The sequence below is a fragment of the Odocoileus virginianus genome, chromosome 1 (genome assembly GCF_023699985.2).
Source record: "Odocoileus virginianus isolate 20LAN1187 ecotype Illinois chromosome 1, Ovbor_1.2, whole genome shotgun sequence".
NCBI classification, from domain to species: Eukaryota; Metazoa; Chordata; class Mammalia; order Artiodactyla; family Cervidae; genus Odocoileus; species Odocoileus virginianus.
In genome coordinates this window covers 23807201-23938814 of record NC_069674.1, presented here as the reverse complement: position 1 = coordinate 23938814, position 131614 = coordinate 23807201, and the positions used below count along the sequence as shown (strand labels likewise).

The window sequence follows — 131614 nt, the reverse complement described above, 5'->3', positions numbered from 1 at the left end:
TTGTATACATTTCCAAAAACATTTAATGTATTTTAGTTAGAGACTGTTTAGATATCACTTTCCTTTTTTCTCTAAATCAGTGCTATTCAATAGAAATTTAATGCAAGCCACCTATGTCATTTTAAATTATCTAGTAACTACATTTTTAATGTAGTTTTTTTAAACTTTTTTTGTAAAAGGGAACATGTGATTAATTTTAATAATATAATTTATTAATCCAATATATGTAAAATACTATCATTTTGACATGTAATGAATATAAAAATTATTAACAACATATTTTACATTCTAATTTTCATACTAAATCTTTGAAATCTGATGTGTACTTCAGACTTGCAGCAGATCTTAACTTGGATGCTAAATTTTCAACAGTTAAAATATCCTACCAAAACATTACATTTTTTTTAAAGGAAGAATATTTTACACTGCTTCAGTCTTTAAACTTGAGTTAAAATTAATTAAAAATAAAAAATTCAGTTCCCTAGTCATACTAGTCATATTTCAAGTGGTCAATAGCTACATGTGGCTGGTGGCAACATACTTGAAACAGTGCAAATATAGAACATTTCCACTACTGCAGAAAGTTCTGCTGGACAGTGCTAGTCTAGACACTGAGCTCTTGACTGATAAAATCAGCTCATCTTTGGAGTCCTACAACATAACTGTGCCTGTCACATAGTAGGTATTTCATAAATGAGGGATCCATTCATAAACCTGAGTTGGGGTGACCATAAACGGGAACCTGGTGTAGACAGAGAAGGATAAGAAGACCTTCACAGTATGGAGTTGGGTGGTTATCTTCCAGCTGAGGAAAGACAAATAGTTACTACATTAGAGGATTTTTGAGCCTGGTGTTTGCAAAGAGCAAATGATCTACGAATTTCTATTTGTTTTTCCTGACTTAATATAAACAAGAATTTGTGGAATGGACTTTTAGACCTAAGCAAGTGCAGAGGTTGTGTTTGGAAGGCCAGGGCTCAGTGTAAACTGTGTCCTACTGAGTTGATGCAATGGTGGTCTGTTGGTGGCAAGTGAGGGTAGCATAGAGCTGCCAGGGTGGTGAGCTCTGAGGAGTTCCAAAGTGTGGGTAGATGGGAAATTGGGGGGGCAGTATTAAGGTGAACCCAAATCAAGAACTTGCAGGCCAAAAGGAAAGCCAAGTCTATAAAGCACAGCATCAGGAAGGATGGCAAACTCAGTTGGGACCAAGGTATAAGGAAAGATGCTAAGATCTGTTTCTTCCCATCCCAACTTAGAGGGAGGTTTAGTCTTTCTTTCTTTCTTTTTTTTTAAATGTAAATTATAAGCAAATTGAGAATTAAAGTTACTGTTAACCTCATAGAAGTGTATAAACAAATCACTGGTTTAAATTTTGAGTGTATTTCCTTTCTATATAATCATTATTTTGAATGCATGTTTTATTTTATAAATGGATTTTAAAAAACACCTTAATATTCTGTAAACATCTTTCCCTGTCTTTACATATTCTTAGTATTCTTTTTTTTTTAATCATTTATTTTATTTTTTGGCTGTGCTGGGTCTTCATTGCTGCCTGTGGGCTTTCTCTAGTTGTAGCGAGCAGGGAAGGGGGCTACTCTCTAGTTGCCGTGAGGGCTTTTCTTTGCAGTCACCTCTCCTATGGTGCACAGTCTTTAGGCAGTGGGCTCTAGAATGTGGGCTTCAGTAGTTGTGGCTTATGGGCTTAGTTGTTCCGTGGCATGTGGAATCTTCCTGGACCAGCATTCGAACCCATGTCCCCTGTGTTGGCAGGCAGATTTTTGATCACTGGACCACCAGAAAAGTCCTATTCTTAGTAGTCTTATACACTATTTTTAATGGGCCCCTAATTTTTCATTGGTGTGGATTTGTTCCATTTGATTTAACCAACTGTCAATTAGAGGACATTAAGATTTTTCACCATTTGAAACAATATAAATACTAGGTAAATCTTTGTGAATATTTATGGTGATCTCTTTAGAATAAATTCCTATAAGTAGAATGGTTAGGTGAGACATTAATATCTATAAGTTTTTGGATTTGAATTGCTAAATCCCTCTCTTGAAGGCTGTAACAATGTACACTCTTCCACTAGTGCCTATTTCCCCAAACCCTCATCAATTCTGGGTAACATTAAAAACAAACAAGCAGCATCCACTATAGCCCAAAACCCAACTTTGCTAACTTGACTGGTGGAAAAAAAATGGCACCTCAGTTTTTAAAATAGCATTTCTTTGGTTACTACAGATGTTGGACTTAAAAAAAAAAAAAAACCTGGCCATATATTTGTATGTGTGTGAGACTGACCTGCCTCTTTTTGTGACTGTCCATTTTCTACAAGATACTTACTTGGAGAGTTTTGTAAGTGCTGTCTACATAGTAAGGATATTAAACCTTAAAATATATGCTACAAATACTTCCCACTTGTACAGTGTTTGCCATTTCATTGTTTTTATATGTGGCTTCACAGTTTTATTTTTAAAATAAACTTTTAGTTTTTGAATAATTTTTAGAATAATTTAACTTTATAGAAAAGTTGCCAAGATAGCGCAGAGAGCTCCTGCATACCTCTCACCCCACTTGCCCTAATGTTAACAGCTTACAGTGGGCCCCCCCTTACTAGGGGACAGATGGCTAAAACCATGAATAGTACCAACCCCTTTATATAGTATGTGTTTTCTTACACATACATAACCTATGATAAAGTTTAATTTACAAATTAGGCACAGTAAGAGGTTAACAACAATAATCAATGAAATGGAGCAATTATAACAACATACCGTAATGAAAGTTATGTGAATGTAGTCTTTCTCAAAATATCGTGTATAAATTAGTGCCTTTTCCATTTCAACTAAGCACTTGTGTGCTGTGGCCTAACTTTTGCAGTGTGAAGTGTGGCAGCAAAATTTGCATGCATTTCTTTTTCCTTCTTCACAATTTTATGAGTAGAGGATTTGTTCTTACTGTAGACCTCAGCATATCTTTTTTTTCCTTTCCTTATTAGGTCAAGAACTTTCACTTTTTCACCCAAAGGAAGATTCTGTGGCTTACCCTTGGCATATTCAAATTGCCAGCATCACTACTCTTGTGCTTTGGGACCATTATTAGTGATATGAGGTTTCCTTGAGCACAAGCACTGTGATACTTCGACAGTGAATCTGATAGCTGACGTAGCTATTAGGTGAGTAGTGGTCCTGACACGCTGGACAGAGGAATGATTCATGGCTTGGGTAGGATGGAGCAAAATGGCAAGAGGTTTCATCTGACTGATTAGAACAGCACACAATTTAAAATTATGAATTGTTTATTTCCATAAATTTCCACTTAATATTTTTGGGCCTCAGTTGACCTTGGGTAACTGAAACCTTGGAAAGCAATACTGCAGATAAGGGGGGGAGGGCTACTGTATATAAGCATAGAATATTTGTCAAAACAAAGTTTAAAGTTTGGTTGATTAAAAATTGGAGCACACTCTTTTTCAGACATTTGTGCATTTTCCATGCAAGTCTATGTAATCTATAATGTACTGAAATATATCATTGATAGTTTACTAATAGAACTGTAGAACTTTTTTTTTTTTTTACTATGAATCATAATCTTTCTATGTGCAAAGGCTCTCAGAGTTCTGATTTTGAAGTGCTTTGGAGTCTGGTAACTCTATTGAAGGATTTAATTTGCAGTCCTGTCTCCTATGGTTTCATTTAGTGTCTTACTCTCCCTACTATCAGGCCACTTACTTTCTAGGGTTAAAGGGCAAAAGTGAAAAGTGTGCCTAACATCATTCTTAATAAGAAGTAACATGCCATGAGGGCACTTTTCTAAAGACAGCTATCATCTTACTCTTTCTCAATTACAGCTTCCCCAGGGATAGGTTGATAAAGAGGTGTTTGGTCTAAAGTGGTGTTTTCCTAGAACTGAGTGGAAATACCTTGGATGACTGGACAGCGCAGAGTGTTGGAGCAATGACTCAGGGTAGAAGGATGCCTGCTCCACCTGGTCACTCCTGGGTCTTTGTGTAAGTCATTTCCCCACTTGGGGCCTAATTTCCTCATCTGCAAAGCAATGGGACTTCAGTGATCTTTTTCCATCTGGAGATTTTCTCAGTGATTCTCGAAAACAGATTTATTGCAACTGATGGATAGGTTCATGATGTGGATTGTGGTGAAGGTTTCATATGTCAAAGCTTTTCAAATGGCATATTTTTAAATACATGCAGTTTAATGTATATCACATATATGTCAATACAGCTATCTAAAAAAATTTTATCCAACTTTTAGAATGATGAGGCAATAGAAAAGATAAAACTCTATTCTGATAAACTTCTGTTTATGATGTTAGTGAGAGAGAGAAAAACAGCAGTGATTTCTGGAGTTTTCCCTACAGCTTTCTACTATGGCTTGTGATTTCTCCTCCCCCAGCTTCTATTTTTTTTAAATTACTATTTTCATCTATTCCAGGAAATGTTCATTTTCTTCATCTCAGGCATCATCCTTGAGTCCTTGCTCTTTTTTTGGAATGCCTGAGGTTTAGGAGCGAGGGGGTCCAAGCTTCAGTTGGACTTTACTGTGTCTCTAGGTTCATCCCCACCATCTTTTTCAGGAAAAGAAGAGAGCTATCATGTCCCTAACTCTTATAGTGAACTCAATTCATTGGGTAGTACTTCTCAGCAAAAATTCTTCTTTGAAAGTACACTTTAAGGGAGACAAAATATATTCTTACAGTGGAACTTCATACTGTGACAGCTGGGTGAGGAAATACTCAGAGGCTGTTGTGGAGGTGGGCTCTGCCCCTCCTTTCCCACTCACTGCTAAGTATTCTTTTCTTGACTTCTTCTATGCTCAGTCAGGCACAAGTCACTCACCAGGACTCACGATCCTTCCACCGAAATACCTCTTCGAGCCCATCATCTGCATTCCCTCTGGCACCATCCAGTCCATATGCATCATTTAAAAATCTAGGTTTCTCCAGGAAGCTCCTTGCTTGACTCCCTGCTTAAAACTTCTCTGCCCTGCAACCATGCTGCAGGATTCATCATTCTCAAGACTGCAGTCTGCTCAAAAACCTTCCAAGGCTCTCCATCTGCCCCTTTCATCAAGTATAAACTCTTCTGCTTGCACTGTGAGACCCTCTACCACCTAGCCCTTGTCTTCTCATATTCTACCTTCACCACCATGCCCAGGGTCAAATCTGCCTGAGTGGGTCAAATTCCTCTCAATTCTGTTGTATACCATTTTCTCCCAGTTCTCTACCTTTTACCTGTTTCCCAACCACCAGAAATCTGCCTTCCCTAAGATTCAGCTAAGGCCCCATCTTTTCCAAGAAGCTTTTACTGATTCTGCAAGTACATTAATTTCAATTCATATGATTACTGTTTACTTGATAGGTTCTGCGGACGTGAGGATGAATTATGGCTTCTACCTCTTGGTTTCTTTCTTCTCCCCAATACCCAAAAGAATGAAAAAACAGAAACACTGTATATATACCTGTTGGTCTTCTTTACAGACCGGGACCTGGTGGACCGGAGTTGATGAAAAGAAAGAGAAAAAGAGAGAGAGAGCAGTATCTCTTGGATTATGTGGAAAACCAATAAAGCCCATACACAGGACTTGTACCGCTCACGAAGGCACAGAGCGTCCTCTCAAGGAGGTCTTGAGCCCAGGCGAGAAAGTGAGCTCAGTAGGTTTCCATGTTCCGACGAAAATGAAGACAGAAAGAAGGACGCGGGGGACCCATGTCTCTAGTGGAGCAAGGGTATTTTATTAGCAGAAATGCAGGTTTATATATCTTTAGTAAAATGATTACTCAGCTATTACAAAGAAAGAAATTCCATCAGTTGCAACAAAATGGATAGTCTAATACATACAAGGTTGTTGATGCTGAAAAGAGTCACTGAAGGGAGTTACTGAAAGGAATCCAAGCAGGCACCCTTTCCCATGATCTCAGTCCTGAGAACTGTGTGCGGCTCTACTCATTCCCAGAATAGGAACTGATAAGGAACAGAGAATCCTTGAGAAATGGCACACACAGGAAGAAAAGTGCAACGTATTGGATTCCTTAAAGTTGAACGTCCCCTGACAATTCCCCCCTTTTTATTTTTTCATAATTGGGGGTGATTGTAGATACTTTAGTGGAAAAGGTCCTGACCAAATGAGTTTGTTTAGTTTGAACAATTTTAGTTGAAAGGCATCGGTATAATATGCATATAACCATTAGGACAATTATTAGCATTACAATTTTAGATCCAATACTATGTATAATGTTTTGCAACCATCTTCGAAGGTCTAGCCCAGATAATTGATCAGCTAGCTGTTCAGCTAAGGTTTCCAGACTGTTGGAAGGGGGTAGACTCTTAGAGAAGGCTTCAAAGATTTCTTTTTGTAATAATTGTACATTTAAGGAAGCATTATCATGTAAATCTTGTAAATGAAATTTGATTTGTTTCCAATTATAGGCACTATAGTTGAACCGAACAGGGGTAATATAAAATTGAGTAGAATTTCAATCACGTTTTAGTATAGCTTGTTTTTGTAAATCTATTAATTGATCTCCAAACCGTTGGAGGGCTATTTTTATTTTCTGTATTTCATCTTGAACTTCTTCATTTATCTGAGCCTGAGTGGTCCACATAGTATGAGCATATTTAGTCCAATTTTGGATAAAATTGTGTATTTGAATTGAGGTTTGTAAAGTGATGCTGGCAACAGCAGCAGTAGTGCAAATGGCTGTTAATCCCAAAATGTCAAGAATTAGCTATCCAGTGAATTGTTTAGATCATTGGAATAATTTAGTAAGTAACCGGGAAGCAAGTCCAGTCATGGGACCTTCCTCCCAGTGCCATTGGAGATCTATTGGCAACCATAGGTTGTGTCGAGATCAAAGAATCAGAAGGGATTCATTTTTTATAGACATGGAAGAGTTAAGACAAGTATATAGTTTGCAATTTGTATAAGTTACAGAACGTAAAGTCTTATTAAATTGCAAGTTTCCTATAGCTACAACAAAAGGAAGGGGAACACAAGCTTGTATGAAATATGAATGATTATAATGAAAGGAATAATGACTAGAACCATGACTAGTCCCTGTGAAATATCCAGTCCAAGTTACAAGTTCTTCGGTGTTCGTGGCAAATTTCCAAATGTCCCATTGTTCAGGTCCAATCCATTTATTGAGGACGATTCGAGGGTGAGAAGGTGCTATCCCATCGCTGCCACTAAGAAGTCCTTTGTCATGGTAATGTTTCATTGTAGTACTGGTAGTCTTTCATGTTACTTGAGTAGTATAATCACATACAGTATGGTTAATATCATCTGAACAGTCAGATAACCATATACCATGAGGCTCGCAATCGACAATGGTGTAATTGGCCAGAAACATTAATTTTCCTGATTTGGTTTGACATCTGTCTTAATGAACAGGAGTATATTTAAAGTTTTTATAAGTAAACCCTTTACATAATGTTTTTTGTCCTTTTCCTAGAGTTTCAGTAGTGTTGACATGGTTTTCATAAGAAGAAAGGGCAGTAAATAATCCAAACAATGTCTGATAGTCCTTTTTTGGAGGCAGGACGAAAGTCCAAGTTTGTCAGATAATGTTTATGCATAATTCTGTTGGGCCCATGCATAAAGGAAGGATTTCATAACCTAGAGAAATATTAATTAGTCTCCCTTCTTCCCTCTCTCCTTCTACAGGGTATGTGGGCCCCTCCAGGCTCTAAGGAGGAGGCATATGTACTGAGTCATTAGTGGATATGATTGGTCTTATGTCTGTCCATATTATAACCTGCAATGAAAGGGGGGTTAGGTGTATAAGCCTGAAAAGTGTAATTAATCAAGTCAGCCTGAGCAGGGGGGAAGCAAAAGCAAGCAAAGAAAGCATAGTGACAAAAATGTTTTCTGGATTCCGAGGCATTCCCTGTTGAGAAACCAGATTTTCAGCTTGATTAGTAAGGGTTTTTATGTGTCCCCAAGTAGGGAGATCATGAGGTAGATGACACAGAGTGCAGCATTTTGGGGAAATCTCTAAAGCCGCCGTTGCTTGTACTGGAACCTCCTCTTCCCAGGGATTTCGCCATTTCCTCTCTATCTTGAATGTCAGTGGTTCCCTGGCGGTGGATCGTCCGAAGAAGGCGCCAACTGACTTCGTTGGATCCATCTGGAGAAATATAAGCATACCTCTTTCTCTGTAATATTAATTTTCCAGATTTTCATTGTTTAGTTAACCCGTCTTGATACCAAATGGGCAGAGGAAGGGAGGTATCCTTCAATGCCTCAAAATGTTTTTCTGCTTTTGTGAAAATATCTCCTTGAGGTAAGTTAAAAAAATTTAAAACAAATAAAGCTGTATTAACAATAGTTACAGGTTAAGAGAATAGCTTATGTTGGAATCTAGTAAAGTCTGTTTTAGATAAGGAAGATAGTAGTGTTCCTGTGTATTTTCCCTTTTCTAATTTTTTTATTTGTAGTTTCAGTGTGTGATGTGTTCATTTGATTATATCTAGTGTTTGTGGATTATAAGGAATACCTGAAAAAAAAATAAGGAATACCTGTAACATGTTTAATAGAAAATGATTGTAAAAATTGTTTGAAGTGTTTAGAAATATAGGCAGGGCCATTGTCTGTTTTTATAGAACTAGGAGTTTTCATTATAGCAAAACAAGTTAATAGATGAGTTATAATGTATTGTGTAGCTTCACCTTGAAGAGGTATGGCCCAGATAAAAGAATTTGTGTTGATACAGACATGTAAGAAAGAAGAAGGAGAGAGTTCAGGGCAAAGAGTCACATCCATTTGTCATAATTTATTGGGTTGTAATCTTCGAAGACTGATATCTTGTGTAATGGGTTGAAGATGTAAGGGTTTACAAATAGAGCAATTATTAATGAATTTTTTAGTTTGGTGGTATGGAATTTTTTATATTTTGTGTAAGGAGCCAGCAATATTGTGTAGTAAAGCATGTTGTTTTTGGGGAGTAGCAAAAGAAACAAATTTATTAGCTGTTCATTACCATGAGTCATAGGGCCGGGAAGGCAGGAATGTGTTTGAATACAAGTAATATAAATGGGAGAAGTGTGTTTTTTAATAATAGATTGTAGTTAGAAAAAAAATTGTTGAATAACAGGTTGATTGGAGTTTATAGCAGAGGTTTTTATATTTTTTAATATAAAAACTGAATATAAGAAATCAGACTTTATTAATGTGGTAAGGAAGTAAGTAAATAACTTGAATGAGAGCATATAATTTGTTTTGTTGAGTAGAATTAAATTTAGTATAAAAAATTTTGTTTTTTAAAAGACCAGAATGAGGCTTTGGCATTTTTGGTCCCATCTATGTAGAAAACATCAACTTGAGGCATAGGTTGTGAGATGACAATGTGGGAGATAATAAATTTAGTATTTTTGAAGAAGTTTTAGAGCTTGTTAGAAGGATAATGAAATGAAAATTTTCCAAAATATTTTAGAAAGGCTATTTGGAAATCAGTAGATGTTTGTAATGTGTTTTTGAATTGAGATTTATTAATAGGTATAACAATTTTATGAGGATTGGAGCCAATTAATGTCTTAGTTTTATTTTTTTCATTGATAACAATTAAAGCAATTAAATCAAGATAGAGTGTAAGTGATTTTGTCCTTCTAAAATGGGTATAGATCCATTTTATTGGGTGTTTTAGTTGGGCAAGAAGTCCTGTGGGGGAATGAAGAGAGGGGAGTATAAATGATTGTAAAGGTAAATCAAGTCTAATACGTGTAAGAAATTGTTTTTGCAATTTATTTTGTATTAAATAGAGTTTTTCTTGTGTCTCTCGTGAAAGTGAATGAGGGTTATTTCAATTGGGATTTCTTTTTAAAGTATTAAATAAATTAGTTGATAATTAGCAATATCTAAAGAAGATCTAATCTAATTTATATTATCTAAAAGTTTTTGAAAATTATTTCAGGTTGATAATTTATCAGTATGAATCTGTGTTAGTTGAGGAGTAATGTGTTGTCTATTAATAACAAATCTTAAGTAATGGTAAGGTATAGAGGTTTAGATTTCTTTAGGGGCAATAATTAATCCAGAGTTTTTCAAGCATTGTTGAGTTATATTAAACATGTGTTGAGTTTCTAAAACAGATGGAGCTGAAAATAATATATTATCTATATAATGAATAACAAGAAAGTTAAGAAATTGTTTTTTTATAGGTTTCAGGGCTTTGGTTACATGATATTGACATATGGTAGGATAATTCATCATTTTATGAGGTAATATAGTCCATTGGTATCATTTATGGAGCCTGGTGTAATTAGGATAAGGAAGAGAGAAAGCAAATTTCTCTCGGTCTAGAGGGTGTAAAGGTATAGTAAAAAAGCAGTCCTGTAAATCTATAATAATAATATGTCAGTTTTGAGGAATAGTAGTAGGTGATGGGATTTCTGGTTGTAATGCATCCATAGGTTTTATAGATGCATTAATTTCTTTAAGGTCTGTTAAGAGACGTCAATTGTCAGATTTTTTTATAACAAAAATGGGAGAGTTTTAAGGGGAATAAGATTTTTTAGTATGTTTTAATTTTAATTGTGTATCTATAAGTTTTTTAGTAGCCTGTAATATTTCTTTTGTAAGGGGCCATTGTTCTGTCCAAATAGGTTCATCATAATTTTAAGTTATTTTAATAATTGTTTTGTTTGTTAAATGAGCAGTGGCCCCTAGGAAAAATGTGGAATGTATATTTGAGTTTGTCATAGTATAAGTAAATATCTTTTTATTAGATTAAGGGGTGTATCTATCATATAAGGTTGTAATGTTGTAGGCAGTCCTTCTGGTCTTTCACAATGATAAATTTGAATACTTTCTGTATTTTGGTTTGAGAAACTCCTGTAATTTGGCAGGAAATTTTTTGTATAGGCCAAGATTTGGGCCATAAGTTTTTGGAAATAATAGTGATGTCAGATCCAGTATCAAGGAGACCAGAAAATTATTTACCATTAATTTTGATATTTATATTTGGTCAGGCATATATAGATACCAATGATGTCCACAAGGACTATTTTTGATCTGTATTTTTTTATCCATCTGTCTGTATATCATGAGAGGAGTTAATAGAAATATAAGGTAAAAGAAGTAATTGGGCAATTTTGTCTCTTTTCTTGAATTGTCATAGTATCTGAGATGACATGATAATTTGAATTTATCCCTTACAATCTGAATCAATTATTTCAGGATGAACAGTAATTTTCTTAGAAGTCAAGCTAGATTGGCCAAGTAAAAGGCCGAAGGTTTGTGGAGGTAGGGGTCCAAAAAGTCTAGTAGGTATTCTAGAAGGGATTGTTTGAGGGAAAAGATGGAGTTTGCCCCTGATTTTTGTTGAAGGGGACCTGGGGAGTCCCCTGTTTGAAGTTTTTCAGAATAAGTTTTCCCTTAATATCATATTTAGATTTACAATCTTTGGCCCAATGTATCTCCTTATGGCAGCAAGGCTAGATTTTTGGAAAATTTTTTATTAGTTTTAATTTTTATTAATTTTAATTTTTTGGCATGTTTTTTAGGGCAAATCTTTTTTTAAATGGGTCTTATTCCCATATGTAAAATATCCTTCATTTTCCTTTTCTAAACGTAGCAGCCATTGCTTTAGCTAACATTTGTATTTTTTGTGTCTTAGACCCTAGATTTTCAGATAATCAATAACAGTCTTGGTCTCACATATTGGAGTAATAGCCCTTTGACATTTTTGATTTGCATTCTCATATGCAAGCAGTTTTCCTAATTGTATTCTGGTTTCTTCTCCAAATACACTATGGGAAATAGCAGTTTCTAGTCTAGCTAGAAAATCAGCATAGGCTTTATTAGGCCCTTGTAATATCTTAGTGTAGCTATCTTTAGGTTCTCCTTGAGGAGTAATTCGATCCCAAGCCTCAAGGGCAACTTCTTTTAATTGTTTGATGAGCTCCCAAGATGATAGCTTATGGTGAATGATTTTGTCAGATTAGTGGTCTCTGAAGGAGAGTTAATTTTGGGACCAAAGATAGGTTTCAGTCATTGAGAGCTTTGTGTAAAGTGACAGATCAGAGAAAGCTTCCGATATAGATATCAGAAGGGGGTAGAAAGAGTATTTGTCTCAGTAGTTTAAGTGGGACCTTATATATTTCTCAACTAGTTGTTGAGAATAGGTAAAAGGAATACCTCAATGTTGTAAGAGTTCTATTAGAACTCTTATTAGAGTTCTTGCCCTTTCCCAAGACATATATCCGGAGATAACTTTGGCACAAGATTAGCCAGGGAGAACAGGTTCCAGATAACATCTCTGGGCAAGATTTGTTACAATTATAATCATTAACATAGAGCCTAAGAAAAGCATTTTCATGAGTAAGACATTGTGCTGTGTAATCATTAGTTTTGGATCTAAAGAAAGGTCAGTTTTCTGGCCAGATATATTGTTGCACAAGTCTTAAGGAAAACGTGAGTGAGAATGTTTGCTTCCTCTTTATAGGGCCTTGGACTGTCTGTTTAAGCTTTAACTCTTTCATTTCCTCCTGCTTTTAGGAGAAAATGGTTGTCAGGGAAAGGGCTGGAGAAATCATTCCGTAACTTTTTCCTGTTGGAAAGGGGTGTAGACCCTAAATTGTTGAGGCAATATATTTTCTTTATCCTCATATTGAGGATCTTTGATCCAGGGGCCCCAAGTAATAGTTGGAAGAGCCTGGGGCAATCATAGGAGCTTGAATAATCATTTGTAACTTAAATGCTTCAAACCTTTTAGATATAAAATCCATTATATAGTTACAGATATAAAAAGCAAACAGCAAGAATAAGATGACTGTAATTATTACAATCAAAATAGTTTTTCACCATTTGGAGATAGGCCTCTATTGCTGACATGAAACCAAAAGTCTTTGAACTTTAAATAAATGATGAAGTAAAGTAGAAAAATGGTGGGGCTTTCCAGCCGTTTGTCCCATAACCCCACACTTTTCTGACCTCAGTAGGTCCCAGTCACTCCATCCTGAATACCGTGAATTCCAAGTCCCTGTTCGGGCGCCACGTGTTGGTCTTTACAGACCAGGACCTGGTGGACCAGAGTCAACGAAAAGAAAGAGAGAAAAAGAGAGAGAGAGAGCAGTATATCTCGGGTTACATGGAAAACCAATAAAGCCCATACACAGGACTTGTACCGCTCATGAAGGCACAGAGCATCCTTTCAAGGAGGTCTTGAAAGCCCAGGCAAGAAAGTGAGCTCAGTAGGTTTCCACGCTCTGCTGAGAATGAAGACAGAAAGAAGGCCACAGGGGACCCAGGTCTTGAGAGGAGCAAGGGTATTTTATTAGCAGAAATACAGGCTTATATATCTTTAGTAAAATGATCACTCAGCTATTATAAAGAAAGAAATTCCATCAGTTGCAACAAAATGGATAGTCTAATATATACAAGGTTGTTGACGCTGAAAAAAGTCACTGAAGGGAGTTACTGAAAGGAATCCAAGCAGGCACCCTTTCCCATGATCTCAGTCCTGAGAACTGCGTGCAACTCTACTCGTTCCCAGAATAGGAACTGATAAGGAACAGAGAATCCTTGAGAAATGGCACACACAGGAAGAAAAGTGCAACGTATTGGATTCCTTAAAGTTGAACGTCCTCTGACATATACTTTTCCCCTTAAAGCTGGTACTTGAGAATTCAAGTTCAGTTCAGTTCAGTCACTCAGTCGTGTCCAACTCTTTGCGACTCCATGAATCACAGCACGCCAGGCCTCCCTGTCCATCACCAACTCCCGGAGTCCACCCAAATCCATGTCCATCTAGTCGATGATGCCATCCAACCATCTCATCCTCTGTGGTCCCCTTCTCCTCCTGCCCTCAGTCTTTCCCAGCATCAGGGTCCTTTCCAATGAGTCAGCTCTTCACATCAGGTGGCCAAAGTATTGGAGTTTCAGCTTCAACATCAGTCCTTCCAAGGAACACCCAGGACTGATCTCCTTTAGGATAGACTGGTTGGATCTCCTTGCAGTCCAAGGGACTCTCAAGAGTCTTCTCCAACACCACAGTTCGAAAGCATCAATTTTTCTGCACTCAGCTTTCTTTATAGTCCAACTCTCACATCCATACATGACCACTGGAAAAACCATAGCCTTGACAAACCCAGGGATTTAGAATGCATGCAGATAAAGAATTCATCACATGGAGGACAGATGAAAATTTCCTTGTGTCTGTTGGTTGACACTTGCTAGGCTAATATAATGTATATGAATGACTAAAACATAATAAAATATGATTCCTAAAAATAGAAAGGTGTATTTTCTCTGTTTGCAATGAAGAGCAAAGTCAAATTAATGTAGATGTATGTTTATAGACAAGGAAAGATAACCTTTGTTTTAAAAAGCCTTTGTTTCAAAATCAGAATATATGGGACTTCCTGGTGGTCCAGTGATTAAGAATCTGCCTTGCAATGCAGGGGACATGGGTTCAATCCCTTGTTGGGGAACTAAGATCTTACATGCCCTGAAACAACTAAGTAGACCCCCACCACAACTAGCAAGTCCTTGCCCTGCAAAGAAGATATTGCATGACACAATGCAGCTAAGACTCAACACAGTCAAAAAGAAAAAAAAATCAGAATACATGTGATGGTATAATTTGTTAGAAAAAGCTCTAAAACATGGAAAGAAGAGATACACACCAAATGGTTTTCTTTGGGTGGAGGAATTTTTGTTGTTGTTCAGTCACTGCATCTGTGACCCCTAAGTCTTTGTGACCCCAGGAACTGCAGCACACCAGGCTCCCCTGTCCTTAACCATCTCCTTGAGTTTGCTCAAACTCATGTCCATTGAGTCAGTGATGCCATCCAACCATCTTATACTCTGTCGTTCCCTTCTTCTCTTGCCCTCAATCTTTCCCAGCATCAGGGTCTTTTCCAACGAGTTGGCTGAGTCAGGTGGCCAAAGTATTGGAGCTTCAGCTCCAGCAAAGTAGGAAGTCAAGGGTGGAGGAATTACTGGTGACTAAGTAAAACACTTTCTTTTAATCCAAACTTTCTGTAACAAGCAATTTCACTGTCATAATTAGAAAGACATTTTCATTTTAGGTAAAAGCACAGAAACACGGACATCAATTTGGTACAAATGCAGATGGATCACTTTAGAAACAGTTCAGAATTGAATATTAAATGGCCTTCTGTTTTGTTTTAATATAGAGTAAGGACTGGAGTGGGCCATATCTACAGGGAGATTCAGCAGATGTGGACTAAGTGATTGCAGTGTTTTAGGGTAAACATTATAAAAATAAACAAATGAGCCAATTAATGGAATGTGATAGAAGGGATGCCTGAATAATTACTATAAATGCTGTGCCCTTTTTTTGTCAGAGACCCAGAAAGGACTTTATCCTCTAGATCTATTAATCTGGCTTCTATTACTGGTCATAGTTAGTGGCACTTTATGTTCTAAATCATGAATGTGTGATTTGTCCTTGATATGCTCTAGCAATTTTGTTTTCCCTCAAAGTTTGTTATCTCATTGTAGGAATGTAAAATGTATGGATTGGTGATATCACACAGGTGGGTGACTGCAACCTTTAGAATCTGACCTGCAGATAGGAATTTTGCCATTTGGGAACTTCACTTGAGTTCTTAGACTGCCAACAGATCAGCCTTAGCTGTGGTCTCTATAAATAAAGTTCAGGAGTGACACTTAATTCTGGACTCTTGGAAGATCTTTGACTATGAGATCGATCCTGTTTTCTGGTGCCGTTTTAGGGCATATCTACTGTCGAGAAACATCTGTAGGGTAAGTCATGCTTTCTGGCGCCTATTTGAATTTTATTTACCTGATTCACAGAGTATCACATTAAACTGTTGTAGAATAATGAATGTTAAGTCTTTGGCATTTTTAGAGTTCTTTTAGATTTGGAGAGGGAGTAATGGAGATAATGAGTGATTAAAAAGAAAGAGATAAATGAAATTAAGGAAAAAAAAGTGAAAACAGAACACAGGTACCCTATTTCTCTTTGTTCTTAATAATTTTCCCCTCTGATGAATGTAAAGTAGTGATGACAGACATCAGTGAAAATAAAGCTGTTTGGTCATTTACCTCAGTGTCATCTCAGTAAGTGATGAGTTACTCTTGTCCTCCTTTCTACCTCTCTGAATTTTATCTTTCAAGTCAGCTCAAGTCCTCCTCATCTTCAGATTTAGTTTCTAGGCAGTGGGAGCTCATGAAGTGGGAAGACCAGGGCTTCAGACTTCAGTCCAAATCCAACTCTCATGGCTTGGTATACATTTTTGCTCCAAAGTACGTCACTTTCAAGATTCTATGAAGAGCTTTAGGCAGTATTTCTTGAAGAGTGTTTCAGAGAATTAACGAAATAGCCAAATAAATTTGACCCCAAAACACAGGTGGTCAAGTAAATCTGGGAATCAGAGGCTTAAACAAATTATAGAATTTCTAGGAACTTTAATTAAATTAGTGCACATTGTAAATCTATAAGAGGGGAGTCTAGGTTGCTGCAGCTATCCATTTCTCTTTGATCATCAAACTCTTCCGCACCTTTATTGTTATTTTTTTATGTTGAACAACTCAAAGGGCTATTATTTCTTAGGACATGCATCAGGAAATACTGGCCCAGCATATTATTTTCCCAGTGCCTTTTCATTTTAAAGGACACCCAGCAGTCTACAGATTAGCTAGAAGGAATGAGACTCAAATGGAAGAATTTTCAGACCATCTGTAGCCAGGAGGCAGGAGAGCTTTGAAGAGCTCACATTCTATCACTTAAGTATTCCCCTGGAGTTAATTGGAAATTGGGTTGTATTTGGTTTTAGAGAGTCTAGGTTCTGGTGCCTTATCATGGCTCTTTGTACCTATCCCTTCCCCTCTGCACAAATGGGCAGGGCAGTAACTACAGAAAGAGTAGGGAAGTCAGCCTACTCAGAGAAAGGGAAAAAGGAAACACCTCTGTCACCAAGGAAGGGCTATAAGAATCTAGCTCTACTACTGAACTTTTTTTTAGAGGGTATATATTTGCTTGTTTTGCAACTTCTCTTTCCTGCCAGGATGTCCTTGATATCCTTGATTCCTCATTGTATGTGTGTGTAGAGAGAGAGAGAAAGAGACACACATACCATGTTTTATCCAGGTCTCAACTGTCCCTAGCAATACCCCAAGTTTGGGCTGCATGAATGGGGTTTGGAGATGGAATTCTGATACATTTCAGTTAACAACAAAAACACTTTAGGTCTACTCAAACGTAAATTTGATTCCTTTTTTGAGCACTTATAAGCACCAAATTAATCATTCTATCCTTTTGAAGCTAATTTCTGAAAAAACAGGAACAGACAAGATGTACAAACCAATGCTTTATGAGCAGCAGATGTTATTTGGTAAATAATCATTAGCTAAAGACAGGATAATTTTATTGGCAAACTTCCTGCTAGGTGTGGGTATAGCTCTTAATTATCATTTAAATACTGTTTCCTTAGGGGAAGTAAAAGCCACTCTATCAACTCTTCATTCTGAGGTTGTGGGTCAGTATACTATTTATTAGTTTCTTGATTGTCAAAGAGATTATTGACTACTGCATTAACCTCTTATATGTAGAGACTTATAGGAGCAGAAAGCAACAGGAAACAGTGTCCAGGTTTTGTTTTTAATGTCATGTCTGTGGTTAATATTTTTTGGAGACCAAGTTCTTGAGATCATAAATAGAATGAGGAAAAAATAAAAAATCTGGTGGAACTGGAGAATGAAGAACATTTTCAGGTCTCTGTCCTGAGGGGACTTCTGCTTCCCAGAGTGAATAGTTCACAATTAGACATGATGATAGAGATCTCTTATTTTGGATTTGTATCTTGTTTTCTCTGATGAGAATTGTGAAGTGCTAACCCATGGAGCTGGGACCCAGAACAGCTGGGCTCTTGTCCCAACTATATGACATTGAATCATCTACCTTCTCTGCATTTTCCCATTCAGTATGTAGTGGTGGTTTAGTTGCCAAGTCGTGTCTAACTCTTGTGACCCCATGGACTGTAGCCCACCAGGCTTCTCTGTCCCTAGGATTTTCCAGGCAAGAATACTGGACTGGGTTGTCATTTCCTTCTTTCAGGGATCTTCCTGACCTTGGGATTGAACCTGGGTCTCCTGCACTGCAGGCAGATTCTTTACCAACTGAGCTACAGACCCTGTGTTACAGATCTTGTTTGATATAATGAGGATAAATACACCATTCTTGTGTCTCACAGGTGTTTTATAAGAATAAAAAGAGAAATCAAATGTGAAAGTTATTTTGAAAAATTATTGCCACCTTCAAAGCATTATTTCTTCCCTAAATAATTTATAGTGTTAATATTCTGTTATGAAATTAATTGGATCACTTGAATGTCAACTGTGAAAAAAAACTGCCATAGTTTAAAATAATCTCTACCTTCTGCCAATTTTAATATCTAACCATATGGGGGGAATATAATACATATGCTGATGCTTGGATATTTAAAAACCCTTCTTGCAACCTCACAGTGATTTCACCATGATTCTGGTCTTGAAGGCTTGAGTTAAGATAGATATGAATTAATTTCCTGAAATCTATCCATGCCGAACTGTCCCTTTCCCTGGAATGACCCAGTCTTTGCCTGGACCTTTTAGCCATTTCAGCTTGTTTTCTGGAAATCACCCACCATCTTAGGAAAGACAACTTATGTCCAAAGTCCCTTTGTCAGCATCCAGGCAGTCAGTTATTTTAGAGTCCCAGGGAACTGCTTATTCCATCACGACTGAAGATGTTCAAGTAATTATCCCACAGCCCACTCTTCCAGAGGCTTGCTGATCCATATGAACTGAAGGTCCATCCTTTTTAATCTCTGGGTATCCTTTTGGAAGGGATGTGTGGGTGCCACTGGGGCCTTCTGAGCTCTCAGCCACCCCTGAAAAGTGGTAGGAAGTTTCTGTCCCTCTCTTTTTCACATTTGATACAAGTGGTGACAAATCGACCTGCAGTGCCAGAGATCTACGTTCAATCCCTGGGTTGGGAAGAGATCTGGTTCCTGGAGGGGAACATGGCAACCCACTCCAGTATTCCTGTCTGGAGACTCCTCATGGACAGGGGAGCCTGGTGGGCTACAGTCCACGTGGTCGCAGAGTCAGACACGACTGAGCAACTAGGCACACAGTGCAAGTGGGATATGGTAATAAAAAGTGTAATGAAAAGAGCGAAAAAGAGCCTCTGACATGGAAAACGGAGTGCAATTGGAAGAGTGTGACTCAAAGTAGGTAAAAGTAAGATGTTATTCATTTAGTCTTATTTATTTGTGGCTGTGCTGGGTCTTTCTTGCTGCACATGGGATTTCTCTAGTTGCAGCAAGTGGGGTGCAGCAATTCTAGTTGCGATGTGCGGGCTTCTCATTGCAGTGGCTTCTCTAGTTGCAGAGGATTAGCTCTATGGCGAGTGGGTTTCAGTAATTGTGGCACACAGGGATCAAACCAGTGTCCCCTGCACTGGCAAGCAGATTCTTAGCCAGTGGACCATCAGGGAGGTCCTCATTTAGTTTTTGTTTTTTTTTTTTTAAATAATTTAATTAATTTATTTTTGGCTGTGCTGGGTCTTCGTTGGTACACACAGGCTTTCTCTAGCTGTGGTGAGTGGGGGAGGGGGGTTATTTTCTAGTTGTAGTACTCGGGCTTCTCATTGCTGTGGCTTCTCTCGTAGAGCAGGAGCTCTAGGGCATTCGGGCTTCAGTAGCTGTGGCAGGTGGGCTCAGCAATTGTGTCTCCTGGGCTCTAGAGCACAGGCTCAACAGTTGTGTCACACTGGGCTTAGCTGCTCCACAGGATATGAAATCTTCCCAGCTCAGGGATGGAACCTGTGTCTCTTGCGTTGGCAGGTGGATTCTTTACGAGCCACCAAGGAAGCCCCCTCATTTAGTTTTTAATTTGAGATTGTCTTAGACTCTGGGTTCCCGGAAAGGGAGAATAAGCCATAAGACAATCACAGGACTGACTGTCATCCTATATTCACAGCATCTGTCTGGCCACAAGACCCATTAATGTCCCATCCCATTTTAGGGTGCTGCCAGAATATGGGAAAGACGTGACCCCAATGCCTAGAGGACAGAAATAATGCTTTGGACTGGGTGTCACCATTTCCTTCACAATTGTAGATTCAAATGCATTGCTATAAACCACTCATACGTGTGACTGTGATCTTATCTTAGGTTCTATTTGACAAGCAAAATGAAGAAATGTTACTTAGAGAAAAGAATGGAATGGTAACTTCAACTTTGAAACATCATACATTGGAAAAGGTAGGTGCATGAACACCAGAGAAATGGGCCATGCTCTCCTCTGATAACAAGGCCTGTACTTCCACTTCGTGATTTACTGGAAATTACACTCATATTATTTTCTGACTTCTCCAAGCTTCCCTAAGATTTGACAGCCAGTATCAGTGTCAGTGACTTAATCAGGCCCTGAAGCCCACCTGCCCATCCCAGCAGCCACTGCCTTATTTAGAAGCATCCAGGAGCAGCTTAAGTTAGCACAAAACAGCCTCTCATGCTTATCCTCTCCCCTCAAGGCTCCATTGCTGAACTCTGACCTTGCTACCCACAACCCATTGGAGAGCTGTGCTTCATGGCTGCCACTGATGATAAAACCCAGGGACACCTTGATACTCTTACAGCCACCGTGGAGTCTCCCAACCTGCCAAATGCTCCTAGACCTGATAGCAGCCAAGTCTTGTGCCATCTCTCCTGTTTTGTTGGTATGAAGAAAGCCCCCCATTCATCTGGATCACCTGGACAGTGCTGCACTTGCCTCTGTGACACGGAACTTTTCTTGGGGGGTGGGGGTGGCAGGGGATCTGCACTGATTTTCGATGTAGGTTGGGGGAGGGGATGAAGAGATGGGGGGTTGGGGCGTTAAGGGGAGTGTTGGGGGAGCAGGAAAGAGCCAGGGAGGAGATATGTGGTAAGAAATGATTCCCCAAATCTGCAATTCTAAAATACAAAGAATTCTGAAAACATCCCCCCCCCCCCCCCCAAATTTATTTGGTGCAAACCCTGACCTGACCTAAACTCATTTAGGGGCAAAAACCTGACCTGAACTGACTTGCCACTCATTTGTCTCACTGCCAGAGATATTAACGTGTTTGAGTATGAAGCACTGCACATGTGTAAAATACACCTTCCTACTTTTCTAAAATTGCACCCCCGCCCCCAAATTCTTAATTTGAAACCTAAGGGTTTTCAGAGTAGGAACTGTGGACCAGTACAGAGAGTGAAGGAGAAAAAGAACGGAGTGATGGAAACACGATGTGCTCTCTTCTCGGCCCGGCCTCACAAACTGGTGTCTGTGTCCTGCGGAGAGCAAATGTTGGCAACAGCTGCAGTGGCCGCTTCATGCTGATCCCTATTCAGACAGGCCCAGACATGTCTCAGTCCCTGCAATGGACACAGCTTGGGTGCCCCAGCTGCACAGACTTGCAATCAGCCCTGCAAACAGGAGCTGAAGTAGCTGGTGGCAGACGTGCCTCTGAGGCAGGCCCCCCGCCGCCCTGGCTTGACCCAGCCTTGCTGCATTTTGTAGCGGTGGTTTGGTTTAGTCGCTAAATCGTGTGGGACTCTTGAGACCCCATGGACTGTAGCCTGCCAGGCTCCTCTGTCCATGGAATTCTCCAGGCAAGAATACATACCTCTAAATTTTTTTTTTTTTTTTTTTTTTTGGTGGTGGTGGTGGTGTGTGTGGAGAGCGCGGGGTTGGGGGGCGGAATGTGTATGTGCCATTCCCATTATGTGCTCTTCTGCTAGTGAGGGCAAAAGGCTTTCTGGCTGGGAGCTGGGCTGAGGCAAACCATAGGCCGAGCAGTACCATCTTGCTTGAAACAAGAAACTGGAAATAGCCGGCTCTGCTGCGGCAAAATGGCTTCCCCTTTCCCACCCCCTGCGGATGCCCGGTGACTCATCCTCGCTCGGCTAAGATTCCAGCGCCCCCAGCCCCACAGCATCTTCCGTGCTGCCCTCTCCATCCCCGCAGGAAGGGACTGGAAACGGAGGAGAGAGAAAAGCCACTTAATAATTATTCATTCGCAAATATCTATTTCTGTATCTTAAAACATTTCAGATTTCCCAAGAAGTGGATAACCTCGGTTGCTAAGCACCCTAGTCTAGGGAGCAAACTGAACACTGGCTATTCTTTTAAAAAGCCGGCCCATGAACATGCTTCAAGGTACACAGGTGCAGCGCTGATTTTTTTTTCCCTCCCGATGCTTCTAGAATCCTGCTCCTTCCAGGCGAGCTGTCAGTCCAGCCTCGCCCGCAGAGCTGTTCTTCCCCCCGCCTCCCCCCACCCCCCCAACCGGTCTTTGCTGGTTTTGAGTATTCACCTCCTTACTACCCCCGCCCCCATCGCTTTTCTTTTCTCTGAACTGCGCAAGCTGACGCAGGTCTGCAGGAGTGAATTAATGCTCTCCTCTTGATAGATTTGCTCTCAGGGAAACAGGGGCGTATGCACCAATAGGAACAGAGGAAGGGGGAGGTGGCGTGGGCCCCAGGGTGAGGAGGGCTGGGAAGGTGGTGTGGGCCCCCGTGTGAGCGGGGGATGCACGAGGTAGTGCGGAGCCCCAGGGTTAGGGAGGATGGGGGGAGGAATTCTGTAATTAATCAAGGTAGCAGTTCTGTACCTTGGGGTGTTTTGTGTTTTTTTTTTTTTTGGTTCCTTTTTTTCCCTTTCAACCAGGAGTTTAAGAAGAAAGAAAAGCTCCAAGTACTTGCCCGAGCCGCATTTAAAACCAAAAGAGTTCTTCCCGTAAAAAAAAAAAAAAAAAAAAGTTCTTCCCGTGATGCGGGATGACGGGCAACTAAACGCAAAGGCAACTGCCCAAAAACCGAGGCATTTTTAAGGTGCGAGCCGGAAAAGGTTATGGTTTTACTCCAACCTGTAAGCGCTGGCAAGTCTCAGTGCTGATAATTTCAAGCTTTTTCACCTTGCCTTTAAAAAGAGTGAAAATTATTTCCTAGAAAGTTCGTTAAGAAAAAAAAAAAAAGAATGTCACAACTCCCTGCTAAATTTGGAAACGTTATGGCTGAGAACCAAAGGACTCACTGGGACAGATGGATATCTCCAGAGCGGTTCTCACAAAGCAGGCCTCGGAGGAGTGCTTTGCCTACTCTGACACCGTGACACATTTGCTCATACTTACTACCTTCTTTTCTTTCTGTTTCCTTTTCTCGGTTTCTCCTACAACAGGATCAGGAAACCCCAGATTCTCTTCCTCGCTTGAACTTTCCTGGCCTTTCCTTCTCCCTGATGGTTCCTTGGTTCATGTTTGAAAATATTGTTTCCCGAAGTTTCCCGTTGTTTTTTGTTTGTTTGTTTTTGTTTTTTTACATTTGAGCCCTTTAGAGGAAAAAGCGCAAAACATTTTAAACTAAAACTCCCAAAGCACGTGAAAAGTTTTTTTTTTAGCAAGGATTTGCATTTCTCATTTACCTTATCTGTGATGTTTAGAAGGCTGCACGAAGACAGAAGTTGCTGGTGCAAAAATAATCTTTTCCTCCCCATTTACTGATCGAATTGGCGAAGCCACTGTTCCAAATAAAACTGAGCCACTTAAATCATAAAATTTATACTCTGGAAAGTACCTCCGGAGCTTACCATCCTGATTTTATGAAGGACTTGAAAGCATTTTTATTACAAAAATAATACAATCATTGCAAAAAATGTAGAATAGAGAAAAAATGAAAAACATCCCTATTTTACTAATTCTACAATTATGGGATTGTTAACCATTAACATTTTGTTGTATATCTATTTCTTCGTCTCTTCTCCAGACCCCCTTTTTCTCCTGTATTTGTATGTTGTAGGTATATATATGAGCTAGCCTTTTTAAAATGGCACTTACTGTTTGATAATTATTTTTAAAAATTTAAAACATATGATGAACATATTTTCATGTCATCACGTTTCCCACAATGATTTTTTACAAACATCAAAGGATGCTCCTCTTGTTAGCCAGAATTTAAGTTTACATTAAAGGAAGGGGACCAAAAAAAGAAAAAAAAAACTCACGTTAAATGAAAAGTTAATCGACAGCACCACCATCTACACCTCCTCCTCCTCAACCACATCAACGACAGGAAGAGGAACAGACAAGGGTTCTGCAGCAGTGAAGCCATATTCCATTTCCATGCTTCTTCTGCAGTTCAGCACGGGAGGGAGGACATACGCCGGGATCCGAGTCTGGATCCAAGCCCGCCAGTGAGCTACACAAGCTACTGTGCTGTGGACTGCAAATAAGGTAATTTGCCCCCAATCCCCTGATTATTATGTCTTTCTGGGGTCAGGCCCCGTCTAACCTCAAAGCAATATCTGTGGTCCTAACAGCTAACACTGTCATCCCAACCTTTTCTCTTGTCACAAGGCAGGAAATCGACCTATTCAAACCTAATTTGGTCTTGCCTCACCCAGCACCCTAGCATGCACCGAGTCTTCCTCTGGCCTGCTGGCCACCGTGTGCTCTGTTAAAAGATCAAGCTAGAAGAGGTTGAGAGGGTGGCAAGTAAGGACCCCAGGAGTCAGATTTCAGCCTAAGAACAGACTAGAGAAAATTGCTTTGCTGCCTGGAGTTCGGAGGGCTATGGCACAATGTACTAGAAATGTATATGATCACAAAAGGAGCTCAGATAGAAAATGTAAATAGGAGCTAGAAGAGTTTACTTTGACCTGCAGATCCAAAGGGGAACTTGTTAAGGGTTTTTGAGTTCTGAAAATTTTCCAAATCTGATTTAAAGCTAGGGTGTAGTGATCCCTCTCTTCCACATGTTCATTGACATTGGAGTCAGGACACCGTGCTGGGTGTGACCTACTCTGGTATTTCTTAAGTAATTCAAAAATGACATGCTATAAATCAGAATGTTAATTCATGAGCAAAAGAAATCAATCCACATCAGATCATTCAAGCATGTGCAACCACGTGCACACTGGCTGATACATTTTCCCCTTCAATTAAAATTCAGTTACCTTTAGGGTATTATGAAATGGATATTTAACAGTTGAATAATAATGCCTTAGGATGGCTGAGCACAGGAAATGAATAAATTTTAATCCAGGAGAAACTTCAACTCTACTGCAATTGATCACAAGTAGAAATGTAATTCCCCAAATGGAATTTAACCGGTTCTCTGGATCTTTAGAAAAGTCTGCATATTTTAGTAATCTGATGTTGGTTGTGAGTACTCTGGGAAAGCTATAGCCTGTGTGGTGATTAAGGAAACTAGGAAACTGAAAAAATTTCTTTGGTTCACAGATCCCTATAAGCTGCATACACCATTCCCCAGCATTGCAAAATGCCTCACCAAAATTAATTGGAAGAATTCTGCTTTTAAGAGAGAACGGATAAGTGATATCTGATTTTTATTTAATATAAGTAAATTATTCTGACTGGAAGTAGAAGTATTGACTTTGGCACATTAAATATGTTAACTGGAGATTGGGCTGTAGTCCTGGAAGACTCTCATTGACCTTTAGTGATAGTTCATGTTTGGAAAAAACACATTGCTTTAATAGTCTCTTTTCTGTTCCTTGGTGAAAGGGGAGTATGAGACTGACATATATGTTGTTGTCTCTGCTCAGACTGCCTCTGATTAGGGAAATGATCCATTCATCACTTTGATTGGATATGATGGATATCTTCCTGTTTCGGGTCACCAACCCCAATGGCTATCTGTTCTCTCAGAGTAAGCTTGACTTTTTCTCTTCAACAAGAATCTAAGGAGGTGTGTAGGAACTTCAAAACAAAATAAAAGTGATCTTTCTGTTTCTAATTTACCCTAAACAGAATGCCTAATCTTTTAGTTGTGGCCCAGAATTGAGGCATATAGTGATATTTGTAATCATTTCTTTTCCCAGCACATGATTTCTTTCCGTATTGCCTGAATCAGAGCCCATTTCAGCTGTTAGGCTGGGCTATTAGAGTTCAGTGTTCACCGTGAGTCACCTAGGAGATTTGTTCCAATTGTCTCTGCTTTTTTGTGGTAGGATTGATAGAAAAGAGGAGGTGGATGTTACCTGCTGACTATTAGATTGCTGTAAGGATTTACGTAGGCAGTACAATGCATCTGGCATTTTACTTAAAATCTGTAGAAATCCTCTGTAATATCACAAAAAGGAGTTTTGTAGTTTTTCTTTTAAAATCTCATTACAGAACACCATTATGGCAACTGTGACCCACGTATATTAAAAGTGAATCAGAGCTTCAGGTTTATTTTTGGAGAGAGTCAACTACCATAGTGTTTTTCAATGCGTGTTCAAAAGGAACTTGTACAAATACTAGTACTCATCTCATGAGAATAAAGGGTTCCACAGTCAAGTTTGAGAAATACAGTCCACGGTATCCCTCTTTTGGCACTTCATTAAAAACTTTAAAGCATTAAAAAAAAAAAAAAACCTTTAGGAATTCTGAAGTAAATTGGTGAATTTAACCCTATATTTTCCCAAAATGTTCTATCACAAAACCCTTTTTCTCTCCCCCCGCCTTTTTATTTTTTATTTATTGTTTCTTTTTCTCTTTTTAAAATTTTTGTTTTCTGTTGCTCTTGTCTTTTGTTACTGTATTGTTAACATTTGGCTGGACTGTAGTTCTACGGAACATGGTTAGAGGCAGGTATTCATTTGAGGAGATGGAGAGATTATTTACTTCTTGCATCGATGAGACAGCCACGACTGAGAAGCTCCAAGCAGAACCCTGTGTGAGGACTGCTGGTCACTCTGTGGGCAAAGGAGGACATGAGTGCAGTTCCAAAGGGGCCTTCCAGGGAGGAAATGAGAGCAATGGACAGAATTCTAAAGGAACCTTCTCGTCAGACTGAACAGCCATCTTTTTTTTTTTTCTGTATTCTTTTTCCATTGGATTTTAAAGAATTGTATGTGGGGAAAGACCCGGTTAAAGGTATCTGGAAACCTCAGTGTTGCTGCTGATTCAAACCAGGACTGAGACTCGGGTTTGGAGGTTGAGTACAGGGGCTTGCCCCCAGGGATGGTTAGATGTTGTCTGGCCAGCTAGCCATCTGCATGGCTCTGCATTGCTGTCAGCCTGCTTAGCCCATTCAGGATTGAAGCTATTTAAAAATCTATCTGGAAAAAAAAAAAAAAACCCACTTCACTAAGTTCTGTTCACAGGCTCACAGTGCTGTCACTGAGTTTGAGGAGCATTTAATACAGCTTTGTCTCACATCTTGGCTTTCACATAAGCTGTACCCCAGCTCCGCTTCTGAGCTTCCAGAGCAAAGACTTTGCTGGCAGGACGGCTCCGGCAGCCCCGAACCAACCACTAGAGGGGGTTGGGATCTAAAAGAGGAGAAGCACTACATCATCTATGGATGCTTCCAGAAGGAAAACTAAAATGAAGTACAAATCAAAATAGATTCAAAGAGAAAATACTTCCTGCTCTGCCTTTGTTGACTTGTAGCTCTGATTTTTGAGGGTCTAATGCCGAAAGGCTGGTTGAAGGGGGGCTTCTTTTTGCTTTCAGGCACCAGTTAAAACCCCTTATGTTTCTCTAATCACAGTTAAGCTGAGTTTGATTTTTCCTCATTAGATGTAATAGTGCAGTTAGAAATAGTGTTCCTAACACCTGACACAGTGTCTAGCACATAGAAAGCAATCAATAAATACTTGTAAGACACATGAATTAATGAAAATCATTGGACCAAGGAAGGATACCCTAAGGAGCTGTGACAGGATTCAGACGAGTGGCAACTTCATTCATTACTTTTACCAATTTTTTATTTGTATTTTTATTTTTTAGTGTAGGGAAAGAAAAATATCAAAGCATCAGATCCAAAATGTTGAACAGTGTCTAGCAATTCAAAGTCAGACTTTTTCCTGGGATGTTTTTCTTATTAAATATTCTCAAAATGAGATGATACATTGAATATATACTTTGTCCATATTGTTTAGAGATCCTGGGGAGTCCCAACCTCTACCTGTCCCCTCAGAATTTCTCTAGCCCTGGCCAGGCCACAGTGGGCCCACTTCAGTGGTCATAAGTAACTCCTGTGGCTGAGAAAATGAGGCCAAAGGTAGCCTTGTCGATGGTGGCTGTGATTTCCCTACCACAGAAAGGGTTTCAGAGATTCTTTGCATTTGTGGGTTTATGACTTAGAAGTACAGATGCATAGAATCTTCTACTCTTGGGCTCTAAGAGTTGGAAGAAATCCCAGAAAATGAGCTTGCTCAACCCCCACCCGATGCAGGAATTCCATCTATAATGTTAAATCTAGCTTTTCTTCCAACAACTCCCACAGAGGGGAGATGATTTAACTTGCTCTTTCTGCCATATAGAGGAGCCATGTTTTTAAAGAAGAGAGATGTGTCATTAAGTTAGGTTTTCTGACTGTGTCTTTACGTAGTATCTCAGTTTAATACAATGACAATCTTGCTCTGATTTCCAGAGGAGGAACTGAGTGATGCATGGTGTCTGCCTCCATACACTGTCCTCTTAAAGCTCACTGTTCTCACTTGGTTTCTTCCACATCCTATCAGAACCTGGAATCAGCAACAACTCTTGGCTCTGACTTATACCATGGACCCAGTGCCAACTCTGAAGTTGAAGTGAAATCCACAGTGGACTTCATCAAGAGTCATGGAAAAGTCAAGGGCTTCATTACCTTCCACAGCTATTTGCAGCTGCTGATGTTCCCCTTTGAGTATACATGTGCCAAGTCACATAACTTTGATGAGCTGTTAAGTTTCTGAAACTTCATTTCAGCTTGGAAACAAACATCCATGGTGTGGACAGGTTAAGTTTCAGTCATAAAGATAGGTATTGGGATCTGGGTGGACTAGTGACAGGTTACAAAGATGAATGAGACATAGTATGTCCAACCTCTGAGAAGACTGTGACTCAGGCAAAGATTTAAAACACTGGTTATGGACTTCCTGAGTTAAGTTTCCTTGGGAAATAGGATTCATGAAATTATTATTGCCTTAATGTAGATGAGCAGGAGCCTGATTTGACTATAAATTCCCAGGATGCATTTTCTATTGCTTAGGAAATAACCACTTGGATTTGGACCTGAGAGTCTTGGATCTATAGTCAGTTTCCCTATGCTAAGCAGTGCTGCTCCCAACTTTGCTTCATACCTTGCTGGTGTCTTAGGTTCTGTCACCCATCATCATGCTGCACTGGTGTATGTTGGGCATAAAACACTTCTCTAAGGTATCACTTGATACCCTCCAACATTTTTCCTGTTTTAGAAATGAGCAAACTGGTGGCAGCCTTAAGTCAGTTGGTGATGTCTCAGGGGGCTGTTTATAATTGAGAAAGTGCTATCCCTAGCAGAAGAGACTGTGCAGATATTTCCTATTTGGCTTTTAAGCTTGGTTTTTGAAGCCCATGTGTTAGAGAGAAGCCCGGAGATGGGACCTTTTGGTCCATTTCAAGTAGATTGTTGTCAGCAACTAGCAGAAATGGAATAGATTATTCCAATTCAGGTGTATCGTTTATCTCATAGTTGTATTTCAGTTCTGTTATGCAATTTTCAGGGTTTGATGGTGAATGTTACCACTCAACATTAAATCAGGGAAAAAAGAATGTCAGGGTTGAAAGTCAAAGGTACTTTTAGTAGCTCTGTGCATGTGCTAAGTCGCTTCAGTCATGTCCCTCTCTTTGTGACCCTATGGACTGTAACCAGCCAGGCTCCTCTGTCCATGGGATTCTCCAGGCAAGAATACTGGAGTAGGTTGCCATGCCCTCCTTCAGGGGATCTTCCTGACTCAACTCAGGGATAGAACCTGAGTTTTTACGTCTTCTGCCTTGGCAGGTGGATTCTTTACAACTAGAGTCACGTGGGAAGCCCTCTAGTAACTCTGCTGCTGCTGCTGCTGCTGCTGCTAAGTCGCTCAGTCGTGTCCGACTCTGTTCGACCCCATAGACGGCAGCCCACCAGGTCCCCCATCCCTGGGATTCTCCAGGCAAGAACACTAGAGTGGGTTGCCGTTTCATTCTCCAATGCATGAAAGTGAAAAGTGAAAGTGAAGTCGCTCAGTCATGTCCAACTCTTAGCGACCCCATGGACTGCAGCCCACCAGGCTCCTCTGTCCATGGGATTTTCCAGGCAAGAGTACTGGAGTAGGTTGCCATTGCCTTCTCCAGTTAGTAACTCTAGATAACCTTAAATTATCCAAACCTGGTGTATTCATCTCTACCAAATAGTCCTCCAGCCCATAATTGGATCACTCCTTGTCTCTAAGGCAGCCTATTCCATGTTGGGAAGATTAGATTGTTTGAATTCTTTCTCATAGTGAGCTTAAACTCTCTGCTTATGTTTTTCACATACCAGCCTTGGTTTACCATCTTGCTGCAGAGAGCAAGCTTATTTCCCTCTGAGAGACAAATTCATTAATTACTTAGAGATTAGTAAACTGCTTCTCCTAGGTTTTTCCTTATCCTAACTAAGTACCCTGGTCCCTTCAAGCTCTCAGAATATGGTTCTAACTCCCCTCACCCTTCTGGTTGCTATCTCACGAATGTAGAGATAGCTTTGTCTGTATTCTTCAAGGGCAGCTCCCAGAAGTGAATGTAGAACTTGTGTATGTTAACAAGCACAGAGCAGAGCATGCCCTCATCCAGCTTATGCAATTGAGGGTCATATTCGTTTTTTGGCAGTGGTGTCATGCCATTGACTCATGCTGGGCTCATTGACAGCTGAAACCCCCAGGCTCTCTGCGGATTCCACCCAGCCAGGTTTCCCCCATCTGGTAATTGTACAGTTGTTTTCCTGAATCCAAGTTCAAGACCTTGAATTTATCCCTAGAAAGGACAGTAAAGCCTCCATCAGTCAAAATTGGAACCCTCAAATAATGGAAAATACTTTGTTGAGCTTTACTTCTTGGAAAAAGAGACAATCATAGGGAAATAAGCCAATGTAAGGATCACCAATTTAATGGACATAAACTTGGGCTAACTCTGAGTATGGTGAGGGACAGGGAAGCCTGGCGTGCTGCAGTTCATGGGGTTGCAGAGTCAGACAAGACTTGGCAACTGAACATCAACAACAGGGATTGAGTTAAAAAGAAAAAAAACCCCAACTTCCTGGGTACATCCTTGGGTCAGTACACATTCTCTTTAGCTCCTTACTCCCACTCTGTTTCCTCCCATATTCCTGAATGAGGAAAGCTGGTGGCAAAATAATGACCCTGGTGTATTTATTGCAAACACCTGGATGTTCAAATAAACAATGAGAGTCTATTGCACTTTCAGAGCCAACAGAAATGAACTTGTGCTCACTTCCCAGTGAAAATGACTGAAACAAAAACAATGTTATGCTTAATTAACCAGAGTCCAGTTCATCAGACTGTCCCTTTTACATTTTGCTATTGGGCTTCTGTTTTTCCAAGAGACAAGCCCTATTCATCCACCTTTTCCTTGGTGCCCTCACTCTAGAATGACGTGCCCCAAAGGCAGCGCAATCCCTGGCAAGCCTGCACAGCTCCAAATACAAAGTGGGATCTATGTCCTGAGTCAAATGTAGATATCTAATGTGTCTTTGCCTACTAAGTTAGCAGGCACCATGTAATTTAGGATAAAAGCCATTAAATGCACTGATATGAAATGGATTAGACCTTAAAAATGCACGAAACCCAGCCTTACCCAACATTCTTCAGTGAGGCTAGATCTCTTCCAGAGATAGTTACTCCATATTTAGAGCACAGTTCTGTGTTTCCTGCTAGTTACCCTGTATTGAGAGCAAAGTTCTGTGTTTCCTGCTAGTTACCCTGTATTTAGAGCAAAGTTCTGTGTTTCCTGCTAGTTACCCTGATTGATATAAAGAGATAGAGGAAAACAATAGAATGGGAAAGACTAGAGATCTCTTCAAGCAAATTAGAGCTACCAAGGGAACATTTTATGCAAAGATGGGTTCGATAAAGGACAGAAATGGTATGGACCTAACAGAAGCAGAAGATATTAAGAAGAGGTGGCAAGAATACACAGAAGACCTGTATAAAAAAGATCTTCACAACCCAGATAATCACAATGGTGTGATCACTCACCTAGAGCTAGACATCCTGGAATGTGAAGTCAAGTGGGCCTTAGGAAGCATCACTACAAACAAAGCTAGTGGAGGTGATGGAATTCCAGTTGAGCTATTTCAAATCCTGAAAGATGATGCTGTGAAAGTGCTGCACTCAATATGCCAGCAAATTTGGAAAACTCAGCAGTGGCCACAGGACTGGAAAAGGTCAGTTTTCATTCTAATCCTGAAGAAAGGCAATGCCAAAGAATGCTCAAACTACGGCACAGTTGCGCTCATCTCACACGCTAAAAAAGTAATGCTTAAAATTCTCCAAGCCAGGCTTCAGCAATACGTGAACTGAGAACTTCCAGATGTTCAAGCTGGTTTTAGAAAAGGCAGAGGAACCAGAGATCAAATTGCCAACATCCACTGGATCATAGAAAAAGCAAGAGAGTTCCAGAAAAACATCTATTTCTGCTTTATTGCCTATGCCAAAGCCTTTGACTGTGTGGATCACAATAAACTGTGGAAAATTCTGAAAGAGATGGGAATACTAGACCACCTGATCTGCCTCTTGAGAAATCTGTACACAGGTCAGGAAGCAACAGTTAGAACTGGACATGGAACAACAGACTGTTTCCAAATAGGAAAAGGAGTACGTCAAAGCTGTATATTGTCACCCTGCTTATTTAACTTATATGCAGAGTATATCATGAGAAACTCTGGGCTGGAGGAAGTACAAGCTGGAATCAAGCTGGAATCCAACCAGTCCATCCTAAAGGATATCAATCCTGGGTGTTCTTTGGAAGGACTGATGTTGAAGCTGAAACTCCAATACTTTGGCCACCTGATGCAAAGAGCTGACTCTTTGGAAAAGACCCTGATGCTGGGAAAGATTGAGGGCAGAAGGGGAAGGGATGAGAGGGTGAGATGGCGGGATGGCATCACCAACTCAATGGACATGGGTTTGGGTGGACTCTGGGAGTTGGTGATGGATAGGGAGGCCTGGAGTGCTGTGGTTTATGGGGTCGCAAAGAGTCGGATATGACTGAGGGACTGAACTGAACTGAACTGACCCTGTATTTAGAGCAAAGTTCTGGGTTTCCTGCTAGTTACCCTGTATTTAGAGCAAAGTTCTGGGTTTCCTGCTAGTTACCCTGTATTTAGAGCAAAGTTCTGGGTTTCCTGCCAGTTACCCTGTATTTAGAGCAAAGTTCTGGGTTTCCTGCTCTATTTGTCATGATTCTTATGGCTCGCTCTCATTACGTGGGATCTCATTGCCTGAAAATGGGCATTTATCGAGACTTGGTCTTAATGATCACTTTTTATTAATTACACATGTCTTGGCTAAAAGAGGCTCACATCCTGAATAAACCCATGGACTGTGTAGGGACGGAATGGATGCGACTGTTTAGGAGTTTACACAGGGTTTTCAGTGGAAAGACTGTTGCAGCCATTTGTCCATGAAGAGTTAGGGGAAACAAAGAGGAGGACAAGTCAGGAATAATAGCAGTGGCAGGAATAGAGCTTGGGAGCCTGCTGTTAGACTTTCTGAGGCCAGTGAGGATGGAAGGGAGACATTTAGAGGGTAAAATCAAAAGGCTTTTCTCATTTATTAGAAGTGGAGAGTTTCTAATGATGCCCTTAACTGAGGGAGATACCCAGGAAGACGAAGGAGGGATGAGGTTGGAAAGATAATGAGTTCAGCTTTGGATTATTGAGATTGAGATAATGGTGGTGGTTTTCAGGTGGTGATGTCCTATAAGCGTTGGGCTGTGTGGCTCTGGGATTCTGCAGAGAGACTAAGGGGTAGTTGACATAGATAGGGTAGTTAGAACAGGAAAACAAGGAGGCCATTTGAAGTAAGAAAAACCCTGGGCGGAGGATGGGAGGGAGATGTTAGGCAGTGGAAGGGGTTTGCAATGAGGGAGGGCAACAGGGGGCTTCCCTGATAGCTCGGTAGGTAAAGAATCTGCCTGGGATGCAGAGGACCCGGGTTCAATCCCTGGGTTGGGAAGATTCCCTGGAGAAGGAAATGGCAACCCAGCCCAGTACCGAAAAAGCTGGCTTAAAACTCAGCATTCAAAAAACTAAGATCATGGCATCTGGTCCCATCACTTCATGGCAAATAGATAGGGAAACAATGGAAACAGTGACAGACTTTATTTTATTTGGCTCCAAAATCACTACAGATGGTGAGTGCAGCCATGAAATTAAAAGTTGCTTGCTCCTTAGAAGAAAAGCTATGACCAACCTAGAAAGCATATTAAAAAGCAGAGACACTACTTTGCCAACAAAGGTTCATTTAGTCTAAGCTATGGTTTTTCCTGTAGTCATGTATGGATGTGAGAGTTGGACTAGAAAGAAAGCTAAGCACCGAAGAATTGATGCTTTTGAACTGTGGTGTTGGAGAAGACTCTTGAGAGTCCCTTGGACTGCAAGGAGATCAAACCAGTCAATCCTAAAGGAAATCAATCCTGAATATTCATTGGAAGGACTGATGCTGAAGCTGAAACTCCAAAACTTTGGCCAGCTAATGCCTAGAACTGACTCATTGGAAAAGACCCTGATTCTGGGAAAGGTTGAGGGCAGGAGGAGAAGGGGACGGCAGAGGATGAGATGGTTGGATGGCATCACCAACTTGATGGACATGAGTTTGAGCAAGCTCCAGAAGTTGGTGATGGACAGGGAGGCCTGGTGTGCTACATTCCATGGGGTCGCAAAGAGTCAGACATGACTGAGTGACTGAATTGAAGTGAATTAGCTTCCTGATGGAGCTAATCCAGATACCTCTGATCCGTAATATGGTCCCTTGGTAGAATCTTAGTCATTTGTTGATGATTATAATCACAGCTGACATTTATTGAATGCCTATTCTATGTACATGATCTCTGCTCCTTCCCTTAATCTTTCTGAGATTTCCTCAGAGAGAGGAAATCAGTTTTCCTCATCTGTAAAATGGGGATAATACTAATATCTACTTTGTGACATGGTAAGGATTAAACAAACCAATTTAGCATAATGTTTAACACATTTAATAAGCACTCAACAAGTGATAGACTCATAACCATTATATTATCCTATTTAATTCTCATTGCCCTGTGAAATAAGTTATATTACTATACTTTTTTGACAGAAGAAGCATTTGGAACTCAGATAAGTGATTGCCTTAGATCACTTATAATGACCAGCTGATCACGCAGAATCAGGATTGAATCTGAAGCCAGGATTTGGTGCACTGTGGAGCTCTTAGTGGGATTATCTGTGTCATGTGGCCACACAAAAGGGGTAAGTAAGTAATTTTGGTACTCAGGAAGATAGTTCAAGTAAGCAGCTATTTGGTAGTTATTAATAACCAGGTTTGTGCTTTTGAACTGTGGTATTGGAGAAGATTCTTGAGAGTCCCTTGGACTGCAAGGAGATCTAACCAGTCCATCCTAAAGGAGATCAGTCCTGGGTGTTCCTTGGAAGGACTGATGCTGAAGCTGAAACTCCTGTACTTCGGCCACCTGATGTGAAGAGTTGACTCATTGGAAAAGACCCTGATGCTGGGAGGGATCGGGGGCAGGAGGAGAAGGGGACGACAGAGGATGAGATGGCTGGATGGCATCACCGACTTGATGGACATGAGTTTGAGCAAACTCCAGGAGTTGGTGATGGATAGGGAGGCCTGGCGTGCTGCAATTCATGGGGTCACAAAGAGTCGGACACGACTGAGCGACTGAAGTGAACTGAACTGAACTGAATAACCAGGTGCTACTACACCTTCTGTGGGTGAAGGCAAAGACTCAAGAAACAAGAGTTCGTAGTGTTAATTCCCAGTATTAACCACTAGTCCTACTTTCCCCTGGTATAACCTGCCTGGTCTTCACCTTTGCCCAGCCTTATTCTTAGGGACTAGGTGACTTCCTCCATCTCTTCCCCAGCCATCTCCTGTTTGATCTCTACCAGCCCTCCATGGAAGGGGCCTCAGAGTTGGCCCATTGCTCAGCTCTTCTGAGTCATGGTTGCCAGAAGTCTTTGTAGGCTAATGCTTCCTTCCTTTATCATATGTCACATATCAGTGTCCACATATTACACAGGTGCACATTCTTGATTTTACCCACGCATATAGGTGCTAGGCACATTATTTGATATCAGAACAAAGCCTGTTCAGTCCTTATGCTGAAAGTTCCCTAAGGGTAGGGGCCAAATGTCTTCCTCTATCTTTTTTTAAATGTTTCATTTTATTTTTCGTAATACCATGTAGCTTATGGGATTTTAGTTTCCTGACCAGGGATTGAACCTGCACTCTAGGCAGTGAAAACATAGAGTCCTAACCACTGAACTGCCAGGGAATTCCCTCTCTTCCTTTGTTTGGGATTCCTCCTCTCCCACCGGAGGAAAAAATATTTGTACCTAGCACCCAACTAAAGAAGGAAGTGGTGTAGCCTCCCTAAGATGTAGAAGATGCCAATGAGGAGAGCAGGCAGGATTTCAAATGTGTGGGTGAAGCCAGAGGCTCCTAAGAACACCAGAGGAAGGCTAAGTATAGTCTCTACTTGAATAACACCTTTTTTTCTTTTCAAATTAATCTTGTTTTTTTTTTCATAACCATGGCCCTCTACTAAGTTATCCCTGTTCTCAAGGTTCATGCACATAGGGGCTGGACTTATTTTTGATAGTGAAGGAATTTCATATACAGGTTGCATAGCTGTGAGAGGCCAGTGGGAGTAGTATAACCAGAATTTATTCTCATTTACTCTTCAGACCAAGCCAGTGGAGGAAGTACTGACTGGTCCTATGACTCTGGCATCAAATACTCATTTGCTTTTGAACTGAAAGACAGACAGGTTGATATGGCTTCCTCTTGCCAGCCAATCAGATCTTCAGTTCAGTTAATCAATTCAGTCACTCAGTTGTGTCCAAATCTTTGCAACCCATGGACTGCAGCATGCCAGGCTTCCCTGTCCATCACCAGCTCCTGGAGCTTGCTCAAACTCATGTCCATTGAGTCAGTGATGCCATCCACGCATCTCACCCTCTGTCATCCCCTTCTCCACCTGCCATCAATCTTTCCCAGCATCAGGATCTTTTCCAGTGAGTCAGTTCTTCGCATCAGGTGGTCAAAGTATGGCTCCTCTGTCCATGGGATTCTCTAGGCGAGAATACTGGAGTGGATTGCCATGCTGTTCTCCAGGGGATCTTCCCGACCCAGGGATCAAACCTGCATGTCTTATCTCCTACAATGGCAGGCAGGTTCTTTACCACTAGTTCCAGCCGGGAAGCCCAGTCAGATCTTCAGTTCAGTTCAGTTCATTTCAGTTCAGTTGCTCAGTCGTGTCCGACTCTTTGCAACCCCATGAATCGCAGCACTCCAGGCCTCCCTGTCCATCACCAACTCCCGGAGTCCACCCAAATCCATGTCCATCAATTTGGCGATGCCATCCAACCATCTCATCCTCTGTCGTCCCCTTCTGCTCCTGCCCCCACTCCCTCCCAGCATCAGGGTCTTTTCCAATGAGTCAGCTCTTTGCATGAGGCAGCCAGAGTATTGGAGTTTCAGCTTCAACATCAGTCCTTCCAATGAACACCCAGGACTGATCTCCTTTAGGATGGACTGGTTGGATCTCCTTGCAGTCCAAGGGACTCTCAAGAGTCTTCTCCAACACCAGAGTTCAAAAGCATCAATTTTTCAGCGCTCAGCTTTCTTCACATTCCATACTCTCACATCTATACATGACCACTGGAAAAACCATAGCCTTGACTAGATGGACCTTTGTTGGCAAAGTAATGTCTCTGCTTTTTAATATGCTGTCTAGGTTGGTCATAACTTTCCTTGAAAGGAGTAAGCATCTTTTAATTTCATGGCTGCAATCACCATCTGCAGTGATTTTAGAGTCCCCAAAAATAAAGTCAGCCACTGTTTCCACTGTTTCCTCATCTATTTGCCATGAAGTGGTGGGACCAGATGCCATGATCTTAGTTTTCTGAATGTTGAGCTTTAAGCCAACTTTTTCACTCTCCTCTCTCACTTTCATCTAGCCGTTTTTAGTTCCTCTTCACTTTCTGCCATAAGGGTGGTGTCATCTCTGTATGTGAGGTTATTGATATTTCTCCCAGCAATCTTGATTCCAGCTTGTGCTTCTTCCAGCCCAGCATTTCTCATGATGTACTCTGCATATAAGTTAAATAAGCAGGGTGACAATATACAGCCTTGATGTACTCCTTTTCCTATTTGGAACCAGTGTGTTGTTTCATGTCCAGTTCTAACTGTTGCTTCCTGACCTGCATATAAGTTTCTCAAGAGGCAGGTCAGGAGGTCTGGTATTCCCATCTCTTTCAGAATTTTCCACAGTCAGATCTTAGCCACAAGCAAAAGAGACCTGGCTTGGCTTGTAGACAGTCATGGAGCATGTGTGAGACTGCCCCCATTAGGACTCTGGGGACTAAATACCATTAAAAGCTCTTTGATTGGAAGCAAAGTTAGGTTATGATTATTCCTTTTTCTAATCCTGATATAGGAATATTATATCTTTGATTTATGTTGCCCTGAAACACAGCAAACCGCTATTTTAAAGATCTTTATCTTTTAAAATCCCATTTAAAGCAAATGCTACCAACATCCTTTAAAAATTAAAAGAAATTATGGTGAAATATACATATCGTAAAATGATTTTAACCATTTTGAGTGTGCAGTTCAGTTTCATTCGGTGCCTTCACAGTGTTGTACAATCATCACCATCATCGATCTCCAGAAATTTTCCGTCATCCCAAGCTGAAACTGATCCCATTAAGCGACAACTTCCTGTTTTTTCCTCTCTCCAGCCTGTGGTAATTCTGTTCTATTTCTGTCTCTATTAATTTACCTGTTCTAGGTACCACATATAAATGGAATCATATAGTACTTGTCCTCTCATGACTGGCTTATTTCACTTAGCATAATGTTTTTGAGATTCACCCATGTTGTGGTATATGTCAGCTCCTTCATCTTAATAGAGTAACATTTTAGAGCTAGAAAGGGACTTTTGAGTTTATTAGTTCAATAAATACTGGTTAAGCAACTAGATTGTGCTAAGTATCATGCTAGGTGCTACATACTCTGGATCCATTGTTGACTTTTGCTTTTCTGTTTCTGATACACTGCATGATAAAAGCTAGTGATGGCAAACCAATGACATTCCTCCCTCCAGGCTGCTCCATCAGTCTGAGTCTCAGATTCCATATAATTTCTCTTTAGACATTAACTTCCATTAGAGATTTGGATTTTCTTCATGTTAATGGCTTTCCTTGCGAGATATGGGTGGGAAGTGAATTTCAGCTTGCCTGGAATTCTGAGTGCTTGATTACTTAGTTCAGATTTCTTGCAGATTTAGGTCTCAGCGTCTCAGGCTGAACTCTCTCTTGGTGAAGTAGAGCCCAGCTTTTTTGACAGATCAAGGTGGGCCTAGAAATTCATTTTCAGTGTTGGAAGGACAGAAGAGCCCTGATAGAGGCCCCCCAGCTCCACAACTCCTGACCAGCTCTTCTTGACCAAACCTTAGACAGGCTTCCCTGATCCCTCTTTTCTACTAGCTTTATCCTCGGACCCTAAGTCAGTCTTAGCAAAGAATGCTGACAAGTCATCCCTCAGTCCTTGATATCTGATTAGGTTCCTTATTCTCCACCATTGATGTCTAAATCTGTAGCCTGCCTTTTGCACAAATCCTGTTAGGTCAGTTAAGCAAAAATTCTCCCTATACTTTGTGTCTCCTCTTAGCAATTTTCCATCCACTGACCTCCTTGCTCTGCTATATTTAATAGATTTGAAGTTGAACACAATATCTCCTGTTGCATGACCTCTATTGCAATAACCATTTTTTTTTTCTTTTTGACCACACTGCACAACACATGGGATCTTAGTTCCCAACCGGTTCTAACCTGTTTAAAGGTTAGAGGCTTCCTGTGGGCCTTGCATTGGAAGCATGGAGACTTAACCACTGGACCACCAGGGAAGTCTTGTTGCAATAACCTTGAATAAAGTCTCCTTTATAGTTGTAACAAATATCAGAATAACATTTCTTTAACACTCCCAACCCTTGGTTGAATCCACTCCCCTTGAGAAAGTACAGAAAAAGTGTAGATGGGGGGCCGATAGGGTGGGGGAGGCTTGTGCGATCTGGGGCACCTTGGACTGACTGAAAGGCTCCAGAGTCCTTGAAGTGGTGGAGATCATGAGTGTCTTGCACTTATTCTGCTGTGACTTGGTAGAAAGGACACCAGACTCGGAATCTAGTAAATGTAAGAAAGTTTTATTATTAATAATACCATTAAGCCTTATCTTTTTAGATTCCAAGGAAAACTAATAATTTATAAAGACTAACATATTTCTCCTATACCGTGTACCTCATATATGTTTGCCTTGTTAGTAGAGTCAGAAAAATTAGGTGTCAGATTCAAAACAGAAGCCACAAACTTTCCATCATGATCTACTCTCACCAGAGAAGGACTTGTCAAGTGTGTGAAGTGTGGGTCTTGGAGTTGACTTGGGGTTTCTTTGGTAGTCTTTACTTTTATTCTAGAGCTAACACAATCTCAGGTTTATAATCTGGCCTCTTCTGTCAGTGTAAGTTCTGTCCAGGCCTGTGGAACTTCCCTATTTACTCAAAAAACAATACTTAAAACCAAGTGTTGAGTAATACAAAACCCTTGTTACAGACTTTTCCAACCTGAGGAGCAAATTTCTGACTTTGTAGGTCAAGAGGCTTGGCCTATATCACTCAAAAGGAATGGAACAGGCATCAAAGACCCACCTGATGTACTGTCAGAGTTGCAAGGGTCCTTGGGAATCATATTAGCATTTTTGAGGATATGAGTCTGCCTCAGACTCCTTATAAATACAGCTTGACTCAACCACTGTATGACTGGCATCCTTGGAACATGAAGTGGATACTGTTCTTTGGGGCCCTTATCGGCTCTGGCATCTGTGACCGAGAAACATTTTCTGGGTAAGTTCCTTTTGGACTTATTACTTAGTTCAGAAATACAAGAACCAAATAGATTTCGACATGAATGGCTGATTGTACCTCAGGTGGTATGGTGCTGGGAGGGAAGACCTGGATTCCTGTCCCAGCTCTGCCCCTGTATCATCTTGGACCAATTACTTCTTTCTCAGGCTCCGTTTTGGCTGTTGTGTCAAAACTAGGTGGCCTTCAGTTCCTCCTTAGCCCCGTAATTCCTGCCAGTTCTTTCTTCCTGGTTCTTATTCCTAAGGTCAGTTTCAGGCATCTCCTACTTTCTTACTCCTGTGCTATGAACTACTAAGAATTACTAATTGTTTCTAATTTCTGCTATGTTTTGTTGTTTATTTGCTGAGTTGTGTCTAACTTTTATGACCCTATGGACTGTAGCTCACCAGGCTCCTCTGTCCGTGGGATTCCCCAGGCAAGAACACTGGAGTGGGTTGCTCTTTCCTTCTCCAGGGATCTTTCTGACCTAGGGATTGAACACGTGGCTCCTACATTGGCAGGTGGATTCCTTACCGCTGAACTACCAGAGAAGCCCAGTTTCTGCATGCTTAGGGGAAAACCTGGGCTACATGCTTCTTGGCTTCACCTTCCTGTTAATGGTTAAGGCTTGGCAGACCCTTCTTGGTAGCATCTAGCATATGGAGATTTGATGGGTCTTGCTTAGCCTTAGCTATGAAAAGCAAGAGTGCACCTGTACGTTCTGTGTGAGCTTGCGCTCCACATAGAATGCCTTTTGGTTTACAAGGGAGAGGACACTTGGGAGCTAGGAGAGGTGAAAGGATGCCGTGGTACCCTACTGGAAGATTGAATTCTAATGACTCATTACTGCATAGTGCTTGGCCATTTGCAAAGAGCTGTCACATACATTATCTTTTGGATCACACAATTCTGCCAGGCAGGGGTGTTATTTTCCTCAATTTAAACATGAAAAAAATTCAGCCTTAGAAAGATTAAGAAACCTGCCCAAGGCTACTTAGCTGGTAAGCAGAGGAGCTGGAATCTGAATGCAAAACCCAAGTGCAGTCCATGGGGTCACGAAAAGTCGGACATGACTGAGTGACTGAACAACAATCTCCAGAAAGAATCCTATATCTAGCTGATTTGTCTATATCTGTTATTTTACTCTCCATTATACTATCTGGCTAAAGGGACTTTGAGGTTGTTAGTTGAAGTAATTGCTTATATGTGATTGAGTAATTTTTATGGTGATGACTTCCGTTCACACCTGGTCTCTACTGCCAAATAGCTCAGAGTGCTTAGGCATAACGGGTGGTAAGGGAAGGAGATTTTTCCACAGGCAGCTCAGCAGTAAGTGTGTAATAACTACATTTGCTGCCATGTGGGCTGACGCATAGAGCTCTCAGGCTCCCGCTGCACCTATTCACATGGCTGACAAAAATCTTTATTTCTCAAGATACAGACTTCTCATATAATGCAGTGGACACCTGGGCTGAGACTGCTTGGCTGGGCTCTAGAGTGCTCGCCATAGGAGCTTACACAGAAAGCACTGTGTGCCTGAGCAAACTGCAGACAGTTTTAATCAATAGTGTCATCCTTATCCCCAAATCTTTCTCCCCTTATAGTAGGGAACCCAGCAAAGGTGGAGGAATTCTTCCTGAGGTCCATAGACATAGCCTAGACACCCAACTTGGTGAACATTTAGAGCAAGGGGAAGTTAGTCTCTGAGCATTCAAGTGGTTGGATAGCCAGGAAGCAGGTTGGGTTGTAGGGGCAACAGTGCTAATGGAGATGGAGGTGATGGTTTCATCCCCCCATACCCCCAATCTCTGCTCCTTCCACCTAACTCACCTACCTCCCCAGTCTCTCTCACTCTGCTGATGTCTTCTGTTCTGGGCGCCACTCATCTTAAGGATAGGATGGTGGCCAGGATGCCTCAAGGTGTGCAGCAATCAGAGAACAGGAAATAGTTGCAGAACTTGTAGCATCGGCAGTAACTGGTAGGCATTTAAGAGTTCCATGAAGTCATCTCAGATGTGGTGGCTTCTAAGACTGGCTGGGGATGCAAGTAAGAAAGGCACAAAGAATGTGCTGCTTGGCCACCCATATGGTGAAAGGGAGGAGGGATAGAAGCTCGGAACCAAGGTGACTACTGACTGTCCAGAACATGGGCCGAGTGTGAGAGTGACTGAGAGTGGATCTCTAACCCATTGTGTTGGCAGCAGCTGCCAGACCAGGTATTGGAGAGCACCAGAGTTAAGAAGAGCTGTAGGAAAACCTACCTTTGTGGAGTAGAAAGGGTAAACATGGCAACCTGCAAACCCCAGCATGTCCCCCTTCCCAGGCCAATTTTCCATCTTCAGAAAGAGCTTAAATCCTTGAAAACATTTCCAGATGGTGGAGATAGGTTATGTTCCACCACCCACACTCTCGGGGTGCATTTTCCAAATAGAGACAGAGGTAGTGAGGGCAAGAGAAAGGCTGCCCCTCAACTGGCACCCACTTGTGTTTTTTCTGTTTCTAGGTATGGATAAACTTATGTTCATGAGAATAATGTTAGATCCTCCCTGCCTTCTGCCGGTTTTTAATGCCATCTGAAGATTGTCGCTAACATTGTCTTTTCTGGTTGAGGAAAACCTTATGGGTGATGAAGGTTGGTACTAAAGCCTGGGTGAGAGATTAGCTAGGCAGATAAAGAAAAGCACTGGACATCCAGGCAGAGGAAACAGCATGTGCAAAGGCATAGAAGGGCAAAATGTATGGTGAATTTGGGATTTGAGTGAGGCTGGAGCCAAGAATGTGTAGGAGGGAGAGGCGGAGGAGAGACATGTGGGGAAAGACTCTATTCTGTACCAGCTCTTCCGCCCTGCCTGTCTGCATGTTACAGATGTGTCTTTATCCTTTGGAGCTGGGCTAATTAGGACATAATGAAATGAGCTGTGAGTTTAATCATCATCAGGGCCAATTAGATTCCCTGTACTCCCTTGTGGACTGTGCCCAGGAGTATGAAAGTTCTGCTGTGAAGTTACCACTTTGGGAGAATTAAGGCACATGCTGTGGATGAATGTGTAACATGGTTTTAATATTCTTAAGAGCCCATTATTCTTATGTTCCTCTTTTTTTCTCTTCCTATTCCTTCTTCCTCCTTGTTCTCTTTGTGATACTCTAGTCAATGCTGTATTTTACCGATACCTCATTTTGCTAACAGAGATGCCAGTGCACAGGCACTTTTCAGAACACCCATTTTAAGAAATTTATTTTTGATCAGAGGATAACTACTTTACAGTATTTTATTGGTTTCTGCCATACATCAACATGAATCAGCCATAGGTATAATATGTCCCCTCCCTCTGAACCTCTCTCCCATTCCACCCCCCCTCCTCCCCATCCCACCCCTCTAGGTTATCACACAGTCCCGGTTGAACTTGCTGTGTTAAACAACAAATTTCCACTGCCTATCTGTTTTACATAATGTATATGTTTCCATGCTGCTCTCTCCATTCATCCTACCCTCGCCTTCTCTCATTGTGTCCACAAGTCTGTTCTATGTCTGCATCTCCATTGCTGCCCTGAAAATAGGCAGAGCACCCATTTTTAAGATGCCCCTTTTTCTGGAGTGTTGAGGACAGGTTGTGACAGAGCATGAGTTCTACAGATGGGTCCTGGTACTCAGCTAGGAGGAAGGGTTTCCTTTCTGTTTTAAACCTGTTACTTTTGCAAGGCTGCTTGCCTGTTTCAGGGAAATGGTGGTTTGATTCCCCATCTTTCCAGGGCTGCAGTCCAACATCTAGCAAGTCTATCAGGTTCAGGCTGATACCTGCCAGCCAGTGGCTTCTGCACTGTGGCCTCAGGGACTCCCATGGGATGCACTTGGCTGTCCACCTCCCAGGACCCTGTGGAGACCAGATGAGCAGGGGGAAAGTGAGGCTTCAGCAATGGCGTTCCCTTCAGATCTGCTGCCTGCAACAGAAGCAACTCTGCAGCAGACCTTACCTCCTTAGAGGCTAGACCAGACCCCCTGGAGACCCCCCAGAAGCTCCCAGAACAAAGTTAAGCTCTGAGAGTTCATCCGGATTAGACCGGTTTTCTGATGAGGAGATGCTGATCTGCCACGTGAGGCTGCACGTTTAGCTCCCTGTGACAGAACCGTTTTCTCTGTCAACAGGTCCTTCAGCCCACAGCCGTCTCCAGCAGCTCTTCCCGCATTCATTTGTGTCAAAGGGATGACGCATGTGACAGTGTTGAGTGCCGATTCATTCGGGCCGTCACCTAGCAACGGCCTAATGGCTCCCCTGGCTCTCTGAGCCGGCTGAGAGCACAAAGGCAGCTTTTCAGGCTTGGCCTTCTCCCACCCACACACAGGACTTCGGGGGCCTCTACCCCTGCTGCTGCTGCGGGAGCTAAATGATGTATAGGGAACAAGTGCAGGATGAACAACAAAGGGGGACTTGGGACTGGCCAGCTTCCTTCTGGGCCCTGTCAGAGCCCCATTGGGAGGATGAATCCCAAGTTCAGCCCCAGCACCATGCATTTGTGTAGGATTCCGGAGCTGGAAGGGCCTGGAGAGCACCCAGCCTCTCCCCTCTTTGCTAAGAGGAAAAATAACTAACCCTCCCAGGATGGAAGGTCTGTTTTCTTTTTTGCTCTTTCCAGTGTGGACATTCAGCCAGTTTCAGTCCTAGACCTTGACAGTGAAGAAGTGCCTCTTTATGTCTTGAGTTAGCTTTGCGTGTAGCTCAGGAACATTCCTTTCTGCAAAATATATATGTTTTTCATTATAAAGTAATATGACCACATTACAGAAAACAGATACGAGGGGAAAAAAGTAAGTCATCCATAATCCCATGACCCGAACATAAGCACTGTCAGCATTTGCTATATTTCCGTTGTCTGTTTTTCTTCCAATGCATCTGCTTTTTCCATACTTGCAGTCATGGCATACATACAATTTTGTGTCCCGCTTTTTCACTTAATATTTCCCTTTAAGTTATATACCATAAGCACTTTTTCATATTTGCCACGTAGCCTTATTTTTAGTGGCTATATATTATAACCATAGACTAGACCATTTCCTTTCATTATGTCTGGGATAGTAGGCCTGGGGTTTATTTGCCAGCTGAAAGCTTACCATTATCTTTTTCTTTTTTTCCCTCTGCTTTCTCCAGGCACCAAGTTTTCAGAATTAACGTCAGAAATGGAGATGAGATCAGCAAACTCAATCGGCTAGTGAATTCAGACAACCTTAAGGTACTTAGTTCTCTTTCTCTTGAGTATCAATTAACTGTGGTGAGAGAAGACTCTTGCAGCACTGGCATTGTTATTCTTGAAGAGTTTCTGTGTATAATCCTATATTAATCAACATGTCTTTATACAATGGAGAGAGTTGGTGGGGAAGTGCTCTCCAGGGAGATGGGGTCCTCTGCAGAGGGCTTCATCTTTCTCTCTGCCATTGACTTGTTACTCCTTGAGCTTTGCCATGTGTTGCCTGCTGGGCAGGCCTGACCAGATAAAACTGTGAAATGGCAGAAGTTTGCCCTTGTGCAGAACTCAGCTTCTCAGGGGCCACCCAGGCTTTTGGCAGTTGTTCTAGAAGAATGAGTTCATTGTACCTTTTACCTGAACTATCCTTTAACCTGGTTTTACTTCTTTTCTCCTCAGCTCAACTTGTGGAAATCTCCCCCTGCCCTCGGTCATCCTACAGATGTCCTGGTCCCTTCTGTCAGTCTGCAGGAAGTCAAATCCTTCCTGGAGGACCATGACTTAGAGTACTCAGTGGCTGTTGAAGACCTGCAGGTGGGTAGGCCAAGGTCCCTCCACTGGTCTTGCATAGGACCAAGCAGCCAGAGTGGACTTGGAAAATTTTCAAGTTCTGGCCTCATTCTTATCCATTGAACAGATGAAGACATTGAGGTATATGGAAGTAAAGTGCAGTGATTTGTTAGAGGAACATGTTGTGCTAGAAAGGGCTTACATGGCAAAAGGGCTTGCATGGCAAACCAATCAGATCTGGATTCAAATCCTGATTTTGCTAACTACTAGCTGTGTAATTTTGGACAAACTGTTACCCTCTTGAGACTCTGTTCCTTCATCAGTAAAATGGTAATAGTTATACCTACTTCATATGATTAATTGAGATTAAGTCCTTAAATGTACATAAAATGTCTAACAGTGCCTGGTATGTCATAGCTACCCCAAAAGTATTAAGTCTCTTTTTTCTTATTTGAAGTCAAGAGGGAAGAATAGAGTGTGTGCTGGTGGGGAGGTGCTGAAGGCCAGTCATAAAAAATATCCTTTGAGAATTCTTTGCTGGTCCAGTGGCTTCACACTTTCATTGCAAGGGGGAGAAGTTCAATCCCTGGTCAGGGAACTAAGATCCTGCATGCCACGTGGCATGGGCAAGATAAATAAATAATAAATAAGCACCATTGGCAAAAGGGAGAATGTTACCAGCAGCCCCTAGCAGAGTCAGTGTCACTGCCCAAGTCAGACACCAGCCTCATGAGCTGTATTTGAACAGCAGGATAGTGTCTGACTCACGTTCTCTCCTTCACCGAGGTGGGTTGTGGACTAATTGGTGATTTGGCCTGGGAGTTTCCTGATGGTGTGAGCAGCTGTGAGCTTATTAATCATCCTCACATGTCACAGACATCTGCCAGGAGCCTTCAAAGTAGGAGTGGTTATAAGAATTTCTTTGTTTCTGAATGGTTTCCCAAGCTGGGTATTTCAGAGGCACTGGATACCAGATGCAGGCTGACATCTAGAGAATTCATAGTATAGAATAACCAAATGGCACATATGCTGCTTCCAGGGAGAAAGTGAGTTTTGAATGAGGTGATGTATGTTGGGCTCCAAGAAGTAAGATTTTATAGATATGGGGAAGAAATCTGACCCCCTTTTACACCTTGACATTTGTGCTTCTTGATATGTGTGCTGAGGATGCTGCCATCTTGGCCAGCCAAATATCCCAAGATAGAGTGGAAACAACATGAACCTCTGTCCCCAGAGAATCACTTTGTAATGTTGCCATGTCTGTTTTAGACTATTTTAGATGCTGAAAAGCAAGAAATGCAACACAACGTACATCAAGAACTGAGCAGCAATTGCTTTAACTATGGGGCCTATCACACCCTGGAAGCTGTAAGTATTTCAGAGCAGGCAAAGATCAGATCATTGGCCTTTTGGGTTTTGTAACCCTTCTCCTTACTTTCAGGAGGTTTTAGTCCCTAGTTCAGTATGCCTACAATGAGGGGTTAAAATGTGTACACTTCAGTTTCATTCTAATTCTTGGGTTGTTTATCTCCTAAGAGAAGAGTGAAATGCAAACTGAACATTTACTCCCACATGCATCCTTCTTTTCTTTAGCAACCCCTCAAAGAAAACCATGAAGTAATTGCAACCATTTTCAGTCCTTGTAACTCAACCTTGTTATATTCCACCAGAATCCCTGTACTTTATTCACCCAGATTAAAATGTTACTTATCCCAGGCAAATAGACAAGTGATTATTTCCAAGGTTAACCAAATATTTCCACTCATTTATCATGACTACTTATAATGTATATTTGTTCCATAATACATGTTGGTGCTGTGTTTAGTTAGAAATCACTTATATAAATGACTTTCAAGGTAAGCCAACCCTTCAAATAAGAAATTTGGAGCAGAATAATTTAACGTAATATTGGAATTTGAAGAACCAAGAAAGACTGGAATGGAACTGGATCACGTAGCCTATGGTTTTCTTAGGCCCCTCAATGTTTTTTTCCTTAGTCTGGAAACTCTCTATTAACTCAGGAGCAAACCTCAAATCTAAACTGGTATTCTGTTTCCTATAGCTGAATATATATCCAAAGATAGAGTTCCTGGCATGCTTTTCATGAGGCATATACTTTGAATTATTTTTCTTTCAGATGAGGTTTTTTTTTTCCCAAGCTTTTTTTTTCCCACTTCTTTCCCAGGATTGTCAGTAGCTTTGTTTATTGTGTACACTTGGCCACACTGCCCCTTGATCCCTCTTGTGACCAGTGACATACATCTGCAAAACAGCTGGATAAAGTTAGGAGTTCAGTCCAGGGCCATGGACGAAAATGGAGCTGAGGCCCACACAGGGATCCAACCCCCGATGATAGCCTCATTAACATGGGGCACTCCTGAGTTGAGCTAACAGGTTGCAAATGTCACCCAAGATTCTGGAAACACCATCCCCTCACCTTCCTGCTGCAGGAGCCTCACATTCCTATCCACTCAATTTTGTTCTCTGACTTGAGGTATCATTGTCATCTGGCTTGCAGCAGAAGGCTGCTCGTATTCAGTTCTTTCTAAAAACAGCTTTTAAAAGCACATATCCCACAATCACTTGAGCCTTCTTAGGTCTCTAAAGGGAATTTCATGTTTGTCTCTGCCAGGGTTTCTAATTTCAGACCCTTTGTGCATATTGTTGTGGTGGCAGTTACTTTTGTTATTGTTGTTGGTAAGCTTTCCCCTCGTGTTGGCACTGTGAATTTGCAACCCCTGTCTGGACACAGCTTGTTGTTCTAACTTTTCCTGAGTACTCTCTTTCCTCTCATGACTCTGGGCAGGCATCTGGCTTTTGCTCCACTTTCTAGGGTCCGTGGGTAGAGTTTCCAGGCCCTTTTCATGGCCATAATTACTACTTTCTAGCTCACAAGTTGGAACTTCTCCTTGTTCCAGGCAGCGTCCTTTGCCCTCTACTCCTCTTCCTGTAGGAAGCCTTGCTCCTTCTTGCTGTAAACCCTCAGAACCTAAGATGGACATCTAGCCCTGGGGCTTCATCTTTTGTCTTGTACTCTGTTAGCTTGCTCTCTCTTCATTTCTGGCACAATTTTTCCTTTTTTTTTTTTTGGCTTTTAAATTTGCCTGGGACTCATTTTCATAGTATTTTATCTGACTTGCCTATATATTTGAGGGTGAGTTTCTTGCTCAATCTGCCATAGTGACTGCAAGTCTGATAAACCCTTTAAGCTTGATTTTATTCTCTATTGATGGCACACTTTCTTTCTCTGTAAAGCTCCTTCTTTCAAATTTAAGGTCTAAATATAAATTCCATTTATTTCCTTATTTCAGCCCTCAAAAAGTTTGAACAACTAAGGTGGATGAATTCCATTTTTAAAGCAAACCCCCCCCTTTTTTATTTTACTGAAAGCAAATGGAAGCATTTATAACCTTGCTTTATTATAGCTCTTCAACTGAGATATCAAAGTCTTTAGAAGAATCACTTCCAAAGTGGAGTGCTTGTATAGTGGGGTGTAAGCAAGATAGTCCATTGGGTTGGAGGAATAAACTGTTGCAATTTCTATTTATATTTCTACATATATTTGAATTTTATTAATGTAACAACTTTTGTTTCTATTTTTTATTTTATAATGTACATAATATACTTGTGTGGTATTATATGTATTCATAATACATGCTGAATTTTCTTTCTAACTGATGGGAAGAGTGATAAAAAAGTGATGAAAAAAAGTTCTTTTAAGAACCTTGGCTAAATGGGGCCTTTGCTGATTATCTAGACTCAGTTCAGTTCAGTTGCTAAATCCTGTCTGATTCTTTGCGACCCCATGGACTGTAGCACGCCAGGCTTCCCTGTCCTTCACCAACTTCCGGAGCTTGCTCAAATTCATGTCCATTGAGTCCTTGATGCCATCCAACCATCTTGTCCTCTGTTGTCCTCTTCTCCTCCCACCTTCAGTCTTTCCCAGCATCAGGGTCTTTTCACATGAGTCAGTTCTCATCAGGTGGCCAGAGTATTAGGGTTTCAGCTTTAGCATCAGTCCTTCCAATGAATATTCATGACTGATTTCCTTTAGAATTGACTGGTTTGATCTCCTTACAATCCAAGGGACTCTCAAGAGTCTTCTGCAGTACCATAGTTCAAAAGCATCAATTCTTTGTCACTCAGCTTTCTTTGATGTCCAACTCTCAATCCATACATGGCTACTGGAAAAATCATAGCTTTGACAAGATGGACCTTTGTTAGCTAAGTGATGTCTCTGCTTTTTAATATGCTGTCTAGGTTGGTCATAGCTTTTCTTCCAAGGAGCAAGAGTATTTTAATTTCATGGCTGCAGTCACCATCTGCAGTGATTTTGGAGCCCAAGAAAATAAAGTCTGTCACTGTTTGCATTGTTTCCCTATCTGTTTGCCATCAAGTGTTGGGACCGGATGCCTTAATCTTAGTTTTTTTGAATGTTGAGTTTTAAGCCAGCTTTTTCACTCTCCTTTTTCACTTTCATTAAGAGGCTCTTCAGTTCCTCTTTGCTTTCTGCCATAAGGGTGGTGTCATCTGCATATCTGAGGTTATTGATATTTCTCCCAGCAATCTTGATTCCGGCTTGTGCTTCATCCAGCCCAGCATTTTGCATGATGTACTCTGCATATAACTTAAATAAGCAGGGTGATAATATACGGTATAGACTAGTATAGTGCAAAGGGCCACACTTTTGGAGCAGTATCTGTATAAGTGTTTCTACTCTCATTTAATGGACTATAATTTTGTGGACAAATAAAATGTGTTTTTCTCTAGAAAATAGAGATGGATTCTTAGGCAGTTGCTTAATAATAAGCGTTTCATATTGTCAACCCCAAGGTTAGGGGACTATAAAAAAATTGTTAAGATCAACAAAATAAAGTTCGCAGATACCCATCTCAAGCTTAACAAATTTTTTAAATGTCCCTGTGTTTACTTTTTCACACTTCAGATTCACAAAGAGATGGACAACATTGTCAAATATTATCCTCGCTTGGTGAGCACAGTGACGATTGGGCATTCATTTGAGAACCGATCGATGTATGTACTGAAGGTGAGGTTCCGTGCACGTTGAAGGGCCTGACTGGACTCAGGCTCCTGGTTCCTTGTGTCTAGGACTCAGCCCTCACACTTTTGAAAGAGGCAGCTTGTCAGGACCTCCTTGGCTTCAGGGAGGAGGGTGAGGTGGGGACACCTTTGCTCGGGTTGGGAGTTGTTCTGACACAGGGTCCCCTGCTTCTGCTTATTGTGAATGGAGTTAGAAGGAGCACATCCCTTTGCAAGTTTTGGCCGAAAGGCGGGATCAAGGAGAGGTGAGTGGACTTCCCTGGTGGACCAGTGGTTAGGAATCCACCTGCCAATGCAGGGGACCTAGGTTCAATCCCTGGTCCGAGAAGATTCCACAAGCTGAGGGGTAGCTAAGCCCGTGCCCCACAACTACTGAGCCGACGCGCTAGAGCCTGTGTGCCACAACTACTGAGTCTGCAGCTACTGAAACCTGTGAGCCCTAGAGCCTTGCTCTGCAACAAGAGAAGTCACCACAACTAGAGAAAGTCCATGCACAGCAATGAAGACCCAGAGCAGCCAAGAAAATTAATAAAATTTAAAAAATGAAAGAAGTGGGAGGTGGTTAGTGTTTCAGAAAGCTTTCAGATTGGCCACAGTCTTTTGCCTCCATTCCCATCTTCTGTAAATATGAAGACAAGTTGGGATGGGTCTGAAAATTCCATTCTGCTTTTTAGGGGTACTTATTGGAAAAGCAATCTAGGAGGGTAATTTTGGGGTTGATGTGGTTTTAAGCCCAGTCTATGATCCTTGGCTGCATCAAGACTAATTTCCAGATATTTCTAACAGATTTTAGGTCTATATTGGCAAAAGAGGCAAAGAATTTATGGCAGTGACATAAATTACGTAAATAATCCAGCCAAAGGAATAAAAAGGAATTTGGAGATATAAACCATGGAACAAGTGATGGTGCCTAGAATTTGTCAAACCCTTAGATCCATACAGGTCCTGAGGGATCCAGCCTTACAGCAATGGTGGAATTACCAGTGGGAGAAGACCTGCCTTTGAGCTGGTTGCTGTCAGATAATCTACATAAATTTAGATTATTTGCCAACTAATTACCTTTGCTTCATTAGCACCAACCTCTGACCCAAGGGGGCCCAACACTAAAAGTCAGCAGTCAGAATTCATTTCATGCAGTGAGCAATAGTGAACTCTCCCTTCCTCATTTTAAAACTCATTTCATTTATGGCATCAGCTAGAACAGGCTGGTTCATGCACTTTTGTGTCTCTCTCTGTTGAGATACCGTTTGAGGTCATTCAAGAGACATAAAGTGAAAGTGAAGTCGCTCAGTCATGTCCGACTCTTTGCGACCCCATAGACTATAGCCTACTAGGTTCCTCCATCCATGGGATTTTCCAGGCAAGAATACTGGAGTGGGTTGCCATTTCCTTCTCCAGGAGATCTTTCCAACCCAGGGACTGAACCTGGGTCTCCCGCATTGTAGGCAGATGTTTTACCATCTGAGTCACCAGGGAAGTCCACTTAAGAGACAAAATATTATCTCTAATCACACTGGCATTATAATTCACAATAGCAATTGTTTCCCCTTCCCATTTGCTTCCAACCTTGGAGTGGTTCAAGCTGCCTGGAGCTGTGGTACTGCAATTGGGCCCTGCCAGTCAGCTAATTAAGCTCCCTGACCTGGAGAAACCTGATAAATGGATGGTGCCCTCAGGAACATTTGGTCTCTGAATGGTCTTAAATGGTTTAAATGAATAGGGGTGAGCTGGGAAGAGGAGAGGAGAGGTGAGTAGAGACACGCCAGACAGGAGGGTAATTTTCTGGCCTCTTTTTCCTTCCAGTTCAGCACTGGAGAAGGGAGACAGCGGCCGGCCCTTTGGCTGAATGCAGGCATCCATGCCCGGGAGTGGGTCTCACCGGCCACGGCAATCTGGACCGCGAGAAAGGTCATGTCGCCTAGTATTAGCCCAGAATTCTGCAGGGCCGGGGGTGCCCTGTACTGTACTATGCAGCTGTACCTGGGGTGGGGGGGTAGGTTAGGAGGGCACTCTCACAGGAACAATAGGCTGGGGGTGTCTTTTCAAATTGGAGAAACAAAAGATCAGAGCCCCACAGTCAGCCTCATAGATTAGCTAAATGGCAAAGTCCGCTCAGAGCAGTGAGCATACTAATGAGCTGTAGCGGTGGCCCCGAAACACTGACACATAGTCAGTCCTGCAGGAAGGGAGCAGGGCCTTCTCAGCAGCAAGGCTCAGATAATGTTTACTTTCCGTCCCTTTCAGGCTCCCCTGGCCCTCAGGGACCTCATGCTGTCTCCATGCTCTGTCTGTCTGGAAAGTCTAGTTTAAGCCAGTTCCAGGGGAGGGGGGTGGTGCAAGTGGAGGATCCGTCTTCCCCAACCCTAGCACAGGGGCTCATATTCCTAATAACTGTTATGATGTGTGGTTCTCCCTTCCCCTGCTCCTACCCCCTGGAAGGAAGAATGAACCAGGCAGCCCAGGACTCACTGAAGTTGATGTCATCAGGTAGCCATGTTCCCTCAGATTTTGAAGTGCACTGTGGGCTTTGCAGAGAGCTGCACCTACAAAGGTGGCAGGGAGACTGCCAGAGGGTAGATGCTGTTCTAGGAGCTGGGCATCTGAGGAAGATGCTCTAACTTAGACTTAGCAACCCAGCCTGCAAAGACATAGCTGACAAGCATGTTGTCTCTGCTTAGATTGCATGTGATTATGGGAAAGATGCAATCATCACCTCCACCTTGAAGAAAATGGATATTTTCGTGTTGCCGGTGGCCAATCCTGATGGATATGTATACACTCATACTCACGTGAGTAATACTGACAGATGGGCTGGGCTTGGAGTTAAGAGCTGTTTGTCAATTTCCTTGTTTTGTGACTGCATAGATCTATGACCTTAGATAAAAATTCCCCAAAATGTGCACTCTAGGAGCTTCCTTGGGGGGGTCTCATTTTCCAGTCATTCTGTGGGCTGAGGGTTACCAGGGAATATTTTTTTTCTTATAGAGAATCGTCTAGTGAACTCCCTATTATGGATCTTGAACAATTATCAACACTTTACCAATCTTCTTTTCGTTTCTTTCCCTCCCACACATTTTTTTTTTCTGACATATTTTAAAGCAAATCCAAGACATCAGGTTACTTCATTCAGAACTTCTTTAGTATTCATCTCTAGCTGATGATAATTAAAACACCACTATCAACAGTAAAAAAATTTGATGGAAGTTTTTCAATATCATCTGATATCCCTAATTATCTTTAAAATGTCTTTTGAGTCAATTTGTTGAAATTAGGACCCAAATAAGGTCTGTACCTATATTTGGTTGTTACAACTATGCAGGCTTTTTTATTGCACAACATCTTCCCCACCCCACCCTACCCCCACATGTCTTTTAGAATGTCATTCATTTGTTGGAGAAACCCAAGTAAGTTGTCATGTAGAATGTGTCACATTCTGAATTTGCCTGATGACTTCTTTGTTCTGTACCATTTAATTTATTCCCTCATCCCCCATGTTTCCTATTCACTTGTGGTCAGATCTAGATGCTTGATTGGAGTCAGGTTAATTTTTTAGGCAAGGGTTAAATAGTTCCTGTGCACTTGCTATCACGTCAGTTCTCACTGAGGCCCATAATGTCCATTTGTTCCACTTTGACTGAAGCCCTAAATTATTCAATGGATTCAGGTGGTATCAGGTCATTTTGGGGAAGTCCTTTTCTCCCAATCAGGAGGCGAATTCTCCCTTCTGGGGAAGGAGAGGAGACTCTGCAGTTAGTGAGGGCTGAAAGCCCGATGATCCACCAGATCTCTGAAGTTGCCTCCAGAACTTCAGGCAGCTTGCCCCATCCATGGTACCACCTCCATCATAGGCCCCCAAAGAAAATCTTCACCTCTTCTGTGCCCTGACCCACCTCTGAATGCTGTTTCTTCCTTGGTGAATTTTTCAGAACCGATTATGGAGAAAGACACGGTCTGTAAATCCTGGAAGCACCTGCATTGGTACTGATCCAAATAGAAATTGGAATTCTAGTTTTGGAGGTAGGTGGGGGAGACAGTTATTAAATCCTGATACCTCTGGGTAGCCTGGTCCTCAGGCCTCTGAGCTGGCAGTGAGGGAACTGGCTTGTAGGCTGTCTCTATTGCTGGTTCATTGAGAAACTGGGCAAATTCCTTATCCTCTCTATGTATCACTCTATATTATTGTTCACTGTAATTTTGAAAGGGAATAACTGAGCAGTTTCTGTCCTCCTGAGATAACACTATTATCTTTAAAACCATTCTATCTTATACAAATCCACGGGCTGACTTTCTACCTGGCCATCCCGGTTCCTGGGCAAGTTACTGAATGGTGGAAGGGCTCTTGGTGGTAACACAGAAGAGAGCAATTAGCACTGTTACCCCAACAGGCAAGATGACATTGTGAAGATTAAACTCTAGCAGTTTACCCTTAGATGTATAAATATGAACCTCTGCCCTTTAATGTTATGGAAAGAGAATGAGAATTAGGAGATGTGGGTTCTGAGTTCCAGCTATTTAAAAATCATCCCCACAGTAGTGCCGACTATATGGTACATAACTTCCCATGTATTATTTATTCTTCTGACCTAGAGAGTGAGTTTTCATACTGGAAATGGGACAGTGGAAGCTCAGCGACAGTCTCAAGAGCATATGGTTGATGAGATTTAGGATCTAAACTCACTTTTCAATTCCAAATTCTGGTGGTTCTCTTTCACTGTTCCACAGCTATACTGATGTTTTGCTTTTGATGTGATGTTTTAATGTAACGGTTTTAATTTCTTACTTGCATAGAAATACCACACAAACCATTGGGGGAAAAATAATGTGACTGTGGGAAAGGAGCTGATAAAAATGTGGCAATTGAGGGCATCAAAGCTAAGTCACAATAGGGATGCTTTCACATACGTGTCAGATACCTTAGGGGGCTATATTGTGAAGTAATACAGAAGGCAATAATTTTAAATATCTGTCAAATAATCAAGAGATTTTAGCCACAACAATAGATTATTTTTGGCGGCACTTGGCCATTAAGATCTGAACCAAGAGAATTAGTTGACACTGGAATAAATGGAGTCATTTTCATTATTAATTAGTATTCATATTAATTATCAAGAATACATAGTAATTACTCATTGTAAAATATTACATTAGTTGTTGGTGATACAGTACAAGGTCAACTCTATCCGTTTTAAGGAGTCTTATCAATTTTCCTGCTTAACACTGGCATATTCAGCACCCCACTTCCACACCCTCCCCACAGTATATATACATTGTGAACTAGATTCTCAGGGCAGCCAGCAGTGGCCTGTGCATGCCTTCTGCCTCTCCTCTGGGTGGAGAATCCTGCATTTTTATTTCCATAGCCATTGGGTTAACGTTTCTGCTTGGATCACTCCCCACAGGAGTGGGATCCATTGCCGACCCTTGCTCTGAGGTATATCATGGACCCTATCCCCATTCAGAAGTGGAGGTGAAATCAGTGGCAGATTTCATTAAAAAACATGGGAACTTCAAATGCTTCATTGACCTGCACAGCTTCTCACAGATGGTGTTGTATCCATATGGCTACACAGCTACGAAGGCCCAGGATGCTGATGAACTGGTAAGTGGTATATGTGTTTCCTCTGGGTGCTGCTACAGTGGTGGTTCTCGAGCTTTGTAGAGAAAGTCCAGGAGCTGGGCTTGTTTCCAGAAGGGCCCAGTGTTCTCTCTCTGTTCTCTGCAATGTGCCATCAGGCCTACTGGGAACAGGAAGAAGATGATTCTCCTTACTTCTGTGTTTGCTGTGAGTTCCAAGATCCACATTGGATGCTGTTTTTCCTTCTCACCTGTCTTTCTGACCAAAATGTATTGCAGATCCACTGCTTGTAAGGAACTGTGGGCGGCTTTGTGGTGGGCAAGGGGGAGGTGCTCCTCCCTCGGGATATGGTAGAATTTAAGTAGGGTGTAGGCCACAGCCCGGGGCTGCTCTGTGCCGCATGCAGTGAATCACCCCAGGATGTGAGCAGACACTTAGAGTGGACTGATTGGAGTGGGCCTGACTCCTGCAGAGTGATTGCAGGCCTCTCTCTCTCTGCTCGTTTGCTTGAGTGTGCCCCTCTGCCGGGGGCCACAGCTAAGGGCTTATGACTTGGTGTGGCCTATATTCTGGTCTCCAGCAGGTCCTCTGTGTAGGGCACATCCATATGTGGGGGCCCTGTCTCCACCTCCATTCTGAGAACACCCAAACTCTTAAAAGGTTTTCTCTTGAACATACTTGCCCTTCCCTTGTCTTTGTGAACGTGACATTCCCTTCCCTCAGGTTAGGTGAACATGGTGATGCCTTTACTAGATTTCTAATGGGCTGGTGAGCAGCCCTCCAGATCTGCAAAGAGCTGCAATACAGCACCCCAACTTGAGTTTATAATACACCTGCTTTCAGAGCACTTATCTGGCCGCCTTCCACCTCTCTGCTTACCCTGGTCCCAAACTGGAAGTAAAGAACTGAGGATGTGATAGAAGGAGTTGGAGGAACCATTACATTTCTCTCACTTTATAGTTAGGCCTTGGCTCTGGTCGGATGGGAAAGAAGGAGACCGGAAGGGAACATTGGGTGTGGGGGAAGGGTGGGAGGGGGTTCGGGAATCTTCCAATCCACTGCAGTACAGAACAGCTGAGGAACATCTGGCTTCAGAGTCCATTCTTTCTCACTCTAATGATCTCCCCGTTCCTAGGATATGGTGGCGAGGAATACAGCCAAAGCTCTGGCTATGTTGTCGGGCACTCAGTACCGAGTGGGTTCTATCTTCTCCATTACCTGTAAGTACTCCTTGAGTTTACTGGTTACTAGGGAACACTTGGAGAGGATACTTGAAGCTGGAGAAGAACCGCAAGACAACCTTTTTTTATATTGTAACCTGTTTTCGTTGCTAGTGATAGGCTGAATTTATGTCAAGTCTGTTTGGTGGTAGTTGTTGCAGGCAACCGTCTTCATCAAACTGGGGTGGTGGTACCAGGGCGTGGAGGGGACCCCCTCACCTTCCTGTCTGAAATGAACACATGCATAGCAGGCTTGGTTTAGGAGGTCCTCTGGACTGTCATTAGCATTGAGCTGAAAAAAACAAAAAACCTCTATGAAGACTCCAGACCTGACGAGGGTCTTGAGACCCATCACCTACAACTCAATCTCAGTGTCAGGAAATACCCTTGTTTTGGTTTCTCACTGAAGTGTTTCACCTGAGCATTTCACTCTATTCCTGCTGAGATCCTTCTAGCTCTATTATTCTGTGATCTGATCTTTAAATTTTTAGATCAGATTGAAAGATATGATTATTCTCCAAGGCCCTAGCTATAAATGGGAAATAGAAACACAAAACATGGGGAGCTAAGCTCCTTTCAAACAAGTGCCCTTCTTTTCCCCCTCTGGTGCCTCCTCTGTAAATAGTTTTCCAACAGTTGGTCTGCCCTCAAAGCCCCTGCAAACTTGCCGATATTTCTTTCCTTTTCCATACTGTAACTCCCTCTCCCATCCTACTTACTTTGCCCTCAACTGCTGTTCTCCTCAGTCTTCCTCTTCTGTGAAGATTCTCCATCCCACCTCCTAGGTCCTCATCTGTACTGTGACCTCAGCACTCTTGTCTGTATTTTACATGCCACCAAGCTGCATAAAGCACTTAGCAGGATGTTGATGTTTGTGTTGCTAATTGCATCAACAAGCCAGTAATTACTCATGGTTTATCATTACTTGTTGAATGGGAACACCTCTGAGAACAAACACATCAGGAGAGGTTCACCACCCTCTATTTAATTAGTCAGAACTGAGCCCTATGCCAAAGAGAGCTAAAGGAACTTGGCAGGAGCCTTCTGAGGAGGTCCTCTCCAAAGATCTCTGCAGGTCACCAGAGTCCTGGTCTTTGGGTCTAAATGCCAGTTTAAGGAATGGCCTTTTCTTCCCATATCAAAAAACATTCTTCTTTCCAACATAAGCTGTGCCCAAAGTAAGAGATACTCATCAGATTGCTCCGACAGAATAGGAGAAAGGCTCTCCTGAGTGTTATCAAGAGACATAATATTTTCTACCTCTTTCAAGAGCCCATCTTCTGTATTTTTTATAGGCTTTGCCTGCCCTCCTTTCTTCCCCAAAGTGAAATCAATTTTTGTATAAAAACACTCTAACTCTCTGGGTTAGGGTGTGTGGGATGTAAGTAGTTGACATTTGTCCCTTCAAGTGCTGACCCTTTCCTTAGATTAATCCTTTCAGATGAATTATAATATACATTTTAGATGAATTATAAAATTTGTATATATTATTCAGTTATACAAATTATTTGTATTTGTGTAAATATAAATAATTCTAAAATGGATTTTCACACTCTCCTGCCTTCTTTGAGCATGTAGAAGAGATTTAAGCTCCTTTCTTCATGACTCAGTGGCCTTCTGAATGTCGGTTGTGGTATCTTGAAAGCCTTCTGTGCTGTATTGGACTGTTCAATCCTTTTGCTGAATAGCCCAGCTTGATTTGCTTCTTTAATTCTTGTGTCTGCTTTCTAGAGTTTTCATGTCTCCTTCCTTGGGCCACCTTCCTCTAGCAACCCTTTCCTCTCTTCACAGATTCTGGTCTACTAAGGGCTTAGAAACAAATTCTTTGAGCTTGTTTGGCTCATGGGTAGATTGTGAGTTTTAAGGATGTTCATGACAACATTGTTTAGTCACAGAAGACTGGGAAGCACCTAAATGTTTATCAATAGAGTACTGAATACAAATGTATTTAGTGCATTCCTACAGTGAAACAGAAAAGGAAATGGCAGTCCACTCCAGCATTCTTGCTTGGGAAATCCCATGGACAGAGGAGCCTGGCAGGCTACAGTCCATGGCGTCAGAAAGTCAGACATGATTAAGCAACTTTACCTCATTTACAGTGAAACACTATGCAGCCCTTAAGTGAATGAGGTGTATCTGTATGTGCTAATAGGAAATAATCTTCAATTGTTAATTGAAAAATAGAGTGAGCACACCAGTGTTATTAGTATGTTCCAAGTTGTGTTTAAAAAAGAGTAGGTAGGTAGACTTAGCAAGGACCCAAGTAAAGTGAAATTCTTGAATCTGATCACTTTATTCAGCAGAGGTCCTCTTGCCCTCTTCCTGAATTTAAAACCTGTTCTGAAATACTTGAGCTTTCTATGTAACTTGCTGGTGCCATAGTCTGTTTTTTATTCAGCATTTTTCTCAAGGTAGAGAAAAGCTGTAGGAATTACACAGGAATTTCAGAGAGATTAGGAGAGCCTATTCCATAACCTTAGGGAACATATAATTGCAGCTGAAGCAGCATCTCTAGAAAATCGCAAATGGTATTATAAGAAACAACCTTCAGGAACAATAGAAAAATGAAGGGACCCATATTTTCATTTAACAGACGTGTGTATATTATGGGCTTCCCTGGTAGCTTAGTTGGTAAAAAATTCACCTGCAATGCGGGAGACTGCCGCAACACTAGAGACACAGGTTCAATCCCTGGGTCAGGAAGGTCCCTTGGAGAAGGAAATGGCAGCCCACTCCAGTATTGTTGCCTGAGAAATCCCATGGACAGAGGAGCCTGATGGGCTACAGTCCATGGGGCCACAAGAATTGGACACAACTGAGCAACTAAACTACCACCACCATATGTTTTATATATATATTTTACATATATACACATTTTATATATGTATAACATAAATATACACACACACATATATATACATATACATACATATACATATGTATATATATAAACATTCTAACTGAACCCCAAGTAGGTTGAAGAAAGTATGGGCTTTGTCATCAGATGGATCTGAATTTCAGCCCTGCCATTTTCCATCTATATTTTCGTAGACAAAGTATTCTATTCTGAGCCTGGATTTTTTTTCTCATCTGAAAAACAGGGACAGTAATACCCACCTCACTGACTTATTAAAGATTAAATGAGATTGTAAATGTAAACTTACCAGTATGATGACTGGCTCATGGTAGATGTTCAACAAATGATAGCTGCTATTGACATTGGTATTTTATTATTCACTATCATCTACACTACACCTTTATCCAGCTTCTGCTATAGTTGAGTTTGACTGGAGGAAGCAGGAAAACAGGCATTTTGCCTTTTCTCAGCCTTTTGACAAAGGGAAGTCCCAAGTGCTTCCTTCTCTCTGTGTTGTTAGTTACCTCTTGAGATGCAAAAAGTTATCCTAAAATTTAGCAGCTTAAAACAATAAACATACATTTTCTTATACAGTTTCTATGGGTCAGGAACTCCAGAGCTGCCTAGCTGGATGGCTCTGGCTCAGGTGCTCTCAGGGGGTTGCAGTCAAGATGTCTTCCAGGGTTACAGTCATCTAGAGGCGTAATGGGGCTGAGGGATCTGCTTCTCAGACTCACTCTGGTGCCTGACAAGTGATTGCTAATTGTTGGCAGTGAGTTCTTCACCACATAGACCTCTTTATAAAGGTCTGCTTGAGTGTTCTTACAACATAACAGCCGGCTCTATCAGAGCCAGTAATTCAAGAGAGAGCAAGGGCAGAAGCCATTTTTATTTGTGACCTAGTTTTGAAGGGTGCACACTTTCATTTCTGCAGTCAAACAGGTGATGTTGGCCCTGTCCAGTGTAGGAGGGCATTACACAAGGATGTGAATACTAGGAGATAAGGATCATTGTGGCTGTGTTGGAGGCTGCCTCCCACACTCTGCAGATATTGGCTTCCAGTGACCTGAAGGAGTCCTAACAGTGAAATGGTGACAAATGGAAATGAGGATTTAAAATCTCTTGGATTGAGACCAGTGAAGACCTTCATGGTACAGGACAGTCTGAAACACAGGGATCAGGTCAACATTTCTGTGTAGGCCTGATGACCTTCAGAAAGAACTATAGATCACTAAGGAACCACAGGTTGGCAGAGCTCCTAGCCCCGTCCCATCTAACCCTGAAGGGAACTGGGCTTCAAAGTGTTTTCTCTTTTTGACTCAACAGATGCAGCTAGTGGGAGTACTGTTGACTGGGCATATGATAATGGCATCAAGTATGCGTTCTCTTTTGAGTTGAGAGATACTGGGGACTATGGCTTCGCTCTGCCTGCCAGCCAGATCATCCCCACTGCACAGGAGACCTGGCTGGGGCTGAAGACCATCATCGAGCATGTGCGGGACAACATCTAGAAGAGAGCCTTGTTCTGTCTACATTTTATATCCCCTTGTGCATACACACAGAGGCCCTTATTAAAGAGAGCTTATTCCTTCACACATGTGTCGGAGTCTTCTGGCTTTGTAGAGAACACAGGTCAGCCACCTGCCTGCCCCCTTCCATGTATTTTGTGCTTTCTGGCCATGTGCTGAGAGAAGCACTTCTGCTAGCCTGCTGTGTTTTGGTTCTGCTGTTTCACCGAGCTCTCTGTATGCCTTTCCTTCCACATAGCTGGGTGGGCAAGCCACACTTAGGATCAACCCTTACTGAGTGGCTTGTCTCTACCTCATTTTTAGATCAAAAGGCGTGTGAAATGGTTCTCTAGTTTCATCTGATCTAGCCACACCCATGGCCTTGCTCTGGTGGGAGCCCCAAGGGAAGCGCTGTGGGAGGTAATGCTTGTCTTTCAGACTGGTCTCACAGATGTCACAGAACTTCCTTTAACTGATCTCACTCCTTCTTGAACATATTTTCTTTGAAAAACTAATCCCATAGGTTCCTCAGTACAGGTCAGCCCCTTGTTTTGTTTTTGTTCGCTGTTAGTCTGAATATAAAATATAGACTCACATGTCATCACTGGATCAAAAATTCCCAGATATTACAATTCTGATCACATTCTCCCTTTTATTACTCAGTGTAACTGGGATCCAGAAAGTGATCTGTGTCCTTATAGGTACTGCTCACTCAGAAAGCCTGGATTAAGTGCTGATCTAATATAATAGCAAGATAGCTAAATTATCCCCATGTGTCCTGATGGGCTCACCTCTACTTTGTCTTTTGAACTTACTCCAGAGATCTTTCTCTCACCCTATTGGTCCTAAATCACTCGTCTGGCTTGGGTAATCTTGCCACCCTTGCACATCCCTGTTTGTTCACTAGTGTACCTTGTGTTTCCTTCTCCTGGTTTTCATTTTTTGGAAAGTTGCTTTTTCTATTTTGTATCCTGGACCTTGAGTATCAAGGTGGAGCAGAGATTCATCAGTCAGGCTCCTCTTGTTACATTTTTCCTTAGCATGTACCATCTGCCTGTTTTATTTTCTCTCTCTCTCTCTCTTTTTTAATTTGCTCTTTTCAAACATGTCTGTAAATCTTACCCTTCTGCCTAGGGTTTGGGCAGCATCTGGTATGTGCTCATAAGCCAATAAATATTCAATATGAGTCTCCTGATCATCTTCTATTCTTTGCCTTCACCTGAATGGAACCAAGCCATGGTTGGTTTTGAATATGCAGCTCTTTATAATGTCAAAAGTCAATTTTAATCCCTGTCCATATCACATGACATACCCTTCTCCATCAGGCTGAGGGGCCTCCAGGGTAATGTTACCTTGGTGATTGCGCTCTGGTCCTGGGTCTAGTTCTTAGTTTTTCAGCTCAGAGGCTTGATATTTTCTGTGTCTGTATTGATTAGACTTGGGGATGCTGACTCACGCCTCCAGAGCTTAGATGAGGCACATGATAAAATCAGAATACAAATTTATTAATTTACATCATGGCATGTAACTGTTTAGTGGATTGGATCCTCACGTCGGCCTGAACAGTACATTCTCTCCCTGTAGGCAAAGATACATGGGAAGCCAAATTATAATCAGAAGGTTGTTTAGTGAGCGGGGCGTCAGAGCAAGGAAAGTTAATTACAGTCTATGATTAGAATTTTTAATGGTATCCAGCTCTAATAGCATTGATATATCCAATTCTATAACCAAAGCACACCTGCCAGCCAGCTGGTCGCTTGTGCTGGCTAGTCAGGGCTGCTTCAGACTAGACAAATGCCTCAGTAGATATAACATGCTTGCCTCTGTGACTTGCCTGTAACCTCTGTTTGTGGAACCCCTTGCCCACCCCCAAGATTGAAATGGTCCTTTAGATTCCTTAAGAGAAAAATTTATTAAACAAGGCATAAAAACCATAAAAGAATACCTGTGACTATAATAAAATTAAGAGATATCATTAAAAGACTCTATAAAATGAGAAAACAAGTTGGAAATTAGAAGATAGCCATAATATTCATAATACACTCAAAAGACAAAAGACATACAAAGAACTCCTACAGATTAGTAAGAAAAGGATAAATAATCCAATAGAAAACTGGATAAAAGATATGAGCAAACACTTCACTTAAGAAGAAGTAACAGGTATTCTGATAACATAGGAAGATATGATTGGCGCTTCCCCCATGGCTCAGCAGTAAAGAAACTGCCTGCAAAAAAAAAAAAAAGAAAAGAAACTGCCTGCAATGCAGAAGCTGCAGGAGAAGCAAGTTCGATCCCTGGGTCAGGAAGATCTCCTGGAGAAGGAAATGGCTGCCCACTCCATTATTCTGCCTGGAGAATCCCATGGACAGAGGAGCCTAGTGGGCTACAGTCCTGGGATCACAAAGAGTTAGACACAGCTGAGTGACTGACACTTTCAGGAAGAGATGATTACTGATGGAAGACATACAAATCAAAACCAAAATGAAAAGCCATTTTATACTCATTCAGTTTATATAAGTCAGAAATTTGGAGGACCCTGGTGGACAGTAGATAGGAATCTGCCTGCCAAAGCAGAGGATACTGATTTGATCCCTGGCCTGGGAAGATTCCATATGGCGTGGAGCCACCAAGCCTGTGTACCACGTCACTGAACTTGTCTCTAGAACCTTCACACTCCAACTTCTGAGCCAGTGTGGTGCAACTACTGCAGTCGGTGTGCCTACAGCCTGTGCTTTGCAACGAGAAGCCACAGTAATGAGAAGCCTGCACACTGCAACGAAGAGCATCCCCTGTCAACTCAAACTCTTAGAGAAAGCCCACAAGCAGCAATGAAGACACAGTACAGCCAAAAAAAAAAAAAAAAAAGAGAAAAGTTGGAGAGGAGGTAGATAACAGGATCTCTTATACCTTGTTGGTGGGTGTGTGAATTAGCAAATTAACCCTGGAGAATAGTTTGGCATTATCTTCTAAATTTCACACTTCCATCCATCCCTTCCATCTCTTCCACCTCAAGCATTGCTGTTCAGTCGCTAAGTTGTATCCGACTCTTTGTGACCTCATGGACTGCACCATGCCAGGCTCCCCTGCCCTTCACTGTCTCCCAGAGTTATAAACCCAAGAAATTCTTGCAGTATGTAACTGGAGACATATATGAGAATCTTCACAGCAACACTGTTCATAACAGCAAAAACCTGAAAACAACTTAAAAGTCCACCAGTGGCACAGTGGGTGAATAAATATGGTATTTTCACATACTGAAATATTATACTACAGTCAGAACAAAATTTAGTGTGATTTCCTTTCTAGAAAGTTCCAAATAATTGGGAGGTAAATATATATATATATAATTTATATATACGCATATACACACACTTATAAGGAAGACATACAAAATTTGACAAGACTATGTAAAAAAGTAAGCAATAGTAAAACAAGTCAGACAGAGAAAGACAGATACTGTGTTATCAGTTATATGTAGAATCTGAAAAATAAAACAAATGAGTGAATATAACAAAAAGGAACAGACTCACAGATATAGAGAACAAAGTGGTGTGTAATGGGGAGAGGGAAGAGGGAGGGGGCTAGATAGGCATAGGGGATTAAGAGGTACAAACTACTATGTATAAAATAAATGAGCTATAAGGATATATATTGTCCAGCACAGGGAATATAGCAAATATTTTATAATAAATACAAATGTAATATAATCTTTAAAAATTATGAATCACTTTGTTGTACACCTAAAACATGCAATATTATAAATCAGCTATAACTCAATAAAAAGGATAGGAGGGAAGCACGATATAGTAGACACACCCAGCCCCCTTTTCCTGGTCAAGTGCACTTATCCCTAGCTACTATGAATGTTGGCTGTCAAACATATCAGGCCCCATCCTTCTCTGGAGTATTGCCATTAGCCAAATGGAGGTTGCCTTACCCAGGAAACCATGCACCTGCTTTCTGTTTATCACCTCCCCAAATGTCAGTCCATCACTGACTGACTCTGGGTCCAAACAGGTAGTCTTTGCTTCCAGGTAGAGTCAATGCTGTGGTTCACTGTATGCCTGAGAGCTCTGAATCCAGGCTCCAGCAGATTCCACATCCTTGCTTAGCTATTTTCCCCTCTCCATCCCTGCTTCCCAAACACCCCTTCTCCTGAGAACTCCCTCAGTAAATCATCTAAACAAGAATCTCATCTCAGGATCTACTTGTAGGGAAATGGAGAACCTGGGATTCTGAATGATGATTACCTTAGATGGGGAGAGGTTGGGACATGAGATAAGGGTCAAAGCCCTTTGGTGAGATGAAGGACCTGAGCTTTTGTTTTAGGTTACCTTTTTTTTTCCAGGTAAAAAACCTAATTCAACAGCTAAATAACAAAAGAGGGCATGCCATTAACCAAGGATTACAATTAATCCTTAATTGCAATTAATTTGTGATTACAATTGCAATTAATTTGGATTAATTACAATTAATTACTTTGGCCATCTGATATGAAGAACTGACTCACTAGAAAAGACCCTGATGCTGGGAGAGATTGAAGGCAGGAGGAGAAGGGGATGACAGAGGATGAGATGGTTGGATGGCATCACTGACTCAATGGACATGAGTTTTAGTAAGCTCTGGGAGTTGATAATGCACAGGGAAGCCTGGCATGCTGCAGTCCATGGGGTCGCAAAAAGTCAGACATGACCGCGTGACTGAACTGAACTGACAATTAATCTATTTCTAGGACTTCCCAGGTGGCTCAGTGGGTAAAGAATCTGCCTGAAATGCTGGAGACACAGGAGACATGGGTTTAATCCCTGGGTTGGGAAGATCCCCTGGAGGATGGAATGGCAACCCATTCCAGTATTCTTGCCTGGAGAATCCCATGGACAGAAGAGCCTGGTGGGCTACAGTCTATAGGATTGGAAAGGGTCAGACACAACTGAGTATGCACACATGGACCTGAAATCCAATTTTTAAAAGTGTTTACAAAGATATAGGTTTTTTTTTTAAGGTTTTACTATGCAACATACATGCAGCATGCATTTATTGAGAATCTAATGTGTACCAGGGACAGTTTTAGATGCTGGCAATGCAATGTTAAACAAAAAAACAAAAATCCCTTCTTGCATGGAATTTCACTGTAGTTGGAGAGACAGGAAGTTCTCAAGAGAACTGTTGAATTAAAATTTTAATTTGGGAAACTTCCCTGATGGTCCAGTGGCTATGGCTCCTTGCTTCCAATGCTGGGGGCCTGGATTGGTGAATTAGATCCCATGTGCTGAGACTAAGACCTGTCACAGCCAAATAAAATAAATTTTAATTTGGGTAATGAGAGATGCTATAAATAAAACCAGCTGCTGTCAGGAGAGTGATGGGTGGTGGTGGGGCCTCTAGATTGGAAATGTTAGAGAAGATGGTATCTGGCTTGTATAATAAAATTATTCTTACCTCTGTTCCTTGTATTCTTTTATACTCCCCAAAACCACATGAAAAATGGGGGCTAATGTTATCCACATTTTACAGGTGGAAAATCTGAAGAGCAATAAGGTTCTTGCCCAAAACAAACAATATCTTCTGTTCCCTAAGTGAAGACCCCACTGAAAAAGAGATCTAAATCATAAACTTTCATGGACACAACTTGAGTTTCTGAATCACATTTCAGTTCAAAAGGCTCTCATACCTCATCAAACCAGTCTCCATGGAATTTTTCACTATTAAGGACATCGAAGAGGGTAGAAAAGAGATAATCTATTGATAATGGAAAAAAAGTATTTTAAATTCTCTTTTTTGTAGTACTGGGAGGGGGCTCGCTGAGCCATTTTCAAGTCTTATACCCAGTCCTGTTGGGGACCAAAAGAAGACCTTCTGTGAAGTAAATAATAGGATGGGGTAGGGGCAAAGTCCATGGCTGTGGATGGGATTAGGTACTTGAAACCAGAGCTGCTTATTGAACTGTAGCCATCTGGGGACTTCAGGGCAGACCATATCCACTCGTCTGTGTTACATATGGCAAGGAGCAGCCAAATAGCCCAACTCCTTCACGCGGTCATGTGACCTTGAGCCATGCTATAACCTCTGGGAGCCCTAGTTTCCTTTACTTTAAGATGAGGATAGTGACTGTATTTATAGTAACTTATGAAGAGGATTCAGTAAGCTAATGCATGAAAGTCTTAAGCACTTTACCTACAGGTGGAAGTACTCCATATGTGTTAGCTTGAATTATTCTTCTCACCAAATGTTAAAAATTCATTTCTGAATGAGGCATTGATATTTTCCCTTATTAGAACCCTTATTTATTTATTGGCCACACCTTGTGGCATGTGAGATCTTAGTTCCCTAACCAGGGATCAAACCAGCATGCCCTGCAGTGGAAGCACAGAGTCTTAGCCACTGGACTGCCAGGAAAGTCCCACAGAAGCAATGGATTTTTTTTAGATTTATCTCAAGACTTAAAGATCTCAATAATTCACAGAAAAGCACTGGTTGGATGTTTCCACTTTGAGTATTATTTGGGTTTTGAAATTGTGGGGTTCTTTCTCTGGGAGCTTTTCTATGTTAAACAGATATTGATGCCCTTTTTAGTAAAAGGATTAATCAAAGGAACATGGCCTGAAACTTCCATAGGTCCAGCTTCCATGCAAGCCATGTCAAGTGTGTAGGGTTACCATTGGTTTTTACAGGTGCTGCCTGCTATAAGTCTATTTTGGGTGAAGTTGAGGATTTGTTCCAGTTTTGGAATGTCTTATGTAGATTGTACTTTTTTTATGTCACTATGTTCAGACCAACTATGAAGAATCATTTTTATCATTATCATCATCATCCTTATCTTTCTAGTTGATGAATTCTGGAATTTTGCCAAACCAGACAGCTTGTAAAATAAATTCTCTCTACTGTTTGTATTGAGCCTTAAATCAAGAACACCAGCTGTTTCTTGTATTTGAAGTAAAGCTCCAGGTGTACTGGTAGCATCCAGAGAGCATAGGCAGTTTTTTCCTCCTTTGAATATATGTGCTTAATAGATGCAGAAAAAGCCTTTGACAAAATTCAACATCCATTTATGATAAAAACTCTCCAGAAAGCAGGAATAGAAGGAACATACCTCAACATAATAAAAGCTATATATGACAAACCTACAGCAAGCATCACCCTCAATGGTGAAAAATTGAAAGCATTTCCCCTAAAATCAGGAACAAGACAAGGGTGCCCACTCTCACCTCTACTATTCAACATAGTTTTGGAAGTGTTGGCCACAGCAATCAGGGCAGAAAAAGAAGTCAAAGGAATCCAGGTAGGAAAAGAAGAAGTGAAATTCTCGCTGTTTGCAGATGACATGATCCTCTACCTAGAAAACCCTAAAGACTCTACCAGAAAATTACTAGAGCTAATCAACGAATATAGTAAAGTTGCAGAATATAAAATTAACACACAGAAATCCCTTGCATTCCTATACACTAACAATGAGAAAACAGAGAAATTAAGGAAACAATACCATTCAGCATTGCAACAAAAAGAATAAAATACTTAGGAGAAAACAAAAGAAAGAAACAAAAGACCTATACATAGAAAACTATAAAACACTGATGAAAGAAATCAAAGAGGACACAAACAGATAGAGAAATATACTGTGTTTATGGACTAGAAGAATCAATATTTTCAAAATGGCTATAGTACCCAAAGCAATCTATAGATTCAATGCAATCCCTATCAAGCTACCAACGGTATTTTTCACAGAACTAGAAAAAATAATTTCACAATTTGTATGGAAATACAAAAAACCTCGAATAGCCAAAGCAATCTTGAGAAAGAAGAATGGAACTGGAGGAATCAACCTGCCTGACTTCAGACTATACTACAAAGCCACAGTCATCAAGACAGTATGGTACTGGCACAAAGACAGAAATATAGATCAATGGAACAGAATAGAAAGCCCAGAGATAAATCCACGGACCTATGGACACCTTATTTTTGACAAAGGAGGCAAGAATATACAATGGAAAAAAGACAACCTCTTTAACAAGTGGTGCTGGGAAAACTGGTCAACCACTTGTAAAAGAATGAAACTAGAACACTTTCTAACACCATACACAAAAATAAACTCAAAGTGGATTAAAGATCTAAATATAAGACCAGAAACTATAAAACTCCTAGAGGAGAACATAGGCAAAATACTTCCTGACATAAATCACAGCAGGATCTTCTATGACCCACCTCCCAGATTATTGGAAATAGAAGCAAAAATAAACAAATGGGACCTAATGAAACTTAAAAGCTTTTGCACAACAAAGGAAACTATAAGCAAGGTGAAAAGACAGCCCTCAGAATGGGAGAAAATAATAGCAAATGAAGCAACAGACAAAGGATTAATCTCAAAAATATACAAGCAACTCCTCCAGCTCAACTCTAGAAAAATAAATGATCCAATCAAAAAATGGGCCAAAGAACTAAACAGACATTTCTCCAAAGAAGACATACAGATGGCTAACAAACACATGAAAAGATGCTCAACATCACTCATTGTCAGAGAAATGCAAATCAAGACCACAATGAGGTACCATTACACGCCAGTCAGGATGGCTGCTATCCAAAAGTCTACAAGCAATAAATGCTGGAGAGGGTGTGGAGAAAAGGGAACCCTCTTACACTGTTGGTGGGAATGCAAATTAGTACAGCAATTATGGAGAACAATGTGGAGATTTCTTAAAAAACTGGAAATAGAACTGCCATATGACCCAGCAATGCCACTTCTGGACATACACACCGAGGAAACCAGATCTGAAAGAGACACATGCACCCCAATGTTCATCGAAGCACTGTTTATAATAGCCAGGACATGGAAGCAACCTAGATGCCCATCAGCAGACGAATGGATAAGGAAGCTGTGGTACATATACACCATGGAATATTACTCAGCCATTAAAAAGAATTCATTTGAATCAGTTCTAATGAGATGGATGAAACTGGAGCCCATTATACAGAGTGAAGTAAGCCAGAAAGATAAAGACCAATACAGTATACTAATGCATATATATGGAATTTAGAAAGATGGTAACAATAACCCTATAGGCAAATCAGAAAAAGAGACACAGATGTACAGAACAGACTTTTGGACTCTGTGGGAGAAGGCGAGGTTGGGATGTTTCGAGAGAACAGCATCAAAACATGTATATTATCAAGTGTGAAACAGATCACCAGCCCAGGTTGGATGCATGAGACAAGTACTCGGGCCTGGTGCACTGGGAAGACCCAGAGGGATCGGATAGAGAGGGAGGTGGGAAGGGGGATCGGGATGGGGAATACATGTAAATCCATGGCTGATTCATGTCAATGTATGACAAAACCCACTACAATATTGTAAAGTAATTAGCCTCCAACTAGTAAAAATAAATGGAAGAAAAAAAAAAGAATATATGGGTACCATGTGCAGATGGGCAATTTGCTCCTTTAATGCAGAAAGTGAATCTCATAGTTTTTGTATTTCTTACAAAGCTGAGCTCAGCAGCTAGTAAATATTTGTCGATTTGATTTGCTGTAGGGCAGCAAGTTAACAATTGCATAAGCAGTACTCTCAACAAGTTAGGGCAGCAGAAAAAGTACTTTTTCCAACAAATATTATCAGTGGAATTCTGGAAAATAGATAGGAATGTATATCCCCCAGTTCTAAGAGAAACAGAACATAAATTAAACTTCAGAGATAAACAAGACTTGATATTAAGTTGCTTGCATTTTTGTAATGATTTATATTTTAAAAATGCTTTTATTTATACTGTATAATTAAATTATCACAACCACCTGGGGATACATGCAGGCTGGGTATTCCTGTCCCTATTTACTGATGAGGAGTCAAAGAATTAAAGAGGTGAAGTAACATGTCCAAACAAAAACAGATGGAAATGTTGAAGCAGATTTTCTAGGCCAGCTCTAGAAATTGTTGCTGAGAAAGTAATTTGAATGCTTTTAAAATGCACAGAGTTCCTCCAGCTTTTTTGGTCTCACAACCCTGTACTACCTTCCTGACCTCTGAAAGCTTTGAGTTTCTAGGTTTGCTGCGATAAGAGGGAGTTTAGGGAAGAAACAGGAGCCGTATTCTCCCTCTCTGGCTACCATTGCTGGCTGATGACACCCACAATTGAGGGGCATTTTGTGGTTCCCATGGGTCTGCCCCCTGTGCCTGCACCTAACATTGTCATCAAGGAACAATATTTTAATTATTGTGAAACATCTGGAATGGACCAAAGACACTATTTCCATCCATTAGGGACTTTGTGCACTTTCTTAGAGATTAGATAGCCTATGGAACCACCTACTCCCATCTTTAATTATTAGCCTCTTGAAACCTTGAACGACAAAATGCCTACTGCTCTCAACAAACAGATAGATATATTCTATTTGAGTATTTAAACAACTTGACCTAACCTTAGAAAACCATTAACTCAGATTTTGGACTCTCAAGGGCAGAGCCAAGGTTTTATTTATTTTGGGTCCATAGTACATGAGCAAAAACTGGTGACCCCTACAGCAGTGTCATTTTCACATCTGATCCACTTGGCCAATGGGCTGAGGCAGTCTCCCTTCCTTGGCTCTGAGTACCTTGCCATGGTATTTTTCTTTTCTGATGGATGTAAGAAGCCCAGAGATCAGGGAAAGCCAAGACCTCCTGCTCTTATTTTAGCATACCTGTATGAGAAAACTCAGAGAAGTAAGGCTCAGTGGGAAAGGATGACCTATCTCATTGTTGTGAAGTGGTATTATTTCTTTATTTAAAATTTTAAAAAATATATATGTATTTTAATATTTTATTATTTGTTTTTGGCTGTGTCGGGTCTTAGTTGAAGCATGTGGGCTCTGGAGTGGTGGTGCATGGGTTTAGTTGCCCTGCAGCATGTGAGATTTCGTTCCTAGGTGAGGGATCATACCCACATGTCCTGCGTTGGCAGGCTGATTCCTAACCACTGGACCACTAGGGAAGTCCCTGAAGTGGTATTTCTAGATACTTCTAGCAGCAGTTGGTGGTAAACAGGTATTAACTTGCTAAGGAGGCATGTCAAAGAAGGCCCCAGATCTTCCTCTCTCGCTCTTGCCCCAGGGCCATCAATAGGATAAATATCTTACAGGCATGCTTCTTTATGTGCTCCAGGTTCCTTGATGCTTGGCAGGAAGTCTAGGAGCCTTCTGTTTACTCAGGAATACAAATAAGGGGCTCCTATAGCCAGAAAGATATTTGTTTTGGCTGAAAGTGGACAAATTGCTAGGCTGGGATGCGTGCTTGCTAAGTCACTTCAGTTGTGTTCGACTATTTGTGACCTCATGGACTGTAACATGCCTGACTCCTCTGTCCATGGGGTTTCTCCAGGCAAGAAAACTGGAGTGGGTTGCATTCCCTTCTCCAGGGGATATTCCTGACCCAGGGATCAAACCCATGTCTCCTGAGACTCCTGCATTGTAGGCAGATTGTTTACTGCTGAGGCTGGGGAAGGCCTGCTAATTAATAGCACTGGCCCTGGAAGAGGGATTTCCCCTTGTACTCTTTGCCAGGGCTGCAGGGTGGGGGAGAGATACAAGTGCCAGCTCTGAGGGCTCAGAGGTCAATGGTATCATAACCTTTGGAAATTAAACTGAAAGATTGAGAGGAGGCAGTCCAGAGATAATTTTTCATATTCCCATAGATGGAGAAATAATAACACATTGATCAGTGTTTCCCTGGGTTGCTCAAACCTGATGGACTCTCTGCTCTAGTAGTATCAGGATTTCTCTGGCACTTGAATCCAAATTTGTGGACCATTCCTCAGCTATTACCACCATCCATATTTGAGCAATGTAAGATTCAGAGTAAAGTTGTTGTTTAGGATTTAATGGCCATGTATTCTAAATCTCTGTGTTTTTGTTAACACCCTGAACTGTCAAATTTTTCAAGATCTCAACACCCAAGGTGTTTTCTGTGGTCTTGGGAAGCAAAAGGTCTCACTCTTACTGCAAAACCATCTTCCAGAGTCAAGCTGCCTTCTCCTTTCATATATGGTAAATTTCTGAACATGTATATATATGAAAGTTTACAGTAGACACATATTATAATTAGCATATTCTCAATGAGAGATAACCTTTCCGGCCCAGGGATTGAACCTGGGTCTCCCACATTGCAGGCGGATGATTTGCTATCTGAGCCACCAGGGAATCCCAGTAAACTTTCTGCTCAGAGTCAAATGATAGCATTAGGCTATATCCAGGAGCTTGTCAGAAACAGAATCCCTGGCTCCACTCCAGACCTATTGAATCAGAGTCTGCATTGAAGTAATTCACATTCAAGTAATTCACATGCCCAGTAAACTTTTGAGAAGCACTGAGCTAAAAATATATTTACTAATTATACCTCACCTCAGCGTCTTTTAGACAGGTGTTCTCCACCCTGGTTCTACATTAGAATCACCCAGGGGTTTTGCAAACTACCGATGGCTTGGGTTCCACCCCAGACCAATTGAAACAGAATCTGTGAGCATTGGCTTATAAAGATCTCAGCTGATACTAATGGACAACCAAGGCTGAGAGCACTTTAAAATTTCAGCTGCACCATGCAACTTGCAGGAATCTTAGTTCCCTGACCAGAGATCGAACCCGGAACCACAGTCGTGAAAGCACCAAGTCCTAGCCATTGGGCCACCAGGGAATTCTCCCTGAGGACACTGTTTTGAACACAACTTCCAGTGCAATTTTCACAGTGTTTTATACGTGGATAAATTCTTCATGGATCTCTTGTCTTTCTGCACATCCAGATGATCTTTTCAAGGATGTTAGAACAGTAAATAGCTTTGGAGGATGGAGATAATGTTCCCTCTGGAGTGAAGGAAACAGTTGTTTACTGTTCAGTATAGTAGAATAATCATCATATTCAAACTGCATAAAAATAAAGACAAAAAATCTTGAAAGCAAGAAAGGGGAAAATTACCTTACTACTTACAGAACAACAAGCATACGAATTACAGTGAAATTGTCAGAAACTGTGAAAGCAAGAAGAGTATGGAGTGAAATATTTAAAATTTTAAACAAAATAAGACAAACTTAGAATTTCTACCCAGTTAGATTATCCTTCAGGACTGAAAGAGACTCAAAAAGCCTATACAGTCTTGAGAAAAGAACACAGCTAGAGATATCCTGCTCCCTGATGTCAAACTATACTACAAAGATCTAATAATAAAACAATATGGTACTGGCAAACACAGACACACAGACCAATGGAACAGAAGTGAGAGCTCAGAAATAAACCTATATGTGTAAGGACAATTTAGGACAAAGAAACAAAGAACATACAATGGAAGAAGGATAGTCTCTTCAACAAGTAGTGTTGGGAAAGCTAGATAGTCACATGAAAAAGAATGAAACTAGACCACTGTCTTACACTGTACACAAAAGTTAACTCAAAATGGATTAAAGACTTGAATGTAAGACCTAAAACCACAAAATTGCTAGAAGAAAACATAGGCAGTCCCTGGTGGCTCAGATGGTAAAGAATCTGCCTGCAATGCCGAAGACGTGATTTCGATTCCTGAGTCCGGAAGATCCCCTGAAGAAGGGAATGGCAACCCACTCCAGTATTCTTGCCGGTAGAATCCCATGGACGGAGGAGCCTGGCTACAGTTCTTGGGGTCACAGAGAGTCAGAAGCGACTGAGTGAGTAACACTTAACACTTAATCTCAAAGACATGTAGTGATGGCTCATGGATCTGACTCCAAAGGCAAGGGAAACAAAAGCAAAAATAGACAAATGGAACCACATCAAACTAAAAAGCTTCTGTATAGTGAAGGAAACTGTCTTACATTGAAAAGGAAACATATTGAATGGAGAAGGTATGTGCAAATCATGTATCTGATAAGGGGCTAATATCCAAAATATTGGGTTGGCAAAAAAGTTCATTCAAGTTTTTCTGTACCATCTTAAAGGAAAACCTGAATGAACTTTTAGGCCAACCCAATATATATATATATATAAGGAACTCATATAATTCAACAAAAAACAAGCAACTTTGATTAAAAAAAATTGGCACAGGACCTGAATAGACATTTTTTCGAAGAAGGCACACAGATGGGCAACATGCATGAGTAGATGTTCAACATCACTAATTATTAGGGAAATGCAAATCAAAACCACAATGAGAGATCATCTCCCATATATTAGAATGGCTATGATTGAAAAGACAGGAAATAACAGATGTTGCATAAGGTGTGGAGAAAAGAGAATCCTCATACATTGTTGGTGGGACTATAAATTGGTACAGCCACCATGAAAAGCAATATGGAGGTTTCTCAAAAAAATTAAGACTGGAATTACCATTTGACCCAGCTATTTCACTTCTGTGTATTTATTAGGAGAACATAAAAACATTAACTCAAAAAAATACATGCACCTCTATATTCATTACAGCATTATTTACAATAGCTGAGATAAGGAAACAACCTGTGTCCATTGATGGATGCGTGGATAAAGAAGATGTGTGTATACAAAATGGAATACACTCAGACATAAAAAAGAGAAATCTTGCCATTTGCAACAACATAGATAGATCTTAAAGGTATTATGAAATAAGTGAACTAAGTCAGAGAAAGATAGATACCATATGATTTCACTCATATATTGTATCTGAAAAAATAAAACAAATGAACAAATAAAACAAAAATAAATTCATAGAAACAGAGATCAGATTAGGGGCTGCCAGAGGGGAAGGGAGTTGAGAGGTGGGTGAAATAGAGGGAATGGAGTCAACTGTATGGTGATGAATGGTAACTAGATTTGTGATACTTATTTTATGGTATATACAGATGTTGAATTATAATGCTGTAAACCTGAAGCTTATATAATAATTAAATGGTTTAGTCACTAAGTCGTGTCCAACTCTTGCCTACCTATGGACTGTAGCCTGCTAGGCTCCTTTCTCCATGGGATTCTCTAGGCAAGAATACTGGAGTGGGTTGCCATTTCGTTCTTCAGGATAATAATTAAATATCAGCATTTTAAAAAAAAGGAGTGAGGGAGTGGTAAGCAGAGAGGCGAAAAAAAAAAAAAAAAAAAGAGGAAGGGGACTTCCCTTTAGGTCCAGTGGTTAACACTCTGGGCTCTCAGTGCAGGGGGCACTGGTTCAGTCCCTGGTTGGAGAACTAAGATCCCGCATGCCGTGCACAACCTGGCCTAAGACGTTACATAAATAAATAAAGATGAAAGTTTCTTTTAAAAAAAAAGAGTGAAGAAGAAATACTTTTTCAAACAAACAAAATCTGAGGCAATTCATTGCAGCAGGCCGGCTCTGCAAGAAATATTTTTTAAAGTTTTTCAGGGAGTAGGAAAATGACATAGGTCAAAACTTAGTATCTATATAAAGAAAGTGGGAGGAATAAAAGAAGGTAAAATAAAATATTTTATTTTTCTTACTCTTAATTGATCTAAAAGATAACTTTAAAAATAGTAACAATTAGATTACAGTTTATGGATATGGATATGTGAAACATACTCTATTTCAGCAATGTTATAAGGGGCAAGAGGAAGAAACTGAAAATGTTCTAAAGTACCCACACCACATGTGAAGTCATGTTGTTTGAAGGCAGACATAGAATAGTTAAAAGTATACATTGCAAATTCTAGATCAGTTACTAAAGTAATTTTTAAAAGAAGTATTCTTGATACGCCAAGGAAGAGGATAAGGTGGAATTCTTTGAAGAAAGAAAGTCACTCAGTTATGTTTGACTCTTTGTGACCCCATGGACTGTAGCTTACCTGGCTTCTCTGTCCATGGGATTTTCCAGGCAAGAATACTGGAGTGGGTTGCCATTTCCTTCTCCCGGAGGTCTTCCCAAACCAGGGATTGAACCCAGGTGAGAGTTGGACTATAAAGAAAGCCGAGTGCCGAAGAATTGATGCTTTTGAACTGTGGTGTTGGAGAAGACTCTTGAGAGTCCCTTGGACTGCAAGGAGATCCAACCAGTCCATCCTAAAGGAGATCAGTCCTGGGTGTTCATTGGTAGGACTGATGTTGAAGCTGAAACTCCAATACTTTGGCCACCTGATACGAAGAGCTGACTCATTTGAAAAGACCCTGATGCTGGGAAAGATTGAGGGCAGGAGGAGAAGGGGACGACAGAGGATGAGATGGTTGGATGGCATCACTGACCCAATGGACATGGATTTGGGTGGACTCCGGGAGTTGGTGATGGACAGGGAGGCCTGGTGTGCTGTGGTTCATGGGGTCGCAAAGAGTCAGACACGACTGAGTGACTGAACTGAACTGAACTCCTGCATTGTGGGCAGACACTTTACCATCTGAGCCACTGGGTAGTTCTTTGAAAGGCTCAATTAAAACAAGAGAAGGTGAGACTTCTCTGGTGGTCCAGTAGTGGGTGATCCCAATACAGGAGGTCCTATATGATCCCTGGTCAGGGAGTTAGATCCCACGTGCCACAATGAAGAGTTTACATGCCACAACCAAAGATCTTGCAGGATGCAGCTAAGACCCAGCACAGCCAAATAAATTAATAAATAAATATTAAAAAAAAAAAAACAGAGAAGGCAGGTAAAGAGGGGAACAAAAGAAACAAAAACAAGTATAACAAATAGAAAATGGTTACAATCGTGGTAGATATCACTACAACTATGTTGTTGTTGTTCAGTTGCTCAGTAGTGTCCTACTCTCTGTGACCCCATGGACTGCAGCAAGCCAGGCTTCCTTGTCCTTCACTATCTCCCCGAGTTTGCTCAAACTCAGGTCCATTGAGTCAATGATGCTATCCAACCATCTCACTCATCCTCTGTCACCCCTTTCTCTTCCTGCCCTCAATCTTTCCCAGCATCAGGGTCTTTTCCATTGAGTCAGCTCTTCCCATCAGGTGGCCAAAGTATTGGAGCTTCAGCTTCAGCATAAGTCCTTCCAAGGAATATTCAGGGTTGATTTCCTTTAGGATTGAATGATTTGTTCCCCTTGCAGTCCAAGGGACTCTTAAGAGCCTTCTCCAACATCACAGTTCCAAGCATCAATTCTTCGGCATTCAGCCTTCCTTATGGTCCAACTCTCACATCCATATGTGACTACAGGAAAAATCATAGCTTTGACTATATGGACCTTTGTTGGCAAAGTGATGTGTCTGCTTTTTAATATGTTGTCTGGGTTTGTGATAGCTTTTCTTCCAGGGGATGAGCGTCTTTTAATTTCAAGGCTGCAATGGCTGCAGTGATTTTGGAGCCCAAGAAAGCAAAGTCTGTCACTGTTTCCATTGTTTCCCCATCTCTTTGCCATGAAGTGATGGGACCAGATGCCATAACCTTAGTTTTTTGAATGTTGAGTTTTAAGCCAGCTTTTTCACTCCCCTTTTTCACCTTCATCAAGAGGCTCTTTAGTTCCTCTTCACTTTCTGCCATAAGGGTGGTTGTCATCTGCATATCTGAAGTTATTGATATTTATGCTGGCAATCTTGAATCCAGTTTGTGATTCATCCAGCTATATCAGTAATAGTTCACTCCAATGATAGTTCAAGTAATATTGACTCCAACTATAGCAACAATAAATCTAAATGTGAATAGTCTAATACATTAATTGAAAGACCAAAATTGTCAACTGGATAAAGAAGATCCAACTTTTAAGTTACCTACAAGAAACCCACTTTAAATATAAAGGTTCAGATATGTTAAAAGTGTAGTGATGGAGAAAGCTATTCCATGTTAACACTAGTTAAAAGAAAGTTGTAGTATCTGTCTTAATTACAGACAAAGTGGACTTCAGAAAAAGGAAACTTATAAGGATTAAAGAGGGGCATTGTATAACAATAAAGAATTTAACTTTCCAAGAATATATAATAGTTCTTAGCATGTTTGCACTTAACAGTGTTATAATTAAAGAGACAAAAATTGTAAAACTGCAAGGAGAAATAGACAAATCTGCTATCTGGCTGGGAATTTCAAAACTCTTCTTTCAGTAATTTTTAGGTTAACCAGGCAGAGAATCAAAAAGAATATGGTTGACCTAAACAGCACCATCAATTGACTTGATCTAATTGACATTTATGGAACATGTCATCCAACAGCAATGGGATACACATTCTTCCCAAGCACTCATGAACTTTCATGAAGATAAGCCACATTCTGGGTCATATACACACAAAAATCTCGTGAATTAGCTGGTGGTCCTGTGGTTAGGACTGCATGTTCTCACTGCCAAGGACAGAAGTTCAATCCTGGATCAGGGAACTAAGATCCTGCAAACCATGGTATGACCAGAAAAATTTTAAAAAACGTAACAAATTAAAAAAACTAGAAATCATAGATTTCAGGTTCCCTACACTCAGGATTCCTCTCCTATAATTTGACGTATTGCCTGGGCAGATGTCACTTGACTCTCTCTGTAGAAAACAGGGCTCAGAGAATTGGCACTAGTGCTGGTATTACCCTGAGTAATAAAATACTTTGTGACCCAGGGTTTTGTGTCTTTTGCTGGCATCCAGGAAACAGTGGCAAGCCAACTTAATTTGAAGTTGGGGTAAAAATTTGACCTTTCAGTGTCCTTGACAACATCTTTTATAGTTTTAATCTTTTCCTGTCCAAATCAATACCTAGCTACCTGGTTTATGCAATGGGTGTCCAAGTGAGGCTATTTGTTTCCAAAATGTTTATTTCCATTCATGTTTATCTCAGTTGTATCAAGTTTATCTCCACTGTTTAATCATTGGCACTACAATTTTCAGTTTGTTATTTTTCATTTTTGCAAAATGTGGGCAAAATGTACAAATAAAGCCATTTGGATGAAATCAGGTAAGGTGAGGAGCTAAATTGCAGGCACCCCCTTACCCCCAACAATTCCTTCTGTTGCGAAAGAGGCTGAATTCAGCACATACAGGAAGTGTTACTATGCAATTGGTGTAAGTCAAGGAGAGCATGATCCTTGACCACACTCCTTCAAGGTTCATGAAGTAAACTTGGACCCAGAAGTAATCTTAAAAAGTCTTGATCCCAAGGCCTGCCATAGGGGAAGATGGTTCTAATGCTACACAACAAAAGGAGCAGTGAAGATTCAATATCTTGACCACACATTGGATTCCAAAGGCAGAACCTTGTTGATGTATGCTGTGCTATGCTAAGTCACTTCAGTCATGTCTGACTCTTTGTGACCCTGTGGGCTGTAGTCCGTCACTGTAGTTCCTCTGTCCATGGAATTTTCCAGGCAAGAATATTGGAGTGGGCTGCCATGCCCTTCTCCAAGGAATCTTCCCAACTCAGGGTTTAAACTCGTGTCTCTTACGTCCAGCTTTGGCAGGTGAGCTCTTTACCACTAGTGCCACCTGGGAATCCCGAACCTTGCTCATAGCAGTGCTCAAATAGCTTTCCTCCCCTCATAATACGTTGATTTCAAAATCAGGAAAATCCTCTAGTATTTGTCAACATTGATTTAAATAAATTTTAATTAAAAAAAAACTCAACAGTATATTAGAAAAGAGGTACTCATAAAATAAAGGCATGACAGTGTGGGATTTTTCAAAATCAATTAGTGCCAGATCATTAGGCCAGCATTCTTCAGGTATTTTTTGCCCTGCACTCCTACAATTAAAAAGTTTTTAGTACATCACACCCAATATATGTAATTATATATCTATAAATTCTGTATACATGCCATTGTATTAATGTATTTTATAAAACACAAAAATTGAAATAAAAAGTTTGAGATAAAAATATACACTAGGAGTCATTAATTTCTTCCTTTCTCCCCAGTAGGAGTTGAATGCCTAGCTTTGGAAATCATTGGCTTTGATTGAAGAAGGCTTCTATAGCTTTGGAAATCATTGGCTTTGATTGAAGAAGTGTTCTAACGCACATCTCTGATTTCCCTTGAGCTTTCTAATAGCTTCTAATAGTCTTGTAAATGAATTCTTGCCTCTTCAACCACACCAGGGGGTGGGCAGACTACAGCCTGCAGGCCAAAACTAGTTCCACTTAGTTTTGTACAAAAACTTTTGTATAAAACTTTTTTATAGTTTTAAATATAAGAAAGACTATTCAGTGAGAATACTTACTCTGTCTTCCTTCATGCCCTCCCCCACCCCTCCCCACCCTACCAAAGACTAAAGTGTTTACTACTTGGTCCTGCTGGCCCACAGATAGGGAAGGTGTCTGGTCACCTTTGCCTTTCTTCCACACAGTAGGGTCTTCACCCGCTCCTCCCAGGGCTGTGTAGGGGGCTCCCCAGCTGTAGGGGTGGTCCCTAGCTGCAGCTACATTCCTGGCTGCAGATACCTTTCCTCCAAAGAGTAGGAAGTGGGTTCTTGGGTGGTGGCTGCCAAACCTCTGCCTCACTGGGGAGCAAGCTCTTGTCCTGTGATCTGAGACACCTCATCATCATTTGCTGGGTGGTCCTGGTGTGGCCGGACCCTCAACCACAGTGTGGTGAGATCTGTGGACTGAGGGCCGGGGAATGTCTCTGGGCAAACCCTCTCCCCTTTAGGGACTGAGTGGAGATGGAATAGAGCTGGGGTCTCCCCATTAGGTGGCTGAACTGGTAAGGCAGAGGGAGGGTGTACTGCAATAGAGAGGAGGCCAGCTGGGTGCCTAAGTGGAGGCAGCCATGTGGCAGAGGATGACCCAAGAGCCTGTCATCAACTTCTGGACCTAGGTTTGGGGATAGACACCAGTTCTGGGGGAGGGGAAGGCAAGACCCTGATATCCAAGGATTACACTCAAGTATGGTACCATGTGAGGTCTCTGACTGTGCATGATAAGAAAGGAGTCCAGTAACTAAAAGTGGGGAGCAGAACAGAGCAAAGATTTAGGTTCTGAGCTTGTGGTTGCAGAGCTGGTAGACGCAGGCAAGGACAAAGGCCGAGAAAGAAGGGTTTGTGTTCCTAGGCTTTGGGCAGTTGGTAGAATGAGTGGATCAACATAATCAATCAGTAAGTAGGTCCTGGGCAGTGCCTGGGCTGTATGCAGATGTCCTGGGGTCATACAGATGGATGACACAGCCCCAGCCCATGATGAGCTTGTTTCGTATTAGACGAATTCTTGTGAAGAATTAGAATTTATATGGTGTGTAATGATAGAGGGAGGCATGAGGTGTGATTGGAGATACAGTTGGTCAGCTACAGCTTCCCTTGCGGGGATGATCCCAGTGTGGGATTTTTCAATAATAAAGTTGATTTAGAAACTCTAGGCTAGAGCAGCCTTAACCCACTGTATGGTGGGTCATTGTTTTCTTGGATTTTCAGTTCTCAATTTCCTTTGAAAGCACCTGTTTGGCATATTTCTGAAAGGTGGGATAAGCCTGTTTTGTGTTAATTAAATCACATTTTGAGTGTCCTGGGGGAGTTATGTTAAGCGACTGTAGTAAATCCTCTTGTTAGTCAAAGAATCCTTTTGTACTGTGAATAATGATACTTGAGTTTTTCTGTTTTTTAAGATTACATTTGATGTATTTATTTCCGTTAAGCACCCAAGGAGGAATTTTGGAAATTAAATATAATTTAGTTTGTGAGTTTTATTTGGAAATGTTGGAGCACCTCATGTGATCTCTGGAGATCCTTAGGGAGGTCTCTAACCAGAAGTGGGAATTAATACTTTTAATGAAGAAAAGATCCGGGGCAAGAATCAGATTTCCTACAACCTCTTCACCCTGCCTTGGATGATTAACTCCTTCATACTCTGCCTAACTTAGCTCAAATTCCAGTCTCTCTTTTTTGTTTTGAGCTTAAATTTTTTTGTGTGTGGTAAAATATACATAACATAAAATTTACCACTTTAATCATTTTTAAGTTTATGGTTTAGTTGCATTTAGAACATTCACATGTTGTACAACCATCAGCACCATCCATTTCCAGAACTTGTCATCTTCCCCAACTGAAACTCTGAACACATTAACCACTAACCCCTGTGACCCTTTACCCCCACTGGCCCTCAGTAACCACCATTCTACTGTTTCTATGCATTTGACTATTCTAGGTATCAAATGCCACTTCTAAAACTTCATTTTTACTTAAATCAATTTTACAGCACATGGTTTAAAGAGTCAAGTAGTTCTACAAGACTTGTGAAAAGCAGCTGAGTCCTGCTCCCCGTTCCTTCTTCCCATGTCTTGCTCTCTAGCAAAACCAAATTGAATTCTTTTAGCCTTGACATTCACATCCATAAACCTCCATGTGGTGTTTATATTGCTACTTCTTGCTTTTTTAAGTTTTAGGCATTTTCTATTGATTTCTCACTATGAAAAATAAGAATTTAGCTTTCCCATACCATGGTAAAAATGAAGTATATGTACAAGAGCCTGTGTAAAACTTTCATTGCCTGTTAAAATTAACTCTTTTACCCACCATTCAGCATTAACAAGAACAAACACAACTTAGAAGCCTCTTTGCACTCCCTTCCCTTCCCCCAGATGAAACCACAAATCCATGATGATAATTTCCTTCCTTTTCCTTGTAATATCAGCTGTGCACTTATTCCTGGACAATATATTGTTCTGTCTTACCTGTCTGAACATATACAATGGAAACATACAGTGCATGTTCCAATTTGCCATCTTTCACTCAACATCGCTGTTTTGAGGTTTGTCTGCTGGATGCATGTAGCTGTAATTGGTTCATTTTCTCTCCTCTGTTGTATTACAGCTACGTCTCCATTTTAGAAATACAATCTTGGACATAAATCTTGCTGCACAGGCATAAGAGTTTCTTCGGGGCGTATAGCTGGGTGTGGAATTGTTCGGGTGTAGGATATGCGGCTTTACTAGGTAACAACTCTGTTCTGAAGTGATTTCACCACTTTAAAGCTCTACCAGGAGTGATGAGAGGTGCTCTTGCCCTCAACTCTTGGTATTGACTGACGTTTAACTCTTGACAATTTGGTTGTATGATATGATAATTTCATTGTGGTTTTAATTTTCTTTTCCCTGATTACTAAGTATAATTTTCATATGTTTATAGATCATTTGTGAGTCTCCTTTCGAGAAATGGATTTTTGTGTTCTTTGCCCATTAAAAAATGATTCACAGATGTTCTTTTTATATCATGGATATTGTTTTCCAGTTTTGTGTATTACCAAAAAATCCTCTCAGGTTGAGGGTTATTTTCTATTCTCTGTTGCAAAGTTCTTAATTATAATGTAGTTGATTTTACTCATTTTTTCCCTTTATGGGAAACTTTATAGTTTTGTTTTATATTTTTTGCCTTTCACTTATTTAGAAAAATTATTACCTATTCCAATGTCATAAAATATTGTTTATGTTGTCTTCTGAGAGTGTTATAGTTTGTCTTTTACATTTAAGTACTTTAATCTACCTGGAACTGATTTTTGTATGTGGTAGGATTGAGATTTAATGCCATTTTCCTCATACAGATCTATGGTTGTCTCAGCAACATTTACTGAGTAGTCTTTCTGTTCCACAATGACATGCGGTGCCAAGTCTGCAGAAAAACAAAAGTTTCCAAATATGCTTGAGTTTGTTTCTGTTATGTTCTGTTTGTCTGTGCCAATACTATGCCATCTCAATTACTATAGTTTTGTTTTATTTTTAAATTTGTACTTAGTTATTTATTTTTGGCTGCGCTGGGGCTCTGTTGCTGTGTGGGCCTTTCTCTAGTTGTGGCGAGCGGGGGCCACTCTCGAGTTGCGGTGCTGTGGCTTCTCATTGCAGTGGCTTCTCGTTGCAGATCACAGGCTCTTGGACACATGGGCTTCAGTAGTTGCAGTTCTCAGGCTCTAGAGCACAGGCTCATATAGTTTTATAATATGTGCTAGTGTCTGATATAGAAAGTTCTCCTAATTAGTTCTCCAGGATTGGCCTGACTCTTCTTATGGCCTTTATTTTTTCATAATCATTTACATCAGCTTTTGAAGTTGTATGGGCTGTTGGGTTTTTGATTGGAATTATATTGAATCTCTAAATCTATTTGGGAAGAATGTAATTTTATGACATTGAATTTTCTTATCCTATGATAAAGTATATCTTCAGATTTATTTTAAATTTTAGCATTTTTCAGTAAAGCTTTATAATTATCTTCAGGAAGGATTGCACATTATTTGTTAGAATAATTCCTAAATATTTTTATATGTTAAAAATTCTTGGGAAATTGAAAGTAGTAGTGACCCTCTTGTTTCTGAAAGTGCCTTTTGCCTTGATGTTCATTTTTATCTTATATTAATAAAGCTACAGATATTTTCTTTTAGTTAACATTTACCTGACATATCTTTTTCCCCCCACTTTTGACTTTTAGTTTCTTTAGTTCTTATGCTTTAAGCATAGCTCGTGTGAACATATATAGCTAGGTTAAAAAAATCTATTCTGATAATTTTGTCTTGTACTAGAGAGTTAAAATCATTTACATGTAAACTGAAATATATATTTAGGTAAGTTTCTTCTTTTTATGCTCTCTTTGTCCTACTTTTACCCCCTGCCTTCTTAACCTTCCTTTCTCATCTTTTGATTTATTTTTCCCCCTGTATTTTATTTCATCTTTACCCTTTCTACCTGTTTGGAAGTTACTGCTTTAGCAAATTGAACATGCATACTTAATCGACGTCTAGAAAATTATCACTATCTACCCTTTCTTCCAACAGTTCTAGGTTAAAACACTTAAACACTAATTCTGATTATCCACTTGGAAGTAACTTGCTTTATTGTGTAGGATTTAAAGTATTGATGTTAAGCAATCCAGAGAAAAGTATTTTCCTAGAATTCATAACAATAAGTTAGCCTCTCCATGAGTCTGTGGTCTACATTTATGCTAACTATGCTGTCCAAAATAACTCAAGCAAATAATTTAGAGTGATCTCAGGTTGGTAGTGGGCCCCCCCCCCCCCAACACCGGCAACTCATAAAAGTAAATACAGATCCTCTCTGGAGGAACTCAACTTCAATCTAGGCCTCAAAGGAATTCCACAGATAAAGGTCCAAAGAAAATGATTGACTCACAGATAGATGGCACAAGAAAACAATGCACTTTGAATAAGAACCAGCAGAAATAATATGCAGTAGACATAGACCGGCAATCTTCAGATACTGCAGTTATCTGACACAGATTCTAAAATTACTAAGTCTTGTAAGTTTAAAAAAACAAACAAGAGGTTCTAAAATAGATAAGAATTTCAAGTCTTTTGGGCTCAAAAAGAATCAAATAGAACTTCCAAAAAATGAAACAGGAATACCATATTGTGCTGACTATAAAATAAGATTGTAAGATGCAGCATAATTTTATGGGCCATCAAAAATACTGCCAATTATCATTCAAGATGCCACTGATTATAAGGTGCTCCTGGATTGCAGGGGTGTTTAAATCTGAGAGAAAAGTTGTTTCATAATTGATGAACTATATAAATTGAAAGTTAAAAATCTAGCAGATTGATTAAATTACAGATTAAGCTCAGCTGATGACAGAATCAGTTAACTGGACTAAAACAGTATTCAATATAAGTAAATTATCCAGATTGTAGCCCAGAGAGACAATGAAATAGGAATATGATAGAAAGACTACATCTTAGAGGATAGAATGAGAGCACAAAACATATACCTAATAAAATTCCAGAAGGTAATAAAGAGATTGGGTAAAAGCCAATGTTAAAAAGTATAATGATTGAAAAATTTATGAGAATAGTGGAAAGATAGCTATCCCCAGGTACAGGAATCCAATCTCAAGCAGGATAAACCAAAAGAGATTTGTACCTAGACACATTATTATGTATCTGAAGCATACATGAAGATAAAACTGCAGAACATCAAAGACAAAGAGGTCTTCAAAGCAACCAAAGGTAAGATCATATACTAAAGAACAGTAAATAGACTAATTGATTACCTTTTAACTGTGAAAGTGGAAGCTAGAAGACTGTGGGATCATGTTTTCAGTGTGTTCTGAGAAAAACAATAATCAACCTAGAATTTATTCAAGAATTAAAGCAAATAAAGAATTTTCAAACAAATAAAAAGAGAGTGCTTTTTTTTCACTAAAGGAAATGTTTAAATATATACTTCAAGTAGGAGGAAAATGACCCTAGATACAAGGAATATTCTTCTAAGGAGGAAGATCAAGAACTCTTTAGAGTTGAAAGATCTCTACTCTTCATGGGAAAAGTTTGCTTACCTTTCATGGGTCTTGCTTTTACATCTTTTGGCATTCTTACTTTCATGCCAACCCAGTGAGGCATTAAGAAAAGTTGTATTTTATCTAGCATTTTACTTATTTCATTTGGGCAGGGTTGGTCAGGTATATGGCAGGAGGTGAAAGTCCTTCTAACAACTTCTTTAGGGTAACTCTCCCTGCATCTTCAGTCTATATGGAATCTATGCTACCTGTCCTTCTGGCACATTGTACCTTCCCCTTGTAACACATACTTCAGCTATATTTTCACATTTATTTGTACGCTCTTTCAATTGTCTACTTACCCCAAAAGAAACCTAAGGGCCAGATCTGTATCACTCTATTTTATTTCCACACCTTAGCAAGTGCTTGGCCCATAGTAGGTATTCAGTAAGCATCTATTGAGTAAATAGTGTCTACTTAATTAGACATTGTCTAATGTCTAATTAATGTCTACACATAAAAATTAATTAATGAGTAATTAATTTTGCGTGAGAAGCCAGTGTTAGGTATTAAACACAGCTGTGTGTGTCTGCTTCAGATCCAGCCATGGAGGCAGTACTTAGGGCTGGTGAATTCTCACAGAACTGTGCTGTCTTATAATACGGCACTCATTAGCCACATGTGGCCATTTAAATTATTTAAATCAACTAAAGCTAATTTAAAATTGGAATTCCTCAGTCATGCTAGCCACTGGTGGTTATCCTATTGGATACTGCAGACGTAGAACATTTCCATTATCACAGAAAGTTCTATTGCATGTGCTGCTGTAGAATTCTCAAGAATTCTTAACTGTGCCTCTGTCTCTCTTTTGCTCTTGCTCTCGATCTATCTCTGTCTCTTTCCCCACCCCTAAAGCAAGTGCAGGGATTGTCTTATTATTAGTGACTTATAATGATGCTTTTGAACAAGAAGATGCTGGGTACTTTGGGTGACTAGTACCATCCCACTGTTTTTCTTTTAAATTCCTGACCTATTGTTTACTAGTATATTCTTTTATTCAAATTTCTACTGACGCTGAATGTTACTTGAGTAGAAAGTCTAATTGCTTTCTTTTCTAGGTCCTTAAACTCTTTGCTAATGTTTCAGTCTGAGAGTTCTCAAAGCCAGGGTTCTAGGAGAGTTTGGCATGTCTGAACAGCTGAACTGCGAGATAATGGAGTAGGTCCAGCCGGGGTGTGGGAGCAGGGCATTCTCTCCATAAAAGAGCTCTCCTCTCTGCACACATGGCCGGTTAATTGGCCATTCTGGGAAAGCATGGATGGGGAGGGGGGCTTCTGAGAATCGCCGGTGACAGTTAAGTGGCCTTTTGTTGATGTCCTCTGCTGAACAACTTTGTTGGATTTAGTCTCTGCCTTTCCTCCACCTCCTGCGGATTTTCTGTTAGATTCATCATTTACCATTCAGGCATCATCTTTCACTTTCTCCTTCTAATATGATTGCTTTGTATGCTGGACTCTGCTTTATTCATACTGTTCCCAGACCATAAAGGGGGCTGTGTGGGGCTTCAGCAGACTGAGAAATTGACTCTGCTCTCTGTTGAGAACTATAATAATGACTGCAGTGACCTTCATGTCTAGCAGAAAATGCACTACCTATCCTGGCATAATGGTGACCACCTGAAGACAGCGAAAAGGGACCCTTCACTGAATTCCTTCTCATAGAATAGACATTTCCTTTGTTCCTCGCTCCATTTTCTTCTCTCCCCTTCGCTCCACTGCAACTAGAGTCCTGACCTAAGATGCAGCTGTGACTAAGAGCTAATGCTTTGAGATAATAAGACCTTCTATTTTGCAGGCTTTGCCAAGCCAGTTCCCCAAGTTGTCTCATCTAATATCCCCCAGAAAACCCTGTGAGGTAGGGAGGGGAGATATTATTAACCTATTTGACTGATGAGTAAATTGAGACTTAGAGAGACTAGGTCAGTTGCCCCAGATCTTTTAGACAGGAAGTGAGTGCCCAGCTCTGTCTAAAGCCGGTGTTGTTTCAATGGCATCCACACCTTTATGTTCAAGGATCATATGTGTGTGTGGATGGGGAGGGAGAAGGAGCACAAAGAAGAGATTAGCAGGAGACTGGAAAGGAGCGATTTCCTTGGGCCTATGACTTCTCTCAGTCTTTCCCTGGAGATGGAGGATTCGATATTCACGAGAGGCTGGCCCAGTAAACCTCTGGGAAGGAAAACAGCTAAAGGCCTTGACTTCCTCTTTCCCTACCCCTGCCCCCCCCGCACCCTCCCAGGAGAGGACTCGCCTAGAAGTGGGGAGGGACACCCCACCTCTGGAAGGCCTGACGTGGGAGTCCCACGCAGGGTCTCCCCAGAGAGCCTAACGCATGTTCTCTGCTGGGCCTGCCGGCGTTTAGGTGCTCTGCTCTCCTGAGGTCCGGCCATGCCTGTGTGCAAGGAAAACAGCTGAAGTTCGCCTGGAGGAAGAAGCATGCAGAGTTCCCCTGGAGGAGGCGTGGCTCCCAGGTTGTCCCCTGTGGGCAGGCGGATACTCCTGGCCTGCAGCTTTATCCTTGCAGCAGCTTTGGGCCAGATGAATTTCACAGGGTGAGTGGCTGCTCCTTAGTGGGAGAGAGGATTGCCGGGAGCCAGGTGACTTGGTGGCCCAGCAGGACCTGATCAGGGCAGAGGGATTCAGGATTTCATTTCCCATCCTGAACCCACTTCTTACTCCTTCCCCTCCCAATTTCATGTGTGAGGGCAGGACGTGCAGCTGTCTTATTATTCCTCCCCAAATCTAGAGTTCTTAGTCTGGATGAATCCCAAGAATCCAAGAATCCCCTGAAACCATGTGTAAAATTTTGTGTGTATCTACTTTTCTCCAGCGTTTGTAACTTTCCTCTGATTCTTTAAAAAGTCATAACCCCCCAAAGACTATGTGTTCCTAGTGTGTGGGTGTGGTATTGTCCTCCTTTGAGTAAGATTAAGTACAAATATTACATATCAGGCCCTCTGCAGACATGATTTCTCAGCCTTCCAAAGGTCCCGCAAAGTGAGCACTCCATAGTATTTCCATAGTGGAGAAGAGAAGACGCAAACTTGGGGGGGGGGGGGTTCATCATCCAGGGTATCAGAGCCGGTCAGGGAGGGAGCCATGGCCATCCCTGGCTCAGACCCCAGAAGTCACACTGCAGGCTGCTCAGTTACCCCGGCTCCCACCCCCTCCAGGGGGACGGGAAGGGGCTCAGCTTCCACCTGTGAGGTAGGGTGAGATCCATCTCTTCTACGTCCTCCAGCTCTTGGGAGAAGGCAGGGGGGCACAGGGTTGGGGCAGACATGGCCTGGACCCTTGTACAAAGAGTACATGGGGCCACCATCAGTACCTCAACTCCCTGTATCCTTTTCTCTCCTTCATTCCTATTTTTTCTTCCTCCCTTCTCTACCACCACATTCCTTATCCATCCTGTTTCCCCTGTCTTGGCATTGGGTTCATCAGCAGCACTGAAAGGCTTTATTGAGTCCCCAGGTGGCCTATCTTTGGGTCTGGAGAGACCCCTTGGCCTCAGGCTTTTGGAGCTTCCCAGAGCTACAGGTCCTTCTGCTCAGGGGTCCTCTCACCTTCCAGCTCTCCTGCCAGGTTCTCTTTTCCACTCTGTGTCCTCCAGGCAGCACAGCCTATCAGGAACCCCTCTGAGAAGCTCCCTCGGTCCCCTCTGTGTCTTTCCAGTGACCAGGTTCTTCGAATCCTGGCTAAAAATGAGAAGCAGCTTTCACTTCTCAGGGATCTGGAGGGCCTGAAGCCACAGAAGGTGAGAAATCTGCGGGGCTTGGGGCCAAGTCCTCTTCTCCCTCACAGCGGCCTGTACCCTCGGTTCCCTGTCCCATTTCCTCCACCCCAGACCTGGCCCTCTGGGTGTGCGTGCCAGAGATGACAGCGCTGGGGGAGAATCAAGCGTGGCTTCTCTTCAGGAGAGGCTGGGAACACTGGCCCAGAAGGTGGGACAGCCCTGCTTGGCTTTCCCCTCTGCCCTGTAAGGGAGGGCTGCTCTGAAAACGCTGGAAGGTCCTAAAGTCACATGAGAGGTGCATGAGTCTCTGGGTGGGATGCCATGCCGCACGCACGGGACACATCTGCTTCCCAACTGAAATGGCTTAGCTTGGCAAAACTGTTTTATTTGGGCTCGTCCCTCAGCCTGAGCCCTGGTTTCTGAGAATGTGTGTCCTCCGCAAGTATTCCACTAGGCAAGACGTTTTCTTCAATACAGAAGGGTTTGGTCTGGGGACTGTTGAAGCAACCAGATATTTCTGGATGTGCCCCAAAGCCCACCATCCTATTTGTCTGAGTGCCCCCATCAACCAGGACTCAGCACACTTCACAATAATTCTTTCCATTTTACAGACTGAAAATCGGACAGCACAGGGCTCCGGATGGGGCCTCTCCTACCCCTCTGGGGCTCGGGGGCGGTGATGTCTCCCTCTTCTCCCCAGTGTTCTTGACCATGTGAATGTCCCAGCTGATAAGCCATCTCACCTTTAGAAAACTATTGTGGGCTCTTTGGATCTGGGTGAAGTTACAGGGAGTGAGTGAGGCTGGGAGACAGAGGTGCTTACTTAGCATCAGGGAAGGAAACTCCATGACCTGGGGGTTTTGTTTGTCTCCGTCTTTCTGCTCTGCCTTATGCCCTTTCAACCATATAAGAGAAGATCATCGGTTCTCTGGGTGCCTGCAGGATGTGTGATACATGTGCCTATTGTTTTTTCTCCTTTGTGACCAAGGTGGACTTCTGGCGCGGCCCAGCCAGGCCCAGCCTCCCTGTGGACATGAGGGTTCCCTTCTCTGAATTGAAAGACATCAAAGCTTACCTGGAGTCTCACGGCCTTGCTTACAACGTCATGATAAAGGACATCCAGGTGAGGTCCTGCCCCAACACTGAGGCTGAAGGTCTCACCTTCACATCCCTTGCAGGTTTGGGCCCAACCTGGAGAAAAAAAACCCAAGGCTAAAATGGATGTTTTCTTTCTGGAGTTCCATCTGCATTTTTGTGAACCTTCCAGGGAAGGAATGAAACCTCACACTAGTCAAAGAAAATTTAAATCTAAAAAAGATCTTTCTAAAAAATTTAAATGTAAGAAAAATCTAAGAAAGAGTACATAATTCACAGTGTGGTAATGTCAGGGTAGCTTGTGGAGTCCTCTTCAATGAAAAAAAATTTTTTAACTTTATACAGTTTTAAAGGTTGCTTTCCACTTATAGTAACTACAAAACTTATTGGCTGTATGCCTTGTACACTACGTCGCAGGGCCTATCTTATACTCGCACTCACACTTCTCCCCACTCCTCTGCCTCTGTCTTGTTCCCTTGCAGTCCACTAGCTAACCATCAGTTTGTTCTCTAGATCTGCGAATCTGCTTCTCCTTTGTTATATTCACTAGTTTGTTGTGTTTTTAAGAGTTCTCTTATGGAGGCATCTGTAGTGCATGGCAAAGGAGAAGACAGGGAGAAGGGAGGCAGGAGGGAGTCGCTCAGGTCTCTCCTAGGTGCTGAGGGCGGGGAGGGCTCTTCTGGACGGCTCCCTCTGCTTTTCTGACTGTGCCTTCCTGTCCTGGTGTGTCTCACCCATTCGATAGCAGGGAATTCCTTCACTCCAGAGAAGCAGGAAGAGCTGCGCCAAGACGCTCCTGTGAACCCTGCTGTGGTTTCCTTCCTGCCACCTCCAACGCCGGCTCTCAGTACCCGGCGTCTCTCCCGGGCAGGACTCTCCCAGAATAACAATTCTGGGAGAAAGTGACTACAGACCTGCCCTTGGTGAGGGTGAAGGGAGACTTCATTCCAGGCACCCCATTCTCTCCCCACCCTCACTCGTTGCTGCATCTTAACGGCATCTTTTTTGAACATCATGAAATTCTGTTTTAATTGATCTGTCTTCCAGAATACCCCCCAAGGAGCCTCTTTCCTAAAATGATTCTTGTGGGGCATCCCTGGGTTAGACCTCTCTGGCTGCACCCCTCTGCAGATGCTGTTGTGTACCTGCAGATTTGTATGCACACAGGTTCCTGCCCAGCCATGTTGTGCTGCCGCTAGTCTCCTCTATGGGCTCTGAGTGTGGGAACACACAGTCCCCGGAGTGCACACACTCACCGCCTGCCAGGGGATAAACGCATTAGGTGCATTCCTTTTCACGCAAGCACAGGGCTGGGGCACTCTGGTCCATTCAAAGACCTTTCCTCCTCCTCAGGCACATCTGTTTCCTGTTTCCTACTCAACATATGGGAGTAGGCTCTTCGCCCAATTAAATCCCCCACAAACATAAATGGGGAAACTCCCATAGACAAGAGAGGCTACCACATCAAAAAATTCAGTGCTCAATTCTCATTTTCGCCCCTGCCTGCATTTCAAAGTTTGCATTTCCCTGCGTCTGCCCTGCCCTGGAGACTCTGCATTATTTGGCAAACAGATATGAAGAGGTCTCTAAAATTTTTCTGTTGATTTCTGTGTATCAGGAGTGGTCCCAGAGGCACCTGGGAGTCTCCCTGCATCACTGGCTCCTCCGGGGCTGTCCTCTCCTGTCACCCCCAGTCCTGGACTCCCTTTAAGGATGGGGAAAGGAGCTTTTCACTGCCTCTCAGGAGAATGCCCTGGACTCTCGGTGCTAACCCAGTCAGGCAGGATTTTCACCAGCAACTTGCTCTGTCTGCGATGCATCAAGCTCTGATTGTCGTACTTGAGATCACATTTTGGCTTCCAGGAAGCTGGGGCTGGGGGGGAGGCTGCTGTTTTGAGTTGATTTGTGGTGATGATGGGGAAGGTGTCCATGAGGAGGGAAACTCAGAGGCGTTAACAGGAGGGAAGGGCTTTGCACCACTCAGGTTGCTGGCCTCCAGTCTCATGGTTTAGTTATTGATGCACAGGCCCAATTGCTTTCTGTCTTCTGGATCTTCTCACCCCAGTGTTTGGCATAGTGTCTCCTGCACGGGACCCTCAGTAACTGTGTGCTGAACGAATTGCTTAATTGGCAAGTTCAGGAAAAACGTTCCCAGAGAGACCTGGTTAATACATTGGTCTTTGTCTCAAGAGTCCCCTCCCCAAACCCCTCAAGGTATAGAATCATTTAGCTTATCTATCTTTATACCCCAGCATCTACCATAGGGCCTGCCATTTAGGTAGGACTTAGAAAATGGCTTCCCTGGTAGCTCAGCTGAAAAGAATCCGCCTGCAATGCAGGAGACCCTAGTTCGATTCCTGGGTCGGGAAGATCCCTTGGAGAAGGGATAGGCTACCGCCTCCAGTATTCTTGGGCTTCCCTGCTGGCTCAGACAGTAAAGAATCTGCCTGCAGAGCGGGAGACCTGGGTTCCATCCCTGGGTTGGGAAGACCCCCTGGAGGAGTGCATGATGACCCACTCCAGTATTCTTGCCTGGAGAATCCCATAGATAGAGGAGCCTGGTGGGCTACAGTCCATGGGGTTGCAAAGAGTCGACATGACTGAGTGACCAAGCACAGCACAGCGCTAGTAAATGTTAGTTCACTTAATGGTTGTGAGAAGGAAAGGAAAGAGGGTATGTTTGCTGGTTAGTACCAGGCTGAGAGAAGGTGTGAAAAACCTTGATCCCAGCTTTCACCTTGGCCGGAGATACTGGAGATTTTTGAGGAAGGGAAGTGCCCCCTACTCCCTCCTGTCTTGTGATCAGAAAGATGCTTGAGATAGACTAGGTGGACTCATTCATTCCACCCACAGATACAGAGATGCCAACTGTGTGCTGGGTATTAAGCAAGGTACTGGAAAAACAAAGATAAAGAAATCTAGTCCCTGTATCCAGGGGAGCTGGAGTGCTGTGGGGGTGGGGAAGCGGAGGGGAGTAAATCAGTGATTACAATGGAGTGGATGATGCGCTGATGGAGTGGAGCAGGTTGCTATGGGAGCGAGTACAAGAGGCACTGCATGGTCGCTCTGAGGCTCTGAGAAGGCGGCAATTACGGTGTGGCTGAAGAGCAGGAGAAGGGAGGGCTGGGGAGGGGAAGGGGCCCATGATTGGCAATGAGGCCAGACCAGAGCACAAAGGGCACCCTCCACCAGGTGAAAAGGTCGAGAGAAAATCCCGAAAACCGTGGGGGAGCCTTCGGAGGGCTCTGACACGATCAGATTTGCATTTAAGAAAAATCCTTCTGACAGTGACAATGTTGACAGTGTTGAGTTGGGGACAGGAGCAGGGAGAGACTGACAGGCAGGAGGGTGGTGAGGAAATTGCAGTGGGCCAGGAAAGAAATTATCTGATTCTGAGTGAGCTCTATTTGCATTTAATTTTTCTTCACCTCCTCATTCTTTTTAGCCCTTTGGTTTTTTCTTTTTTTTTCCCTGGGATGAGTCACCATGGAAAGGCTTCACTTGAGCAATCAGCTCTGTGGATTTTAATGGCTTTTTTTCTGATTACAAAATTAATAAATATTCATGGTAGATAATTCGGAAAATAGGGGAAAGCACAAAGGAGAAAACAAAAATCACCCATGCTCCGAGCACGCTCTAGAGTAAAATACAATTTAGTGTAAATACTGCTTGGCCAATTTTCCCCTCTCTCCTGGATCATTCCCATTAGTATACAAATATAGAGTTATTTCTCTCATCTTAAAAAGGTCCTCTCTTGATCCCTTCCCCCAACCTCCAGCTATCACCCCACTTCTCTTATTCCAAGAGCAGAACTCCGGGATGTTGACTCTACATGCCGTCTTCATCCCTCTTCTTGGGTAAACTGTCCACCCCTACTTTCACCCCAATTGTCACACACAGTGTCACACACAGCTCCCAGGTTCCCTCAGCAGTTAGCTCTGAGTGTGCATCATTCTTCCAGCTTTTAGCCCGACCCATCACTCTCTCCTCTCTGGAGTTCTGGGACATTGCATTCTCCTGGGTCGTCCCATCTTACTGGCTGCTCCTCTGCCTGTTGTTCTCCTGTTTCCCAGCTCTGTCCTTTGACCTCTTTGTCCCCTCATCCAGGATCATAGAATTGAATACCTCCCACCTCCTGAGCACTCCCCTGTTGGTAGCTCCAGCCAGCCTCTCATATCCGATCTGAACTCCGGGCTCACATCTCTGACCATCTACTTGGCATTTCTACCTGGGTGTCTAATTGGCATCTCAGACTTCACAGGTACAAACCCAGCTCTCCTGGCCTGCTCCTCCACAGCCTCCCCCAGTGCAGCAAATGGCAACGCCATCCTCTCGTCCCTCAGACAAGAAACCTGGAGTCATCCTTGACTCTTTTTCTCACATCCCACAGACAGTTCTTCAGTTCAGTTCAGTTCAGTCGCTCAGTCGTGTCTGACTCTTTGCGACCCCACAGACTGCAGCACACCAGGCCTCCCTGTCCATCACCAACTCCCAGAGTTTACTCAAACTCATGTCCATTGAGTCGGTGATGCCATCCAACCATCTCACCCTCTGTCGTCCCCTTCTCCTCTTGCCTTCAGTCTTTCCCAGCATCAGGGTCTTGTCAAATGAGTCAGCTGTTCGCATCAGGTGGCCAAACTATTGGAGTTTCAGCTTCAACATCAGTCCTTCCAATGAACATTCAGGACTGATCTCCTTTAGGATGGAATGGTTTGATCTCCTTGCAGTCCAAGGGACTCTCAAGAGTCTTCTCCAACACCACAGTTCAAAAGCATAAATTCTTCAGCACTCAGCTTTCTTTATAGTCTAACTCTCACATCCATACATGACTACTGGAGAAACCATAGCCTTGACTAGATGGATCTCTGTTGGCAAGGTAATGTCTCTGCTTTTTAATATGCTGTCTAGGTTGGTCATAACTTTCCTTCCAAGGAGTAAGCATCTTTTAATTTCATGGCTGCAGTTACCATCTGCAGTGATTTTGGAGCCCCCAAAAATGAAGTCTGCCACTGTTTACCCATCTATTTGCCATGAAGTGGTGGGACCAGATGCCTTGATCTTTGTTTTCTGAATGCTGAGCTTTAAGCCAACTTTTTCACTCTGCTCTTTAACTTTCATCAAGAGGCTCTTAAGTTCTTCTTCACTTTCTGCCATAAAGGTGGTGTCATCCACATATCTGAGATTTTTGGTATTTCTCCCAGCAATCTTGATTCCAGCTTGTGTTTCATCCAGCCCAGCATTTCTCATGATGTACTCTGCATATAAGTTAAATAAGCAGGGTGACAATATACAGCCTTGACATACTTCTTTTCCTATATGGAACCAGTCTGTTTTTCCATGTCCAGTTCTAACTGTTGCTTCCTGACCTGCATACAGATTTCTCAAGAGGCAGGTCAGGTGGTCTGTCCCACAGATAGTCCATTAGCAAATCCTATCAGTTCTCCCTTCTGATAGTGAGATGTAGAGAGATGTATCTTGCAGATCCTATGCTAGCACCATGGGTCAACACCCCATCAGCCCTCACCTGGATTATTCTAGTAGTTTCCTAACTGTTCTCCATGATTCCACCCTTGCCTTCTTATTGCCTAGTCTCAACACAGCAGTCAGAGGTGTTCTTTAAAAGTATGCAAGTCCTGTTATATCAGTCCTCTGCTTAAAACCCTCCATGTCTCCCCACCTCATTCACAGTAAAAGCCAAAGTCCTTAAAACTGCGATAAGGTTCTACATGATCCATGTGCTGCCCTGCACTGCTGACTCTTGCTCACTCTGCTCCAGGCACCAGCACCTTCTTGACATTCCTCCAGCTTGCCTGAGCTATCCTTGCTTCAGTGTCTTTGGCTAGGATCATACCTCAGGGCCTTTGCACTTGCTGGCCCTATATTGCTGCAATGCTGATTCTGCAAATATCAGCATGTGGTTCACTCCCACACTGCTTTCAAAACTTGACTCACATGTTAACTTTTCACCTTATGTTAAGTTGTACCTTTCTCCCACATTCCCCCAGTTCCCTCCCTCACTTTTCTTCTTGGCACCCGTGGCCTTCTAATATCCTATATGGTTCACTTCTTTGTCTTGTTTATCATCTGTCTCCCCTACCAGATTGCAGGGCTCCCTGAGGGCAGGCAGTTTTGTTTTGTTGACTGCTGTGTCTTTAGTGCCCAGCGTGTGCATGACAGACGTTCCTCTGCTGAATGTGTGTGCATGCTAAGTCACTTCAGTCATGTCTGACTCATGGTGACCTCATGGACTGTAGCCCGCCTCTGTCCATGGGATTCTCCAGGGAAGAGTAGTGGAGTGGGTTGCCGTGCCCTCCTCCAGGCGATCTTCCCAACCCAGGAATCAAACCCAAGTCTCTTATATCTCCTGCACTGGCAGCTGGATTCTTTACCACTAGCACCACCCAGGGAGCCCAGTCTGCTGAATAGAAGAGATTAAAATTGGGAATTGTATTGGCTGGGGTCAGGGTGGGTGGCAGCTCTAAAGAGGAGAGGAGGCCAGGAATAGGTGAGAAAAGGGAGGAATCATGGGCAAGCCCCTGAGGGAGAGGCAGAGGCTGGCTGTCTGGGGGGTGAGGGTTGAGGAGGGTCCAGGGGGTGGGGAGACAGGGACAGAAGAAGGGCCAGGCCCTCTGTTGGTCCTGCGGAGGGGAGGGGCAGGGACTGTCTGACTCACCCACATGACCACTAATGGGAGCAAACTGCTGTCCAGGTCCTGCAGACACCAGGTTTCTGAGGAACCCAGGTTTCCTGGTCATGCCCTGTAATGACTATTCCACCACAGAGTCCTGGAGTCACCTCGAGAGTTACTGTTATCCTGTTGCCCCTCGTCATCATAGCTGGCATTTACTCATGCTAGGCAATGTTCTAAGCAGTTTACGTGTATTCACCCTTCTAATCCTCACAAGAACGCTTCAAGTATGTGTGAAAGTATGTGATAACATGACCTCCATTTTATGAAAGCTCAGAAAAATTCATAATTTGGAGACCAAGGCACAGAGAACTTAGTCATTTGCCCAAGTCAGTGACAACAAAGGATTTAACCTGAGATAGCCTGACTCCAGGCCCTGGACTCTTTACTCTTATGCCATCTGCCTCCTCAGTGGTGTCACTGTTGTTCATATGGTGTTTTAACTTTGCCTTTAGGACAGTGAAGGCCCCAGTTCAGTCTTGACTTCTGAAGGGTTCATTCTAACAACCCCAGATCTGTACCCTCCCAGCCCCACATTCCAGCATAGGCATGGACTGTGGTTGCCACCAGCCATGCAGCTACCTCTACAGATGTTAGGCCTGCAAAGAGGTCAGGGGTGGGTGAGGAGCAGTGACTGCTGTCCTCACAGAGCTGTGTTAGAGGCGTCTCCTGTCCCCGACCCACCACTTCCGGGAGCTGCTTCCATTTCACGTCTGTGGTTGGAGAGAGCTGTGAATGCAGATTCCTTTCAGGTGTCATCTTCACCTTTGGGGCCCTCAGTCTGCTCCCCATCCCTCCGCGTCTTGGAGGTGCAGCTCTTAATGTCCCCATCCTTCCTTACTCCTGTCATAAATTAATTTACACCAAGGTGTTATTTTTTCTGTCAGGTTATGGCTTCCAGGGAGGCAAATGGCTTACTTCTGAGTCTCTCTTTTTTCTCTAAGAAGCCTGATAGGGCTGTGGTGAGACAAGACTGCATTCTTAGATCTCCCTTCCCCTTCCTTCTCTTCCCTCCCCTCAGCCCTGTGAAGGGAGCAAACATCTGTGTATTTTTCAGGCCAGGACAGATTCATGTTCCTGGAATCCAGGGCCCAGCTGTGAGGGCTGAGCATTTCCAATTTGTAAGCGGGTGTCACATCCATTCACAAGGCTGTGAGGGTGTTTGGAAAGTTATTTGCAGTTGTGTGCTGAGTTCCCATTTGCCCCCAAGCTGCTGTGTAGAACAAAGGACAACCTTGTGGGAACTCTCTTCTTGTGGGTGCCCCTGGGCTGTGTAGAAAGAACTGGGTCCTCCAGTCCTGTCTTCTCTCTCCTCCATCTTCACCCACCACCTCCACCCCTAGGGAGTTAGTCCTTTAACTTCATGGCGGTGGGACCAGCAGGGGACAGAACCGGCCTTGACTCCTGGTACATCGGCCCGACCTGCTCTTTCTGCAGCTGCTCACTGCAGCTGGTCGTGCCTGGCCCATGGTGACGTGCACACATTGGTCATGGGGGCTGCTGAGATTTCTGCCGATTTTCTGGGAAGAAGACAAATTTCCTTTGTTAGGACTTCCCAGGATGGTGCTTGTGCCAGTGAGGATTGGGGCTCCTCCAGCCATCTCTCTCTAAACCAGCAATCCCTGCTTTGCCCAAGTCGGAATGTCCCCAGCCCAGCCAGTTTAGCTAGAAAACATCACAACTATAAATGCTACATGTGTAGTTGGTGCTCAAAAAGAAATGAGCCCCCAAGCTTTGATTTCCACTCCCATTTTAAAATTTGTGAATTTGAGGAATGTGAGTAAGCCGACAGGGGGAGTGGGGTGAGAGTGTCACCCAACAGTGACCTCGTTCTCAGCAGGTGGGGATGGAGAGGCGCTGTCTTCTAGCCCTCGGACTGGAGACTCCAGGGATGGCTGCTCCTTCATTTTTAGACATTGGGGCATTTTTGCCTTTATTTTAGTTTTTATTCATTTAGAAGATTTTACTTACTGAAGTAATATGAGCACGTTGCCAAAAATGTAAAAATAGAGAAAAGGAAAAACTGCTTAAAATCATAAGCTTTCTATCCTAACAATCATGTTAGCATTTGGGTAAATTTTTTCTGGCATTTTACTGTCTTGTTTTCCTATGCTTGGGGTATTGCCTTTTCATTATTTTAAAGCACTTTTAAATTATAAGAATAGTATGATGGACTTCTCACCTGTTGTTAATATTTTATACATGTGCTTTCTCTCTCTCCCTCTCTGTACAAACACACACACACACACACACAGATGTGTATGTGTGTGTGATTCTTATTTGCCTTTAATTTAGCTAGCCAGATGGCCTTAAGGGACATAGTGCTAGAAACTAGGATATCTGGATTTTCATCTCATCTCTGTCCTTGTTAGCTTTGCTGTTAAGTCTGTTTATCTCTCTAATTTCCTTTATCTCTAAAACATGAATAGTTAATTCTTGCTCTGTCATCATAAGATCAACTGAGATGATGAGTATTAAGGTGCTTGGTAAACTAAAAGGCCATGGCCTGAAGCAAGGCATTGTTAGGATTTACTTGTGACCCAGAGGTGCACGGATTTCCCCAGTGGCTCAGTGGTGAAGAATCTGCCTGCCATTGCAGGAGATACAGGTTCAATCCCTGGGTGGAGAAGTTCCCCTGGAGAAGAAAAGGGCAACCCACTTCACTGTTCTTGCCTGGGAAATCCTGTGGACAAAGGAGCCTGGTGAGCTACAGTCCATGGGGTCGCAAAGAGTTGGGCGACTGAGTGACTAAACAACAACCTCAGAGGGGCAAACCGGGGTGAGTTTGGGTTGAGGGCCTTTGCTTTCCCTTTTGTGGCAAAGGGGCCCAGACCCCTCCCATACTGTAGTCGTTGCTGAGTCCTGGGGTGTCTTCGTCCCTGGGTGACAATGTAAGGGTATGAGTTTAGGATGAAGGGCACCTGCTCGTTTCACTGACTCCAAAAGTGGGGGAAATGCACCAGGATGATGTGGGAGGTCAATTCAACTCAGGCACTGTACTGCCCTCTTTGAGGGAAGTACCACAGAAAGACTGAGTGCCAGCTCCCAATTGCCACTCAAGTAAGGATGCTGCTTTGGCTCATCTGTACTTGTGTTTAAGAAGCAGTTAAAATGGTGAGTGAAAGACTATTGGCACATTAGGTAAAATGATTTGGACAGGCTTTTCAAATGGCTTGGACGTCAGCTGTCAGGGCTGCTTCCTGGAGTAGAGTGCATGATGTAGGTCAGGTGAGCCCTCTGCTCTCCCAGGGGTCAGTGTACATAGTTCAGTTTGGGCTTTCGTTCAACAGAGTGTTCACAGAGGGCAAAAGCAATGTTGGCAGCAGCCCATGAGCATCTTTTCCAAAGCACTTTGGTATCTGTTATTACATTTTATCATATTGAAATGGGCAAGGCAAGTCCCGATTTTCAAGTTGAGGAAACCAAGGTTAAGGTTCCACAGCAAGTTAGTGGCAGTGGCAGACTTAGGACCACATTCTCCAGACTCCTTGTCCTGTGCTCATTTGGGAAAAGGCAGGATGAATGCCAGCTTGCCAAGCAGAAGAATCATACAGCAACCTGGCATCTCCTGATGCACAGCTCACACTCATGGTGGCTCATTCTGCTATGTCGACGCTGTCTTTGTGCAGCCAGCTGAGGCAGGGCCCAGAAATGACTTGCCTGGCCCAGCCTCCCCTTCCCTTCCAGTATGTGCTTCTGCCTCCCAGGTGCTGCTGGACGAGGAGAGAGAAGCCATGGCGAAATCCCGCCGGTTGGAGCGAAGCACCAGTAGCTTCAGTTACTCCTCTTACCACACCCTGGAGGAGGTGGGTCTGCCCCATCAGGCTCTAGACTCTGCTGTCCTCTTGGACCCTCGAGTTGTCCAGACTCATGGCTCTGGGGCTATAGGAGACTGTGAGCTGATGCCTGGAGAGTGTAGAACAGACACTGGGAGAAAGTTATTGATGTCTGAGATAAATAATCCTGCCTTCAAGAAGCTTAGAATCTAAAAGGGACAGGATGACGAAAAACAACACTGCAAGGACTATGAGATCTGTAAGTGGATTGAAGGGGCCAATAAAATGGAAGTAAGAGAAACTTCCAGCCAGAGAGAGCCTTGCAAGCTGACCCTAGGGGACTGAGTAGGCTCAGCACATGCTGCTCTTCCAGGCAAAGGCATAGCACTGCACGGAGGTGAAAAGTCTGGGAATTCAGGCTGACCACAGCTCCTGCCTTAGACCTGGAGGTAGTCTTTGATTTTTGCAGTTCTTTTAGGTCCTCAAGGGAGGTGGGAAAGCATTAAAGAGGGTGGTAGGATCAGGGAAGGAGAATATTCAGAAAGACCCTGGGGTTTGCTCCCTTCCCGCTTAACTGCCCATCTGAGAAACTTCATTCCTTTCAGATCTATACCTGGATTGACAACTTTGTAACTGAGCATTCAGATATTGTCTCAAAACTTCAGATTGGCCACAGCTTTGAAAATCGGTCCATCCTTGTTCTGAAGGTAAAAGCTGGCAGTGTTGACCACTAGACTATACAGTGAGTGCCTCTGGCATAAGACTGAGCTCATGTGCGGTTGTGGCTGGGCGGGAGTCAGCCAGTCTGTTTAGGGAGAGAGATGTGTATGCTCCTGTCCTGAGGTGATGCACAAGCTTTGGGATGGTAGTGTTCAGGGACCCACCCCTTGTAGGTGTGGACAGTTGGCAGTGCAGTGACCGGGGCATGTCCTGGGTCAGGAATCTGGTGGGAGGTTTGTTAAGGAGATGGAACTGCAGAATGGCAGTCATCACCTTGAACTTGGGATGTGAGTGTGAGTGAATCAGCATTCTTCCTGTTAACTCAGCTGCTTCATCTGGTCAATGGGAAGAGAAGTACACAGAAGCCTCATTTACAAATGACTGAGGTCCTCTGGCTTAGGCAGCCCCACGGATAGGCCTGAGTCTATGAGGAGACCTTCTAGCCCTTCACAGAGCCCACTGGAAACAGGGTTCCATAAACTTAGTGGCAGCAGTGCCCTTGGCCATGAAGGCGGCAGGATCGGTGGAAGTGTGAAGCATACCGGAAAACAATTCTTCGTATGTGCCCTGAAGTGCACTCGGGAGTGTGGACCACGCAGGTCATTTGACATACAGCTGTCAGAGAAGACAGACACTGCTGTCCTCAGAAGTGCCCTGGGGGACTCTTCTGAAGGGTCATTTGGTCTTGGCTAATGCGGGACTTGACTTCACCTGTGCCTGCTATGATTTCTCATAAGGGCTGGCTGTGTTCTCTCTTTAATGTTGTCTAAGCTCTCGCTACTCAGGGTAGCCCCTGGACCCGCAGGAGCAGCATTTCTGAGTTTGTTAGAAATTACCAACCTCACCTTCCAGATCTACTACATCAGAATCTGCATTTTAGTAACATCCCTGGAGGATTCACATGTCCTTGAAAGTTTGAGAAGCACTAGTCTAAAACACTTGCAGACCTGGGCAATTCTGTGCTTCTGACTAGATCAATTTGCCCTGCAAGAGCATCACTATGTTGCCAAGGTCCCCGCATGTGTGCACTTTCCACAGGCTCCTACACAGGTACCTGCTCATATGACCCCCCTCTCAGGAACAGGGAGCCACCCCAGGCACTGAAGATAAATCTGGGGCCTCCTTCCAGGCAGTCTGGGGACAGCCCTGTAGCTGTTGTGGTTCAAACTTGTGTGGGGCCTGGTGCTTTTCCCCAGTTCAGCACTGGAGGTTCTCGGCGCCCGGCCATCTGGATTGATTCTGGAATCCATTCCCGGGAGTGGATCACCCATGCCACCGGCATCTGGATTGCCAGGAAGGTCAGCATGGACCGTGGGAGCTGGGATGGGGTGGAGGGTTGGAGTGGCTCAACTATTTAAGGGCGCCTCCAGTTGAAAACTTACTTGGTTCATCTGACCTGGGGTGCTTTCTGCACACCTGCCCTGTGGAACAGCTGCCGTGAGTTCTGGCTATTTGCGGCCCAGAGCCCCCTCCTTCTAGTTGTTGAAAATCCAAGCCTTTGGTTCAAGGATGAGCCTGATAACCTGATGCCATCCCTGCCTGTAGCCAGTGGCTGTACTGATGTCCTGCTCTCCTCTGGAGGAGAGCCCACCAGGGCTTCCTGTCCCTCAGTCTATACCCACTCGGCCCTTTCTTGCAGATTGTCAGTGAATACGGCAAAGACCGCGTCGTAACAGATGTACTGAATGCCATGGACATCTTCCTGGAGATCGTCTCTAATCCCGATGGGTTTGCTTATACCCACAGCATGGTGAGAGCACCTGAGAGGGAGGGGCTTAGGGATCAGGGGTCAGCTCTGGGGGGGGATGGGGGAAAGAAAGGTCACGGTGGCTTTGGGATGCTCTGCTGAGGTTCCCTGGGGACAGACCCTTTGGGGGCTCCTTGCAGCATCTCAGTGAGGCAGGCGGGCTGCTCAGGTGCTGTGGCTGCAACTGTTGCCCTCCGACTGCCCAGGGAAGTCCACTGTTACTTGGCTGTGCTCAAGCTTCTCGCTATACCCCAGCTTTAACCACAAAGCGTTTGATCTGCAGCCGTGGCTCAGTATGCCAGCCCCATCCTGCCCTAGAGATTCCTTCTTTTCGTCCCTCCCTGTTCCACCAGACCCGCTTCCTAGACGAGGATGTCAGAGGCTCCCACCCAGAAAGGGCTCAGTGAGTGAGTCACCTGCCCTGCGCTTTTTCAGAACCGCTTGTGGCGGAAGAACAAGTCCAGTAGACCGGGGATCTTCTGCATTGGTGTGGATCTTAACAGGAACTGGAAGTCAGGCTTTGGAGGTACCTCAGTCCGCTGCATCCGGGGGCAGGGCTGGAGAGAACTTGGTCCTTGGCACGTCTCCCACACAGTCAGATTATGTTGACGCATAAACGGGGAGGCAGAGCACTTAGCTAATGCGAGTGAGTCATGGCCAGGGACAGGCGGGCACATGCCTAGGATTATATATGGGGAGAGTTTGCATATGTCTGTTAAATGTATACATAAGTTAAGCCTTCGTGGGAAACAGCTCCTTGAATGGGGACTAACTGCAAGGATCAGATCCTAAATATGGCAGAGAAAGGCTTAAGGAGGTCCAAAGTAGTCTTGCTTGTTGTTCAAAACCCAGGATTTATGGTGCCCCCTGAATATCTCTAGCCCTTCCTTGAAGGGAGTATGCCACAAGAAAATGTCTCAAAACTCATTCCCTGAGAACTATGACCTAAATTTTGCTCTCTGGGGAGGCCGGGACCAAGGTTTAAATATAGAATAAGCTGGTTTCTTATCATCAACACTGACTTAAGCCTGGCTTTTATTTTCGGTCCAATTACTTTGTGACCCTGGGCTGTTGTGTATCCACAGGGCCCTGTGATCCTAGGGAGGAGTGGGCAGCTTCCTCCTGAGTTCCCTTGGTGTTCTTATTATCTCCGTTGCCATGCCAGGGGCATAAGGACCACATGGGGAAACTGAAACAGAGACCAGTATGAGAACCCTGGGAATGTTAATGGGCAGGGTAGCTTGATGGGTAGGATGCTGGGTCTAACCAGGACAGTCTCCAAAGCAGAGGGTTGAATAGGTATAGCCCTTGGCCTCCAGATGTGGCTGCCACACTATACCAGGAGTCAGAGTTTAGCTCCACAGGAGACAGTGCTATTGAAAAACAGATCTGCAGACCTGTTTGTTGGCTAACCCAACAAGGCAGAACGTTCTAGATCCAGATGCCCATTGTTTGAAAATCTGGCTTCTTTGAATCCGTTCTGTGAAATAAGGATAGCTCTGAAGTCTACAGAGCAAAGCCATCAGCCCAGAGTGTAGGGGTTGCCTGAGAATCGGGGTTGTGCTTGTAACTGCTTGTGTAAGGAAACACAGCTGTGTAAAATTAGGCATTTCCATCTCCAAATAACCAGATATTTGTCCCAAGAAAGCATCCACATGGGCCCTTTAGAACTGGCTGAAGTGAGTGCCTATCTACGCTGAGACAGACTGGCTAGAAGAAAGACAAATTACCTCTTAAAGAAAATATCTTTTGTGGGTTTCACCGCAGGGGGGAAAATCAGTATATACACAATGTGGGGGGAAAAAAAGCGGAAAAAAAAAAAGCCCAGAGGGGACAAAAAGCTCCCATAATCCCACTGCCCAAAGATTACTGCTTTTAATAATTTACCGTGTCCTTCCAGCGAGTTCCCCTTGCTACAAATTACATTTTTGAGAAGGAAAAATAAATAGCTAATGAATCCATTAGCAGGTACTTGTGAAACAGGCAGGCTCGGAGGACTTTGACTGTGAACGTCAGAGAGAGGCAGGCAGCTAATTCCCATTTGGTCAGGGGAAGATTAGTTTATTCTGCTTAGCTCAAACCAGAACTAATGGCCTGAAGTGTTTCTCCATATTTGGGCAAAGCCACCTGGTCGTTGGCAGGGGAACCGCTTTCCATGCGTGGGCTGCAAACGCAGACAAAGCTTGCAGCCTCCCCCGCTCTGCTCATCTGTTGCTATTTGTCATTCATCAAGTGTAGCAGGTGCAGAAGCTCCCAGCAGACACAACAAACAGGGCCGCTGTTAGCTGGGCCAGCTCCAGCCCACCAGGCTGCTCCTACCCCTTCGTTCCCTGCAGGCACACCCCCTTCCAACCAGGGTCAGTCCTCACCCCCGGTGAGGTCGTGCAGACCAAGAGGGGATGCGCTTCCAGGTGACAGAATTGCCTCTGGGCCTGCCTGTGGCCAGAAATAGAGAGTATCTGGTTAGTGACTCAGGCGGGAAGATTTTGTTTATGACTTTATTATTGCCTTAATTTGATTTCTGCATAATGAGTAATCTGTAGATCATCCTTCCCACCTGTACCCCCCTCACCTGCACCCTTGGAGAGCACCTCTTTGCTGCGGTCCTAGAACAGCATCTGAACCGGTCCATGGGCCAGCCCCCCAGGTCTGCAGCCAACTCATTGCCCTTGGGGTCAGGGGGTGCTCTGGCATCCTCAGGAGGCTTCAGAAGTTGGGCAGCCCCTGGCTTCTGGCCGGGCTTCTGTGCAGTCATTTCAGGGAGGAGAAGTGAGAGCAGGGCCTGGGATGCTCCTTTCATGTGTTCCTAATCCCCAGATCTTGACCAGCCCAGCCTAGCCCTCCATCAACTGGCCACTGGGGAGGAAAGGAAAACAAGAGAGGAAGAAAAGAGATGGGGAGCGAAGAATCTAGTAGAGATGGGAACAAATGAAATTTGTGAGCAAAATAGAGGCACAGTTACTCTTTACCCTCCTTTCAACTTAGGTCCCCATTCAGAAGAATTTTCAAGAATTTTTTTGCATCTGTGCTTCCCAGATCAGTCTTAGGCAACTATGGTGATCTATTCTCTCTTTTCCCAGGTCCAAGCCCATGCTGCCCTTGGGTTGGCACAGCTTGTGCAGACACTCTATCTGAGCACTCAACTGACCCAAGCCTTCCCCATGGAAGTGGAGGGTCGGCAGAGAAGGGTCAGCTCACAGAGGTCACTGCTCATAGGGGAAGCCAGGTTGGAGACCTAGTGGCAACTGCTGAGGCAGGCCTGACTTTCGAATGGAACCACAGTCAGGACTTAACTGAAAAACAAGCTAAGGGAGCATCCTGCAGGGCCACAGAGTTGCTGAGTTGTGGTGTGGCAACACTCTGATGTTTTAGACCAGGGTATGCAGCAGTAACAAGCATCCCTCCAAGTCTCAGTGGCCTAACACAGTAAAAAATTTATTTTTCATGTCCATAAAGTCCACTGTGGGTTGGTGACCCTCCTTGATGGCTGTCTTCCATTGATGACAGAGAGATCCAGGACACTTCTCCATTTAGAGGTTTTTTGTTTTTGTTTTTTTTTGCTTAAACCACACAGAAGAGAGTGTCGAGAAGTTGTACTTGCTCTTAGCCTCAAACTAGCGGTGACACATCATTACTGCTCACGTCCTCATTGGTCAAAAGTAGCCACATAACCTCAACCAAACTGCAAAGAAGGCTAGGATTAGAGAGGAATACAGAATATTTTGTGAGAGTCTTTCCCATGGCTGGGAATTTGAACCCTGTGGGTGCCTTTATTCTACTTCCAGGAAATGGTTCTAACAACAACCCCTGCTCAGAGACTTATCATGGGCCCTCCCCTCAGTCAGAGCCAGAAGTGGCTGCCGTCGTGGACTTTATCATGTCCCATGGGAACGTCAAGGCTCTGATCTCCATCCACAGCTACTCTCAGATGCTCATGTACCCCTATGGCCACTCTCTGGAGCCTGTTTCAAACCAGGAGGAGTTGGTGAGATTGGCTGCTTAGGGCTTGGGGGAGGCACCCAGCAGACTCTCAACTGGCCCCCTGGTAGGGAGCAGGGTGGGGGTGAGGGGCTTGTTTTCACGTGTGATCAAGTTCACAACTGGAGATGCTGTGCTTCCTTCCTGCAAGAGCCATCTACACATTCAGTTTCCAAGATGCCTAAGTCCCTGGTTCTCAGCACCTGGTGAGGGTGTGTGTGATGGGGTGGGGACCCACTGCCTCTCACTCTCTGGATTGAATCTTGCAGTACCATCTTGCCAAGGATGCAGTGCAGGCCCTGTATGAGGTTCATGGGATCGAGTACATTTATGGCAGCATCAGTACCACCCTCTGTGAGTGAGCCGTCCCCTGGCTGCTGCTCCTGCAGGCGCCACATCCACCTGGGCTCAGGCAGGTGTAGGCTCTGCTGGCTGGCAGGCCTGCTTGGCCACAGGGCTGTGCCACAGATGCAGTGGGGCTGGGACAGAGCTGATTTCCACATCTGAATACAAGGGTGAATGGTGGTCCCTAGACCCAGCACCCACTTCTCTGCAGCATTAATTAGTGCACAGCCCCTGATGGCTGGCTCACTGTGATGCCCCCTAGGGGTAAATATCCTAAGTCTGGTGGCCTCCAGGAGCTTTCATTTTGCTAGAGCAGAGCATGCATTGGATGAGCAGGGTGTGGTCTGGGATGGGTGGGGGTTTGGCCTCCAAGGCCCACTGTCTTTGCAGGAAGCCTCTGTACCTTGTGAACATACTCTGTTCTTCCTTTTGGGGGGCATTTCTTTGCGACTTCACTTCACTTCACTTCTTTGCCCTTTTGTCCCCAGATGTGGCCAGCGGGATCACAGTCGACTGGGCCTATGACAGTGGCATCAAGTACTCCTTCAGCTTCGAGCTCCGGGACACAGGGCGCTATGGCTTCCTGCTGCCCGCCGCGCAAATCATCCCCACGGCCCAGGAGACGTGGATGGCCATTCAGACCATCATGGTGCACACACTGCATCATCCCTACTGACAGCACTGCTGAGGGGAGAGCCAGAGGGGTAGTTTTCTTTTCTGAGGCCTGGGCTCCTCCTGAAACCCAAGTTATGGATCCCTTCCCCATCCCTGCCCTGACTCCTTAGGAAATAAAAACAAATTTGAAGAGGCTCGGTGGCTTCTGGTGCTGACTGCGACCCCTTTGGGCTCAGGAAGGGACAGGGGCCTTGAAAATGCCTCTTAACCTCCTAGGTACCCAGGAGGAAGGCGAGACTAGCAGGCATTCCCTTTCCTCCGCTTACAATGGGCTCGGGGCCCAAAACAGATAACACACTCCTTGGAGCTACTAATATCCACATTATCCCTTTGGCACTTAAATGTTAAGAGGACCCTGGAAGGGGCAGTGTGTGATCTGAAGGAGTGGATCTCTAGGGGTGGCATTTCTGGCACCCTGAGTGAGAGGTGGGTACAGACATGCAACCTCCTCTTCCTGCCGCATTTCTCATCCTGGGTAGGGAGGAGTTGTTCATTTTGGAGTGACCTGTTCAGAGTCCCCCATTTCGTCACCCGAATAACAAAAGTGAACAAGTCACTGGTTTGTGACCTACTCTTCCTGGGCACCCTCATAGGCTCCCTTGGTCTTGGGAGCGGAGTTGCAGCCAGTCAGAGCCAGTATAGCAAAGCACTGCAGATCCAGGAAGAGAGGTCCTCTTTCTCCTCACCATAGTCATCATGGTTGTCCTGCACTGAGAAGTTAGTCCAGGCAAGGCCATTTACTGAGAAAGCACTTTATCTCAAGGAGAGAATCTAAGACATAAATGAGCTGCCTTCTCCCATCCTCAGGCTGCCTTGTACCTTTTGCGTTACCCCATCACTGGGGAGCAGGGATAATGGGTCTGTTTGCCCTGCCTTCAGGGGCAAGCAGGCACCCCCAAGAATAGGAGGTCAGCTAGAGAGCTGAGTGGGCTTGTGTAAGTCTGAGGCAGAAAGCAAGACCTTCATTTGCAAGGGCCAGACTTTTGTTTTGTTGTTGCTAAAGGACTGTGGGTACCAGAGAATGGATACATGTATGTGTATGGCTGAGTCACTGCTGTGCAGCTGAAACTTTCACAACTCCAATATAAAATAAAAAGTTAAAAAAAAACCCCAGAACTGTGGGTACCCAAGAATCAGCCCCTGCAGGACACAGAGTGCAGGGTTTTACAGACAGGGAAGAAATGGGGGGTGATGGGAATAAAAGCAAGTTCTACTTCCCACCCAACCTGTAGAAGAAGACAGAAGCTGGACCAGTTAGTGGAAAGAGAGCATCAGTGGTAATCACAGCTCTAGGTATGGGCCATGTCCAATATGGTGCCTGAGCCAAAGATTAACAGTGGCTGAGCAGGGGGTCTGGACAGGTGATTAGAGGCAGCCATATGGCTGGGTACACATCAGTAATGCAGCTGTTGAGAGCTCTGAGCAAAGAAATGAAGTTGGTAGGTGAGAAGGCCTAGGGTAGAGGCAAGCAGGCTGAGCTGACGGGCCATGCAGCCAGTGGCCGTGATGGCACGGTGGGCATGCCTGTGTCCAGGGCCAGCTGTACCTCGATCATCTCCAGGAAAAGGGCCAGCAACCGAGGGGGAAAGAATCCTGACTCGGGCTACAGTTTCCCAAAAGAGACTTGAGTTTTTGTGTTTTTTAAAGCTGGAAGCAGCCTAGAATTTCCAAGCTGAATTTTTCTGCTATTAACAGAAACCCGAGGCTGGTTGGCTAAGTTAATATAAGCTATAGATAAATAAAGCAAGTCATACTTTTGCACACTGGAGTCTGTGATTATAACTTTTATGCCCTTTGCACAAATATTTTTATTTCAGCCTTGAGGGGAGGATATTCCTGGTATATAGACTCATTAATAAGCTCAGATAAGGAGAGCGTGATTTGGAGAGGTTTTAAAGGTCATAAAGGGCCACACAGATTGAAAGTTGGAGATTTGAACTTGGGTTTGTCTAACTCCAAACCCACCAAGTTACCATTTGTCTTAGTGTGGCCCGGGGCAGAATCTTTAGGGAGTCATTTAACATAAAGGTGGTTAGGTTCCACCCCAAGACTGAAACAGACTCTCTGGGGTGAGCCCCCAAATCCACCTTTTTACCATCTTGTCCAGAAGGTCTGAGGTTTCTTAAAGGCTGAGGACCTCTGATCCCTGCTCCTCTCACTCCCCTGACTTGAAGGAACATGTTCAAGTCTCCCAGGGACACCTGGGGCTTTGGGCCTCCTACCCTCTACTGCTATTAAGGCCGGAGGTGGCTACAACACTGGGGAGCCAATCACCCTTCTCCAGAATACTTCCCAGGGGCTGCCTTGACCTTAGCCTAGTGCAGTATAGTCTGCAGACCACAAGCATCAGCATCACCTGGGAACTTGTTGGAACAATAGATTCTCCAGCCACCCCAGCCCTCCTGAATCAGGATCTCTGAGGAGAGGACCCAGGTGATGCTAAAGCCTAGTCATAGAAGCACTGTCCTAGAAGCAGCAGGATCTGGACTTTGATGGGCTTCCCAGTAACAGTGAAAATAATCAACTCTCTCTGGCACATACTACACACCGGGCATGTTTCCAAGGATTCAACCCATTGCCTCCTCACGGCTCCAAGAGGTAGGACTATTACTGTCTTTCATTTTCCAGAGGAGGAAGCTCAGACTCAGACTGGACATTGGCTTTTAAAAGGCACACAGCTACTGAGTGGCAGGCCTGGGACAGGCCTGCAGGTGACCCTAGTGATGCTCAAAGCTCTTCAGGACCAGGGCCAGGAACTCATTCTCACAGCCACGTTGGCAAGATCTCTGTGCAGCCAACAGGCCCTCTGAAGTTGAAGCTGAAACTGCTTTCCAGAGGGGGGGTCTTCTTAAAAGGTAACTTTTCCCTTAAAAATCCTTCAATGACTTAAAACCCGCCCAAGGTACTGCGTGGCTGGCCCCGCCAGGCCCGACGAGGTGGCCAGCCTTGCCTCCCCTTTGTTTTAATGCCTTGTTCATCAGCCCCAGCCTCACCAGTTTTCTCTCCGTTCCTTCAGCTCCTTCCCAGCTAGAGGCCTGGCACGTGTTGCTCCTCCTTGTCTGGAATATTGTTTCCTTTTCTTCTTCCTTCATGTGTCCCACTCCTTAAGATTTCCCCTTCAGTATAATTTCCTCACTAGTCCTTCTCAGAGCACCCACTGGAAGTAGATCTATTATTTCCTTTTCTCAAGCCTTATTTATTTCTTTGGGCGAACTCTGGGAGTTGGTGATGGACAGGGAGGCCTGGCATGCTGCAGTCCATGGGGTTGCAAAGAGTCGGACGTGACTGAGCGACTGAACCGAACTGATTCGTTTCTTTGACAGCAGTGATACTGATTGACTTCTTTATCTGTGGTTCTGTCTACTGCTATTTGAGAGCCTATGAGGGGACTGACCATGTCTGGGTTGTTCCCTCTGGCTCGGCTCCTGTCAGGCACACAGTAGGTACTCAGTATTGAAGGGGTGTTTCTTCTTTTCAGCCTAGTGTGGGTTTAGCATAGATGACAGAAATCCATCTTGCTGCTGCTGCTGCTGCTGCTAAGTTGCTTCAGTCGTGTCCGACTCTGTGCGACCCCATAGATGGCAGCCCACCAGGCTCCTCCATCCCTGGGATTCTCCAGGCAAGAATACTGGAGTGGGCTGCCATTTCCTTCTCCAATGCATGCATGCATGCTAAATTGCTTCAGTCATGTCCAAGCCTGTGTGATCCCATGGACAGCAGCCCACCAGGCTCTTCTGTCCATGGAATTCTCTAGGCAAGAGTACTGGAGTGGGTTGCCATTTCCTTCTCCAAACACGTCTTACTGTGGCTTAACCAGATGAAAGTCTTGTTTCTCTTAACAAGTCATCTGAGGTAGGCAGTCCAGCGCTAGTTCAGTGACTCCTTGATGCACTGGGGACCCAGACCCCTGTGGCCTGTTCTGTTTTGCCACTCTGCTATCCTCTTGACCGCTAGTCTGTCGCCATCATATGACTGAATTCCAGACAGGAAGGGTAAGGGGCTGAGCTGACTGTCCATATGGACTTAAATGTACGTCTTATTGGCTGGGACAGTCAGGTGGCCATACCCAACTGCAAGAGACGCTGGAAATTTGCTTTCTAGCTGGTCACATTGCTGACCCTCCCCGCAAATTTGGAGTTCTGCTGGCAAGGAGGAAGGGGAGTGTGGACATTGGAAAGGCAGCCGCAGACTCTGCTTCAGCTTCTCTGAGAGGGCAGAGGATTTTCAGGGGCCTCTGAATCCATTCCTTTGCTCTAGCTCATCAAGTTTCTGACTTAATCATAAAGCCATAGAACTTTCCAGCTTAAGGAGTCCTTTGAAAGTTTCTAATCCAACACTTTGCAGTTATAAAGATTGGAGGCCTTTGGATCATCCGACTTACATAAGGCCCCACATAAACTTAATGGCTGAGAGAAGCCAGGGATCATCCCCCTGGGACTGAAGGGTCTCTTCTAGCAAGCACAGGGGTGTGATGGCAGGGTTGGGGGGCAGTTTAGGTTTATCAAGTAAAAGCTCAAGACTTAGACATGCAAGTTTGGAATTATTACAAATAATATTCTATTATAGAATAATATTATAAATAGAATCCAATATTTTATTACAGAATAATCTCTTTTTCATAAAACTTGAACTACCCCCCGCCCCATTTCTTAGGTATATAATACTAAACAAGACTTTTTTCTCCCCTGCATTCTGCTTGTTTTTTTCTCCCAACAGACTTTCCTTTTTTGGTATGTTTTTTCATCCTTTTCACCAGAAAAATTTATGAGCATTTATTTGAAAGAAAAAAAACATTGGAAAAACTGAAGGGAGAAAGAGCGATTATACATATGGAAAGCTATAAAGAACCACAGTGAATGTGCTGTGGTTATTGCTTTCTTAGAAAAACAAACTAGGCAGGCAGTTTGGAATGTGAAAGAGTTCTGTGTGAGGGCAGGGCAGGAGGCAGGGGCCGAGGGTGATGGGCTAATGGCTGGGGTCCTGGGAGTCCAGGGAGGTGCTGTCCACTTCCCCCATCCTCCTCCCTCTCACCTCTGCCTGCCCCCGACAGGGTCAGAGAGAAAATGACTTGACTGAAAGATAAAGTAAAAATTTAAAAAGCTTCCTTAGAAAAATAAGAAGGTCCAGGCAGCCACTTAATACAAACTGAGGGAGAAACCAGTTGACGTGGGACCTGTCAGTGCTTGACAAACTGGCGAGGCCGTGTTCCTCTTGCTGGTGGGCTGTGTGTCCTGAATAACAACTCCAGCCTGTTTGCCTTTGGAGGGTCAATCCTCCAGGATTCGGGGCCATCCTTGGGAATGATGACACGGTTGCAAATCTATTCATTTGGTTTGTCCGTTACTAACCTCTCCCCAGGGTATGCACTCGGCCTCTTGCTCTGTCCTAACTAGCTTCACCAAGTTCTGTGATTCTTCATCTGCACCTCACCTCCTTACCCATCAGCCCACCTCCCTCAATTCCCCAAAACAGAGTTAAGACCAGGGATAACATCTCACGAAATTTTACTTGGGAACACAGAAGGGAAATGCAATGTAGAAAATAAAATACATAAATTGGATGCTGGAGATTGCTGCCACTTCAGTTGGTGGTTCAGAGGTGGTTTCCTCTGCCTGTTCCTATTTTGCTAGGGCAGCCTATCCTGCCCCCCAAGGATAGAAATGCACCCCCAAGTGCTCCCCAGCTCCTCTCCCAGGCTCAATCAGAAACATTTTTCCTTGTGTACATGGGACACCCCTCCTCAGTGTCTCTTCTGTATCTCTGTTCTGAGATTTGGGCTCTGATTTTGACTTTTTTTTTTTTTTCCTGATTTTTCCTAAAGACCCACTGGAGTACTTCTTTCTGCAGGTGACTCTTCTTCCAAAGAAAATTTCTGCCTCCATTCTGAGGATGAACACTGCTAGCTACGTTAAAGTGACAGCTCCACAATTTGAAAGCAAACAAATAGTCTCTACTGGGCACTCAGTTATGAAAGCAGAACTCAAGGAGGGCTGCTGACGGACCTCCCCCTTGGCTTCCATGCCCCCACCAAGGCCGCCCTCCCTAATACAACCTTAGCAGGATGTGGTCCCTTTCCGCCTACCCTGCCCTGGGAGCACTCACCCGCTGAGAATTCCAGGGCCTCTCTGTCTCTATTCTGACCTTCCCACAGACCTGGCAAACCTCTCTCCACCCTGCCCAGGGTAAAACTATAAATGTCCCAGAATCATAAAGGGTCACAGCTGTAAGGGACTGTGGAGATCATTTTGACCAACTCCCTCATTTCATAGATGAAGAAACTGAGGTCCAGGGATGTGCAGGGACCTGCCCTAGATCATATGCTGGGTTTGTGGCAATCACTGTACAAGGCGTTGCTGTCCCATTTTTCTCTCTTCTGAAGTTAGTGTCTGTGTTAGGTGGGTTCTTTTTTAAAACCAAAATTTATTGGACTATAGTTGATTTACAATGTTGTGTTAGTTTCAGGTGCACATAAAAGTGAATCAGTTTAATATATATATAAAGTATGTTATATATATATATATATAAAATCAGCTTATATATATATATATCTCCACTCTTTTTAGACTCTTTTCCAGTACAGACCTTTGCAGAGTATTGGGTAAATTTCCCCGTGCTATACAGTGGGTTTTTATTAGTTACCTATTTTATAGCTAGATACATTTTTCCATCACATGTGACAGAAAACCAACCTGAAGAAGCTTGTGGGAAAAAGTAGAGTTTGTTGTCTCATCCCTAAAGCTGGGGTGGGGGCAGGGTGGCTCCGTCCACCCGAGTCACATGACCTCAGAGTTGGGAAGGGTGGACTGTAAGGGAAAGTGGAGGCGCTGTTATCAGAAGGAGGAGGATACTGGGCGGGGCAAATAAGAGTGTTGTTCTTTACAGTCCACCACTTGGCTGCCCCATATTCCCATAGACATCTCTTCCCACGCACACACTGTATGTAGCATGTACAGCCTTAAACACACCTGCCAAAGGGGCGCACCTGACGTCTCATTCATTTACTGCATCTAGCCACTCTGACTGCACCCATTTAACTTCCCTTCCAAGATCTCCCTTGCCACTGTCCCCCTTGGATCTCTAATGTAGATATGGGGGACTGTGTCTCCTTATGCTGCTCTAGCAACCCATTTTCTAGGTTTTGCTGTGGGGATCTCTAAGCATTGTCTTAGAGCTCCTGTTGATCATGCTTGGGCATTTTCTGGCAACAGGGCTGCCATGGATAGTTGTCCAGTTTGTGCACTGCACAAAGGTATTCTGCTTAGGGATGATGTCTGTCCAGAGAGGGAGGGGTGTCTTTCTTCATTTCACATAAAGGCTCTCTCTCTTCTGACAATACAGGTACTTTAAAAATACCTGTATGCTTACCTTAGTAAGTGCATCAGTTAGAATGCTTTTTACAACAACAGAAATCCCAATTAATAAAAAGAAAATGTATATCCTTTCATATTATACAGTCTAAAGGTGGGGCAACAGACTGGACAATGTCCAGAAAAAGGTACCTCCTTCTCAAGAGTGGGGAAATATTTTCTAGAAGTTTCCTTGTTGGTCTCCCCTCACATCTCATTGACAAAACTGGGTCACATGCCTACCTCTAACCAATCACTTGCAAAATAGAATGAGATTCTTTGAAGACTGTCTTAGAGCAACCTTAGAATTTGGACTTCCCTTGTGACTCAGCTGGTAAAGAATCTGCCTGCAATGTGGGAGACCTGGGTTCAATCCCTGGGTTGGGAAGATTCCCTGGAGAAGGGAAAGGCTGCCCACTCCAGTATTCTGGCCTGGAGAATTCCATGGACTGTATAAGTCCATGGGGTCGCAAAGAGTCGGACACGACTGAGCGACTTTCACTTTCATTTCACTTTCAATCTTAGAATTTATTCCTAAGCTGGGAATGGGGTGACTTTCCTGAGGGGTGACACCCATGTACGACCTGGGTTTGCTCGGTCAGCTCACCCAGCAGGAAGGAGGGAGGGCACTGAATGCTGGTCGATGTGGTGGCAGCAGGTCTCCGCCTGTTTACACTCAGGCACTTACCCAGTGACTTGTCCTTGAATCTGGATGCCAGTCTGTTTTCTTTCTCATGCTACTGGGTCTTGGTGCTCTGCCTGTTCCCTCAGTTTTCAGCCCAATGGCCCTCATCTTTGCCCTTACTCTGGACTGATGTAAAACATGCCCATTGGTAGAAAGGCAGAGCTGTGGCCCTCTGCCCCAGGCTCCAGTCTAGCAAATTGGTCTTTACCAAAAGGCAATGTTCAGCATTTGGAGGGACCCCAGAAATTAGGCTTAACTTCTACCTGAGACCCACATTCCTCTGCTGCTGTGCTCTCAGCTTGCTGCTCAGTGCTGACCCTAACTTCAGCTTGTGGCACCCTCCCTTACTGCTCCCCCTTTTCCAACAGGCTTGTCTTTTCTGAAAGGAATTCACAAAAGACCAAGAATTAGCCAGCACCCCCTTCAAAATGGGTAGTGTGCATGAAACATTAAAAACTATAGGGCAGCTTTTGACTTAGAAAAAGAAATACTGTTTTCATAATGCAAACTCAAGAAAGGCTCTGCAAAACCTTTCCTGGCGGGTGGCGGACAGATTAGAACAGCTCGAGAGCCCCGTAGGACACTTAAGAGATGAGGGGGACTATGAGGGATGGGTGAGACATGGTTCCTGGTCTCAGGAAGTGTATAGTCTCACTGGGGAGACAGAAATAACACTTTAGGAATGATTAAGGAGAAATAAATGTTTGTTTGTGTTCAAGCACCAAACAGTGTGATAAACATCACTTCCCTGCCATACCTGGCAAGATCCAGTCATTAGGACCCAGGCTTGGCTGGGTCCATAGTTCTGAGTCCACAGCCCTACTGGTGCCTTTCACACCACATTATGGAAAATGCAATGCTCAGGTCTCCTACCGCAAGGGGAGTGGCCCAAGGAGTGTCTTGCATGTTTCATCCTATCTTGATGACAGCTTCTTGGAGACCTATTGGAGAACCGACACATTGGCTGGTTACTTCTGTCTTTCCCACTAGAAGTCTGTCAGCATCCTAACAAGTCATTGGGGAGCCTAGTGGCCTGACGGTCCCTTTGCTATGGTGTGACGAGGCCACGCGTCTCCTGGGCTGTTCTCAGCTGTGCTGAGCACAGCACGGCACTGGTACCAGAGTTCCTGTTGGAGGTAGGATTCCCTGAGCTGCCGTTTTGGCTCCAAGGTTCTGCATCGGCCTGGCTGAAGTGTCCTTAGAACTGTGCTGCTGTCTGAATTCCTTCCCCCCCAATCTGCCTTCTCCCTGCTCCCCTCCCAGGTGTTAGTCCTGCAGCGAGCTGAAGCCTCTTCTCCCCTTCCCCTTTATCTCTCATGGGTGTGTCTCCCCATGAATGTCATGCATGTTTAATTCTGTCTCGGTGACCAACAGCATCTTGGAAAACTTGAGAGAACACAAGTGAGTTGGTTACTTTCATGTGCCCCATCAGACCAAGTTCCATGAGATCAGGGGCCCATCTATCTCGGGCATCATGTCAGGGTGGAGCGGAGGACCAGGCCCAGAAGGATGAATGAGCAAAGAGATGAGCATTCATTCAGAGGTGGGACAGAGAGGTGAGAGAGAAGCCAGAGGAAGCTTCAGGAAGGAGGCAAGATTTGCCTGGGGTGTGGAGGGCAGGCAAGGCTGCCAGAGTATAGAAAGGAACAGTCTTCATGGAGGCTTAACATCTGTTGAGGATGGATTCAGCATTTTATCACCTTCCTGGAGCTATGCTCGGGAGAGTTGTTGGTAAACATAACGGGTCACTCTGCCTTAGCCTAGGACATTTGGCCAGGTAGAGGGTAGGCTGGAGAGGCAGAAGGAACAGATGGAAACCAGAAAGGACCACCTTGGCTGTTTCATCAGTGCCCGAGCCTGAGGCCCTGACACAGAGCAGGGCCCCCAGATACGGCGAGGGAACTGCTTGACCCCTGTGGATTAGGGTGGATTTGTGTTAGATGTCTCTTCAGTGAGGTCAGCATCCTGTACACTGCGCAGTCCCCACAGGGGTCTGGTCCTGGTTCCCACCATCACACTTTCTGCTCAGAGGACATCAGATTACAGCTCCCACCAAGGGCAAGCCTTGATTCCCAAAGCCCTAGAGCAGCAGGGAGGGAGGGGAACTTCGGCTCCTGTGCTGTGGCCCGATTCCCACAAGGCCGCCGAGACTGGTGGGAGTGGGGCTGGGAAGTTTCCTTCCCAGGGCTGTGCCCTGCAGGTCAGGTGACCCTAGACAAAACCAGGGTGGTTGAGGAGCCAGCAAGTCTGGCTCCCAGCTTGCTCTCTCGTGGGAACAAAAGAGCTGGCGTTCAGGAACGTGGGAGAAGGGGACACCCTGCACGAGGCCCCAGCTGGTGCGGCCAGGCTGCAGGGTCCCGGCTTCTTCTCCATGGCCGGGTCAGTAAATAGGACTGGAGGGTCTGTGGGCAAGCAGGCTTCCAGCTGGGAGGCTGCAAACCCCAGCTGACCCTCAGGCCCAGGCTGGGCCCTCATGGCCAGAGGTTGAGGCCTGGCTTATCTCTCCAGCTGCCCTGTTCCCTGCCACTTTATCATGAAGGGTGGGCCGGTGTCAGAGCCCGGAACTCCCCCCACCACTGTCCGTGGGAGAAGGCCCAGGTGCAAGCGGAAGGACTACTCTTGGGCTCAGCCAGGAGACCTCTGTCCTGGGAAAGTTTAAAAGGCCCCAGGACCTTCTCAGCGCCAGCTGACCTTCCCAACTGACTGCAGCATGCAGGGGCTGCTGATTTTGAGCGTGCTGCTGGGGGCTGCCCTCGGCAAAGAGGATTTTGTGGGGTAAGAACATGGAGAGGAGGAGGTGCTCAGAGGAGAGATGGGGGGCACTCATCTGCCAGCCAGCACCTGGGGGGGGTGTATATGGGAAGATGCCCAGAGGGCAGCAAATTAGCACATCCCGGAAGGCAGGCTGACCAGGGACCAGGACTGAGAAAGGGTCCAGGCTCTCAGCACAGCCTTGTGAGCGCTGGAGAATCTGAGCCCTGAGGGGGAATTTTCAAAAGAGGAGGCAGGAGAAGGCCTGGCGGTCTTTGGAGAAAGAGTCTAAGATGGGGCGGTGACCGCAGCAGTGTCTGAAGGTTCCAGGGAGCCCAGGGCTCCTATTGCTAGGATCCCCTGTGCAAACCCTGCTTGGCCCAGCCCCCTCCTCCCGCCTGGGGAGCGTGCATGGCCAGTGGGAGCTGCTCAGGCCCTCAGCCTCTCTTCCTGCTCTGCCCAGGCACCAGGTGCTCCGAATCTCTGCCGCCGATGAGGCCGAGGTGCAGACGGTGAAGGAGTTGGAAGACCTGGAGCATCTGCAGGTCAGAGGACGCGGGAGCAGCCCCGAGGCCCCAGGGTACCTCTGAGGGCAGACTTGCCCCAGACCTCCACCCACCTGGGCCCACCCGGGACCTGGGCTCTCTCTCCCCAGCCACCCAGGAATGAGCCATGGGTCTGATCCCTTTTAGGATGTGATATAAACCTCCCAATTCCAGAATCTTGCTGCCTTTGAGCATCTGAGCAAAAGGGCCTCCCCCACACTCCCCCGTCCCAACTCCTAGTTCTTGTCTCTCCCTTGCTGCCCCCAAGCCCCTCCACTCTGCTTCCTGGGCCATTTGCCTGACTACACTGGACTTTGTGCGGTGCCCAGGGGGTCCCTTCATCCTCTTCCCCTCATATTCACGCCCTATCTGCAGTTATATGGGAAGTTCTGGCGCCAGCACCCCTTCCCATGTGTGCCCTTCCCCAGCCCGCAGTGACAGTGGCTCTTGTCTTCCCCAGTTGGACTTCTGGAGGGGCCCTGCCCAGCCAGGCTCCCCCATCGACGTCCGAGTGCCCTTCCCCAGCCTCCAGGCTGTTAAAGTCTTCCTGGAAGCCCATGGCATCAGATACAGGATCATGATAGAGGACGTGCAGTCGCTACTTGACGAGGAGCAGGAGCAGATGTTCGCCTCCCAGAGCCGGGCCCGCAGCACCAACACATTTAACTACGCCACCTACCACACCCTGGACGAGGTGAGGGACCCCAGGAGGGCGCTGCTCCCCACAAGCAGCAAGTTCTTGGTCAGACTGGCAGATCGAGCCAGGGCCAGCCTGGATGTGTGTGGCCTCTGCCCGCTCTCCACGCTGCCTGGAGTCTCTGGATTGCAGCTCCTTCACATTCAGGGCTCACAGCAGGCTCGCTCAGGAGCTGCTAAGGGAGGCATCCAGGCTCCCTTCGGAAGCCACGAAGGCAGCCTTCCCTCCTCTGCTCCTTCAGATCTATGACTTCATGGACCTGCTGGTGGCCGAGCACCCACAGCTTGTCAGCAAGCTCCAGATTGGCAGCAGCTATGAAGGCCGTCCCATCTATGTGCTGAAGGTAATGGGTGCCTGCCAGTGCATGGGGCACTTCTGCAAGAATGGATGCCCACATCTGTGCATAGGGCTCCCAGGGGTGAGCCCAGGGTGGCAGAAAACACACTGTTACACAGACTCTGTGTGTAGCACAGGTGCACACATACCTGTACACACAGTTTAAACTTTTAGGTGACTCCCCTGTTCCCAGTCAAGCGTCACATTGTGCAAAGTATCCCAGAGTTGGGTAGTCCAGATGAAATGTTCTGCACGTGACCTTTGACAGAACTGTGTGTGAACCTGGGAACACAGTGGGCCCCGGAAGCTGGCCGAGTCATGTTTGCCCCATGCTGCCCACTCCAGCATTCTTGGGCTTCCCTGGTGGCTCAGGAGGTAAAGAATCCACCTGCAACGTGGGAGACCTGGGTCTGATCCTTGGGTTGGGAAGATCCCCTGGAAAAAGAAGCGGCCACCCACTCCAGTATACTGGCCTGGAGAATTCCATGGACTGAGGAGCGTGGCGAGCTACAGTCCATGGGGTTGCAAAGAGTTGGACATGACTGAGTGACTTTCCCTGTCACTTGAGCTGAGGGTAGGAAGCTAGGCTCTGCAGGATCCTTGTCCAGACCCACCTCCGCCTCCCACCTGAGTGACGGCCCCTCAGACGGAGCTTCAACCTGGGATACAGAGACCAGACAGCTTAGGGTGCACTCCGTTTCCAGGGGCCCCCGCTGAACCATTTCCTGCTCTTCTCATCCAGTTCAGCACTGGGGGAAGCAACCGTCCAGCCATCTGGATCGACTTAGGCATCCATTCCAGGGAGTGGATCACCCAGGCCACTGGAGTCTGGTTTGCAAAGAAGGTGAGCCTGGGGAGGTGAGGGTGCTCTCTTCCTGGTAGTGCATTGGTATCCAAGGCCCATGGAAGCCCTCGCCCCTGCCTCCCATCCAGAAGCAATGACCACAGAGGGAGGTTGAGGGCAGGCGTCCATTGGTCCAGCATAGCAGATGCCTGGCCTGGCCTGCTCTGCCCCTCTGCTCCCTAACACCGCCCTCCCCCGATCCCAGTTCACAGATGACTATGGCCAGGACCCAACTTTCACCGCCATTCTTGACAGCATGGACATATTCTTGGAGATTGTCACCAACCCTGATGGTTTTGTCTTCACCCACAGCCAGGTATAGGCCTTCTCCTGTTCTTGGGGGAAGCGGGGCGAGCCTCTGTCCTCTGAGCCCCACATGCTACTCTCCCCTCATCTCAGCCCCCAGAAGTTGAGGGAGGGACAAACAGACCTTTTCTCCTTGACTAGGGGTTCTTGACCTTGGCATTCTTGACAGTTTGGGAAGATAATTCTTGGTGTGTCGGGAGCTATCCTGCATAAACAGCATTCTGGCCTCCTCAAGCCCCCAGATGATACAACTGAAAACATCTCCATCTTGTGGGGGACAGAACTGTCCCCAGTGGAGACATACTCCCCAGAAATTATTTCCTGGTTCTATTTTATTTCTATGGGACAACTTGCTACCAATCAGCTATGTATGGGGTTGGGGGAATGCTGCATGCCTTCTTCACTTTCCACCAGTAGAACCCTCTGCCAAGTGCCATCTATCATCTCCTCCATTTTCCTTCAGGCAAGAGCCTCCTCTGCAGATCTTCCTCCCTGAAAACCAGTTGAAATGGTTTCTGATCCCCTACTGTGTCCACACCCAAGCTCTGTGTTGATTTTGACCCCTATGGGGTGGCTAATCATTTTCCTCTCAGAATCGATTGTGGCGCAAGACTCGATCTGTCACGTCGGGCTCCTCCTGTGTTGGGGTGGACGCCAACCGCAACTGGGATGCCGGCTTTGGGAGTAAGGCCCAGTGTGGTTTGGGGAGCAGGGATGGGACCCCCCCCCCAAGAATGGTTTCTTACCATCCTTTGTCCTAGTGTCCCCACCCCACTCCTGCCCCTGCAGTGGGGGCACGTGGGGAATGCTGGCCCCTCCTCCAAGGTACTCAGGGAGGAAGGTGGCCTCTGAGACCTACTTGTTCCTTTGCCAGTAAAAGGAAAGTCCCTCCCAATGGAACTGAGGTCTGAAACCCATCCAGGGGTTTTCTAGTGTAACTTCAGCCCCTTCCCTCCGGGGTCACTGCACTGCAGGGAGCGGTCTCACATGAGGACCCTTCTTACCTCTCTGGGTGTGTTCGTCAGCTCTGTCCAAGTTTGGCTGGGGAGGGAGGCCCAGGACCCCCAGGTTATAAAAGTCCTCTGTCCTTTCCTTATCCGGGGTGGGGGTGAGGCCTTGTACATCTCACCTCATGCAAAGACCAGAAGCCCCTGGGAACCAACTACTCGGGTGTAAGGAATGCCAGCTATCCTCTCTCCCCTCCCACAGAGGCAGGAGCCAGCAGCAACCCCTGCTCGGAGACTTACCATGGCAAGTCCGCCAATTCCGAAGTGGAGGTCAAGTCCATCGTGGACTTTGTGAAAGACCATGGGAACTTCAAGGCCTTCCTCTCCATCCACAGCTACTCCCAGCTCCTCCTCTATCCCTATGGCTACACAACACAATCAATCCCTGATAAGAATGAGCTGGTATGTACCTGATCCCTGCTTGCCCTTGCATCCCAAAGGCAGCTTTGGGCAGGCCCATCAAACCTGCTTAAGGCATGAGGGCCTACACTGTGCCTCGCACCCCTTTCTCCCATGGACCCCTGATGGCTTGGGAAGACCAGCAAGGCCGATTAGACTCTCCGCCTGGGAAGCCGAGGCACAGAGTGCTTCAGTCACTCCCATCACACGATAGAACAAGGGGCAGGACTGGATTTTGAGCTGGTACCACAAGTTCACACTTGGAGCTGCAGAATGGCCAAAGGGCAGTGAAGTACCAGCCAGATAGCCCACAAGCTCAGAATCATAGGGCTTCTGGGTTCCTGAGACTGACCCCGCAAGGCCCAGCGGGCCCCCATGCTGTCTGCTGGGGGTGGGTTTCTGCAGGGCGTGTGCTCCTCAGTCACCCTGCCAGCCCCCAGGATACCCCGGCCCAGCGGTTATGGGGGATCTGGGGTTGCTGGCCATGACAAGTCGTCTTGCTTGGCGTTTTCTCCAGAATCAGGTGGCTAAGTCTGCTGTTGAAGCCCTGAGTTCTCTGTATGGGACCAGCTACAAATACGGCAGCATCATCACAACAATTTGTAAGTGTGCACAGTCTCATGGGTGGTCCCGGAAGGAAGCTCAGTTGACTTTTCCTGTCTACGGGAGTGTCTTTCCTGGAGGAAGTAGCCAGGGGTACCCCAGTGTGGGAGCATGGACGAGGAGAACGGCCCCGGCCATGACTGATTACTGTTGGCTTGGTGTGCAGCAGGCCCTTTCCTAGCGTGAACTCTGCCTTCCTTGATACCTTCAGACAAAGACTTCAGTTCCTCTGAGAATTCTTGTCCCCTTATCTTGGGGTTAAATCCAGCTTCATGCATGGAGCATGATAGAGAGTTCTGCTGGCCTTTGTATTGTAGATCCCCCAAGAAATTAAACTTAAAAAATACTCCTCCTCCAATGCCCTTCTATTATAGAATATATCCTATCTTTTCTCAGCATACTTATCCATGCAGTGCATCAAATGGAATTAAGTCAAATGTTTATTGGACACCTACGATATACTAGGGCTTGTTTTGTGTGCTTGGGATACAGTTGGGAATAGAATAAGCAGACTCCTATTCTAGCCGGGGACAGACAATTTATTCTAGACAAGAAACATGAATAAGGAAATGATATGGTGTGTTAAGTGATCAATGCTAAGGAGAAAAAGAACTCCCAGGACAGGGTGAGGGGACTCGAGTAATGGGGGTGGAAGTGGGACTGAAGCATGAGCCTCAATGAGAGCAAAATTTGGGCAAGTGTTGAAGGAACTGAGGGACGGAGCCAAGAGGCTGTTTGAGGATGAGGTTCTAGGCAGAGGAATCTTCTAGAACAAAGTCCCTCCCATGTGCTCTGGCTTGGTGTGCTTTGGGAACAGCAGGAAGAGCATAGACTCCTTGGCTGCAGCAGGACAGGGCGGGGCGGGGGGTGGAGGAGATTCTGCAGGGCCCCGAGGGGATGCAGCAAGTGTGGGGCTCACCCTTCAGGGCACAGGGCACAGGGCCACACTTCTGGCTTCCTGCCCCGAGTGCCCAGTTCTGGGGGGGGGCGAGTGGGGTCACAATCTCACCTCTGGCTGGCCTTGCTTTTGGACTGTTTGGAGTTTGCTTGGAGACTGTTTCAACCCTGAATGAAAAGGTTTTTGCTTTGTTCAGGGTCGTGGGGTTCAATTCTGATCTGGAGCCTCCTCCTCCCCAGCAGTTCCTCGGGAGCTTTATATATCTGCCGCAGAGCTGTCTGCCAAAGACAGCGAGGGCTTCTGCTATGACTGGCCCCTCGCACTTTCCCCCTGCAGAGCAGGACCCTGGGGGACGATCCTGGTTACCCAAGTGGGCAACTCTGGTATATGCGGGGGCTTGACCCAAGCCGCTGTTAGACAGAGGCAGCTTTCCAAATCATGGGAGCTTCCTTGCACGCTCCAGTGAGGGGAGAACTGTTGCTGGTCTGCCTCTCTGGGCCTCTTGGACTGCAGTCTTACATGGGAGCTTCTCGGGAGGAAGCCGAGCTGCTTGGTCAAGAGCGGGAAGGTAGCAGAGGCTGACTCCAGTCACTGCACGAGGCTCTCGGCTTGGGATCTTTAGCTTGGCCCTTGCAAATATTTTCAAGTGAGTGACCTTGTTCTGCTGGTTCTACTCCTGCCCCAGACCAAGCCAGTGGAGGCAGCATTGACTGGGCCTACAGCCAAGGCATCAAGTACTCCTTCACCTTTGAACTCCGGGACACAGGGCGCTATGGTTTCCTGCTGCCAGCCTCCCAGATCATCCCCACAGCCCAGGAGACGTGGCTGGGGCTTCTGACCATCATGGAGCATACGTTGAATAATGCTTACTGACCCAGCCCTTCAGCACTCTCTTCTTCCTCTTCTTCAGCCCCACCTAGGCAACCAAATAAAATCTGAGAGTACATGGAACAGAATGGACTCTCGTGTGGGGATGCATGTGGCATGTCTGCCTTTTCAAGCTGGGGCAGAAGTAATTTAGTTCCTGCAGATCTCAGTGGAAACGTGTGGGTGGTTGGACTAGATGACCCTTAAACTTCCCTGCATTCCAAGGTCCTGTGAAGTTGTATCCAAGTGGCATCTGTTTTAATGAGACCACCCTGAGCTCAGCTCGTCAGTGGGGTGATTTGTTCATACCTTAAGAGCAAGCAGCAGCCACAGCTGCTAACCAAATGCCCAGCACCCCGCCGTGGTAAGGAATTCAGCTTGTACAATAGTCTAGCTAGTTGGATCCATTCATCTACTAAAGCAATAACCCTGAGTATGAAATAGAATAATCCTGGTGGTCACTGCTTTCCCAGATGGATGTCACAGTCAGGCAAAGCTTTCTATACAGCAAAACATGGTCTCCCACTCCTGAACTAAATTGGAAGAAAACAATTGCATTAAATGGAATTATTTAAAGACAAAGAACAAACACCAATCTCAGGGCATTTTTATTAATTGAAGTTTATCGCAGAGACTTTGCCTTTAGAGACAGAAGTAGTTTACTTCTCACTGCCACACGCTTTCTAGCATCTCCTGGTACACTGTCTGCACTCCGTCTCCTCTCCCACCTACCGCCACTCCTTATCATTTGCAAAATTTCTCAAACCTGAGACTCTCCTCTTGATACATCACCTCCTCAGCTCCTAGAATTTGGCTTCCCTCCTTTGGCTTGGTGATTCTAGTGTCTGTGATATCACCCTAGTGGCTAGCACCACAAAACACATAGCATATATCTCAACTTTTTTTCAAAGCAAGAATCTATATTCGTTTCTTCCAGATCTCTTAAGGTGTGACTGTTGAGTAGGGAGTCAGTCCTAAGAAGTTACTGGGAAGTTGGGGTAGGGTGATGGCTTGGTAGCTCCCCAAATAGGGGAGCTGGGGTAAGGATGGCAGCCTTTCCCTGTATCAGCCAAAGTACCACAATGCTTCCAACTTCAGTGACTTAAAAATTTGTGTCTTTTTCACACACAATAGCCTGAAGTTCAAATGCTTTTTTTAAGAGCCCATTAGGGAATTTTCATCTTGGAATTTTAAAAATAATTTTTGACATTCTAAAATTGAGGTATAGTTTATTTACTATATATATATTAGTTTCAGGTATACAAAATAGGGATTAAAATTTTTTATATATTATACTCCATTCATTTTTTATTTTAATATGTTTTTGCTACCAAACATTCTGAAAAATAAAAAGGATGAGGCTGACTATACATATAGTACACATAAACTTACACATATATAAGTTTATAAGGCAAGGTGAAACGGTGTTTCAGCCTTTACAGAAAGATGATCTAAAGATTTTATAACCCTTCCTTCAGGTTATCTTTTGGGAAGCATTTCCCTTCAATTTATGTAGATAAGCTGAAACCCACTGTGATGGCTCAGCAAGAAAAAAAAAAACTGATCTTACTGCTTAATACAGACTGATAAATGAAAAAAATATTAAGTTAGCAAGATAGTGTATCCTCTTATTAAAACTGGATTACTTAGGGATCAAGGGTAGAATTGCTTAATCTAAAATAAACTGTATTCCCTGATAGCAGAGGCTACTTGGTTTGGTATTCAGTCTGCAAAACCCTCAGAAGTACTTGACATATAGATACCCAATAAATACTTGTTGAACAAATACTCTCCACATTTACTAGAAAACTTTTCATTTTTATAGTCTGTATTTTGTAAGCTTGCAAGTTATTTTGAATTCCCCTGATCTGCAGTTTAGAAAGTAATGCTCTGAACAAGTCAAAGTATTAAGAAAGCTGAAAAGATAGCACCAGAATGAAAATGCCAGGAGGGCAGGAACCAGGCTGTTTTGCTCAACCCTCAGTTTCTAATGATTGACCAAGTACATGACACGTATCATGCACTTAATAAATGCTTCTCAAATGGAGACATGGAAATTAATTTTAAAAATATTTTTAACTTTATACTTTGCAGATACATATTTTTATAAATCTATGGATTAAAAGCTTTTATTTTCTAAATAAAATAACACTAAAAGAGAAATGATAATTTTATAAACTAATACAGCATATATAAAAAAGTATTAATAACCCTGAGAGGAAAAGAGCCTTTATAAGTAAAAGAGGTTAAAAAAAAAAGACTTAACATTTCAAAAGAAAAATAGAAGATTTCTTCCCCAAAGAAGAAATACAAAAAGTTGATAAATGAAAGATACTGATTCTCTGGGCAATTTTTTTTTTGTACATTAAAGAAAAATATATTATTTTTTTCCCATCAGACAAAGAATAAAAAGACTGACAATACAGTATTATCAAGAGTATGAAGAAATAAGACCTGTCATATACTGCTGGTGGGAGGATAAATTTATACCACCTTCCCAGAGGGGAATTTGGTGATATAAATAAAAAATTTCAACATATTGCTGCTTTGACTCAGTAAGTCCACTTGGAGGAATTTATTTTACAAAAATTCTCTGAGTTCAAATAAAC

At 43.7% G+C, this 131614-nt stretch overlaps 3 protein-coding genes across 9 annotated transcripts; all 3 read left to right on the top strand.

Annotated features, from left to right (window-relative positions):
• Window positions 1-40734: 40734 nt before the first annotated feature.
• LOC110145372 (carboxypeptidase A4-like) lies at window positions 40735-62983 on the top strand. Its single transcript, XM_020905620.2, has 11 exons — window positions 40735-40929; window positions 46074-46155; window positions 46567-46701; window positions 47947-48045; window positions 51623-51724; window positions 53542-53646; window positions 54417-54527; window positions 55665-55755; window positions 57138-57337; window positions 58449-58533; window positions 62717-62983. The coding sequence occupies exons 1-11, from the start codon at window positions 40793-40795 to the stop codon at window positions 62899-62901; spliced, it is 1332 nt and encodes a 443-aa protein (XP_020761279.2). The 5' UTR covers window positions 40735-40792; the 3' UTR covers window positions 62902-62983.
• CPA5 (carboxypeptidase A5) lies at window positions 58449-111856 on the top strand. 6 transcript variants are annotated; one of them, XM_020880696.2, is made up of 13 exons: window positions 89722-90123; window positions 90760-90819; window positions 91327-91516; window positions 92637-92718; window positions 93686-93820; window positions 104188-104286; window positions 104862-104963; window positions 106173-106274; window positions 106616-106726; window positions 107159-107249; window positions 110509-110708; window positions 110971-111055; window positions 111535-111856. In XM_020880696.2, exons 3-13 carry the CDS (start codon window positions 91401-91403, stop codon window positions 111720-111722), a joined length of 1311 nt encoding a protein of 436 aa, XP_020736355.1. In that variant the 5' UTR covers window positions 89722-90123; window positions 90760-90819; window positions 91327-91400; the 3' UTR covers window positions 111723-111856. The 6 variants fall into 6 exon arrangements, with proteins under 6 accessions (XP_070321975.1, XP_020736355.1, XP_020736348.2 ...); XM_020880689.2 differs by lacking the exon at window positions 110971-111055; XM_020880690.2 differs by lacking the exon at window positions 110971-111055 and having other exon boundaries at window positions 89722-90258.
• Window positions 111857-122462: 10606 nt separating this feature from the next.
• CPA1 (carboxypeptidase A1) lies at window positions 122463-129355 on the top strand. Of its 2 annotated transcripts, none has more exons than XM_070468523.1 (10): window positions 122463-122527; window positions 122967-123023; window positions 123490-123742; window positions 123987-124088; window positions 124824-124925; window positions 125131-125241; window positions 125825-125915; window positions 126441-126640; window positions 127155-127239; window positions 128824-129355. In XM_070468523.1, the coding sequence occupies exons 1-10, from the start codon at window positions 122463-122465 to the stop codon at window positions 129009-129011; spliced, it is 1254 nt and encodes a 417-aa protein (XP_070324624.1). In that variant the 3' UTR covers window positions 129012-129355. The 2 variants fall into 2 exon arrangements, with proteins under 2 accessions (XP_070324624.1, XP_020736343.2); XM_020880684.2 differs by having other exon boundaries at window positions 122967-123048; window positions 123509-123742.
• Window positions 129356-131614: the final 2259 nt, after the last annotated feature.

Excerpts from the sequence above, each read along its gene's own strand:
- LOC110145372 (XM_020905620.2), top strand. The coding sequence starts at position 40,793 with ATGAGTCTGCCTCAGACTCCTTATAAATACAGCTTGACTCAACCACTG. Across the intron at positions 48,046-51,622 it reads CCTATCACACCCTGGAAGCT|ATTCACAAAGAGATGGACAA; the intron begins GTAAGTATTTCA and ends TTCACACTTCAG. Across the intron at positions 53,647-54,416 it reads CAATCTGGACCGCGAGAAAG|ATTGCATGTGATTATGGGAA; the intron begins GTCATGTCGCCT and ends GTCTCTGCTTAG.
- CPA5 (XM_070465874.1), top strand. The coding sequence starts at position 91,401 with ATGCAGAGTTCCCCTGGAGGAGGCGTGGCTCCCAGGTTGTCCCCTGTG. Across the intron at positions 92,719-93,685 it reads AGGGCCTGAAGCCACAGAAG|GTGGACTTCTGGCGCGGCCC; the intron begins GTGAGAAATCTG and ends TTTGTGACCAAG. Across the intron at positions 104,964-106,172 it reads GGTCCATCCTTGTTCTGAAG|TTCAGCACTGGAGGTTCTCG; the intron begins GTAAAAGCTGGC and ends GCTTTTCCCCAG.
- CPA1 (XM_020880684.2), top strand. The coding sequence starts at position 122,463 with ATGCAGGGGCTGCTGATTTTGAGCGTGCTGCTGGGGGCTGCCCTCGGC. Across the intron at positions 125,242-125,824 it reads TTGTCTTCACCCACAGCCAG|AATCGATTGTGGCGCAAGAC; the intron begins GTATAGGCCTTC and ends TTTTCCTCTCAG. Across the intron at positions 127,240-128,823 it reads CAGCATCATCACAACAATTT|ACCAAGCCAGTGGAGGCAGC; the intron begins GTAAGTGTGCAC and ends CTCCTGCCCCAG.